Source organism: Schistocerca americana, chromosome 9 (genome assembly GCF_021461395.2).
Source record: "Schistocerca americana isolate TAMUIC-IGC-003095 chromosome 9, iqSchAmer2.1, whole genome shotgun sequence".
In the NCBI taxonomy this organism is placed as follows: domain Eukaryota; kingdom Metazoa; phylum Arthropoda; class Insecta; order Orthoptera; family Acrididae; genus Schistocerca; species Schistocerca americana.
Window position 1 is genome coordinate 139,930,598 of NC_060127.1, and position 144,179 is coordinate 140,074,776.

General features: G+C 44.5%; 1 protein-coding gene across 1 annotated transcript; it reads left to right on the top strand.

The window, feature by feature from the left end:
• Positions 1-26,117: 26,117 nt before the first annotated feature.
• Positions 26,118-113,550, top strand: LOC124550749 (cytochrome P450 4C1-like). The gene is made up of 6 exons (XM_047125471.1): positions 26,118-26,257; positions 42,239-42,440; positions 61,684-61,920; positions 92,035-92,265; positions 101,483-101,683; positions 113,122-113,550. Exons 1-6 carry the CDS (start codon positions 26,118-26,120, stop codon positions 113,548-113,550), a joined length of 1,440 nt encoding a protein of 479 aa, XP_046981427.1.
• Positions 113,551-144,179: the final 30,629 nt, after the last annotated feature.

Consider the following 144,179-nt stretch of genomic DNA (forward strand, 5'->3'; position numbering starts at 1 on the left):
TGGTGACTTTGCTGGTCTAGGTAAGGTTTGGCTAGCACAAAGACAAGCAGTGGAAAGCCACACAGTGTGCGGGAGGGGGGGGGAGGCATTTTTCTCTGAAAGATAAGCCCAGAATGGCTCGCCAAAACGGGGCCGTAGAACACCGTCGACGTACCATGCTGTAACGGTGCCGGGGATGACAACGAAAGGTGTCCTGCTGTGATATGAAGTATCACCCCAGACCACCACTCCTGGCTGTCGGCCAGTATGGCGGGTTAGGTCCGTGTCCCACCACTGTCCGGGGGGTCTCCAGACACATATTCGTCCTGGGATCTCATTGATGAGTCCCGCTTCGAACTGAGCCCCGATGACGCTGTCTGCGAAATATGTTTTGCTGATAGAGTTAGTAGCAACGAAGTAAACTAAAAAGTCATCTATAAAGGAGCAGTTTTTCATGCATCTCAATGTTCATACCGTCATCTCCGGGTTCATCTCCGTGTCTATGTGGTGTACAATTACACTGAAGAAACAAAGAAAGTGCTGTTGGTGTTGTTGTCGTCTTCAGTCCTGAGACTGGTTTGATGCAGCTCTTCATGCTACCCTATACTGTGCAAGCTTCTTCATCTCCCAGTACTTACTGCATCCTACATCCTTCTGAATCTGCTTAGTGTATTCATCTCTTGGGCTCCCTCTACGATTTTTACCCTCCACACTGCCCTCCAATGCTAAATTTGTGATCCCTTGATGCCTCAGAACATGTCCTACCAACCGGTCCCTTCTTCTTGTCAAGTTGTGCCACAAACTCCTCTTCTCCCCAATTCTATTCAATACCACCTCTTTAGTTATGTGATCTACCCATCTAATCTTCAGCATTCTTCTGTAGCACCACGTTTCGAAAGCTTCTATTCTCTTCCTGTCCAAACTACTTATCGTCCATGTTTCATTTCCATACATGGCTACACATCATACAAATACTTTCAGAAACGACTTCCTGACACTTAAATCTATACTCGATGTTAACAAATTTCTCTTCTTCAGAAACGCTTTCCTTGCCATTGCCAGTCTACATTTTGTATCCTCTCTACTTCGACCATCATCAGTTATTTTACTCCCCAAATACCAAAACTCCGCCGGCCGAAGTGGCCGTGCGGTTAAAGGCGCTGCAGTCTGGAACCGCAAGACCGCTACGGTCGCAGGTTCGAATCCTGCCTCGGGCATGGATGTTTGTGATGTCCTTAGGTTAGTTAGGTTTAACTAGTTCTAAGTTCTAGGGGACTAATGACCTCAGCAGTTGAGTCCCATAGTGCTCAGAGCCATTTGAACCATTTGAACCAAAACTCCTTTACTACTTCAAGTGTCTCAGTTCCTAATCTAATTCTCTCAGCATCACCCAACTTATGGTAATTAGACTACATTCCATTATCCTCGTTTTGCTTTTGATGATGTTTATCTTATATTCTCCTTTCAAGACACTGTCCATTCCGTTCAACTGCTTTTCCAAGTTCTTTGCTGTCTCTGACAGAATTACAATGTCATCGGCGAACCTCAAAGTTTTTATTTCTTCTCCTTGGATTTTAATACTTACTCCGAATTTTTCTTTTGTTTCCTTTATTGCTTGCTCAAAATACAGATTGAATAACATCGGGGAGAGGCTACAACCCTGTCTCACTCCCTTCCTAACCACTGCTTACCTTCCATGCCCCTCGACTCTTATAACTGCCATCTGGTTTCTGTACAAATTGTAAATAACCTTTCGCCCCCTGTATTTTACCCCTGCCACCTTTAGAATTTGAAAGAGAGTATTCCAGTCAACATTCTCAAAAGCTAAGTCTACAAATGCTAGAAACGTAGGTTTACCTTTCCTTAATTTTTCTTCTAAGATAAGTCGTAAGGTCATTATTGCTTCACGTGTTCCAACATTTCTATGGAATCCAAACTGATCTTCCCTGAGGTCCGCTTCTACCAGTTTTTCCATTCGTCTGTAACGAATACTGTTAGTATTTTGCAGCTGTGACTTATTAAACTGATAGTTCGGTAATTTTCACATCTGTCAACACCTACTTTCTTTGGGACTGGAATTATTATATTCTTCTTGAAGTCTGAGGGTATTTCGCCTGTCTCATACATCTTGCTCACCAGATGGCAGAGTTTTGTCAGGACTGGCTCTCCCAAGGCCGTCAGTAGTTCTAATGGAATGTTGTCTACTACCGGGGCCTTGTTTCGACTCAGGTCTTTCAGTGCTCTGTCGAACTCTTCACGCAGTATCGTATCTCCCATTTCATCTTCATCTATATAGTCTTCAATTTCCATAATATTGTCCACAAATACATCGTATAGACCCTCTATAAACTCCTTCCAAAGTGCCTAATACTGTGCAGCACCTCGGGATCACGCTGAAGTACCGCAATACGTAGTGCCATGGACTCGCTTAATGTCTGAAGTGTTGCCGGGGGGAATTGACACCATGAATCCTGCAGGACTGTCCATAAATCCGTAAGAGTACAACGGGGAGGATGTCACGTTGCAAGGCATACCAGATATGCTCAGTAATGTTCGTGTCTTGAGGGGTTGGGTAGCCAGCGGAAGTATTTAAATTCAGAACAGTGTTCCTGGAGACATTCTGTAGCAGATCTGGACATGTGAGGTGTCGCATTGTCCTACTGGAATTACCCTAGTCCGTCTCAATGCACAATGGACATAAATGGATGCAGGTAATCGGATAGGATGCTTATCAGGGGTCCGATACCACGCCAATTGCATATGTCCCACACTATTACAGAGCCTCCACCAGCTTGAACAGCCCCCTGCTAACATGCATGGTCCATGGATTCATGACGTTGTCTCTATACCCGTACACGTCCATCCTCACGATACAATTTGAAACGATACTCCTCCGACCAGGCAACATGTTTTCAGTCATCAACATTCCACTGTCAGTGTTGATAGGGCAAGGCAAGGTGTAAAGCTTCGTGTCGTGCAGTCTTCAAGGGTACACGAGTGGGCCGTCGGCTCTAAAAGCTCATATCGATGATGGTTCGGTGAATGGTTCGCACGCTGACACCTGTTGATGGCCCAGCGTTGAAATCTGCAGCAATTTGTGGGAAAGGTTTTACTGCTGTCACGTTGAACGATTCTCTTCAGTCGTCGTTGGTCCCGTTCTTGCAGAATCTTTCTCGGGCCTCAGCGATTTTGGAGATTTGATGTTTTGCCGCATTCCTAATATTCACGGTATATTCGTGAAAAGGTCTTACGGGAATATCCCAACTTCATCGCTACCTCTGAGATGCTGTGACCCATCGTTCGTACGCCGACTATAACACCACATTCAAACTCACATCTTGTTGATCTGCTATTGTAGCAGCAGTAACCGACGTAATAATTGCGCCAGACACTTATTGTTTTATACAGGCGTTGCCGACCGCAGCACCGTATTCTGACTGTTTACAAATCTCTGTATATGAATACGCATAGCTATACCAGTTTCTTTGGCGCTTCAGTGTATATAATTCTGTTGGTACGTTCAGCGGCATAGGTGGATCCGTTCTCCAATATGTGTTGCGTATACAGTTATTAGTAAAGAAGTAATGAATTTAAACGCCAAGCATAATGCAGCAGTTTTTCATACGTCTCACTCTTTATGACGTTATGTGGTGCATAGTTCATATTGCCTGCGAAATTTATTCCGAATATTGTTAGCAGCACAGAAGAAATAAATTTAAACATTATGCATGATGCGGCGGATTTTACACATCTCACTGTTTATAACATCTTATTCCCTGAACTATGATATGTAAGTGGTTGTTACCGCCACAGCTATTCTTGCCTGACTGTAGGGGATGTGTGTACAAAGTTTGGCTGAAAACGATCTGTTTGTTTAGGAGGAGATGTGGAACATATATATGTACATACATACAAATAGACATATATTCATTTTTATCGTATGTATGGGTATGGACTCTGCAGAAATGCTGTGTTGATTCATGTCAGTGGAAATATCTAAACAATTAGTACCGTTGCCCCACTGCTGCTCGTCTGCAAAAGTAACAATATTATTTATTTTACTAAAGACAATTGCAAATTCGTCAGCTGCTTATTGTGAGTACGGAATAAGACGAGAAAGTCATCAACATAATGTTTGTAGTACACTATACATGCGTTAATTTCAGGGCGACCTTTGAAGTTTTTATTTGACATATTGTTCACGAAAATATCTGCCAGTGTACCTGCTATTGGAATCGCGTAGCTAATCCATCAGTTTAAAGGTAGATCTGGATTTGAAAAGCAATATACTTGTGCTTTAGTACAGTTTCCAATCAACTCGCAATTTCATTAATTGGTCCAAGTGGAAGTGCCTTTTTTTTTAAATTACTGCTATAGTTACGTACATAGGAATGTTGATACACATGTTTGGCATGTCAAGCAAGGAGAACGTGGCATTAGCCGGGGTTCATGTATGACTAATCGCCTCCGCGAGTTTATAAGTGTTTTTTTACAGAGTAATTGTTTCGAAAGGTATGGTAACCTCTTATAAGGAACCAGTCGAATGGGAGGCCCCAAGTTCAGTGTTCAGGAAAGTTCATTTGAAACTGTTGTGTTGCTAATTGTGAGAGAAAAGTATTAGCTACTGATGACTCACCACGTACATTAGATGGGCGATAGAAAATGAGTGTCTAGGAGGTGCAGAGATCAACCTGACGAAATGGACATCGTCGACATTCAATAAATATTCAAAGCAAGCTATTAACTTGCACCATGAACACCAAATGAACAATGAGACGTCAGAGTGATCACAAAGCTTCGCACCATCAACGTCTGACGTGAACTCCTTGGCAGAAACCGTGCAGGACGATCAGCTGGGTATCCACTCTTAAGGAATGCATATGGTACCACATTGGTGTAATGGGGTGATGAGAAAAATGATGGAATCTGACAGCATGCAACTAAATGCGAAACAGAGTGTCGTCGAGTTTTTCGTGAAACTATGCTTTAAGGCGTAACTGCAGACAGTGTGATAATGTGTTTTATAGGCACGGAAAAAACAAACATCCAGAGGCTGAATTTGCCCAGTGGTTCCATGTGGTATGAACTGTAATGTCACACACTTTTTTTGGGAGGGATCGCTTTCTCGAAAGCAGTACGAATTTTATACGCAGACCAGTAGTCCAGCAAGTTATTTTGACCAGGTATTGGCCAAAAGCAGTGCTCATACCATAGCTATAGTTCTCATATGCCTATTTTCCCACTCTTGCATGCTGTGACGTAAATACTCCCTGCTGCCGTACTGCAATATCACCTGCTGCCGTACTGCAATATCACGCACACGAAAAAGAATCGCAGCGGCAGGGCACCACCAACGTCTCGCAGCACAATAAATAACTTTCCAGCCAATTTACCATGCAGGTAAACAGTCGGCATAACTGTGTGCAAATGAGTAAAAGCATTGATGTTAGTTGATATTGACACTACTCTCTTTGGTACCTCTAATTTCCAAACCTCATTTCATATGCTTTTTCTGTAGATTGGTCCGAGTTAAAAACAAAGTCCTTACTGAACGACGGTAAAAGTTCGTCTAACTCATCTACAAATTTTTGGGCAGATTCCGTAGTCTGCTGTGCATCGTCAAGTTGATGCTTCGTTTGAAATTTCATTATATTACGTCTTCCTATTCTGTAGCACTGTTTGAAGTTATGCAACCGTCTACTGCTTCCCTTGAAATCACTGTAACCTATGTCAGGCGTAGTTTGATCTGCATGACGTAGTAGGTCACCATCGCGCACATTCTGTAAATTAAATTGAGCATCCTTGAAACACGCAGTCACCAGTTTTTGTAACAAGTGCGCCCTGTCCTCCATTGAACATTGAATATCAATAGTTTTCCTTGCGCATACACTATGATACTGCTGCGGACTCATTCAAAATCTGGTCATAGTTGCTTTATCTTTCCATGCTGCGGATGGTCTTCCATTTAGGTAATTGTGTTTAGTAGTCGCTGCTTTCGGAAACTCTACGTCTTGTCCGGTGTTCGAGAAGTCCTACGGTGAATGTCTTCAACAAGTGACGAAACCACGTCCAGATGTCGTGGGGCTGGCAGCCACCCCTCATTACACATGGCGGACGCAGTAGGCTGGGCGGACTGGTAAAACAGGACAGGCGGCAAACTGTGGAGGAACTGACATCAGACTTTAATGCTGGGCAGAGTACCAGCGTGTTTGGACACACAGTGCACCGAACACTCCTAACGATGGGCCTCCACAGCTGACGATCCATTCATGAGCCAATGTTAACGCGACGACGTCGGTAAGTACGACTGAAATGGACACCTGTACTGAAATGAAATGATCGTACGGCACTGTTGGCCGGGAGACCCCATCCGGGGTGTTTGGCCGCCGAAGTTGCAAGTCCTTTCAGCTGACGCCACTTCGGCGACTTGCGAGTCAACGGTGATGAAATGATGATGAAAGACACAGAACACCCAGTCATCTCGACGCAGAGAAAATCCCTGCCCCCGCCGGGAATCGAACCTGGGACCCCGTGCGCAGGAAGCGGGACAGAGACAAACTGGTGCGGCTCCCTTATGTTCTGAGGAACATTCACGTGGGCATCCATGGTTCCAGTGGACCTCGTGCAAGGCACCATGACGGCCCAGAAGTATCGTACACTGGCTGCAGACAACGTACACCCCTCCATGACGATTATGTGTCCCGATGGCAATGGCATTTTTCAACAAGATAGTGCGGTATGTCAAAAGGTGAAAAGTGTCGTGGAGGAGTTCGAGAAACACAGTGGCTAGTTTGAACTCAGATGCTGGTGCCCCCAACTCGCCAGATCTGAACCCGATCGAACACGTCTGAACGTGACGTCAGAGCTCATCGTCCCCCTCCCTGCTATTTACGAAAATTTGGTGATTTGTGTGTGTAGATGTGGTGCCAACTCCCTCCAGCGCAGCGACCTACCTGCTATCCGCGCGAAGGTGGACGTACCAACTGTTAGGTAGGTGATCATAATGTTCTGGCTGACAAGTGTGTGCTTCTGTTATTCATATACAACTTTCCCCGCTTGTCAATAATACGAGGAAACTCTTGCCTTGACCGTGATGAAGAACGTTTTATTGATACAAAATAACAACAATAATTATATAGATTTTTTATGTTTGGCGGTATAAACTGTACTTGCACGAAAAGTTATTACTTTGGTTACGTAAAAGGGCAAAGGTTTCGTTATTAACTAATTTATATTACTTACTAGCGAAACAGGCATTGCTTCGCAATTGCTAAACATGTGTGGGAATTGGGTATACGTCCTAGTATTCTTCTCCGCCCCCCCTTCCTCTCTCTATCTCTCTGATCTTCCCCCCTCCCTTTGTCACTCTTTTCCTCCTCCCTCCCCCCCCCCCCCCCTCTAGCCCTGTTTCACCCCACTCACTGTACTTCTCTTATCCGACACTCTCTCTAATGCATCTCCTCATCCCTCATCTCTCCTTCCCCTTCTTTATAACCCTTTCCTTCCCCCTCTTCACTATCAATCTCGTCCTCACATTGTCTCTGATCTTATTCACTGTTACTGCAAAAGGAACATTGATTAGGAATAGAAGTCAAAATATGTGGATAAATCGATGGAAATCGTTAGTAAAGGAGTTAGTACATTGCTAGCTGCTGGGTCTGCGAGATTAGTTGCTTTAATGACAGTTTTTCGCGTTGTTTTAACCTAAGAAGAGGTAGGATCATAAATGTAGCGATAAACATTTTCCTGTTTTCTGTTAAAAATGATTGCGAAAAGGAAAACAGAACTACACATTTCTCACAGCACAGCTTAACGTGTTCTTTCTCGCAGCCGTTTTAACTGTATGTATTCAGTATTATATGACATCTTTGTCTATATTTACAGTGGTTGAAGCTGCTCCTTGTCTGTTGACAATCGGTTAGTCGAGGTCTGTCGATAATTAGTCGAGAAGGGATTTACCCAACCGAATACTTCCCACAACTCGTGTAAACTGAAACAAAATAACTTCAATAAGGTCAGGAAGTTATTGAAATGAAATTAATCGGAATTCAAGGTTCCGGAGTCATAACGGATCGCGCTTCAGATATTCTTGTTCCATTTGCCTTCAAACGCTGTCTACGCTCTTCGTCAGTCTTGTTGGCTCGGCAGCCATGTAGCTGGCATGCGTTGCGCGTACGGCGCGCAGTATTCAGACGTCTCACTGGCGGCATTTTTTCCAAAGAAATAAACCACGAACTGAGGTTAATTGAATGTTTGCAACATCACATTGCCACGAACCGACATAAGTTCTATCTTTGCCACACACTAAAGATATCACCACCGATATTGCACTGAAATATCGCTTTCAATCGTATTTTTGTCGCAAAATATCAATATTCCATGCGTAATTTGTTGTTGTTATGCAAACACGTGACAGCAGAACTGTCAGACAGTCGCGGTTATTTCTTTAACATTTTCATATAAAAATACCATCCAAATTTCCGACTTTGTAGTTGGATTTTGCAAAAAATTTTCTTTCATACAAACCTTATCGTGACAATTATAACGCACCATAAAGAACAACGGTCGAGCCGTTCTGATGTGGTGATCTATCCTACGTGCGGAACTTGATTTTTATTTATGTAAATAAGATGCAATTGACATTTTGTAAGGACACGAAATACACAGTTGTTATATGCAAAACAAACAAACAACAAAACAAACAAAGAAAAGTCGCTGGCGCCCAGTTTCTACCTCATTCATTTTTTTTTTCTTCCCCCGCCAATATTACCGGTAATCGTACTGTTAACTACCTCATTTATGTACTGTACCAAAACTACCGAACATTACAGTGTATACGTGCGTATTACACAAATGGCTCGATTATTTCTTAGGAATTGATCGAGATTTTATGACCGCCCTCGAATAGGACAAGGGAACAGTTTCTGTGCGTTCTTACCCCTTAACTACTCTAGAGAAATGTTCATACGCTAATTCTCTAGTGAGGTCTCGGACTACCCCAATAACTGTAATTTAAAGAAGTTTTATTTCCAATTGCACTTTTGTCACTGAATATTATAATTATTTTTACGCATTTGAGATATGATTACAAACAATCTGCGATCGGGACAAACATGTTTTGAGCGTTTTTCACACACTATTTTGGTTTTCTTGTCCGCATTTCTTGCACATAAGTAGCATTTTGCTTTCTTCTGGCTTTTAAGATGTTGAGGCAAGAGGACCAAATGGCTCTGAGCACTATGGGACTCAACTGCTGTGGTCATCAGTCCCCTAGAACTTAGAACTACTTAAACCTAACTAACCTAAGGACATCACACACATGCATGCCTGAGGCAGGATTCGAACCTGCGACCGTAGCAGTCGCACGGTTCCGGACTGTGCGCCTAGAACCGCGAGACCACCGCGGCCGGCGGCAAGAGGACCACCAAGTTAAACAACAACGTCTCTCAGTGGACAAAAAAAGGTGTAGGACACCTCGACGTTGTATATGTGGTTTTACTAAATCCATTCCAAGCCTCTGTAGCAATTATCTTCTTTTTAAATCATTAGTTTGATCAAGTTGTTTGGTGCACTGAAGTAAAACAGCAGCGTTGACTCACAGTATGTTTAAAATGGCATAAAATACAGACATTGGCCATCTGCGTGTTCGCCGTGATACCGAATAGTTGGCGCGTATGTAGTCCAGTTCGTCTACTCCTTCTTTTGTGGCATTCTATTCAATGATTGCTTCAGGTTTTCTCTAATTTTCTGATCGTGGTGCATAGATGAAAGCAACACAAGAGCTCGACCTATACAAGGAACAAAGAACGAATTCTTTCCTTCGCGGTTCTAGGCGCTATAATCTGGAGCCGATCGACCGCTACGGTCGCAGGTTCGAATCCTGACTAGGGCATGGATGTGTGTGATGTCCTTAGGTTAGTTAGGTTTAAGTAGTTCTAAGTTCTAGGGGACTGATGACCGCAGAAGTTAAGTCCCATAGTGCTCAGAGACATTTGAACCATTTATTTACTTCGCTACGCCCAAATAATGCAGATTCTACTGGCCGCTTTCTGTTTGGTTTGAATTCTTCTGGGATCTGCGGTTTATTTAGCTTTGGAGCGCCTAAGATAGTCAACTTTTTGTCTTCCAGTTGATCAGAGTTTAGGTGACATGAACCAATTGTCAACTGTCACATTTTTATTCCTTCCCTCGATTGGTGTTATCAGTTTCAAAATATCCTGTGTTGGAATTGTCCCTTTGCCTGTGTTGCATTGCATAAATAGAATGTTCGTGAATCAGAAAGGCACGTAACTTTGAGGCCGTATTTGGCTGGCTTCTTAGGCATATACATGCGAAATTTGCACCTAACACGAAAGGTTACTAACATTTCATCGAGTGTCACTTTCGCTCCTGGAGTATAATCCTTTTAACATTTGTCTATAAAGAGTTCCCAGAGATCTCTAATAGCTGCAAGTCTGTCAACAGCCTTTCTAGCATCTCTTGTAGTAACATAATCGAAACGCAAACAAGACGAAATGAATAAAAAAATCTATGAAAGCTCAAAATGGCTCGAAACACATCAAGACCAGTTCCACCATTAGCAAAAATTCCAACAACATTTTGGTGATTAGATTTCATTACTCCAGATAAATAAATCAGACCTAGAAATGCTCTCAGTTCTATTACATCTAGCGGCTTTATGAGTACCGGATGAGGAGCTCTGTATTTCTTTGACATTTGTATTGGTGAGTATTAGTTGTAATAAATCTTCAATAATGAACAATTCTGAAGCAGATAATATGTTAGTTGAATCTAGCGTTTTTGCTCACGTCTAGCGCCTGGAAGGCGACTAACTATGTAGCGAGCACGGGTACGAGAAGTAGGAGGAGCTTCTTTTGACGACTTGTAGCACTGCTTTTTTCCAAAAAAATATTTGTCAGCGGAGGGATTAGTACACGCTTCTATCATCTGATTCTTCACAACTACTTTCTGATGTAACTTCAGAAGTGGAATCATGATCACTTAGCATAAATTCATCCTCATCTGCTGTGCTCTCCTCATCAGATTGCAAAAATGCAGGATCATTCACTGTTCTTTCCAACTGTTAATTACCTCAATGACGCCATTCTGAAAAATAATGCATACATACTCACATAACCTTAAAAATTGAAGTTATCACTGAAATTTTGCTGTTTTCGATGTACTCTAAGACTTCAGTCGCGTAAAACACTAATTGAGGTAATGAAAAACAACTTACGTTAATACTCTGGTGGGGTAGTCTGAGACGTAGCTCTCTTTATCTCACAAAATATTACCGTAAACACGGTATACAACACTCCGTTGCTAAACGGCATCTCTTCACTGAGGACTACCAAGAACACTGGCGCCATCTGTTGTTCCGTGTACATATCGCCTGGGGTTCTCTAGGACCACACTAGAGCAGTTAAGGGTTAGTACGGTCAGCTATCGCCGATAGGAGCTGTCAGGCAGGCAGCTACGCGCGCGAAAGCAGGCCGTGTCTCCGTCTGCGGGAGAAACTTGTCAGACGAGTTTCTCGAGTCTGCCGCGTCCGTGCGTTCCAAACCACTTTCAAGTGAATCGCAGAGGGTACTTCGCACTGTACCACGTATTTACCTCCTGCTTTTGCGTACGGAGCGCGAAAAGAATAACAACTGGCATCTGCTTTCAGTGTAGTCAGTCGGAAACTTGCCTGCGCAGTCCGTGGAGAAAGGATTTGTTTGGGTCTGTATTACACTGTACGGGGTTCTGCGGACTTAGTATTGGTTCTTGCAACATTTTAAGTATGCTTCCGCGGCATAGTTCGTCTCTATCTTCGAGATCTCTAAGCATCCTCGTGACTCTTCCCCGCCGGCCGCGGTGGTCTCGCGGTTCTAGGCGCGCAGTCCGGAACCGTGCGACTGCTACGGTCGCAGGTTCGAATCCTGCCTCGGGCATGGATGTGTGTGATGTCCTTACGTTAGTTAGGTTTAAGTAGTTCTAAGTTCTAGGGGACTGATGAACACAGCAGTTGAGTCCCATAGTGCTCAGAGCCATTTGAACCATTTGACTCAAAACGGGTCAAAAAACGTGCGACCATTGGTGCTGCGTCTGTATCAATGTTCTCTTATAAGCCGTGTTTGATATGGGTTCCACACAGGCGAGACTTTGTTGGCGGGCACCATCTTCCCGATATCCAGGTTACGAAGCAATGTCTGCCACACGCTTTACCTACCACTGAGCCCGTGTCGTCATTCCATTTCTTATTTCTACAAAACTGTTACGCTTAGGTATTTGTGTGAGTTGATTGATTCAGATTGTGGCTCTTTGATATAGCAGTCACAGGATACCACGTTTTTTCGTTTTGTGAAGTGCACAATTCTAAATCTGATCTTTTTAAAGAAAACTGCCAATCTTTGTACCACTTTGAAATTTTGTCTCGTAGGTTGGGTACATTTCTGTTCCTTACATACGTGAATGACCTTCGTCTGAGCATGCAAAAAGAAGAAATGGAAGTTTTTGCTTATGATACTATTGTTGTAACAAATCCCATTAGAGAGAAAGCAAACAGAAGAGGTCCTAAATGATGTTTACCAGGGAATTATTAAGTGTTTCTCAGGAAATGGACTGTCCCTAAATCTTGTAAAAAGATCCTATATTCACTTCTCTACAACAAAGAGACTCACAGCAACAAGTGATATAGCACATGACTAGGAGTCCGTGAACAGAAGATTCCAAATTTTTAGTGTACGTACTGATGAGATCTTGAACTGCAAGAAGAGTATTACCAAGCTTCTCATAAAATTGAGTTTAACTACTTTTCATCTCCACATAATTTCTGATCTTGAAAACGAAAACTCGAATCTCCTGACAAATTTTACATATTTCCGCTCCTATGGAATAATATTCTGGGGTAAATTACCACATAGAGGGAAACTATTTTGCACAAAAGCGAGCAGTAAGAATGACACGTGGTATTCACTCATGGTCGTCATGTAGGTAACTCTTCAAAAGATTGGGCATTGAAACTGTACCGTCACAACATATAAATTCCCTAAAGAAATTCGTCATAAATCATACATCAGGATTTGAGAAGAACAGTATTGTCCGTACCAACAACAGAGGAAGAAATGACCCTTATTACCCATTTTTAAAGCTGTCAGTGACTTAGAAACGACTTCAATATGCAACAGAAAAATTTTTTAGTCATTTGTCCGATAACCTAACGTGTCTGATAGGTGGCAAAGGAAGCTGTAAATATAATCTAAAATCATTTATTCTGGACAATTCCTTCTATTCCATGGACGAATCTCTACTTGAAAACTGGTAGACGAATTTTTTTTTTCAGTCCTGTCTTCCTCAGTTACGTGTAATATAACGATATACTGATAATTTCTAGTTTTTGGACGGTCTGACTACAACTGAATGAAACACAGATATGTGGATGACATTATTTGTCTGGTGGATGAGCCAAATGAAAAAAATAGATGAACTCCACTCGGAAATCAACAAAGTACATCAGAACATAAAATTCACACTTGAAAAAGAAAAAGAAAATCAAATAAATTTTCTTGACATAACAATAAAAGAAATGGCAAACCTACATTTAACATCTTTAGAAAACCAACAGCCACAGACGCAATAAACAATCAACATCTAATCACTCTCACAACGAGAGGCTTGCGGTACTAAGCCACATGTTACATAGATGAAACAAGATCCCACTCAACAAGAGAAACTGTGAAAAAGAAATGAGTAGATTCATAGAAATAACTACAAACAACGGGTAGGAAACACTGGTAGCACACGGGCTCAATCAGAAAATACAAACACAAATACAAAACAAAGACAACGCTTCCAGAACACAACGTAACTCACAAGCTGCAAACTTACAAACACACTCAACAAAGATACACAATGAAAGCATCACACAGAAAGGAACCAGATGGTACACTACGACTTACACTCATAAATCAACACACAAAGTTGCACACATACTAAAGAGACAGGGCTTCCAAATAGAATATAAGGCTGTACAAACCCTCCAATCACACCTAAGCCAACCAGCTACCAATAGGGAGAAATTCAAGCGATCAGAAATATATAAAAGTGAATGTCAAAGTTGTGGTGCAGTATACATAGGCATCATTTGCAGAAATTTTAAAACACAGTACAAAGAACATATCAGGTGTTGGAACTACGAAACAAACCATTCCACATTTGTAGAACATTTAAAACACAGTAAAAAGCATCTGGAACTAGAAAAGAAAATAATGAGAATAAACTATCATCACAAATGCCTTACACAAATGTAAGAAAACTTCCACATTTAGAAAGCGGTCACTGAAAAAAAAAGATGTGATAACACAGCAGCACAGTCTCCCTACTATACATAATAAAAGAAATGCAGATAGAAATCTCCCCTCTCTCACAAGCAACCAAAAGAAACACACACACACACACACACACACACACACACACACACACACACACATGCATAAGCCGGCCGTTGTGGCCGAGCGGTTCTAGGCGCTTCAGTCCGTAAACGCGCTGCTGCTACGGTCGCAGGTTCGAATCCTGCCTCACGCATGGATGTGTGTGATGTCCTTAGGTTAGTTAGGTTTAATTAGTTCTAAGTCCAGGGGACTGATGAACCATTTAAACACATGCATACACAGACAGATCACAGATAATTCAAAAATTACACTCGAAAGTTGGCAATAACATTCGATCTTTGGCAATAACATCCGATAGTCGGCAACACAATATTAAACATTGCATCAAAACGAGTGTTCAGTTCCTAGTGCTGTGAAATGTGGAAAACAAACCGAAGTGCCAATTACAAAAAGAGGAACGGAACCAAAAATGGAACAGGAACATAATATGTAGAAAATCGTCCGCGCAATCTGTAAGTGGAATTTAAAATATTACTACATCATAGCAAGAACCAACCACCAGAACTGTTTATAACCTATAGGTACGTTTCCCCAAAATGCAATCTAAATAGAAAAATATGTACATATTACAGGCCACCGAAGATGCCTTGCAGAGAATAAAAATTGTTTCATTCAGTTGTAGTCAGACGGTCCAAAAAGTAAAAATTATCAATGTACCGTAATAAAAGACAGAAAAATTGTTTTCAAGTACAGTTGCAGGGCTACAACTAAAAAAAATAATCAGTTCATTAATGTTAACACTAATTGGCTGTGAGCACTATGGAACTTAACATCTGAGATCATCAGTCCCCTAGAACTTAGAAGTACTTAAGCCCAACTAACCTAAGGACATCACACACATCCATGCCCGAAGCAGGATTCGAACATGCGACCGTAGCGGTCGCGCGGTTCCTGACTGAAGTGCCTAGAACCGCTCGGCCATACCGGCCGGCTTAACACCAATTATGTATACATACACTGTAAACTGACTTCGTCATCATTGCGATTGAAGAATCGTTCAAATGATGTCATGAAGATGTAGCCAACTGACTAAATAATTGTTCGCCAGGTTCTTAACATACAGCATGAAGAGCAAAGGTCCCGAAACACTTTCCTGGGACACGCCTGACGATACATGTAACCAAAGCAATATTCTGCAACCTACGTACGTATAAATTCATTATCGTCGATGACAACGGCCTTGCCGCAGTGGCTACACCGGTTCCCGTGAGATCACCGAAGTTAAGCGCTGTCGGACGTGGTCGGCACTTGGATGGAAGACCATCCAGGCCGCCATGCGCTGTTGCCATTTTTCGGGGTGCACTCAGCCTCGTGATGTCAATTGAGGAGCTACTCGACCGAATAGTAGAGGCTTCGGTCACGAATACCATCATAACGACCTGGGAGAGCGGTGTGCTGACCCCAAGCTCCTCCTATCCTCATCCTCCCTGAGGATGACACGGCGGTCGGATGGTCCCGCTAGGCCACTCGTGGCCTGAAGACGGAGTGCTTTTTATCATTATCGTCGATTATTAGGTACCCAAAATGGGAATACTTTCGTAAACAACAGCTGGCGTAGTAATAAGCTGAAGGCCTCCCTGAGGATATCAAGCAGGAAAGGCGCGACCGATCTTTCTCGAATCCACGCTATTTGCAGTGGGGTTTATCATTATCTTCGAGATATCGGTTTATATGTTAGCTCAAATTCTATAATAGACTGGTTTCAATGATAGTAGACGATATTTTTGCGAAAGTGCTAAACGTGATGGTTTCCGTCTTGTTTATTTCATGTGCAGCTGATTATTCATCGCCACAGTTTGTATTCCTTTACCACCTGCTTCCATATTATCGAAATTTTTAAAGACACACAGGATCAAAATTCCCTTTATCCCTGTGACTCTATGGTATCGTGCGCTCCCACAGAAGTCTCATTCACGAAACAACACCAAGGAACTGGTACCGTTACTAACATGTTAACGCAGAGTTAAAATTATTGGCATTGTTGTAACCAGATGCGCAGAGACTCATACAGAAAAAACTGGCGCCGGTATATTCAGTTAAAGCGGATCCTGTCTTGAGTAGCTACGTATTACAGGTCAGCTGCTGGAGATATTGCTTTGTCTGACTGAGGATAGAAAAACAGCCCACATATATCAAAAAATAAGAAAACCGTCGTTGTACACTGTTATGAAACGTGTGTAATGCGGAGTTGATCACTAGCTGCCAACGAGAGGTGACTAGGTAGTACAAAAGGAGAAGGGGGTATTGTGTATTCAGCAGAGAGACAATGACAGCAGAATGGGTCGGTTAGGAGAGCTTCGAACTAGTCACTGGATGTCACCTGAGTAGCAGATCCACCAGGGACGTTTCAACCCTTCTGGAGCTGCCAAAGTCGACTGTTGGTGATCCTGTTGTCTGAAGTGGAAATGTGAAGATGGAACCACAGATAAACGGGGACCAGCCAGACCTCACGTTCTGACAAACAGGGCACCTCGAGCTCTGCGGAGAGTGGTTGTAAAGAAGCGCATGGGATCAGTGGAAGGAGTCACCCCTGAGTTTCAAAGTGCTACCAGGCAGTTACAAAGAAAGCGAGAAACGGCCCAGCAGCTCCTCACAAGCCACACAGGTGTGTACTCCTTGCTGAGCCACGCTCCAGGTAGTATGAGCGACACCAATGGAAAGTGGACGACTGGAAACGAGTGATTTGGAGCGACGAATCGCGCTGTATGTGGCAGTCCGATGGAAGGGTCTGTGTCCAGCGGTTGTCTGGTGAACGTAAACTGTCGTCATGTGTAGTAGCGTCAGCTTCATTTGTGTGGCCATAGTGTCGGTAGTTGCTTCATAACTCTGGAGGGTGTTTTTGTTCTGTCGTTGGAACTACAAAAATGCATGATTTTTTTCACCAGATACGTTTCACTTTATTGAAGTAAAGCATTCTCAGTGGTCTGTAATAAAGTTATTTACATTTTGATTAGCTTTTACATCCAAAAACAGTTCGTCGTTTGTACTTACGGTAATTTTCGGTTGATTTTTCGCTTACATCGGGAAATGCCATCTGCTAGCACATCGTTGTTTTTCTGCGTTAGGCATGGATGAGAGTGTGAAACCCATACTCCATCAGACTGATATACACTTATGTCCACTCATCATGACTTCTCCGTCATAGAAAAAAATAAAAAATTAAAAAGTAAAAAAATAAAAAGTGCCTCCATCGCTGTTCCTTCCCTTCTCTTACACAGTAATAAATACACAGAAATATAATCAAATAGAACTATACTCACATAATAATCCAATATATAAAAAATAAAAATTTGTAGGTCAAAGGCGAAGTAGTGGAAAGGCTATGTTGGTAACACTATAAAACACAAACCACAACACATACTTAAAAGTACAAAAACAAACAGAACACAGGGATGTGCTTAAAAGTGTGTAGTGAAAAACATAAGAAATGCATAGTACTGCAGAACAACAAAACGTTAGACCAAAATTATCAGTGCTGAACGAAGAAAAACAACCATGTGTTACCAGATGGCATTTTTGGATGTAAGCGAGAAATAAACCGAAAATCACCGTAAGTACAAGTCAACTTATTCTCAACTCTAGCAACCATACCACAACAAAGGTCAAAAATTAATTATGATTGTAGTGTTGCTCACGCTGCTAAATATTACAATTTCGAGAACAACAAAGTTATATTATGTGGCAGGTATCATTAAAGCACAGTTAATAAAGTCATTTCTTGAAATAATGGATCAAACTTTTGCAAGTTAGGACAATGGTGATGTAAAAAATAATCAGCACTCCGAATTTAAGTTAAACTTCTTTTTTATTACTTTTGTTGCAATATCACGTAACTCGTTCCAAAACATCACTTCACAATATAAAACATACTTGAAAATATCTTCCTCACTGTTAAAGTTCATATTTCATAAACTGTCTACAATTTGCGTCTTTTTAACATGACGACCAAAACTTGACTCTCTAATAACCGCTTACGCGCCCAAAAATCAGAGTTACAAGTACGTCAAAGATCATAGCGACAAAAGAAAGAATACACATAAGAATAATATCATCGCCGGCCGCGGTGGCCGTGCGGTTCTGGCGCTGCAGTCCGGAACCGCGGAACTGCTACGGTCGCAGGTTCGAATCCTGCCTCGGGCATGGGTGTGTGTGATGTCGTTAGGTTAGTTAGGTTTAAGTAGTTCTAAGTTCTAGGGGACTTATGACCTAAGATGTTGAGTCCCATAGTGCTCAGAGCCATTTGAACCATAATATCATTGCAGAATATACATATCGATGTATCGAAGTGTCTCTACATTAATGAAATCAAATCTGAATGTTGTCACAGAAATATGTTAACTATTTTACAGAAACACAGTAGAATACCTCTGGTATCGAGAGGTTGAGGTGAGGTGCCGTAATGGTTACGTAATTCATGTACCATTACACAAACGAACTGTTTTTCGGTCTAAAAGCAAATCAAAATGTAAATAACTTAATTACAGATCACTGGTGATGCTTTACTTCAATAAGGGGAAATGCGTCTGGCGAAAAAAGTCATGCATTTTTGAAGCTGCAACGACAGAACAATAACAGCCTCAAGAACAGAGCCAGGTGGTGTGACCCTAAACGTGGAACGATGTGAACACATTTTACAGCGTTACGGTACAGCATACAGTAGAGGAACAGCCCAGAAACGGTGGTTGTATCAGCATCACATCGCACCCTGTGATAAAGCACCAACTGTGAGGTATGCTTTGTGGAGAGCGACATTCCAGAAATGGACCGGCCTGTCCAGATACCCAGCCTCGAGGCCGTGAAACACTCCTGTGACGAGCCAGAACGTCGACGCTACCCCAGACCCCACGGCCCAATATCACTACAGTCCCTGGTTTCGGCCCTCGAGGAAGAACGGGCCGCCATCCCTCCGCAGACGTACAGACACCTGGCAGAAAGCGTCCGCAGCTAGGTTCACGCCGCCATAAAGGCGAAGGCAGGACGCAGCACCCCCACATTAATGCCCGCTAACACCTGACCGGATACTTTTATAAGCACATAGTGTAATTACTAGAAATATCTGCAAATAAAGATCATTATAAAGACTTATGTTTATAAAAACAGTCGTGACATGTCTGCATAAATCATCCCATAGAATTTCAGGCCCTTATTCCTTGCAGTTCGTGTGGAACAGGTACCTGAGTGTTGGAAAAACTGTTATTTACGGCACAAAATTAAAACCGTATGGTCAGTTGTGAAGAAAGTGTCTGGTCAGCAGCACAGGGTCGACAATATAAAGTCACTTCGCAGTAAAAATATTTCTGTTACTGATTAATCAGATATATGTACAGTATTCAACAATTATTTTTTGAATGTTCAAATGTGTGTGAAATCTTATGAGACTTAACTGCTAAGGTCATCAGTCCCTAAGCTTACACACTACTTAACCTAAATGATCCTAAGGACAAACACACACACCCATGGCCGAGGGAGGACTCGAACTTCCGCCGGGACCAGCCGCACAGTCCATGACTGCAGCGCCTAAGACCGCTCGGATAATCCCGCGCGGCTCATTTTTTGAGTATTGCTGGTTGATTGAATAAAAATTTAGTTTCTACAGGTATTCATATATCTGGTCAAGTGCCTTTGCGAGACTGATGTCTTAAATACTTCAGATGCCCCTGAGCCCTATGGGACTTAACATCTGAGGTCATCAGTCCCCTAGAACTTAGAACTACTTAAACCCAACTAACCTAAGCTGAAGCGCCTAGAACCGCTCGGCTAGCACGGCCGGCTCTTAAATACTGCTCTGTGATACGGACAAGGGGGAGATTGAGTCAATAATTAAATCACTGAAGACTAAGGACTCTCATGGATGTGATGTAGTGCTTAGCGGAATATTGAAGTACTGTGCTGCACATGTTAGCCCTGTGTTTAGCCATATTTGTAATTTTCCCTTTAGGAATGGTCAGTTTCCTCAACGCTCCTGACAAGCGGCTTCTAATCAAATTGGTGGCTGTGGAGCATCGTCACAGTTGTGGCAATGGAACCCTGGTTTCGTGTCGTTTCGTATCACAAAGTCCGTAGTAACTGACAGAAGTTCATCCAGGAAAACGAAAGTGATATCTGGTGTTCCCCAGAGAAGTGATCCTGATAGATACAAACGATTTAGAAGACAGTCCGAGAAGCCGCCTTCGTTTGTGTGCAGATGATGCTGTCGTTTATCGTACAGTAAAGTCATCAGAAGACCAATTGCAAAACGATTTACATAAGATATCCACGCGGTGCGGAAATTGGAAACTGACCGTAATTAATGAACAATGTGAGGTCATCCACATGAACGCTACAAGGAATCCACTAAATTTCGGTTACACGACTAATCTCACAAAACTAAAGACTGTGAATTTTTCTGAACGTATAGGGATTTCAGTTAACTGACTTAAATATTGGAACCATCACGTACATAATGTTATGGGGTAAGCGAAGCGGATTGGCAGAACACTTAGAGGATGGCGAGAGACTGGCTATGCTACGCTTGTCCGTACTATTCTGGAGTACTGATGTTCGGGTATGGGATCATTACGAGATAGGATTAACGTAAGGCATCAAAAAGTCCAATGAAGGGCAGTACGTTTTTTATTACCACGAAACAAGGAAGAGAGTGCCACTGATACGATTCACGTATTGGGGTTGCAGTCATTAAAACAAAGGCGTCTTTTGTTGCGGCAGGATCTTCTCTTGGAATTTCAATCACCAGCTTCCTGCACCGAAAGCGAAAATATTTTCTTGGAGCCCACCTACATAGGGAGAAATGAAAATTGTCATAAAAAAAAAGGAAATCCGAGCTGGCAAGGAAAGATTTAAGCGGTCGTTTTCACCTGAGCTGTTAGAAATACGAAAGATAGAGAAACAGCTTGGAAGTGTTTCGATGAACCATCTGCCAAGCATTTATTGTGAACTGCAGAGTAATCATGTAGATGTAGATGTGGATGTAGAAGATATATCCTTTCACCGTGAATGCTAATCCCACTCCTTAACCTTTCTTGTATTTCCGTCGTTGCTTCTTCGATGTGTAGCCTGAACAGCAGGAGGCTAGGAATACATCACACTCTTACACCGTTTCCAACCCGAGCATTTTGTTCTTGAACGCCCACTCCTATTTTTCCTATTTGGTTCCTGTACATACTGAATATTACCCGTCTTTCCCTATGGCTTACACATATTATCCACGTATTTTCCTGGGAGTTACGAACATCTTGCACAATTCTAACATGAAGAATGCATTTTTTAGGTCGATAAATACTATAAAGATTACCTGTTTTTGTTCCTCAGCTTTGTTTCCATCGGCGAGCGCAACGTCACAACTGCTTCTGCGGTGCCTTCGCCTTTCCTAAAACCAAACTGATAGTCACCTAACAAATTATCATCAGCATTCTTTCCGTTCTGCTGCGTATTATTCTTGTGAGAAACTTGGATGTATAATCTGTTCAGCTGACTGTACCATAGTTCTCACATCTGTTTGCTCTTGCTGTCTTCGGGATTGTGAAACGTCCCCTTTGAACAATTATACATGACTGTGTTTAAACTGACACACAATATTTTTAGCGCAACGCAATCTGACTTTTAAAAATCCCTACAAAACAATGGTCCTGACTAACATTAACCTATACCTTTCACAAATCACTTACCTCACAAAAATCTTCGTTACTCAAGCTACAGCAATACAGCGAGCGCCACTACTGCCAGCTAAATAAAAGATTCAAACTACCGAAGGCACTAACTACTGATATGCATAGTTAGCAAATGAAAGATTTTGATAGAGAACAAACAATGTATTTACCTTACTAGTGTTCAAAAGTCATAATATATATATCAGTTCATGACAACCAGTCTTACAAATTTCAAAACTCCGCCATCTCTCTCCCCACATCCACCACTGCTGGCGGTTCACCTCCAACTGCGCAACGCTACGCACTATCAACATCCAGCTGCTCAACACTACAGTGGCAGACAACAATGCAAACTAGCCACAGACTGCACACAGCACAGCCAGTGATTTTCATACAGAGCGCTACTTGGCGTTACCAATAAGAAAATCTAAACAGCCTACTTACAATTGTGTAGATGTCATTTCTGGGACAGTCTGGTGATGTGTCTGAAAACTTACAGGTTCTTTTTACGGATGAGTATTATGTAAGCGTTTCCACAGTAACATTAAATAAATTTGTTCCTTTCTAGTAAGTAATCATGTAAATAGTTGTCTGTAGTTCCAAATGCGAAAAGTATTAGACAGAAAAACCAGCGCTTGCGGGTCGCATACGATTCGTGTAGAATTTTTTTCCCCTTTTCCCTGGCGTTTGTTGCACATTTCTCTGGTCCTCTCACTTTCACTAAATAAACTCGAGATGGCTCGCGCAGGCCTTGTTTGTAAATTCTGTATCCCTCCCTCTAATCAACTTGCGAGAGCAGTCCGACTAGTTGAAAACACTCAAGAACCAGTCGAAGGAGAAGTTTCTGACCGACTCGCTTTCTGGCTGAATCACTCTCTGAAAATTTTGAGGACACTCTTGGATATGTACTAAGACGTGAAATAATTCTCGATCACTATATAATCGTTAGAAGCTGTAACTTCGGAATTTTAATGGGCATAATTCGTAGTCATACTTCAATCAGTATTGTCAAACAAACTTTTTCTAAAACTACAAATGCTATAGATGAATCTTCATCTTCTGAGGTAGATCGTAGAGTCAGTATTACCTCGGATGATCCAACATTTTTCTAGAAACCGGACTGTTTTCCACCGAAATTGTCTGTTACCAGTTTTTGCAATCGTCTGTGAATAATTTGGGTCAGTATTTTGTAGTTATGACACATTAAGCAGAAGATTTGTCAATTGACTTCTTTGGAATTAAATTTATTAGAGCCTTCTTGAAGTATGAGGACATTTTATGAATTTGAAAGTTCAGAAGAACTTCATACTCTGTAATTTCGAAACCATTTTTCGTAACATTTGATATTTAGCGATATTTATTAAACATCACGTGCATGGTATTCGAAACATTACCAGGGCACAATCTCTTTGGTTTTCTCTGTGTGACTGACTCTCTGGTTCATTTGTGCTCTGCCGAGTTGCTGTTTCCATTTTCTGAACAATATTTCGACTTGCGACGCAGCCGCCTTCTGCAGGTAATGAGAGTTTTGCTGTTATTTGTCCTCCCTGCCTGGATCGCAGTCAGACTTCCAACTGTTATCGATTTCGTGCCGCTGTTATAGCACAGTTCGACTTCCAAAGCCCTCTACGCCCTTTGATGCCCCCTTTTCTTTTTTTTTTTTTCAGTGTGCGCACTGATAGTCCGTGAAACACACAATCTCTCACCGTCTCACAATTATTGTGAATGTGATGGTTGGCGAGATCTTAATAAATGGAATTCTGACTCCACTACCGTGGTGAAAACCAAGTTTCTGGGACAGCGCCCCATTAAGGATTCTATCGAAATAAAGATTTTTCTCATTTTTAGAGTGTTGAAGGGCGATCTGTTTTGATTGTTAAAAACCATTCAAAGACCAAGATCACACAAAATATTTTTTTATTTAAGACAACTGGTTTCAACAGTCTTTACTGCCATTTTCAGGTGTTAAACATCTTTTGGTGGTAAAATATATTCATTTTACCCTGAACCTCACGCACAAGGTGTCAAGAGAATATCAGTCAGCACATTATAAACGTTTATCACTGCTAAAATGTTTAAAAACATAAAGCACCTTGTCCAAAAGGCAGTGTCCGTATAATTATTGCTCACAGATGCCTATTACATCATACAAACACGGTACACAATAGCACATCTGTTTACATATGCTGGACACATACTAAACACTGCGTATTCGCAAGACAACGGGTGACTGCCTGGTTTTTAATCTGCCCTTCCTAGGTGCATATTTCTTGAGAATGGTATTCTGTCTTCGCAGACCTGGCGGCGCGATTTGCCGTAGACGTGGTATCAGTGAAGAGGAATAGATGTAGTGCAGTCTGTTATTACCCTCACTGCTGTGTTTGTCTGAACTTGGATTCTACTCATACGTGAGTTATGCACACTATTCGGCAGCAGAGTAGACAAGGTCTAAAGAAGAACATCGAAGCGTTGTGGCTTTGCACCACATAAAGAACCTGTCGGCTTCTGTGTGATGTTACTGCGCGATCTCAGTTTTGCTGCGGTGTTGTGTATGTTTTTTGTACGGCAAGCTCCTATCCTGGGAAGTCTTTGTGGTGGAGAACGTGACCATTAAAGATTCCATTTAGCTTTTCATTCGCCATTCTATTGTTAAGATGATAGCAGCTAACTTCAGTCTTCAGCGGATTCGATGTTAATCTCCACTTTTTGAAATATTCATGCAGTGTACTTAGAACTATAGAGAGTATCTCTTCACCAGGTTTAAGATTTACCTGTTGACACGTCGTCTGCATTAATGAACTTCCTCGACTCTGATGCAGGGAGATCATATACATACGGTGAGCTAAACTGGTGCAAAACCTGAACCCTGGAGAACACCTTTATTAAGCTCTTTGTGTCTCTTTAATCGATTGCCACGGACTACTAAGAAGTATCTCTCAGATAATATGCCTAATTATACTATGGCAATATATAACACTTAAGAGTTTGTAGAGGCATCCTTGTTTCCATACTGCATCATAGCGACTGTGAGTTCAATGAGAACGTCGTTTAGTCGTCGTTGAAGCCCAGCTCTCATGTGTGTGCTTAAGCTACTTACTTGACATGTATAGATTCTGAATACTGCTTGTTGCATGGTAGTACCTTCATGGATCTTTGGTCCCATTCTGTTAAGGATGCCTCTTTCCAGAATCTTGTATCAGCACCTCAGCTTTATTTATTCACTGATTTACCAGGCTCCAGTGTAGCAATGACAGTCATTCTTTTGAAGGCTTTCGGAAAGTTACCCAACAGCATAACATTGATGAACAATATCGCAAGTCGCTTACGAGTCTCATTGTAACAGTTGATGAGGAACTCTGGGCGTATCGCATCGAATTCTGGAAATTTGAGGTATGTCATTTCTTCGAGTGCTGTATCACGTCATGTAAGGTGAAGTCCCTGGAACACTTTGATTTCTTGGATTCCTTGTGCTACTGTTTGCAAAGCTGTTCCTTAACCATTATTGTATGTGGCTTATATAAGAGGCTATGGAGGGAGATCTATTTGCAGTATGGCCTGGCGTTATTTCAGGGTCTTTGCAAGTAGGAGGTCGACTTCCTCCTACTTTTTAAGAGACTCCATGCCTTCTGCTTGACCTCGTAAAATCCTTGGCTAAATAGGACCTATAGTTCCTCAGTCATTACTCCAGCCTCGAATATATTCCTTCCAGAACCTTCTAGGAGAACACTGTTTGCTGTTGGTGCAATTTTTCCAACGGATGCCTCATAATTTTCACTTAATGGGGCTGTCCACCTAATCAATTTATCAAGTTTTTTGTAGAATTTAGTCCAGTGTCTAAACTTCTATATACTTTCAGTCAAGAACTAGGCTTAGGTCGTTATGTTCAGGGCTATCTGTACGCGGAAGCACAGTATTAACACAAATATAGCCAATTGAGCTTGTCGTTACAGGTTCGTTCTCAGGCGACCACGCTAGCTGTTGAGCGATGGCATGGTGGTCGTGGCTGTTGGTCCAGTTGGTGGTGTGGTTCTGCGCCGGCGTGGTGGCGGTGCTGTGGTGGATGTGGGCCACCAGACCCCACGTCGACATCCCAGGGCCGCCCACATGGCCCATCATCGGGAATGTTCTGGACTTACTCGAGGATCCAGTGACTCTCCACAAGTTTCGAGACTTCCACCGCCAGTACGGAGACTTGACGAGGTGAGCTTACGGCGTCTGCTGGGAGATTTATTCACTCAAACATGGTATACAGGTAGAAATCCCACTTTCTGAGAGGCTGGTCCACACTGGGCACTGCCAGCTGTGTAATATTTGGAAAACAATAACATAGTAGTGGCCCAAGCGTATGTTCTGCTGAGGTTGGAGAGTTAGGGAATCAGGGCAACAGTTGATCAGTGGTTCATTTCATACCTAGAACAAAAGAAACTGAAAGTTTCCTTCCTTCAAGTGACTAAAACCTGGAACATATCTGAGCCAGCCTGCAGTGCTCTTAAATGAGGTTCCCAGAAACCAAGCTGGGGATGGGAAATAACAGGCCAAAACGATCAGTTCAAAAGTCATAAGACTCTGAGACCTTGAACACTGATGTCTTCCTGATGGCACTCAAAAATGGCTCTGAGCACTATGGGACTTAACATTTGAGGTCATCAATCCCGTAGACTTAGAACTACTTAAACCACACTAAGGACATCACACACATCCAAGCCCGAGGCAGGATTCGAACCTGCGACCGTAGCAGCAGCGCGGTTCCGGACTGGAGGGCCTAGAACCGCTTGGACACAACGGCCGGCCCTGATGGCACTAGCTTGGGTTCAGGATACATGTGGAGAAAGTACATCTAACAGTGTAGGGTAGACCAGTGCAGCAGAAGGCTCATCTTAAGTTATCTGATGCCCATTAGCAACGTGGCTACATTCTCTACAAAAAGGAAGATCTTAATTAGAGTGAGCTGAAGTAGGAATGAGACTGTTCTGAAGCTAAATTCTCAACTGTTGTTGAAATATTCGCTAGTGTAGCCGATATGCGAGATTGTTTTGAAGGTAAAGTTTCAACTGTTGTTGAAATATTCGCTAGTGTAGCAGATATGCGAGATTGTTTTGAAGGTAAAGATTCAACTGTTGTTGAAATATTCGCACGCGTAGCAGACATAGTCATTTGAATAGCAGACATGTGAGACTGTTCTGCAGCTAAACTCGCCACGGTATTCAACAAAAGGTTCATTTGATTTAAGAGCTCAGCCATAGGATCTTTGGATTCTCCTTGCCCGGCATCTACCGCTTGCCCTGGGGTTGGTTCATCACCACTGGGCTGCACGTTCGCTTCCTGTTCCCTCTGCATTTTAAACTGTGATCTGGTTTTGACCATAATAATTCAGTTGTTCAGTTGTTTACTCTGGACACAATTCAGCTTTACCCAACGAAAACACACATCAGATTCTATACTCCAGAATATCTCTCCACAATTGTAAACACATCAACGAAAAAACACATATCTCTCTGCATATACTAAAACATATAATAACTAAATCTACAAATATACCTAACCCAGTAGTTATCTGCAAAGACCAGGCTAATGTGTGCAACGAGTTATCATGTCATTCTTGTGCTTGCCTTTACTGCGGAGTAGTATGTCATGAAATTCATGTGTGATGGACCTGCGTTGTCGTGGCTGTCTGATGTCGGATGTAACTCACGTAGTATCAATCCATCACTCATATACTAAATTATACAAAACACAACATTAGTACATACACATAACATAAAATACACATTTATCACAACAAATCACAATACATACCATAAATACATATAACGAATGATCGTGTATTAACTTGTTTTTGGCCATAAAATACTTGACAGTGTTTATGTTTCAATCATTGTAGGTCGTGCCACGTTTTAGCCATTTTTATAACATTATTGCTCAAAAGAAGGCATTAATGTTTTTAAGAAGGTAATTATTAAACTCCTTGTTACTGAACTAGTGTGTTTAGTGTCTCTGTATGTCTGTGAAGAACAATACAACGAGTGGCGTCGACTACTCGACTACTCCCACAGCGTACCCAATTTCGTACACGCAGAAAAGTTACTCTCGTGGTGTAGAAGCAGCTGCAGACTCCGACGGTTGCCTGCAAAATTCTTGAAATGTGAGAGAAAGAAAACTTCTATAGGAACTTCTCGAACTGGAAGACTACCATTCGATGATTGTCTGCCAGTGTAACGAGTTCGTTTTAGCACAGAAAATATTCTCTATTCTTTTGACCGTGTTATCGAAGCAGGCTCTACAGCAAACATCGAACACCGTATGCTCGCAGTCCCATACAAGCTTGTCGTACATTACAGTTCATCTCAGAATCCTTTGATCAAAAATAAATACGCGAAACGCAACAGACTGTATTATGGCTGTTACTAAACTCCACATTAACGTTACATATTGCTTGTGAATCTCAAAAAACACAAATTTGGGCAGTATGGCGGCTAACAATGACTGTTTCATAGCACACACTTCATACATGTCTTCTCATATGCTGTCTCGCAACAAAGTCTAGTCACATCCCGAGTTTCTTACACTTTTTCGCTTGCCATGGAGCAACGCTAAGTCAAGGAATAAATAAGTTCTCTCACGTGAATGGACAAATTAACGTCACTAAAATTGTGTTTGGATAGTGGAGATACTTTCAGTTTAATATAAAATTCCGATTAGAAAGCAAACACAATAGCAAAATTAAGTTTCTGGATACAACGACCCAAAAATAAAACAATAAGCATATGTTAGAAATTTACCGCAAACCCACAGCAACGGACATTATCATTCGCAACCCACACTCACAAAAGCAAGCAGCACTTCGACACATGCTCCATAGACTCAACACTGTGCCACTCAGCAAAGAAAATTACCAAAAACAAGAATAATGCAGATAGCACAAAACAATGGTTGCGATAGAAACACAGTCACAAAGCTAAACAACAAAATTAAAAGTAAAATAAGAGCAGAAAGCACCAAACCACAGACAACAACTCAACGGAACGAAACATAAACACTCAGTAACATAAAAACTACACAGAATAATCAGAAAAATATGAAAGAAAACACAAGATGGTACACAATGACAAACAAACACACTCTCATACATCAGCAACATTTTCAAAAGATAGGGAATAAACATAGCATACACAACAGACAATTCTACACGAAAATACACTCCAAAACTGACAAAAAACAGAGATATTTACCATATGTCAGTCAAATACATAGACAAACAGGTAGAGCATTTGATGTCAGATGCAAAGAACACATGAGAGCCTGAAAGTATGGGACAAACCATTCCACATTTGCAGAACACCTGAGAAGCATAAGAACAAACCAGCTACTAGAGACTAAGACATGAAGACAATTAGAATCAACAATAAAAAATACTTCCTTACCTATAAGAAATTACCACATATGGAAAACCAAAGCAGAAAGAAAAACCCTGATGACCAAGTACACATGTCAAACAATTCATTGTTTACACTAATAGATAAAATAATAGAATAATAGTCCAAAAGAGGATTATCATAATAGTAATAATAATACCACCTAACATTTCTTCACTCACGTGTCCATGAACCCCTCCACGGAACATTTAAACCAAAACTCAAGTTAGCTGATCTCCAAAGCTTTCAACCACTCTCTACAACCCACACCACCAATTCTCCCCCGCCCTCCACATACCGCTCATCCACGCACAGATATAAACATAATGAATATATGTTAGTTTTTAACTTATATGTAGGTAAAGAAACGAAACAGGAGAAAACACATGAAGAAGTCAAAATATTGACGTCTTTAAAGCACGGTGTTCGAAGAAATCGCTATACCTAGTGGCAAAAGAGTAATATTTTCTGCACAAAGAAGAAGCAGAAATATGGTGAACAGTGTGAAAGGAAAAGTTCAGAATAGAAAATTGTGTTTTATATTTCGGAAATGAAGTGGTAGACCAGATGAGAGGAAGCGCAGTGCCGACAAACAGTAAGTAATTAATTGTTTACATAAAAAAAAACACGACGTGAACTGTTTGATAATTTAAAAGTGACAAACCTAAATCGTTCTAGCTCCCACTGAAGATTACGATAGCAAAAAGGTGAAACGCCTGTGGCAAAAACAAATGAAATTGCAGCAAGAAAAGGAGGTTTTATTTGCAAAACAAGTATTATTAAATGAGTGCTTATTTACTATGACTAACCAGGAAGATATTACCCTAGAATGAAATTTTCACTCTACAGCGGAGTGTGCGCTGATTTGAAACTTCCTGGCAGATTAAAACTGTGTGCCGGACCGAAACTCGAACTCGGGACCTTTGCCTTTCGCGGGCAAGTACTCTACTGACTGAGCTACCCAACCACGACTCACGCTCCGTCCTCACAGCTTTAATCCCGCCAGTACCTCGTCTCATACCTTCCAAACTTCACAGAAGCTCTCCTGCGAACCTTGCAGGACTAGTACTGCTGGAAGAAAGGATATTGCGGAGAGATGGCTTAGCCACAGCCTGGGGAATATTTCTGGAATGAAATTTTTACTCTACAGCGGAGTGTGCGCAGATATCAAACTTCCTGCCACATTAAAACTGTGTACCGGACCGAGACTCTAGAAACATACCCAAGGCTGTGGCTAAGCCATGTCTCCGCAATATCCTTTCTTCCAGGAGTGCTAGTCCTGCAAGGTTCGCAGGAGAGCTCCTGTGAAGTTTGGAAGGTAGGAGACGAGATACTGGAGGAATTAAAGCTGTGAGGACGGGGCGTGAGTCGTGCTTGGGTAGCTCAGTCGGTAGAGCACTTGCCCGCAAAAGGCAAAAGTCCCGAGTTCGAGTCTCGGTCTGGCACACAGTTTTAATCTGCCAGGAAGTTTCAAGGTATTACCGTTCTCTCACCATTAATTGTGTTACTGGTAGACTGCATATATCTCTTCCTTTCAGGAATTGCTGGCACTTGTTGAGTGGGCTGCGCTGAGTGGAGTCGCTCGTGACACACGCACAGTGAGCTTTTACGTAAAAACGTTCACCAGCTGGAGCTGTCAAGTGTCTGCCACAGCGAAGAGCCTCTCAAGTATGACACGCAGTCAGTCAGTATTCGACAATGTCGATTTCACTGTCCGCACTACCACTGCCCGGAATACTTTTCACAGAATGATGGCCATAAAACGCGTCACCTCAGCCCAACTCTCCCAACATCTGAAGAGGCGCTGAGGGTTAAAGTGTGTCCATCTGCAGCAGAAGTAGGTCACCCAGATGCTACTGAACTTTGGACATCTCACCATAAACCGAGCAATGCATTGGAACTGATTACGTTCCTAGGTTTCAGCACAATCAGTCCCATTCTATCAGACGTACTCGCACCCACGTCGGAATATGTGTCAAGCATCTCCACACAGTACAGCCCACTTTACAAGTGCCAGCAGTTCCTGTGTCAACGGTGAAAATGGCTCTGAGCACTATGGGACTTAACATCTATGGTCATCAGTCCCCTAGAACTTAGAACTACTTAAACCTAACTAACCTAAGGACAGCACACAACACCCAGCCATCACGAGGCAGAGAAAATCCCTGACCCCGCCGGGAATCGAACCCGGGAACCCGGGCGTGGGAAGCGAGAACGCTACCGCACGACCACGAGATGCGGGCTGGCAACGGTGAGGAGAGGTGGGCTGCAGAGTGGTGCAGCAAATGCTGTCGTAAGAAAGCCGGATGGGAGCAGAAACGATTAGCGAATGAGGTACACTATTAAACAGAAGATTTACTTCACTTGTATTTCTCTCAGTGCACAAAGACTCATTACAAATAAGCAGCAATAGTAATATCAGTGTCAACAAGAATTAGGCTCCCTGCGGCGACCACGAACGACGGTGTCCCAGAGAATTGGCTCTGAGAGCGAGTGGGCTGAGGAGTTGCTGCCAGCCGTCCCAGCGGATGCCTCTTGTGGTACAGAGCCGCTGGGGGCGTGCCTCACAAGGGGAGGCCACGACGTTTGGAACGCGGATTTACTGCAAACTTCGTACACTCGTACTACTCCACGAGGACATCGCAATGTGTAAGCAGTAGCGCGTCCTTCTCAAGCGTTATTGAGAAAATCGCAAGATAATTTCTGTCGTCAAATATACAGGGTATTACAAAAGGGTACGGCCAAACTTTCAGGAAACATTCCTCACACACAAATAAAGAAAATATGTTATGTGGACATGTGTCCGGAAACGATTAATTTCCATGTTAGAGCTCATTTTAGTTTCGTCAGTATGTACTGTACTTCTTCGATTCATCGCCAGTTGGCCCAATTGAAGGAAGGTAATGTTGACTTCGGTGCTTGAGTTGACATGCGACTCATTGCTCTACAGTACTAGCATCAAGCACATCAGTACGTAGCATCAACGGGTTAGTGTTCATCACGAACGTGGTTTTGCAGTCAGCGCAATGTTTACAAATGCGGAGTTGGCAGATGCCCGTTTGATGTATGGATTAGCACGGGGCAATATCCGTGGCGCAGTACCTTTGTATCGAGACAGATTTCCAGAACGAAGGTGTCCCGACAGGAAGACGTTCGAAGCAATTGATCGGCATCTTAGGGAGCACGGAACATTCCAGCCTATGACTCGCGACTGGGGAAGAACTAGATCGACGAGGGCACCTGCAATGGACGAGGCAATTCTTCTTGCAGTTGACGATAACCCTAATGCCAGCGTCAGAGAAGTTGCTGCTGTACAAGGTAACGTTGACCACGTCACTGTATGGAGAGTGCTACGGGAGAACCAGTTGTTTCCGTACCATGTACAGCGTGTGCCGGCATTTCAGCAGCTGATTGGCCTCCACGGGTACACTTCTGCGAATGGTTCATCCAACAATGTATCAATCCTCATTTCAGTGCAAATGTTCTCTTTGCGGACGAGGCATCATTCCAACGTGATCAAATTGTAAATTTTCACAATCAACATGTGTGGGCTGACGAGAATCCGCACGCAATTGTGCAGTCACGTCATCAACACAGATTTTCTGTGAACGTTTGGGCAGGCATTGTTGGTGATGTCTTGATTGGGCCCCATGTTCTTCCACTTACGCTCAATGGAGCACGTTATCATGATTTCATACGGGATACTCTACCTGTGCTGCTAGAGCATGTGCCTTTACAAGTACGACACAACATGTGGTTCATGCACGACGGAGCTCCTGCACATTTCAGTCGAAGTGTTCGTACGCTTCTCAAGAACAGATTCGGTGGCCGATGGATTGGTAGAGGCGCACCAATTCGATGGCCTCCACGCTCTCCTGATCTCAACCCTCTTGACTTTCATTTATGGGGGCATTTGAAAGCTCTTGTCTACGCAACCCCGGTACCAAATGTAGAGACTCTTTGTGCTCGTATTGTGGACGGCTGTGATACAACACGCCATTCTCCAGGGCTGCATCAGCGCATCAGGGATTCCATGCGACGGAGGGTGGACGCATGTATCCTCGCTAACGGAGGACATTTTGAACATTTCCTGTAACAAAGTGTTTGAAGTCACGCTGGTACGTTCTGTTGCTGTGTGTTTCCATCCCATGATTAATGTGGTTTGAAGAGAAGTAATAAAATGAGCTCTAACATGGAAAGTAAGCGTTTCCGGACACATGTCCAAATAACATATTTTCTTTCTTTGTGTGTGAGGAATGTTTCCTGAAATTTTGGCCGTACCTTTGTGCGTGGCCACTTTTACCATGAAACGGCTGCAGCCGAGTGATGCCGGCACGGTAGCTCAGCGTGTTCGATCAGAGCGTTATCTACACTTTGTAATTAAAAAACCGAGGGAACGGGTGTTATCCAACGTCCGCCCTGAACAAATTCAACAAACTATATAGAACAAAATGTTTTTTCTTTTTGTTAAAAAAAAAAAGTGGTTGGCGTCCAAGCCGCTGGATCGAGTTCCGTCGTCAGTTTTTTTTTATTTTCAACAGAGTCGTTTTTTTTACTATTTATATTACAATTGATATAATGGGGAAAATACGTGTAATCGGATGAACTTTTATTAAATTTACAATGTTATTTGGCAGTCTACTAATTTTTATTATTCATAACTATCGACAAGTAAACGACCAAACGCATAAAGTGATACTGAAAATGTATGCTTGTCCGTGATTAGAGAGATCCCTTATACCTGGAAGGAGCCCGAAACGACTTGTTACCTCCAAGTTTTGACCGGCACAGACGGCTTTCGAAAGATGTACAATTAATCTTCGGTTTCGACATTACGAGTACAAGTTACAGGATGGTATTTTTCGTAAAAACACGAAAAACCTAAAGTTAAACAGCACCAGCTGCATAGAATAAATGTTATGTTTCCGCATACGCAAGCTCTTTTGACGTTTTCCGTGGAAAAACAAACCTCGTTAACATTTTTCAAAAACCTCTCTTTCAGACGATAATTTGGAAGCAAACCATGCATAACGCAGCATTTCCTTAAAAATCGGCGCTGATAATTGGTTATGCAGTATCGAGTGTATTGTAATAGCGTCTTCCGAGAAGCAATTTCTCGTTCTCTTTCGATTAAATACGAACAGTTTTGAAGACACGGACAAGCATACATTTTCAGTATCACTTTATGCGTTTGGTCGTTTACTAGTCGATTGTTATGAATATTATATTATTTGTGATAGTAAAAATTAGTAGACTGCCAAATAACATTGTAAATTTAATAAGTTTTTTAGAAAACATTTTGTTCTCTCTTGTTCGTTGAATTTGTTCAGGGCGGAAGTCCGATGAAACCCGTTCAGTTTGTTCGTTGATGCGTTTGCTCAGTTTTATTATTAGAAAGGGTTGCTGACACTCTGATCGAACACGCTGAGCTACCGTGCCGGCTTCATGATAAAAATGGTCACGCACAGATATATATTTGACGACCGAAATTATCTTGTGATTTTCTCAGTAACGCTTGAGAAGTACGCGCTACTGTTTACACACTTTGTTGTCCTCATGGAGTAGTACGAGTGTACGAAGTTTACAGTAAATCCGCGTTCCAAACGTCGTGGCCTCCCCTTGGGTCGGCCACATGCCGTGCACCCGCTATCAGTGTCTAATGGAAACTTGCAGTGCTGTTGCCAACTTTATGATGCCCGTAGGGTGGTATCGATATCTGATACCACATCCCTCCCTCCAAAACCTCATCTTCGTCATTGTGTAGTGTAGATGACTGAACGACGATAGGGGGAAGGGATGATGCAGGTGGAAATGAGCAGATGGGAGCCGAAACAGAGACCAGTGTTGAGCTTCCGCCTGCACCTGGGTGTTCGCCCTGACACCGCATGGCAAAACCGGCTGAAAAGGTGGTCAGAGGGCACAAACGTGTCCACAGATGGAGCGGCAAACGAAGACAGAGCCATCTCGATGACTGCAGAGGGACCTGAAGTGCGACGTGGAACAATTGGTGGGAAGAGGGGCCGATTCCCAGAGGACGATAGCTGTCAAGACGCCAAGATAGCGACGACCGCGAGAGGGCTTCAACTTCCACTGGCTCCGTAACCGATGTCAATGGCACAGAGTGTGCGGAAGCCGAATACAGTGAGGGTTGCTCCATTCGGGCAGGCACAGAACCTTAAAACACAAAGCCTATGGCAGGATCACGCTATTCACATAGATGAAATCGACTCTGGTGGTAACTCAGCAGTTCTCTTTGTTGTACCCACGGAACCAATCAACCAACCAACTCGCGTACGCGCGCCCTGACCGTGACATCGCTGGCCACAGTTCCTGTCGCGGCCGTCGGCGCCTCAGGGCGTTACCGCCGACGGAAGAGGTCGCGCCATGGCTGAGTTCGGGTCCGCAGTGCCCTCTGCCTTTTGCATATAAGGAGGAGCGCTGGCCCCGAGACGGACAGTCTGTTGTCGATTGTCTACTGCTAGCCTTTCGTGGAGTTTATAGCGGAGCCATTGCAGTGTGATATTTGCTATTGTTTTCGACTAGGCTCAGTACACGGACTACTCTTGTATATTACTTGGACTTTTATTGCTGGTGCACGTTTCGTCAGAAATAAAGATAAGTTATTTCATTCTAGCCGGCGCAATTCTTGTCATTAATTATTTTTCGGCCAACAGACATAGCTACATCCTGGTCACTACCCACGCTTTATACAATTTGTGGTGGCTGCCCTAAAAGTACCGCCGATGACCTTGGGTTTGGGAGCCGTCACAAAACTCTTGGTCTGTGCAGTAGAGACATAAAATGTCGAAGCAAATGTACAATGGTACCTCGCTCCTAGCACCTTCGTCCACCACACAACCTGTAAAAGACCGAATCGTTATTTTGATACTTTGCCTGTCTGGGCAGAGTGTATGATGCCTGCTGTGTCAGGTGCAGCAACTGAAACGAGTTGCAAAGGCGCCAACCCCAGGGACGGTCCGTCGCAAGGCTGGGAGCGACAGGAAGGTAAGAGCAGCAACACAATTTGACCACATGCCATGCATACAGTTTCATACGCAATGGTGAGGAGAGGTGGGATGCAGAATAGTATGTCAACTTTCGTCGTAGGAAATATGGAGAGGAGCAGAAATGATCAGAGAGCAAGACAACACAGTAGAAAGAAGATTAACTGAACTTGTATTTTTCCAATAATAGCATTGTCAACAAAGGGGAGGCTCGCTATAACAAGCACAAACGACGGTGATGTAGTAAAGCGGCTCCACATGGTAGTGGGTGGTGGCTCCCACTGGCCGTCTCGTATTGCGGTGGCAGAGGGCGCTCGCGGTGCGGAGTCACTGGACGAGTGGCTCAGCGGGCGCGCGCCATTGGATCTGCCGGGTCCCACACGACTGCTATCCGGATCTAGCAGGAATTTGCAGTTCCGTTTCACTATGGTAGTATCGACGTGTGATACCACATGCCGAGTGGGAGAGATTTCTTCAGTCTACCAGTAACACAATTAATGGTGAGAGAAGTGTAGTATCTTTTGGTCAATCATTAATTCGTCAAATTAGACTGCTTCAAGATATATTGTCAATGATACGTAGATGGCAGGTACCACATTTACCAATCCAATTCTTTTCCCACCAACAACCAACACGACACTTAAAAAATACACACTTCTCAGGTATGTTTATAGGAACGTATTTTACATGAAACTCATCAACAACTGCAAATAGGTACTGACTTAATAACGTGAGATTAACTCCTCTGTATAAACATGAACTCAGTGAAGTTATTTTGTCTATTCACACAAAACAACCGGATAGGAAATGCTGTGAGGGTATAGTCTGTCTGAAAATGAAAACCGAGCGGATCTGATGATGGGGGCAAGTTGCACCAAGACCTGCACCAAGGCGGGGGACCTACACCGTAATGGGCCTCCTACCCCGTAATGGGCCTCCCAGCCAATGACGCCAAACGATCATTTCCATTTTCAGTTACCCCTCTAGCAGTATAGAACAGTGTGCATAGATTTACACATCCATACGTACTGCGTAGTTATAACTACAGATACTCACGGAGTTCTGGTGCCGGCCACAATTACCATGCGGCAGCGAAACTTGCTAATGCATTAATGCACAACCGGTTAATGATACAAGAAAATTAGTTCCAGTTTTGGCCACCAGATGCAAAACTTACACCATTTCTTATTTAACCAGCTATCGACGGCCATTAAAAATTGCATTCTTTCATCTAAAAAGTCCGTAGTTAGTCGAATAACATGATAGATAATGAATTTTTGCATAAGAATTCACACACATTTGAACCTTTTTTTTTTTTAACTCGCCCATCGCTTTGGGCAAAAACTTGTCACTGCGCGTTGGACACCGTATCCTTCCCAGACTCTATCCGTCTGTACAGCTGACTGCATTAGCTCGCCGCTTCCGGAATTTGGTCGGGAATGACGGTCTTGTATCGAATCCACCCGACGAATTGAATTATGGACATAATTGTTCCTTTTAGACAATAGTGACTTGTTTACAACAAGTTTCATGACGGATTAAATTTGCTGTGAAACGTTACTCAAGAAGATGTCTCAATATGCTCATGGATCAGCACCACATATACTGGACGTTTTTGAGAGCTGAAAACTATGTTTCTTAATACATAATGCAGGGTGTTTCAAAAACAATATACGTATTACAAAGTATTATTTTTTCCAAACTGTCGATCGCTACGTCTCGGCTCGGCTATTGGGGAAAAGAATACATAGTCTAGTTGATATTAATATCCACTAGATTTCAGTTGTCTTCTGTTTTGCTTGGTAACCGTCGTATGTTTAAAACGGTTACTCCGCAGCAGAAAACATTTTGTGTTGTCGAGTTTGCGAATTACAGTTCCGTGATTACAGTGCAAAGACGTTTCAGGCTGAGGCACCAAATTGATCCTCCGAATGAGTGGAACATTCCCAGATGGTATCGACAGTTTCTAGATACAGGATGTGTATGTAAAGGAAAGAGTCCTGGCTGCCGTAGTGTTCCTGAAGAAAATAGTTGCACGAATTCAAACTGCTTTCCAACGTAGTCCAAAATCAACTCGTCATCCCAGTCGGGAGTTACAACTGCCTACAGCAACAATTCGGCGTGTTTTGGCACGTCGGTTGGTTATGAAGCAGTACGAGTTACAGCTCTTACAAGCTCTGCGTCCTGATGACAAACGCAAACGTGTGGCATTTTGCAATGAGATTCTTGATACTATTGACAATGATAACACTTTCGCACAACGCATAGTGTTCAGTGATGAAGAGACTTTCCGTGTTAGTGGTCAGGTAAACAAACACAATATCGAATTTGAGACCTACAGAACCCACATGCAGTCATTGAACAGGTACGGGATTCGTCCATAGTTAATGTGCTTTGTGCGATATCCCGATCATCTCTTTGCCGGTCGGACTGGCCGAGCGGTTCTAGGCGCTACAGTCTGGAACCGCGCGATCACTACGGTCGCAGGTTCGAATCCTGCCTCGGGCATGGATGTGTGTGTTGTCCTTAGGTTAGTTAGGTTTAAGTAGTTCTAAGTTCTAGGGGACTGATGACCATAGCAGTTAAGTCCCATAGTGCTCAGAGCCATTTGAACCATTTTTTTGATCATCTGTTTATGGCCCATTCTTCTTTGATGGAAACGCGGTTAACGACCAGCAGTATCTCGCTCTGTTACAAAACTGGTTGTTTCCGAGGCTGCACGAAGACAACTTCATTTATCGACAAGACGAGGCACCCCTCACTGGAATCGCCAAGTGCGTGAATAAAACTCTACCGAACCGTTGGATTGGTCGTCAAGGAACTGGCGACTTAGCATGTCTCAGCTCGGCTCCACGGTCACCGGATTTGACACCGTCTGACTTCTTCCTGCGGGGTTTCTTTAAAGACAACTTTTATGTACCACAACTCCTGCAAAACATGGAAGTGTTCAAGAACCTGATCCGTACTGCCATAACATCAGTGACGAAGGACATACTTGCCCGAGTATGGGAGGAATTTGAGTATCAATGTGATATTGTTCAGGTCGCTGATCGAGGACATATTGAACATCTGTAATCTGCACTTGAGAGGTTCGTAAATATGTGTGTAAAATTTCATATTCGCATATCTTAAAGTTTAACAAATATTTGCATTCGAAATACGTATATTCTTTCTGACACACCCTGTATTACTACACATGATTCCACTTACTAAAGCCGGCCTATGTGGCCGAGCGGTTCTAGGCGCTACAGTCTGGAACCGCGCGACCGCTACGGTCGCAGGTTCGAACCCTGCCTGGGGCATGGGTGTGTGTGATGTCCTCAGGTCAGTTAGGTTTAAGTAGTTCTAAGTTATAGGGGACTGATGACCTCAGAAGTTAAGCCCCATAGTGCTCAGAGCCATTTGAACCAACCACTTACTAAAAACTTACTATAACCTACTCATTTGTCTCTCCTAAAGTTCTGCAATTATTCGAAGCGCGAATATCGCTGAACTGAATTGTTTTAGGAGTTCAGAAATGTGTTTTTCCCAGTTAAAATTCTCATCAATAGACACCTAAAAATTTTTAAGCTTCCATCGCTCTTTTTATTCCGTGATCATGTGCTACATTTATCGTCAGTGTAGTACCTCAAAATGTGCAGAACTGAATATCTTGTGTCATTTTGAAATTGATAATGAGAGCGTTTGCAGAAAAGCAATAGTACCTTTAAGTACGTTATTTAGCATTTTTGCTGTTGCTGTATGTTTGGGTTGAGTACAGTACGAGTGTCAGTTATAAAAAGAACTGATTATGATTGTTGTATATTAGGTGGAAGATCGAAACAATAGAAAGGCCTACATTGAACCTTGGGCATCAGAAGGATCTCCCCTGTGTTCATGATTTCAATTACTAAGTACAAGTTTGTGCTCGCTTTTCTTTAAATACACTCCTGGAAATGGAAAAAAGAACACATTGACACCGGTGTGTCAGACCCACCATACTTGCTCCGGACACTGCGAGAGGGCTGTACAAGCAATGATCACACGCACGGCACAGCGGACACACCAGGAACCGCGGTGTTGGCCGTCGAATTGGCGCTAGCTGCGCAGCATTTGTGCACCGCCGCCGTCAGTGTCAGCCAGTTTGCCGTGGCATACGGAGCTCCATCGCAGTCTTTAACACTGGTAGCATGCAGCGACAGCGTGGACGTGAACCGTATGTGCAGTTGACGGACTTTGAGCGAGGGCGTATAGTGGGCATGCGGGAGGCCGGGTGGACGTACAGCCGAATTGCTCAACACGTGGGGCGTGAGGTCTCCACAGTACATCGATGTTGTCGCCAGTGGTCGGCGGAAGGTGCACGTGCCCGTCGGCCTGGGACCGGACCGCAGCGACGCACGGATGCACCCCAAGACCGTAGGATCCTACGCAGTGCCGTAGGGGACCGCACCGCCACTTCCCAGCAAACTAGGGACACTGTTGCTCCTGGGGTATCGGCGAGGACCATTCGCAACCGTCTCCATGAAGCTGGGCTACGGTCCCGCACACCGTTAGGCCGTCTTCCGCTCACGCCCCAACATCGTGCAGCCCGCCTCCAGTGGTGTCGCGACAGGCGTGAATGGAGGGACGAATGGAGACGTGTCGTCTTCAGCGATGAGAGTCGCTTCTGCCTTGGTGCCAATGATGGTCGTATGCGTGTTTTGCGCCGTGCAGGTGAGCGCCACAATCAGGACTGCATACGACCGAGGCACACAGGGCCAACACCCGGCATCATGGTGTGGGGAGCGATCTCCTACACTGGCCGTACACCACTGGTGACCGTCGAGGGGACAATGAATAGTGCACGGTACATCCAAACCCTCATCGAACCCATCGTTCTACCATTCCTAGACCGGCAAGGGAACTTGCTGTTCCAACAGGACAATGCACGTCCGCATGTATCCCGTGCCACCCAACGTACTCTAGAAGGTGTAAGTCAACTACCCTGGCCAGCAAGATCTCCGGATCTGTCCCCCATTGAGCATGTTTGGGACTGGATGAAGCGTCGTCTCACGCGGTCTGCACGTCCAGCACGAACGCTGGTCCAACTGAGGCGCCAGGTGGAAATGGCATGGCAAGCCGTTCCACAGGACTACATCCAGCATCTCTACGATCGTCTCCATGGGAGAATAGCAGCCTGCATTGCTGCGAAAGGTGGATATACACTGTACTAGTGCCGACATTGTGCATGCTCTGTTGCCTGTGTCTATGTGCCTGTGGTTGTGTCAGTGTGATCATGTGATGTATCTGACCCCAGGAATGTGTCAATAAAGTTTCCCCTTCCTGGGACAATGAATTCACGGTGTTCTTATTTCAATTTCCAGGAGTGTATGCTATTGACTGGTTAGCTGTACCACCAAATTTATAAACCCTCGGTTTATCTAAGAGTATTGGATGTATCTGCCAACGGCCTTGCCACAGCGGTATCACTGGTTCCTGTCAGATCAGCGAAGTTAAGCTCCACCGTGCTTGGCCAGCACTCGGGTAGGTGGTGGTGCGGGTCTGGTGAGCCCTCTTGGCAAGCAGGGTGGTCGGTCGATACAGCCGGGCCTTCCGAGGACTGTGTGGGCGGAGTATTGGACGTGTCTAGAGCAGTGCAGTAATGCTTCTTCTTGTGTGCTTCAGCTTTTCTGTAAAGTTTTGTTCCAGTGAGTGTCGCAGTTTCTGCAAACTCGAGTGTACATACACAGCTATTTTCCCGCCGTGCCAGCAAATGAAAAGTCTTGGTGCTGTGGTCGTGGTGACAGGTTCTACGTGGGTCCGAAACTGGTGATAATGGTCGCTCACCCGGACGACGTGCAACACGTCCTGGTGACGTCCAAGATGGTAGAACGAGATCCCCTCACCACGAACGTCATGCGGACCATCGTCGGCGACGGATTACTCACCCTCAACGGTAGCCGGTGGAAGACGCACCGCAAACTCATCAACCCCACGTTCCACTCTGAGGTGAGTCAAAACCGACCTCTCAAGACTTACAAAGCTTCGCTAAAATACACTGGTGGAAAATGATAAGGCATCATCATCATGCTATGGTCCCAGATAAGGGCACTTTAATTTCATCCTGCACAAACTGTACCCTTTTTGTGATCTGTATCTCGGGGACCGAAGCGGTTCGTGGTGTCAATACTAGGGAAAGCTGCAAAATTGTTGTCAACGTGTGACGGTATTTTCTTTGGTTTTTTTCTCTTTTTTATTTATGCTATCTGTGTTACATAACATGCGTAAACTTATATATAAAACACTCCACCTGTATAGATTCTAATATGAGGCCAATACCCAGTAAAAAAGCAAAAGATGTGAAATCAGAGGAAGACAGTCGAAAGACTGTTGAATGGAAAGAGACAAGTAATGGCGTTCGTTGAACTAGTTGGCGGTATTACGGGCGAGAAACGCAAAAGTTATTACAAGACACTAAGAATTAATTATTGGTGTCAAAAGCGATGTGCAATAAGAGGAAACTGTCAGAGGTCGAGTTGTAATGTTTAAAAGTAACTGTTGCACAGCGAGTTTTATGTTATGCTACACTTACTTGGTAAATCTTCAGTACAAATGTTGTTAATAGTAAACTGTTTCCCATTTGCTTAAATATAAAATGAGTGTGCTATCTTATATGAATGAACTCAGTGCATATGAGCATTTAATCTCTGTCCCATTCGAACATCTTACAATTCACTGTTCTACATACATTGAATTTCAAGAAATTACTATATTACAGCTGCCCATAAATCATATCGATCCAGTAGGGAGCGAGTAACGTTACATTCAAGAGAAAAAGACACCACACTGATTACAGTTCCAGAGATTGCATCGTAACTCGCCATTTTCATACGTCACGAATTAGGCGCAACTTCCTTGCATATATCTTTGGACATCGACACCATTGACAGCAAAAATAAACAATGTAAACAGTCCCACGGGTGCTTAGCTAGGAACAACATGCTGTTCGACATTATATTTTTTCGTTGTGCTGCACCCCATGTGTTTAAAAAGGAAGAATGCAAGATACCTTGCAGCTAACGATATATTATAGACAAAATATTTTGGAACCAATAATAAAGTGATTAACAACTTGCAATTGGCGTATTACAATTTTACTTAGCAGAAACTATAATATTTTGTAGAATTCTGAGGTGCCCATGTTGTGTATTTGAATGTTTACACCTGTATTCTAAATGCAATTTGGCACTGAAATAAAAATCAGTAGCAGAACACATTTGTGAGGAACTAAAACAGAGTAATGTAAAGCATACGGATACAGTTACAAATGTGATCAAATTTTCGACTGACAGCGAGGCCTGAAGAATTTTTACTCCTCTTCAGTTGTCTCTGAAGAAACGTTATCGTGGATATTTCAGTCTAATAAGCGCGTTGTGAATACCATCAAAATGCACTTGAAGTAACAAAAAAGTAAATAACACTATTTGCCAAGGAAAAATTGATAGTAACTGAAAGTAGCGGCACACGCTTCTCGCTCTTATTTCATCCAACCGTTTGTGAAACTCTAGCTGAATAATGACTCTTATGTTTGCATCCCCCCCCATGAACCATGGACCTTGCCGTTGGTGGGGAGGCTTGCGTGCCTCAGCGATACAGATAGCCGTACCGTAGGTGCAACCACAACGGAGGGGTATCTGTTGAGAGGCCAGACAAACGTGTGGTTCCTGAAGAGGGGCAGCAGCCTTTTCAGTAGTCGCAAGGGCAAACAGTCTGGATGATTGACTGATCTGGCCTTGTAACAATAACCAAAATGGCCTTGCTGTGCTGGTACTGCGAACGGCTGAAAGCAAGGGGAAACTACGGCCGTAATTTTTCCCGAGGGCATGCAGCTTTACTGCATGATTAAATGATGATGGCGTCCTCTTGGGTAAAATATTCCGGAGGTAAAATAGTCCCCCATTCGGATCTCCGGGCGGGGACTACTCAAGAGGATGTCGTTATCAGGAGAAAGAAAACTGGCGTTCTACGGATCGGAGCGTGGAATGTCGGATCCCTTAATCGGGCAGGTAGGTTAGAAAATTTAAAAAGGGAAATGGATAGGTTAAAGTTAGATATTGTGGGAATTAGTGAAGTTCGGTGGCAGGAGGAACAAGACTTCTGGTCAGGTGACTACAGGGTTATAAACACAAAGTCAAATAGGGGTAATGCAGGAGTAGGTTTAATAATGAATAGGAAAATAGGAATGCGGGTAAGCTACTACAAACAGCATAGTGAACGCATTATTGTGGCCAAGATAGATACGAAGCCCACACCTACTACAGTAGTACAAGTTTATATGCCAACTAGCTCTGCAGATGACGAAGAAATTGAAGAAATGTATGATGAAATAAAAGAAATTATTCAGATTGTGAAGGGAGACGAAAATTTAGTAGTCATGGGTGACTGAAATTCGAGTGTAGGAAAAGGGAGAGAAGGAAACATAGTAGGTGAATATGGACTGGGGGACAGAAATGAAAGAGGAAGCCGCCTTGTAGAATTTTGCACAGAGCACAACATAACCATAACTAACACTTGGTTTAAGAATCATGAAAGAAGGTTGTATACATGGAAGAACCCTGGAGATACTAAAAGGTATCAGATAGATTATATAATGGTAAGACAGAGATTTAGGAACCAGGTTTTAAATTTTAAGACATTTCCAGGGGCAGATGTGGACTCTGACCACAATCTATTGGTTATGACCTGTAGATTAAGACTGAAGAAACTGCAAAAAGCCGGCCGCGGTGGTCTAACGGTTCAGGCGCTCAGTCCGGAACCGCGCGACTGCTACAGTCGCAGGTTCGAATCCTGCCTCGGGTATGGATGTGTGTGATGTCCTTAGGTTAGTTAGGTTTAAGACGTTTTAAGTTCTAGGGGACTGATGACCACAGATGTTAAGTACCATAGTGCTCAAAGCCATTTGAACCATTTGAACCAAACTGCAAAAAGGTGGGAATTTAAGGAGATGGGACCTGGATAAACTAAGAGAACCAGAGGTTGTACAGAGATTCAGGGAGAGCATAAGGGAGCAATTGACAGGAATGGGGGAAATAAATACAGTAGAAGAAGAATGGGTAGCTTTGAGGGATGAAGTAGTGAAGGCAGCAGAGGATCAAGTAGGTAAAAAGACGAGGGCTAGTAGAAATCCTTGGGTAACAGAAGAAATACTGAATTTAATTGATGAAAGGAGAAAATATAAAAATGCAGTAAGTGAAACAGGCAAAAAGGAATACAAACGTCTATAAAATGAGATCGACAGGAAGTGCAAAATGGCTAAGCAGGGATGGCTAGAGGACAAATGTAAGGATGTAGAGGCCTATCTCACTAGGGGTAAGATAGATACCGCCTACAGGTAAATTAAAGAGACCTTTGGAGATAAGAGAACGACTTGTATGAATATCAAGAGCTCAGATGGAAACCCAGTTCTAAGCAAAGAAGGGAAAGCAGAAAGATGGAAGGAGTATATAGAGGGTCTATACAAGGCGATGTACTTGAGGACAATATTATGGAAATGGAAGAGGAAGTAGATGAAGATGAAATGGGAGATATGATACTGCGTGAAGAGTTTGACAGAGCACTGTGTAAGTAGGCTGTTTATGTTTTCTTATTGGCAACGTTACGTAGCGCTCAATATGAAAATCACTGGCTGTGCTGTGTGCAGTCTGTGGCTAGTTTGCATTGTTGTCTGCCATTGTAGTGTTGGGCAGCGGCAGCTGGCTGTGAACAGCGCGTAGCGTTGATCAGTTGGAGGTGAGCCGCCAGCAGTGGTGGATGTGGGGAGAGAGATGGCGGAGGTTTGCAGTTTGTCATGAACTGATATATATATATTATGATTTGTGATGATATTAAGGTAAATACATTGTTTGCTCTCTATTAATATCTTTCATTTGCTAACTACCCCTATCAGTAGTTAGTGCCTTCAGTAGTTTGAATCTTTTATTTAGCTGGCAGTAGTGGCGCTCGCTGTATTGCAGTAGCTTGAGCAGCGAAGATTTTTGTGAGGTAAGTGATTTGTGAAAGGTATGGTTTAATGTTTGTCAGGGCCATTCTTTAGTAGGGAGTTTTGAAAGTCAGATTGCGTTGCGCTAAAAATATTGTGTGTCAGTTTAAGGACAGTCATGTATAATTGTTCTAAGGGGACGTTTCATATGGCGACCCTTAGCCTAGGATACCTCACTGGAATCTTCTGATTTTTCTTGTAGTTTGTGTATTTAGTGTAGCTTTTGTTTATTGCTAGCGCGTAATTGTAGAGAGAATCTCCTTTGTAGTTGTAGCCTTTCATTGTTGTACAGTAAAACAGTTGTGGCATGCATATAGATTTGCACCAAGTATTTCGCAGCTGTAATTAACAAGATATTATTTTCAGTGTTATGTTAATGTGTTCTCTTATTTTTGCTCTTCAAATTGTGTTTTTCTGTGTTGTCGTGTGAAATACTGTGACAATAATGGCGTGTGAAAAACGTAATACTAGGCTCCAAAGTAAACTGAGAAATGACAGTGAAAATGAGAGCAGTGTGTTAGCGCCACCGAGTTATGAATTAACTGATGTTCAAAGTAGTAATTTGGTAATTGTGCATAGGGAAATGGAGCGGGCGGCAAACAATGGCGTGGACAGTGAAACAATTAGTGAAGAGGGAAGCATTATCGATCGATCGGTCGGCAACAGCTCGCCTCAGGAATCCGAAATGACAGGACACAATTTCGCAAATACTGTAGATTCAGGTTTTGGGTCATCACCGTTTTCTCAAATAAGTCAAGACACATTTTCTGCTTGTCAAAATGTGAATGTTGTCGGTGCAAATGCACTGCCGAAAAGCGTAGAGAAACAGATTCCAGACACTAATACATTATTATTGCAATTAATGCAACAAATGGGACAAAAGCTTGAAAAGTTAGACACAATGGAACAACACCAGAGACAAACACAGCAACAGTTAGACACAATGGAACAAAATCTCAAAAAGTTAGACACAGTGGAACAAAATCTCAAAAAGTTAGACACTACACTTGAACAAACACGTGAAGATTTAACCACTGAGTTACATAACATCGAATCGAAATGTCAAAAAGTCTGTAATGACGTAAAAACACAAATTTGTGAGCATTTTCAACCTATTTTTTCGCGGCATGAAAATGCATTACAGAATCACGAAGCAGCCATAAAAGAGCTGCAAACCATTGTTCATGAAAATCTTGAGACCTTGTGGGCTAAATTTGACTCAGTTGCATCTACCGATTCGGTTACGCAACTTGCAAAAGCTCAGGAAAACTTAAAGGACAAAGTAGATACTCTGAAACTTGGTTCAGAAAAACACGCTGAGGAAATAAGTACACTATCAGAGAAAGTAGCCGAACTTTCGGATCAATTCACTAACTTATCTACAAAGGTAGATGATGATCTGAATGACACAAGACCCGTAGCCTTCACTGACACAGAAGAGTATGAACAAATAAGAAAATTCAAACAAAATCAGAATCAAATTAATACACAACACCAAAGAGAAATCCGGGAAGTACAAGATCAGCTGACACAGGTAATACAAGAATTACGTATTTCAGAGGACACTCGCGCTCCAACACGGGAAGAGGGACTTAGAAACACGGAAAAGCTGCAAAATAATAACACAGGGCATTTCGGAAGTAATGAAAGAAATTGGGAATGTGCACCGAATTTTGAGATGGAACGGCCGACACGACCTAACAATGACCGATATGCGACTCGCCGTCATGATGATTTTGACTATAAGCTGTTCATTACTACACGTAAATTCAAAACATTTAAGAATTCTGGCAACGACATTCATCCACAAGCATGGCTCCATCAATTCTCTCATTGTTTTCCTCCCAACTGGTCGTTAGAACACAGATTAGAATTTATGTGTGGCTACTTGGAGAATGAACCAGCTGTAAGAATGCGATCGGTCATTCACGATTGCCACAGTGAAGGAGAATTTTACCATGCCTTCCTCTCAGCATATTGGTCTCAAGCCACACAAGACCGCGTAAAACATGGCATCATAATGATGAAACATTTCGAGCAATCTGAATTTTCCAGTCTTGTCAAATATTTTGAAGACATGTTGCATAAGAATCAATATCTATCAAACCCATACAGCCCCTCAGAACTCATCCGTATTTGCTTACTCAAATTGCCTGAACATTTACGACATATTATTTTAGCAGGACGCTGCAAAGATGACATTGAAGCATTTCAGGGTCTGTTACAAGAATTAGAAATTGACACTGACAATCGCGGAACGCGAAACCAGGAACACAACAATTACAGGTCACATCTGTCACAATTCCACGATGAAAGAAATAATAACTGGACGCGACAAGGCTATTCTCACCACACAAATCGTGACCAAAATAGACACCACCCGTATGACAACCGTTGGCAGAGTAGTAATAATTACAGGGAAAGATCACCTCTCCGCAGCAATGACTATGACAGAGATAACCACAGAAACAGACAATATGGGAACCAAAACAATTATTACCAGGGGAGACAGAATAACTTCAGACGCAACAGTTCAGCGCGGAGTTACGATTCAGGGAGAAATTCTCCACCACGTGACCGACAAGGAAGAAACTACGGATTCTACCGAAATGACGACAGACGATATGATCATAACGACAGACGTCAATTGCATCAGAACTGGCGGGATTCAAACAGAGCAGGGCCCTCTCGGCAAGGCGAATTTGTAGAAGTTAGGTCTCCTAATCCCAATAACGGCGCGCGCCAACAAAGAGACAGACAATGACTCGCACAGCAGGCAGCTGCGTGCGGCCGCTGGCTCAGGGAAAAATAACAAAGACGCTAGCCTTGAGAAAAGATTTAGCATTCTTTACCGATGTAAACAACATGATAATTGCTTTGAAGTTGAAAGTCTGCATACTAGGAAGAGTAAAGGATTGCACCACACTTCACATGTAAAACCGCTTACTGAGAGATAATCTGCTTTTTAACTTTGTCTTTGCCATAAAGCGTTTCACTTCACGTTACTAGTATGCTTTAGAAACTGTTACCATGCAACAATGTTTGAAGTTCAATATCCAGCCAAGAACCAAGAGAAATTATTTAAACAGAAATTACGAATGCATTGTTATTGCGAACAGACGACACAGTGTAATTGTGTGTGTACATTCTTGCTTGTTAGTTGTACGATTAGAACATTTACCAGTACTGCTAATGAGATTTTAATGCAACATTTTGGTTTACTTGAAAATACATTCCGGATTTAAAGTACTTTCTGAGAGATACCAGATGACACAGAGGTTAGTTTATGTGACAGCTACACGATTTTTATCACGACGCTACTAATGAGACTTTGTGAAAAAAAACCTGTGATTACCGTAATGAATGATCAGGACTGTCTTTATAAACTGTGAGAAAATTTTAGCTTTTGACCAACATTGTATCAATAAGTGTGTGCATTTGATTTCTTTGTTATTGTAATTATGAAAAATTTTATCAAATCATTATTGGCCACTGCCCAAAAAAAATTTTGTAAAATTTTTTGTGAGGAGCATGGGGGCTATGTAAGTAGGCTGTTTATGTTTTCTTATTGGCAACGTTACGTAGCGCTCAATATGAAAATCACTGGCTGTGCTGTGTGCAGTCTGTGGCTAGTTTGCATTGTTGTCTGCCATTGTAGTGTTGGGCAGCGGCAGCTGGCTGTGAACAGCGCGTAGCGTTGATCAGTTGGAGGTGAGCCGCCAGCAGTGGTGGATGTGGGGAGAGAGATGGCGGAGGTTTGCAGTTTGTCATGAACTGATATATATATATTATGATTTGTGATGATATTAAGGTAAATACATTGTTTGCTCTCTATTAATATCTTTCATTTGCTAACTACCCCTATCAGTAGTTAGTGCCTTCAGTAGTTTGAATCTTTTATTTAGCTGGCAGTAGTGGCGCTCGCTGTATTGCAGTAGCTTGAGCAGCGAAGATTTTTGTGAGGTAAGTGATTTGTGAAAGGTATAGTTTAATGTTTGTCAGGGCCATTCTTTAGTAGGGAGTTTTGAAAGTCAGATTGCGTTGCGCTAAAAATATTGTGTGTCAGTTTAAGGACAGTCATGTATAATTGTTTTAAGGGGACGTTTCAACTGAAAGACCTGAGTCGAAACAAGGCCCCCGGAGTAGACAATATTCCATTGGAACTACTGACGGCCGTGGGAGAGCCAGTCCTGACAAAACTCTACCATCTGGTGAGCAAGATGTATGAAACAGGCGAAATACCCTCAGACTTCAAGAAGAATATAATAATTCCAATCCCAAAGAAAGCAGGTGTTGACAGATGTGAAAATTACCGAACTATCAGCTTAATAAGTCACAGCTGCAAAATACTAACACGAATTCTTTACAGACGAATGGAAAAACTAGTAGAAGCCAACCTCGGGGAAGATCAGTTTGGATTCCGTAGAAACACTGGAACACGTGAGGCAATACTGACCATACGACTTATATTAGAAGAAAGATTAAGGAAAGGCAAACCTACGTTTCTAGCATTTGTAGACTTAGAGAAAGCTTTTGACAATGTTGACTGGAATACTCTCTTTCAAATTCTAAAGGTGGCAGGGGTAAAATACAGGGAGCGAAAGGCTATTTACAATTTGTACAGAAACCAGATGGCAGTTATAAGAGTCGAGGGACATGAAAGGGAAGCAATGGTTGGGAAGGGAGTAAGTCAGGGTTGTAGCCTCTCCCCGATGTTGTTCAATCTGTATATTGAGCAAGCAGTAAAGGAAACAAAAGAAAAATTAGGAGTAGGTATTAAAATTCATGGAGAAGAAATAAAAACTTTGAGGTTCGCCGATGACATTGTAATTCTGTCAGAGACAGCAAAGGACTTGGAAGAGCAGTTGAATGGAATGGACAGTGTCTTGAAAGGAGGATATAAGATGAACATCAACAAAAGCAAAACAAGGATAATGGAATGTAGTCTAATTAAGTCGGTTGATGCTGAGGGAATTAGATTAGGAAATGAGACACTTAAAGTAGTAAAGGAGTTTTGCTATTTGGGGAGCAAAATAACTGATGATGGTCGAAGTAGAGAGGATATAAAATGTAGGCTGGCTATGGCAAGGAAAGCGTTTCTGAAGAAGAGAAATTTGTTAACATCCAGTATTGATTTAAGTGTCAGGAAGTCATTTCTGAAAGTATTCGTATGGAGTGTAGCTATGTATGGAAGTGAAACATGGACGATAAATAGTTTGGACAAGAAGAGAATAGAAGCTTTCGAAATGTGGTGCTACAGAAGAATGCTGAAGATTAGATGGGTAGATCACATAACTAATGAGGAAGTATTGAATAGGATTGGGGAGAAGAGAAGTTTGTGGCACAACTTGACCAGAAGAAGGGATCGGTTGGTAGGACATGTTCTGAGGCATCAAGGGATCACCAATTTAGTATTGGAGGGCAGCATGGAGGGTAAAAATCGTAGAGGGAGACCAAGAGATGAATACACTAAGCAGATTCAGAAGGATGTAGGTTGCAGTAGGTACTGGGAGATGAAAAAGCTTGCACAGGATAGAGTAGCATGGAGAGCTGCATCAAACCAGTCTCAGGACTGAAGACCACAACAACAACAACATGTTAGCATATTCTAATGCACTCTAGTGTGACATCTGCAAACTAAGCATGCCTTTACCACAGAACAGAGAATGCGCAGAATGGAAATTCTGCTGTAATCCAAGCGCCAAAATTTAGTGCATATGCGCGTGGGCTGCCATATTGAAATCGAGTCAACAGTTATGTCTGAAGCCAAAGGCGAAAGGATGCGTTTTGTTTAATCTATTAATTATGCCGTTTAGCTGCTGGGCTTACCCAAGTGCAATCGCTTGTTTGACGTACTGCTGAAGTTAAAGTTACAGAGAAGACCACACAATGAAGTAAGGGGCGGTTCCCATGAGGCGGCTGTTAGCAGCAGCACACCAGAAAAAATAGTTTTCCGATTTTCCTGGTGTTTAACTGTAACAAAATACTGTATGTAAATGAAGCAAACCTACATCAACTCCTGGAGTTAGTTTCTTGGTAGAGCTTCTCCTTATCCTTCAAAAATTAAAAAAGACTTGTATCGCATTTGTGCGCTTTCTTCACTACTGTATATAAGACTTCTTGTACGATTTTGGGGAACTAACCAGCACACACAATTGATTTATTTCATATCTTACAGTTTCGTATCGCTACTCGATGATCAAGTATCTTTTACGACATTGGTCATTGTTACTGTAATACTTGTTAGAACTCTGCACCGTAACATCTGAAGGGTTTCCACGAAATATGTGGCCACGGCGTTTTTACTTTTTACTCATTTTAAGTGCTACGCTGCTGTGTACTAAATATAGCTTAAGTATCGGAACTGGTTTTATAGTTCGTAAGGAAGCCACGCGTAACAGAAGTTAAAAGTATTTTACCTGAGCTCACTGCCGGACTGCGCCACGTGCAAGCAGCGTGCACTCTGCCGTGAACGCACGATTCCCAAGTTAGTGACCACGCTCTATTGTTGTAGTTGCAATGTAGACAATGAGGACCTAGTAGACATTCCACACCATAGTTACGTAATGGAAAAGCTGAAACACGTCTCACATTTAGCTCACAGCTTGACATAAGTTTCTTTGTGACATGTCTGAATCGACATTTATTTAACGAATATTATTCATATTGCGTAATATCTTAGTGTGAACTTAAAAAAGTCTGCGTCCCGCCTACTGTCTTCATTTAAAGTAATACCTATGTTAACTCGGAATAAATTCACAGACTGCTTATATCTGGGCATCAGTTGTGTGAGGTACAGATACATTACCTGTTGGTGAGCCGGCCGGAGTGGCCGAGCGGTTCTAGGCGCTACAGTCTGGAACCGCGCGACCGCTACGGTCGCAGGTTCGAATCCTGCCTCGGGCATGGATGTGTGTGGTGTCCTTAGGTTAGTTAGGTTTAAGTAGTTCTAAGTTCTAGGGGACTGATGAGCTTAGAAGTTAAGTCCCATAGTGCTCAGAGCCATTTGAACCATTTGAATCTGTTGGTCACATTTGAACATTTGTGACGGCAAGGAATCGAGGCCAGATTTCCCGCTAATCGCAAGCGGGCACATCATCCACTTCATGCAGGCCAGTCTATTTCCAGTTGATTTCAGACGGCTGTCAATCGTCATCAGTGACTGTTCATCCAGACATGCAAGTAAAAAGTACCGTACCTATGCGTCACTTTAAGGTTAAAAAGATGAGTGAAAATTACAGTATTGATACAAACACTGAAACGCTTACAGAATGTCTCACGAGAGCTATTTCTGTAGGAAGTGAAGTGGATTTGTCAGCCAAAGTACCAGAAAAGAAAAATTAATAACACTGCTGCAACGAGAACGCCGATATTTACAAAACAAAGTGGCTTCATTGTCACATCAGGGGAAAATCATTATAAACAACTCAACTATGCCAGAATGAGATTTTCACTCTGCAGCGGTAAGCAGAAGAGCTTCTGTAAAGTTTGGAAGGTAGGAGACGAGGTACTGGCAGAAGTAAAGCTGTGAGTACCGGGCGTGAGTCGTGCTTCGGTAGCTCAGATGGTAGAGCACTTGCCCGCGAAAGGCAAAGGTCCCGAGTTTGAGTCTCGGTCGGGCACACAGTTTTAATCTGCCAGGAAGTTTCAACTCAACTATGATAAATAACCATTTAATAGTAATGTCTAATATAATCCATCTTAAGGTCTGGAGGTTGCGGCTCTGAAGATAACGATAATGATTTTGTAGCGTAACAGGCAGACTAGTCGGGAGAATTCAGTGGTCGGCTTATCTTAATTTTGTTAATCTAGGCAATATTGTTGCACCTTTAGTAGTTGTTACTGCGCACATAAGGAACGGGTTGAGCAAGCTCGTTAATTTGTACGCAGGACTCTCTCTTGTATTAATGACTGATCTGACAGGGTGATTCTCTTTGGGAACTTTTAATTTTGATATTAATTTAGGTGTAGTGGTTTTCATATAATAAACAGAGCACCTTATTCATAGTTTTATTTTATTTTATTTTATTAAATGTCCAATTCGCATTCCAACTGAAAGATCTAGTTGGATATGGTTTTAGGCGTTAAGTCAGGAGCGGGAAAAATGAACAGGAATAAGCAGTGATGCAGGAAAGGAACAAACAGCGTGAATCATGTGATGCGAGGAACGTAGGGAAGACAGGAAGATAATTGCCAACAATTTGCAAAGAGCACATAGACGCTAATAGACTGGACAGTTATGGTATGTCTGCGGCAGCCAAACACACACACAAAAAAAAGCACTGAAGAGGATTTAGAAGTCGTGCACGTGGCGAAGGAAGGAATAGAAGTTGATGCACTTGGAAGAACTAGAAATATCAGTTCACTAAGGTAGATTTGATATTGCCAGAATGAGATTTCCACTCTGCAGCAGGGTGTGCGCTGATATGAAACTTCCTGGCACGTTAAAACTGTGTGCCGGACCGAGACTCGAACTCGGGATCTTTGCCTTTCGCGGGTAAGTGCTCTACCATCTGAGCTACCCAAGCACGACTCACGTCCCGTCCTCACGCCCCGTCCTCACCATGAAATCCAAGTTTTCTCACCTCCTGCCTAATTGTCATGGTACTTGCAGTGTATCCTGATGCCGTTTGCAATTCCTGTGTGATGGTCCGGATAGATGTCTGCCTATTACACATTACGACGCTCTTCAATTGTCGGCGGTCTCTGTCAGTCAACAGACGAAGTCGGCCTGTACGCTTTTGTGCTGTATTTGTCCTTTCACGTTTCCACTTCACTATCACATCGGAAACAGTGGACCTAGGGATGTTTAGGAGTGTGGAAATATTGCATACAGACGTACGACTCAAGTGACACGGAACCATGTGACCACGTTCGAAGTTTGTGAGTTCCGCTGAGGCCTCCACTCTGCTCTCTCTAGATGTCTAATGACAACTGAGGTCGCTGATATGTAGTAACTGGCATCAGGTGGTAGCACAATGCACCTAATATGAAAAACGTATGTTTCTGGGGATGTCCAGATACTTTTGATCACATGGTGTAATGAAAATGTCGTCAGTACTTAAGAGTAATTCTAGTACCTTCCGCCGCGAAAGTCGAACACGCGCCAGAACAAATGGACGTGGTCAGCCCATAGAGGGCTCCGCCTCCGCGACGGCTATTCCGCGCAGCGGCTCTCGCGCAGCGAGGACGCCACCGCTACGCCACGTGCAGACTGCGGCCAATAGCCGCTCCCTCCGGTTTCGTATATAGGGACCCGCTCTGCCCTAGTCCAGCATCTAGAGGGTTGGATCCCCTCCTTCGAAAGCGTCAGATTGCCAAGCCTGGGCTACTCTCAGGGTGGAATCTCCGTCTTCGAAGATTGTGTGTGTCTGTCTGTCTGTCTGTCTGTCTGCCCGCTGCTGTCGCTGTTCGTTCGTTCGTCCGTCCGTCCGTCCGCCTGCTGGCTGTCCATCGCCGTCGTCGCAACCGCTGCCGCCGCCGCCGCCGCCTGCCTGCTGTTCGTCCGTCTGTTCGCCGCCGCCGACGCAGCCGACGCCGCCTGCTGTTCGCCGCTGCCCATCGCCGACGCCGCCTGCTGCACGTCCGTCTGTCCGTCGCCGTTCGTCTGCAATGAGTACTCCCACCTCCACCGTCATCTACACCTCCCCCTCCCCCTCTCCCACAGTCACTTCCTGGAGTGCCGCCTCTGGCCTCCCTCCTTCCACCTCCCCTTCCCTTCCTCCACTTACCCACCCCCCTATCTCCTCCCCTGCTGTATACCCACACCTCTACACCCTTCCTCCAGCCTCCACACCCTCAACAGCTCCCACTACTACCCCCGCCCTCACGTACGCCTCTGTTGACGCCTCTGCTGCCGCCCCTCAGGTGGTTGGCTTCCCCTCTCTCACCGACCCCGTCGCGTCGTCTTCTGCATCTCCCGCACGCATCACGTTGCGCCGAGCCACCATCGCCACCACTGAACCAGCTGCTTCTCCCGGTGCCTCCACTACGCCACAGGGATCTGCCACCCGCCACCTCCCTCTCCTACCCGTCCCTCTCCCCTCCTCCCAGCCTCCAGTCTCCAAAAAACCCCAAAAGCGCGTCCTTACCGACTCTGCTCCCGCCACTTCCCACAAAAAATCAACGCCACCTCCCCCTCCCCCTGCCGTCACCATGGACACCACCCCTCCTCCTGCCACCCCTACCTTGGCCCCCACCCTCCACACCTTTGTCCTGTCAACTCCCGATCCTAAGTTCCTCGACGCTCGTACCCTCACCAAGGAAATACGAAAGTACTTACCTGGTGCTCCCATCTCCCAACTCATTCCCCGCAGGGACTCAGTCCTTATCAAGTCCCCGTCCCCATCATTTCACACAGACCTCCTGCGAAAACTCCCACGAGTTATGTTTGGCCCCCACGCCTCTCTGACACCCTTCCTTTCCGCTTCCACTCCTCGTGAGCCCCAGCCTCCCCGTCGCCCCCCCCCCACCTACACCGCTGTGATCACCAAGCTCAGCCCGGTGATCACAGAGGATGAAGTGTTGGTAGAACTGAACTCCCACCCGGACTTGAAAATCCGCTCTGCCCGCCGTATCCACAATGCCTCTGGTCCCACCTACCTCATGCGGGTATTCTCAGAGTCCGCCCCGTCCATAGACCATCCCCTCACCCAGGGTGCCCTGATATACCACCGTCGCCACCCTGTTGAATCCTCCAAATCCCCTCCCCAATCCTACCGTTGCCAACGGTGCCTGATGTACAATGACCACCTGACTCCCAACTACAAAAACTCCCCCACCTGTCCCCATTGCAAGGCCTCCCACTTTCTCAAGAACTGCCCCAACCTCGCTGCTTCTCCTTCCTGTAATACCTGCAATGGCCCCCATCCCACATACTCCCACAAGTGTAAAGCTAAACCCCCTCCAGCCACCCCTGAACTTACAGTCCCAGTTCGTCCCATCGATCCTCCTGTCCATCCTAACAATTCCCTCCGTCCACCCCCCACGGCCGAGGACATCATCCGGTTCATTACCGTTGTACTCCAAAACATTCACCCTTTTCAGCGCCCGCACACCTTCCAACAAATATCCCTTGCTGCTCGCTCTGTTTTCCACCTGCACACCTTCGCCACTTACTCCCACAACCAAGCCCACTTCACCTTCACCCGCCTCGACACCCTCGTTTAAGTCTCTTCCCTTCCCTCTCTTCCCCCCCTCCTTCCCGTCATGGCGCGGCACGAGTCTCGCATCCTCTTCCAGAACATTCGCTCCTTCCGCTCCAACAAATACCTCCTCATGCACACCCTCTCCCACCACCAGGTCGACACCTTCCTCTTGAACGAAACCTTTCTCCAGCCCCACCATTCTATCCGCACCTCCCCCTATATCCTCCAAAACACTGATGCTCCTGGTCCTCGTGCGCAGGGTGGAGTCGCGATTGGCCACCTTAAGCATATCCCCGTCCGGCCACAACCTCTCCTCAATGACCCCACTGAACACCTTATCCTTAGCGTCTTCTTCCCCTCCCTCACCATTACCTGTGCCACCATCTATGTCCGCTCCACTGCTCCTCTCCCTTATGACTTCATCTCACACATTGACCACACCTTCTCCACCTATGTGATTGCCGCCGACCTCAACATCCATAGCCGCACTCCTGCTGCCCTTCGGCGGTGGCATCAGTTCCTCTCCACAATCCAGGGTGACCTTGTTCCCGTTCCCCAGCACACCCGACCCGAAAGTAACACCACCCCCGATGTTGTCATTGCCTCTGCCAACCTCCTTGGGCGTATCACTGTCGCCGTCCTTGACCCCACAGGTAGCGATCACCTCCCTCCTCCATATCGTCTGCAAACCGCCCCCCTCCGGCTCCGCGACCTGCACCCCCTCCCAAGGTCGTCCATGACTATCGCCGTGCCAACTGGGATGCCTACCGGGACTCCATCTCCACCCAGGTCGAAAGCCACCCTCTTACCTATCGCCATCCTGACGACATCATCCGCGCCTCGTCCTTCCTTCAGACGGTAATTACTGACGCCGTGGAGGCCCATGTTCCTACTAAAACCATCCACCCGCACCGTCCCACCCTCCCTCCGCGGGCTGTCCTCCTCCTCCGTGAATCCCGCCGCCTCTATCGCTCCTTCCTCCGCACTCGTGACAGGGATACACTCCAACGCCACCGGCAAATACAGCGACACGTACGGAACCTTATTACAGCAACGAAACGCCGGGACTGGCGCCGGACCTGCACACGACTCAATGCCACCCTCCCTATCAACTCCTCCAAGTACTGGTCTGCCTTCCATCGTCTTACTGGTTCCCTTTCCGCTCCCCACTACCCCCTTCTCCATAACAATCGCCCCCTTCCAGACAACCTCAGTAAGGCCAACCACTTCGCTTCCCACCTGTCCGAGGTCTTCTCCATCCCCGATGATCCCCACTTTGATTATTCTCTTTTCCCCACCATCATGGAACGTGCTGATACCTCAGTCGCTCCACTTGCTCCTAGTCTCCAGTACTTGGGGCAGTTGCCCCCCTCCGACGTCAACACTCCCATCACAGCACAAGACATTAAACTTCTCCTCCAGTCCAAACGCAACACGGCCCCTGGTCACGACTGTATCACCTACCGTCACCTTCGAGAAAGCCCCTATTCCTTCCTAACTGTCCTCGCCCATCTCTACAATGTCATCCTCTCTACTGGCTTCTACCCTGACCTGTGGAAGACCTCCCGCGTCCTCCTCTTCCTCAAACCCAACAAACCCCCTTCTGCCGCCTCTTCCTATCGTCCCATCTGCCTCACCTCCGTCTTCAGTAAGGTCCTTGAATCCATCCTCTCCCACCGTATCCATCGGCACCTTGCTCAACACCACCTCCTCCCTCTTACCCAGTGTGGCTTCCGACCCTCCTTCTCTGCTGACGACCAACTCCTCAACCTTGTTCACCTTCTGTCCCTCCAGCTCAACTCCCGTCGCTCCGCCATTTTTGTTTCCCTTGACCTCCATAATGCCTATGACCGTGTATGGCATCCCGGTCTCCTCTTTAAACTCCAAACCTACGCCCTGCCTATCAATTTTGTCCGTCTGGTCGCTTCCTTCCTCTCGCACCGTCCTTCCTATGTCACCCTCCACAACACCAACTCCCGTATCTTTTATCCCACGGCTGGCGTCCCCCAGGGTTCTGTCCTCTCCCCTCTCCTTTATCTCTTGTATACAGCTGATATGCCCAAGCCACCCCCACCACCTTCTCCAATATGCTGATGACACCGCCTTCCTGGCTCTCTATCCTACCCTTCAACGGTCTCAACGTACCCTCCAAACCCACCTTAACCAGTTCACCACTTGGTGTAACCAGTGGCTCCTCCGTCTCAACCCCTCCAAAACCCAGGCAATCATCATAGGCCGTACCACTCACTCCTTTCGCCTCCAAGATTTCTACCTCACCCTTTATGGTCGTCCTATCCAACTCACCCCCACCCTGAAATACCTTGGCCTCACCCTTGATCGACACCTCACCTGGACCCCTCATCTCCTGACCATCCAGCAGAAAGCCCATTTCCGCCTCCGCCTGCTGAAACTCCTGTCCGGCCGGACATGGGGATTGCATCCTTCTACCATCCTCCACACCTACAAATCCCTCATCCGTCCTATCCTCTGTTATGCCAGCATCGCCTGGATCTCCGGCCCCACCCGCTTTTACAAGGCTCTCCAAATCCTTGAACGCCATGCGCTCCGCCTTGCCTTCCGTATCCGCCTTCCTTCCCCCACACGGCTCCTGTATGAACTGATCCCCTTCCCCCACCACCTCTTGTTCCTCCAACATCTCCGCATCCTTTACATTGTTCGCAGGGTTGATCCCCCCCACCCTCTGGTTTCCTCCTTCCTCTCCACACCTCGCCCATTGCCGCGCCTCTATCGCTGTATCCCTCCCTCTCTCCACCTCCACACCCTCCATCTCCTTCATCAGGGCAATTTCCAACGCCTCCCCCTCCCGGATGACGAACTTCGCCGTGACATATACCCTTCCTTCCAACTATAACCCGGCCTTGTCCCCCCCCCTCCCCAGGGCCCCCTTCTCCTCTTTCCTCCTTCTCCCAGAGCGGATTTTCCTCCATCCCCCCCTCCCCTGAGACCCTGCACCCCATATTTGCCTCTCTCCTTCCCACATCCCTCCCTACCTGGCCCTCTTCCGAGCGCCCCCCATTCCCCTCCCCCATCTCTTCCCCTCCCTCCCTTCTTCAGGTCTCCCTCCTCTCCTTGAACCTGGCAGATCCTCTGTATTGATCATCATCAGTGTGCCACGTCAGTGTTGTGTTTCGTGCTGTTTCTCGTGTGCGTCCAGAGGTGTGATTTTAACTGTGTACTGCCTTGAGGTTCGCCGTCAGTGTTACGTTGTGTGCTATGCCATCTGTCAACACCTTTATGCTCCAGTCATACTGTGCCTTGTGTTCTTTTAATCGTCGCAGTGTGTGGCTTTTTGTGTGTGCTACTTTTAAACAGTTTTTTTTTTATCTCCATTTTACAGTCACCCCGTTTTTTGTATATTGCCTTCCATGATGTTCTCCCTTTTTTATATCTATGTTCGCCTTCTTCTCTCCTTTGCTGTTTTTAAATGTCTTCTATTGTTTTGTTCTATGTCTTTCGGCTGAAGAGCAGCGCATATGCTGCTGCCAGCCCGCCCCGATGGGGAATTGAAATACAATAAAGAAAAAAAAAAAAAAACCTAGTCCAGCCAGTCTGGTACTCGCTCTGGATTGAGTTTCTATCTCGGCGGTACTGCGTTCTGGTCGTTGCGCGTTGTTGACATTTGCCTGGCTCTGGTTCCGAGTGGATTTACGTTCGGTGTTTGGTGTTGTGGTTTCCACAAGCCTCCGTTGTGTATCTCTTCCTTGTTGTGTCGCTCGTAGTCGGTGGTGGTCGGTTGTTGTCGGTTGTCGTTGGTCTGTCGTCCGACTCGTCCTGTGTTTACCCGGTGGTTCGTGCTCCACCGCCGGCGGCTTCCCCGCCTGGCGGCTCAGATCCGCAGCCCAAGGCGTTCCCGCTGTTGGTTGTGGTTACCACAGAAGTCATTAAAGAAGAGCGCAGTATTGCAAACTGCTGGGCCAGCGCAGCACAGCACCAGTTTTGCACCCCGGCGAGATGGGGGGGGGGGGGGGGGGGTGCGCCTGCTGGCTGAACGCTGTGAGAGCGGCGCCTCCGCCGTGGAGCGGCTCTGTACGGCGGCGTGTTGCAGCTGCTGGGGAACTTCCTGGAGGCGTTCCACGAGGGCGGCCTCTTCCTGAGCGAGCGGCTGGCCAGAGACAGCGCGGGCGGCGCCGCCCCCGCAGACGTGCACGCCCCGGCCTTCTTCGCCGCGCTGCGGAGCATCTGCAGCGCCGCCACCGGCGTCGACCCCGACCGGCTCATACCGGACGATGTAGCGGAGCACGAGGTCTCTGCGATGGTGGCAGACGGCATGACCCTCATGCAGGTAAGCCCTATCACAGTGAAACGTCCCCTTGGAACAATTAATGAATTGCTGTGCTGGTAAACCTCTTACATTATTTGATTTTCAAACAGCTGAGCAGAACTGAACGTACTCAGACATTTCGCTCTTTACCTATTCTGATCAACACTAAACTGACACGCAATATTTTTAGCTCAACGCAATCTGACTTTCAAAAATCCCTACAAAAAATGGTCCTGACTAACAATAACCTATACCTTTCAAGAATCACTTAACTCACAAAAATCTTCGTTCCTCGAACTACTGCGATACAGCGAGCGCCAATACTGGCAGCTTAATAAGAGATTCTACCTACAGAAGTCACTAACTACTCATAGGCATAGTTAGCAAATGAAAGATTTTGATAGAGAACAAACAATGTATTTACCTTAATAGTGTTCAAATGGCTCAAATGGCTCTGAACACTATGGGACTAAACATCTGTGGTCATCATTCCCCTAGAACTTAGAACTACTTAAACCTAACTAACCTAAGGACATCACACACATCCATGCCCGAGGCAGGTATCGAATGGTTCAAATGGCTCTGAGCACTATGGGACTTAACAGCTATGGTCATCAGTCCCCTAGAACTTAGAACTACGTAAACCTAACTAACCTAAGGACAGCACACAACACCCAGCCATCACGAGGCAGAGAAAATCCCTGACCCCGCCGGGAATCGAACCCGGGAACCCGGGCGTGGGAAGCGAGAACGCTACCGCACGACCACGAGATGCGGGTAAGCAGGTATCGAACTTGCGACCGTAACGGTCGTCTGGTTCCAGACTGAAGCGCCTAGAACCGCACTGCCACCCCGACCGGCTAAGCAAGGTGCAACACAAATGGCTGAGAGCCACAATTAAATTTTAAAACTTCAGAATATATTACCATAGACCTTTAAAGGCAGGAGGCCAGCATGTTTAACAAGAAATCTTAAAAATCAACAAGATAAAAATCCAATTAAGATAGCAATAAAATAATTTAAAGAAGCAACAGATGCAAGGTGCTATACCAATGGTTGAGGGCCACAATTAAACTTCAAAATTTTAAAATATACTACCATAATCTTTAACGGCAGTAGGCTGCAGTGTTAAAGCTGTCCCAACCAGGGGACAGCCACGAACCGACCGACACAACGACTTGCTTCCTTTCAATCAGTAACTGAGAACTCTAACTAGCAATGTTACGAACGTGATAATCTACAATGGAGTATGTATTACCTGCCAAAATTAGACACCAGGCTGGACAGCACCAACAGATGAGGAAAGAACGCTGCCTAAAATTACGTTAGTGGCCAGGGAAGGTAACCGGAACACTAACGGCCACTACGCAGAAAATTCAACTGGTGCACTTGAATTTGAAACACGGTAATAGTTAACTTCACTCAAAGAACACTGCCTGAATTTACGTTAGTGCCCAGGGCAAGTAACAAGAACACTAACGGCCACAAGATAGAAAATTCCACTGGTGCAGTCAAATCGTAGCCGACCAAAATAGTTAATTGCACCGCATGGCGGCTAAATCTCAGCAGTAGAACCACTCGGTGTTGGTAACCGGAAAACTTCCCCAACAGCAAACCAGCAAAGCGAAACACCACTACATGAATAGACGTGTCTTGGGTAGTTGAAACCACTACTCAATTTCGACGTCCTGGGTCGGTGAACCACGAAGCCCGTAGCGATCGGACAGCTCAACACACGCTCCGACACTGCGCAGGGGCTGCCAGCGGCCCCAGCCAACTGCACCACGCGGAAATAACTTCCCTCGTCCGCAACAACCGACCGACCCCCCTCCAGGCGCCAAACCAAAGATGGTACACGGCGCAAATATCTATACACACGTAGAATGGTGAAGAACCACGACGTAACCGAGACGTAAGGGCGGGAAACCAATCACAGATAGACAGCGAAGTTAACGAAAACGCATAATTGGGAGAGAGCACGGCTCAATGATCTTATGATTAAATTTTCCCCAGGGTATTTCGTCTCATCTTTATCTACGATGATGATGGAAGCTTAAAAAATGAATCAAAATTTGTGCTACAGCTGGGGACTCGAACCCGAGTCTTGTTACTTGCCACACAGCAATGCAGACCATTACACCAGAGAAGTACCACGTGTGGCAGTGCTGCACGAACTACCCAAGTCGATTACCTCCCCAACACAAACTTCAATTCACATCCTCAGCCTATTTTCCCCCTAAATTGTCACTATAGCCAGGGCTCTCCGGCATTGGAATAGCACCACAATGTTGTGTTGGGGAGGTACTAGACTTACGCAGTTCGTGCAGCAATGTGGACTATAGTGTTGTGGTGGTGTAACGGTCAGAAGTTTCTGCCTAATAAGCAAGGCGACCTGGGTTCAGATCCTGCCTATGGCACAAATTTTAATTCATTTCTTCAGTTTCCATCATTATCGTAGATAATGGAAGTTACTGAGAGGAACAGGTTACGATGGCATAAAAATTAGGAAAAGATGTGAAACGTTTTCGTGTGTCCATTCTTGTCATCGATGTCTTCGGAACTTCGGCCGCACACTTACGTAATAAAATGAAACAACCGTCAACAGACACAGCCTCCTTGGCCTCGCTTGTTGAATTGTCTGAACGCGAATTAGTTTCTAACATTCTCAAGGGAATGCGTGCCGCGGATAAGTCGCATTTTGTTTCCCGTAAGCAGCCTGAGACCTGGGGAGAACTCCGTGATGTGGTTGTAGCAGCATCCGCATTGCCCCTTGAGAGCCACGGGCGTCGGGAGGTTGTAGGGTGCGACATTGGGCCGATTCCGGATTACCCGCATCCGTGGGAGTTAGCAGAATGTCGTATCGGCCGACACTCAGCAGCCGTGAACTCGGCGCGGCGTGCTACAACACGCGCAGCACACGGCGAGTACCGCTGGCGCCGCACACGATGTCGACAACTGGCGCCAGTGAACGCGTCGTCGCGGGGTTAGCGGCAGCGTACACACCACTATCGACACTGATTGCCCTGGCGGCGCTGCCCTTGCCACCAGAGTGAGCAACTGTATAAGGGCGCCATCTACCAACACTCTGATTGGCCGGACCTGCGGATTTAAGCGAGCTCCCTGAACCCGTTTAACCAGTTCAATCTTCGCCGATGACTGTGTTACTACCCGGCTGCTGGATTCACGACGACCGAACCGTACTGTGGCCTCCCCGGCTGGAAACTTGCGACGCGTCGGTATCGACTGGTTGGCAGTGGTTTGGACTTGTATTGTCTACCGGTGACTCTGATTTCTCCTTGGCGCTACAGCCAGCGAAGTGTTGTGCAGTCGAACTTAAGTTTTGTTTTGAGTGACAGAAGGTCAACTAAATTTGGTTATCACGGAATATTTGTTGTGTTATAGTGCGGACATAACACAACACAGAAGGGAACCCAGGCGTTGTTTCAGATGCGGTAGTTCAGCTCATTTGGTACGCTCTTGTGATCAGCCTCGTGCTCTTAGAGCTAGCAGATGACGCCGGCTTGGTACACGAACCCGGGTTCCAATCTTTAGGCCTTGGTGTACTCCCGTAATCGCACCCGCATCATCCCCTTTGCCTTAAGTTTGTTCTCGAGTAGGGGGGCAATCTCCATACCGCCTGTAACCCCCGAAGGTTAAGATACTCAAGACTAAGATACCTCAGATGTTGGAACAAGGAGACAGCAAACCCTCTACTTCTGCTTATGCTTCTCCAATTTTTCTTGTACCTAAGGATCAGGGGCGCGATTTTAGACCTGTTGTTGACTACCGGCGTTTGAATGGCCAGGTTGTACTCGAATCAGTGCCCTTGCCGGATTTTCATAATTCTTTTACCTAGTTTGCCGGCGCTGAAAGCAAGAGGAAACTACGGCCGTAATTTTTCCCGTGGGCTTGCAGCTTTACTGTATGATTAAATGATGATGGCGTCCTCTTTGGTAAAATATTCCGGAGGTAAAATAGTCCCCCATTCGGATCTCCGGGCGGGGACTACTCAAGAGGATGTCGTTATCAGGAGAAAGAAAACTGGCGTTCTACGGATCGGAGCGTGGAATGTCAGGTCCCTTAATAGGGCAGGTAGGTTAGAAAATTTGAAAAGGGAAATGGATAGGTTAAAGTTAGTTATAGTGGGAATTAGTGAAGTTCGGTGGCAGGAGGAACAAGACTTCTGGTCAGGTGACTACAGGGTTATAAACACAAAGTCAAATAGGGGTAATGCAGGAGTAGGTTTAATAATGAATAGGAAAATAGGAACGCGGGTAAGCTACTACAAACAGCTTAGTGAACGCATTATTGTGGCCAAGATAGATACGAAGCCCACACCTACTACAGTAGTACAAGTTTATATGCCAACTAGCTCTGCAGATGACGAAGAAATTGAAGAAATGTATGATGAAATAAAAGCAATTATTCAGATAGTGAAGGGAGACGAAAATTTAATAGTCATGGGTGACTGGAATTCGAGTGTAGAAAAAGGGAGAGAAGGAAACGTAGTAGGTGAATATGGATTGGGGCTAATGAATGAAAGAGGAAGCCGCCTGGTAGAATTTTGCACAGAGCACAACTTAATCATAGCTAACACTTGGTTCAAGAATCATGATAGAAGGTTGTATACATGGAAGAACCCTGGAGATACTGTCCGGTTTCAGATAGATTATATAATGGTAAGACAGAGATTTAGGAACCAGGTTTTAAATTGTAAGACATTTCCAGGGGCAGATGCGGACTCTGACCACAATCTATTGGTTATGACCTGTAGATTAAAACTGAAGAAACTGCAAAAAGGTGGGAATTTAAGGAGATGGGACCTTGATAAACTGAAAGAACTAGAGGTTGTACAGAGTTTCAGGCAGAGCATAAGGGAACAATTGACAGGAATGGGGGAAAGAAATACAAAAGAAGAAGAATGTGTAGCTTTGAGGGATGAAGTAGTGAAGGCAGCAGAGGATCAAGTAGGTAAAAAGACGAGGGCTAGTAGAAATTCTTGGGTAACAGAAGAAATATTGAATTTAATTGATGAAAGGAGAAAATATAAAAATGCAGTAAATGAAGCAGGCCAAAAGGAATACAAACGTCTCAAAAATGATATCGACAGGAAGTGCAAAATGGCTAAGCAGGGATGGCTAGAGGACAAATGTAAGGATGTAGAGGCTTATCTCACTAGGGGTAAGATAGATACTGCCTACAGGAAAATTAAAGAGACCTTTGGAGATAAGAGAACCACTTGTATGAACATCAAGAGCTCAGATGGAAACCCAGTTCTAAGCAAAGAAGGGAAAGCAGAAATGTGGAAGCAGTATATAGAGGGTCTATACAAGGGCGATGTACTTGAGGACAATATTATGGAAATGGAAGAGGATGTAGATGAAGATGAAATGGTAGATACGATACTGCGTGAAGAGTTTGACAGAGCACTGAGGGACCTGAGTCGAAACAAGGCCCCCGGATTAGACAACATTCCATTGGAACTACTGACGGCCTTGGGAGAGCCAGTCCTGACAAAACCCTACCATCTGGTGAGCAAGATGTATGAAACAGGCGAAATACCCTCAGACTTCAAGAAGAATATAATAATTCCAATCCCAAAGAAAGCAGGTGTTGACAGATGTGAGAATTACCGAACAATCAGTTTAATAAGCCACAGCTGCAAAATACTAACACGAATTCTTTACAGGCGAATGGAAAAACTAGTAGAAGCCGACCTCGGGGAAGATCAGTTTCGATTCCGTAGAAATACTGGAACACGTGAGGCAATACTGACCTTACGACTTATCTTAGAAGAAAGATTAAGGAAAGGCAAACCTACATTTCTAGCATTTGTAGACTTAGAGAAAGCTTTTGACAATGTTGGCTGGAATACTCTCTTTCAAATTCTAAAGGTGGCAGGGGTAAAATACAGGGAGCGAAAGGCTATTTACAATTTGTACAGAAACCAGATGGCAGTTATAAGAGTCGAGGGACATGAAAGGGAAGCTGTGGTTGGGAAGGGAGTAAGACAGGGATGTAGCCTCTCCCCGATGTTATTCAATCTGCATATTGAGCAAGCAGTAAAGGAAACAAAAGAAAAATTCGGAGTAGGTATTAAAATCCATGGAGAAGAAATAAAAACTTTGAGGTTCGCCGATGACGTTGTAATTCTGTCAGAGACAGCAAAGGACTTGGAAGAGCAGTTGAACGGAATGGATGGTGTCTTGAAGGGACGATATAAGATGAACATCAACAAAAACAAAACGGGGATTATGGAATGTAGTCGAATTAAGTCGGGTGATGTTGAGGGTATTAGATTAAGAAATGAGACACTTAAAGTAGTAAAGGAGTTTTGCTATTTGGGGAGCAAAATAACTGATGATGGTCGATGTAAAGAGGATATAAAATGTAGACTGGCAATGGCAAGGAAAGCGTTTCTGAAGAAGAGAAATTTGTTAACATCGAGTATAGATTTCAGTGTCAGGAAGTCATTTCTGAAAGTATTTGTATGGAGTGTAGCCATGTATGGAAGTGAAACATGGACGGTAAATAGTTTGGACAAGAAGAGAATAGAAGCTTTCGAAATGTGGTGCTACAGAAACTCTATATTGATTGTTTGGAACCTTTGCCTAGGACCAAAAGGGGTCATCGATATGTACTCGTTATGATTGATGAATTTCCTCGGTTTACTTGGCTCCTTCCGAGCCGCAACGTTACCGCTACGACCACGATTAATCAGTTGACTAGTGTCTTTAGTGTTTTCGGGCCACGTAAGCATTTCGTTAGTGATAACGCTCCAGCTATTCTTTATAGTCCCTTTAAGGCTTTCTCCTTTCAGAATGAAGTTAAGCATGTCACCACCACCCCGTATTATCCCCAGGGGTCTTTTGCGGAAAGGGTTGATAGGAATATTAAGTCCGCTTTGATTATTTATCATCAGAAAACACCCAGAAAATGGGATTCCAGGCTTCCCTGGCTTAGTTTCGACTTTAATACCGTAATTCATGAAGCCTCGCGAAGTACGCCTGCATCCTTGATATTTTCCTACCCAGTTAATTCCCTTCTTTCCAACTTGTGGGGGATTCAGGATCTTATTCTACCTGACGTCAATCCGCGGCTCATAAAGGAAATCAAGCCAGGTGTAATATATTCAAAGCTCATAATAAGCAGGCTGAGCATTATAATCGTAATCGGGAAACCTTTAAGGGCAGGCCGGGAGACCAAGTTTACATCCGCAATTTCCAAGGGAGGCAGGTGTGCGGCTGTAAATTTACTCTACGTTTTCTGGGGTCTTGCACTATTGTGCATATATTTCGTCCGGTAACTCTCTTGGTCTAGAAGAATAGAAATATCGGGTTCACCTTAGCCAAGTTAAGTTCAAGTAGCTCGGGCTTCAATTAAACCCTTCCTGGGTTACGTTTGGGGGTGGGGGGGGGGGGGGGGGCGAGGTTGAGCCGTGCTCTCTCCCAACTATGCGTTTTCGTGGGATAGATCTGTGTTTGGTTTCCCACCATTGTTGCGGTTACGTCGTGGTTCTTCCTTCTACGTGTGGCAGCAGTGATGTGTATCGATATTTGCGCAGTGTACCATCTTTGGTTTGGTGCATATAGTTTCCGGCAAGGGGATCTGTTTACGCTCCTTGCACCAAGCGAGGCGTCGTTTGTCATTTACCAGTGTGATGTGTGGTTTATGAGCAGCCGCTCGACGATGAAATCCAAGTTTTATCACCTCCTGCCTAACTGCCATACTATTTGCAGTGGATCCAGAAGCAGTTTGGAATTCCTGTGTGATGGTTTGGATACATGGCTGCCTGTTACACATTGCTATTCTCTTCAACTGTCGACGGTCTCTATCAGTCAACAGACGAGGTCGGCCTGTACGCTTTTGTGCTGTACGTCTCCCTTCACGTTTCCACTTCATTATCACATCGGAAACGTTGGACCTAGGGATGTTTAGGAGTGTGGAAATCTCGCGTACAGATGAATGACACTAGTGACACTCAGCAACCTGACCATGTTAGAAGTCCGTGAGTTCCGCAGAGCTCTCCATTCCGCTTTCTCACGATGTCTACTGGCTACTGAGGTCGCTGATATGGAGCTCCTGTCAGTAGGTGGCAGTGCAATACACCTAATATGAAAACGTATGTTTTTGGGGGTGTCCGAATACTTTTGATCTCATAGTGTAATTGTTTGCCCATCTTGAAATTCATACTCTATTTCACTGGGGAAGCAGACTAGCTCTGAGAAAATAAATGCTAGAGCACGGTCAGGAGGTATTACAAGAACATGCGGGTCTGAACACAGTCACAAGATTTTCCCAGGGACAGTTGCTCACCGGTTTCAATTATGGCGGCACAAATCGACACGTAATAGTCCAAAGCACCCATCTGACAGCGACCACTGGTGATCAGCCGCTTAACGTAGAGCGCGCTCAGGAGCGACCTGGCCCGGAAATTCCCACTTGGCGGTCCAAGCAGCTGGTCGCACACAGAGGAGGTGGCGCTGCCAGCTCAGCCAGCGCCGGCGCCCGGCCGTGTTGCCGTCCATAAACTGCCGTATCGGTGTCCTAAAAGGGAAGCGGTCGCCTTCCACACAGGCGGTAAGTACACACTTACTGCGACGCTCCCGGTGTCCACACGAAGACCGGGCAGAACGTACGTGTAGAAAAGATGTTGTGTTGGCAGAAGAGCCAACACCGTGTTACTAGTCGAGGCCGAAATGCACGCGTTTTAGCTCACGCAGGCTGGCGTGAGGAGGGAAGAACTATACTGACTTGAGGTCTGGAATATGGCAAGGAATTAGAAATCAGAAAACGGACGCAATTAGTTTCATACTTAACTTTAATTCATTAATGATGAACGTCGCTCTTGACGGTACATGATTCACAATATTATCCGTTAGTAACTGAATATGGCGCCTTGCTAGGTCGTAGCAAAAGACGTAGCTGAAGGCTATGCTAAACTGTCGTCTCTGCAAATGAGAGCGTTTGTAGCCAGTGAACCATCGCTAGCAAGGTCGGCTGTACAACTGGGGCGAGTGCTAGGGAGTCTCTAGATTAGACCTGCCGTGTGGCAGCGCTCGGTCTGCAATCACTGATAGTGGCGACACGCGGGTCCGACGTATACTAACGGACCGCGGCCGATTTAAAGGCTACCACCTAGCAAGTGTGGTGTCTGGCGGTGACACCACAAAATACATCAAGTATGAATGATCGGCGCCAGAATCAAATCGAGCAGAAACACGGCCCAGAATGGATGATAAGAGAGAGCCAAAGAACGTATTGGGTAGATGCCAGAGGGAAAAAGAAAGCAGGATCCATCTCCTGAAGACGGTTATCCAATTCGTGGAGGCTTAAAAGCGAGAAAGACGCGCGCACGCACAGGTTTTACCAAAACTGACCTAAATCGATACAGTACCTTCTCATCTGCCCGCCTAGTTCAGTATTCTTTTGTAGCACCACAATTAAAAAGCTTCTATTCCCTTCTTCTCTGAACTCCTTATCATCCACTTTGCACATCTGTGCTCGGATACACACCGGAAAAATGCCTTCAGAAAGGACGTCCTAACACTTAAATTTGTATCCCACTTCCACAAATGGCTGTTTTTCAAAACAATGCTTTTCTTGCTACGGCCATGTTCCGTTTTACATCGCCGCGCGGAATTAGCCGAGCGGTCTCAGGCACTGCAGTCATGGGCTGTGCGGCTGGTCCCGGCGGAGGTTCGAGTCCTCCCTCGGGCATGTGTGTGTGTGTGTGTGTGTGTGTGTGTGTGTGTGTGTGTGTTTGTACTCAGCATAATTTAGCTTAAGTAATGCGTAAGCTTAGGGACTGATGACCTTAGCAGTTAAGTCCCATAAGATTTCATACATATTTGAACACCTCTATTTTTTTCGTTTTACATCCTCTCTGTTTCAGCCGTCAACAGTTACTTTGTTGCCAAATAACAAATTCACTGACTCAGTGGCTCATATGCTAATCCAATTCGCTGTGCATCGCTTGGTTTAATTCGACTACATTCCATTGCCATTGCTTGATTTTTGTTTGTTTATCAGATAGCTTCTCTTCAAGCCACTATCCATGCCGTTCTACTACACTTCCTAATCGTTTGATGTGTCTGGCAGAAAACTGTGCTGGAAAGTAATGCCCCCAAATTTTTATTCTGTTCTCAATATCGACTGAGTCATTACATGCCATGCATATTACTCGGTCGACTTTCTCGCATCGCTGGTGCAAGTTACATCGCTCTGCAACTAGAGGGTTCCAGCTTGTACCGTCGATGTTTAATGTAACTATCGCAGTGCGTGATAAACAGGGCGTTACAGTCAAGTTGCTAATTTTCGAAACATGGTGCACCCTGTTCTGCAGCATGACAATAACAGATTACACACGAACGTTATGACATCTACAACAATTCCACGGCTCGGGTTCACTGTCATCAGTCATCATCCATAGAGTTCCGACTTGGTCCCATCTGATTTTTGCCTCTTTCCAAAACGTAAATAACACTTTTGAGGCGATAGTGATGCACCTGTGCAAGCAGAGGTGAGGTTGTGACTCCATCAACAAAGTCAAACACTCTACAGCGACGGCATCAACAGACTAGTGTCTTGTTGGGAGGAACGTCTTCGTCCCCAGGCTGATTATGTTGAGGAATAAATACGTACACATGAAGAATAAAGATGTAAAATGTTAACAAAGTTTATTTTATTTAAAAATCATTAAGAATTTTCACAAAAAAGTTCGGAGGCGTTACTTTTCAGCACGCACTCGTACAATGTCATTTCGTCTCCCTCAAGTTTAATTCTCTTTCCAGATTTCTCTTTGGTTTCCTTTTCTGTTTGCTTGATGTAGATATTCGATAACATCAGGAATAGGCCACAACCGTTACACACTCCCTTCTAGAGCATTGCTTCCCTTTGTTTTAAAACTGCGGTGTGGTTTCTGTACAAGTTGTAAATATCTTTCCGCTCTCTGAATTTTATACCTGTTACCTTCAGAATGTCAAAACGTGTATTCCAGTCAACACTGTCAAAAGCTTTCTCTAAATCTGGAAATGCTATAATCGTATGTTTGCCTCGCCCTCTCTTCTATTATTGGTTGTAGGGTGTTCATATAGTCTCCTGAACCCAAAAGATATCTACGAGGGACCCTTCTAATAGTTTTTCCTGTCTTCTGTGAATAAATCAGTTTTTGGAACCATAACTAATTAGATTGATGGCTCAGTAGCATTCACGCCTGGCAGTACCTGCCGTTTTTTGGACTGGAATTACTGCAATCTTCTTGAAAATTGTGGATATTTCGCCTGTCTCATATATATAGCACTAGAGATGGAATAGTTGTCATGGCTGACTCTCCCAAGGATCACAATAGTTCTAAGGAAACGGCGTCTTCTGCAGCACGTAATTTCCCCTTAGGTCTTTCAGTTCACTGTAATATTCTTCCCGCAGTAAGATATCTCCCATTTTTTCACTATCAACTTACTCTTCCCTTTGTACAATACTGTCTCCAGGTTCATTTCCCTTGTAGAGCCCTTTTGTACTTCCATTCCACCTCTCAGCTTGCCGATCTTTGCTTCGTGCTGGAGCGTCGTCTGAACTGTATAATTCATGCAGCTACTTCACTTGTCTCCAAAGGTCTCTTTAATTTTCCTGTTGGCAGTGTCTACCTTTCCCCTAGATTATGTATGCTTCTATAGCCTTTCATTTTTCCTCTAGCCTTTCCTCCTTAGCTGGGTTGGGTTGTTTTGGGAAGGAGACCAGACGGCGAGGTCATCGGTCTCATCGGATTAGGGAAGGATGGGGAAGGAAGTCGATTGTGCTCTTTCAAAGGAACCATCCCGGCATTTGCCTGGAGCGATTTAGGGAAATCACAGAAAACCTAAATCAGGATGGCCGGACGCGGGATTGAACCGTCGTCCTCCCGAATGCGATCCTCCTTAGCTATTTTTCACTTTCTGTCTATATCATTTTTTAGATTTCCTTTCGCCTGCCTCATTTGCAGTATTTTTAGTTTCTCATTTTATCAGTTAAATTCAATATATACTGTGATATCGAAAGATTTCTACTAGATCTGTTCTATTACTCATTCGACCCTTTCTTCTATTACTGTACTCCTGACCCCTATTTGTGGTGTCACCGCCAGACACCACACCTGCTAGGTGGTAGCCTTTAAATCGGGCGCGGTCCGGTAGTATACGTCGGACCCGCGTGTCGCCACTGTCAGTGATTGCAGACCGAGCGCCGCCACACGGCAGGTCTAGAGAGACTTACTAGCACTCGCCCCAGTTGTACAGCCGACGTTGCTAGGAATGGTTCACTGACAAATACGCTCTCATTTGCCGAGACGATAGTTAGCATAGCCTTCAGCTACGTCATTTGCTACGACCTAGCAAGGCGCCGTATTCAATTGATATTTATCTTGAAGCATGTACCGTCAAGAGAGATGTTCTGCAATTGTGGATTAAAGTCAAGTATTCCAAGAACTACGTTCTTTTCTTTATAGGATAATTACTTTATCTTGTTCCAGACCTCACGCCAATCTGCGTGAGCTTAAAAGCGTGCATTTCGGCCTCCTCTAGCAACACGGTGTTGGCTCTTCTGCCAACACATCACTTTTTGCATTTTTGAATTCTCTGATCTCCCCATCGGATTAACGTAGCTAACATTCCACACTCCAACATACAGAAACCCAGTTTCGTTTTTCCTGATTACGTCAGGCATGGAGATCCAGATGGGGGATTCTGGAATATTTTACCCAAGAGGATGTCTTCAGCATTTAAACATATAGTAGAGCTCCAAGCAGTCGAGAAAAACAGCAGGAGAAGTTTCCCTCTTGGAATCAGCTGTGCACAGCACCAGTACGGCAAGATCAATCATAACACACAAGCCCTTTATCTGATAAATATCCACAGCTCTCTATGAAAATTTTCTGACAGTACTGTTCGTCATCACGATCATCATCATCATCATTGGGTTCTCTGCCTTGCAGCAGGTTTCGACTGCATAGCCCTCCATGCTTCTCTGTCTTCTGCGTTCCTCTTTATTCCTTGGTACCCTGTTGCCTATGGGAAAATACCATTGTTTCAAGATCGCAGAAAATACAGAAAGACTTGAAGAAAAATTTCCATATTGATAAATTAAAGGTGGATACACGTAAGATCGCAACATGACGTTGTTACAGTTTCCTTTGCATGCTGCGTGGTTCTTTAATGGATACTGGAGCGAGAAAGACGCTGTTCAAGAACAGAGAATTCAGAAATTAATTTATTCTACATCTAATATCAAATAGTAAAAATAATACATAGCTTTGTTGCTGTTGTTGCTGTGTCAGTTGCTAACAGTAGCTTTGAATGTTGAAATATATTCAGATACCGCAAATTTACAAACCGGTCGCGCTTCTGTTCAGAAGATGTCGATCCCTGGCCACTATGAAAGGTTGTAAATGTTATTCAACTGGCAAACACACAAAATGGGCTCAGTGCATGAATGTTTGAACTTAAGTAAAACCGCCGCTGGAGCCCCGGAGAGGGGATGCTCTCATCTCATTGGCAGCGGCGTAATCGTTCGTGGCAGGCAGCGCCCTTGTGTCGTGGTGGCGACTGTGGGAAACACAGCGGCATGACTGGTGGCGCGCGTGTTTGAATGTGCGGCCGCCTGGATAGCGACCGATACCGCAAAGGTATCACGGAGACAGAAAAAAAAGAACGTAAAAGCCTCGGAAAAGGTTTGAGAGCAACACGGGGGATGGTATACACTGGCTGGTTATAATTAAACTTTCCCCATTTAACACGTTATAACATGGAAATTAATTACCGTACGAGTACCCGACTTGGTAGCATTAATGTCAAGTACATGCAAGAGAAATAAAGCAGAATCAGTTCAATTGAAACACTTTTAATGTGCTGCTACCGTGCATCATACCATTACAAGCCGGTACCATTACTGCTACAAAAGGGGTCAATATGGCGCCCATCGGTGTCCAGAAGGGTCTAAAAGTGCAGGATTGCATTCTACACAGCAGAACGAAGCATGTCTGTTGGTCAGCTAGCTACCTCTCTTGATATGCTGCGCTTCAGATCAGTACATGTGTAAATGTTACCTTTGGAAGGGATTTCTTTCAATAAAATGATGATTAGGGACCCTAGGCGGGGCAGCCAAATGTCGGGGGGTTTTAACAGGAATGCTTTCACTTGTTCACTTTGCCTACTGGATCGGGTCGTTGGCTCTGGCTGAAGGCCTGTTATGAGACCCAACCTGTTAATTAAAACTGCCCCTTCACTAATTTTGATTAATATTTAATAACTAAATAGTGTTCAGGGAACTGATCACTACTAAACAAACAAGGATAGCATTGAACACATTTATTGAACGCCACTCTTCCTAACATCAAACTGAACAATGACATACATTTATAAGTGCTAAAATTAAGCTAGTAATGGCAATGGCCCTTAAATTCCAAAACTAACTCTTAAGGTCGGATAACGCATCTGTACTTGTTATTTTCTACTCTCTCCCCTTGTCAGACGGCATAAAATACGTCAGACAAACCTACTGCAATTAACAAATTCTCAATAAGAGCTGGCTGGAAAACTGAGCTCTGGTAATCACAGGCGAGAGTAATATCGGATTAAATGCCGAAACTGAGCATCACGTTACCAAATGCAGCGTCGTGGACAGGTCAGCAAGCTGCCGATGGCGTCTGCGTCGTCGAGGAGCCTCAATTGAAACAAAAATGAATTTATTTTCGCGAACAGGCTTCCTGTTCGTAAACTGCTATTCAAAAGCTAATTCTGCTTTCTTTCCAATCGTCTCGCACTCGTTAAGACGGGACTCACCAGCCCAAAGGCGGAATCCAGTAACATCTTTAATAATGTGTGGCTCAAGGAAATTGCTCTGCTCCTGTCTGCTTCCCGTGAGACAGTATTCCCAACCGTAACTAGCGGAATCAACCTGTCTCTAACAGTAAAACATGACAGTACCCCTAACTGGATACTAGTTTCAGTTGCATTTGGCAGACTTATTCAAAGTTCTGCACAGCACACTGAAAATAATTTACTCTCCTACAGCAGAGCCGAAAGCACGACGTCCGCTCGCTACAGGAGCTAAGACGCTTCTCCTTGATAACAGCTCCAAAAGCTTCCCTCTGCAAAATCAGCAACCCCCACGCTATTTTTCGAGCTGGCCATTCCCGTGGCTCTAGACCAGCACAGTTCGCTCCCACTATTATTTCCTGGCTTCTTCCAGTCAATTAAAACATTCTGCGCCTTACTGCGCCTAGAATGTTCTGGAACAAACTGAAACTCCGTTCAAAATTGAACCCACCAATCGTGTCTCTCTGTTCGCCCCCGCGAGGGAAAAGGTCATTGCACTAGCTTAACCGCGTTTCTTAGAAAGCCCCATAAAACGTTAAGATTCGTGGGAAGGCTCCCTTAGGCGCCAGCTCATCTCGACATAGTGGCGTCGGCGTAACGCCCAGCGCCAACGAGGCGCCGTCTCTCGAAGGCCTGCCCCTGTTGTTAGCGCAATGGATGCCTACCTGCTCCAGCGGCGCGTCTCCCCCAGTGGGACGTTTTCGCATGCCGACTCGTAATGGTCGGTTGTAAACTTCCGCACCCCTCTGCCCTGCCTTTGAGCAGTGCTGCTCGTCAGCTCCAGCCAAATTCAGTGAAAATATCACCTGAACGCCGACTTCATGCAACATGCGAATTTCTTAAAGTTAATACGCGTCGTATGCCGTCTGAACTCCCTATATTAATTTCAATAAGCTGATTGCATGATAAATAACATAATAACCGATATCTAACTCGTCTTTGCAACTATTATATTACAGTAAGGTGCAAAATGCTACTACCTTACACCTTGGTGAAATGTGTCCTTCAGGTAGACCCACAACCATCAGCTGATAATTCGATCGTTTCCAAATGTGTTTTGGACAAGCAGGTGAACTTTGCGAGCGATGGGCAGTGGTACGCCATCTTGTGTGAAAACTGTCGAGTTCAATACGTCTCTCTCCAGTATGACCGGTATGACATGCTGCCGAAGCATATCACAGTAACGTTGGCCAGTCACTCAGCACGTCTTTGGTCCTTGAGCGCCAACACTTCCAAAAAAATGGGTCAGTGACGGATGTAGCAGTAAAGCCAGACCATACGACGACACGTTCACCATACAGATCTCCCGTCGGAGATTAGAGTCCTCCCTCGGGCATGGTTGTGTGTTTTGTCCTTAGCATAAGTTAGTTAGATTAAGTAGTGAGTAGGCTTAGGGAGCGATGACTTCAGCAGTTTGGTCCCATAAGACCTCACCAGAAATTTCCTAAAAATTTCACCATACAGAGGAACTTCGTGCACAGCGACTGGAGGTCAAGATCCTCATACTTTGCAGTTTTGTGTCTTCACATCAACCATCACAGAAAATGTTGTCTGTCCATAGGACAGTACAGGGGCCAGTCCCCATCAGCTTCAATCCTTGCGAGAAACTGGAGAGCGAAGTGAACACGTCATTGTGCGTCCTGTGGTGCAAGCTGCTGTACAATACGGATCTTGTACGGATACCATTTGAGAACAGTTCGAAGCACCTCCCGTACAGTGGACCACGGGATGTTCAACTGTCGTGACACAGCAGACGCACTGCCTGACGATCGGGAATTGCGCCCAACGATGTCTGCCACAGCAACAACGATTTAATCAACGACGTGTGGTGCAACCGGCCGTCAGGCTCCACCTGGAGTGACGCCCAGTTCTCCAGTCGATTCGAACTTCTTCATGGTGCTGCACACAGCAGGTGGAGAAAGAGGACCCTTCCTTAATCCTTTGAACCAGCGATATTCTCGAAGCGCAGCTGCAGTATTGCTGTTGTTTCGATAGTAGAGCTTCACCAATAACGCGCTGCTTCTTTTGTCCAAGTTCATGTTGACACATCAACAAGTGCACTGCGACTGGTCAGGTGTGTGAGACTATGAATGACGATAATTGATCACGGCACCTGGTGGTCATAGTTGCAACTGGACGGTGGCGCTGCGACACATGGAAATCATGCATTCCATGTTGTTGTTGTGGTCTTCAGTCCTGAGACTGGTTTGATGCAGCTCTCCATGCTACTCTATCCTGTGCAAGCTTCTTCATCTCCCAGTACCTACTGCAACCTACATCCTTCTGAATCTGCTTAGTGTATTCATCTCTTGGTCTCCCCCTATGATTTTTACCCTCCACGCTGCCCTCCAATACTAAATTGGTGATCCCTTGATGCCTCGGAACATGTCCTACAAACCGATCCCTTCTTCTAGTCAAGTTGTCCCACAAACTCCTCTTCTCCCCAATCCTATTCAGTACCTCCTCATTAGTTATGTGATCTACCCATCTAATCTTCAGCATTCTTCTGTAGCGCCACATTTCAAAAGCTTCTATTCTCTTCCTGTCCAAACTATTTACCGTCCATGTTTCACTTCCATACATGGCTACACTCCATACAAATACTTTCAGAAATAACTTCCTGACACTTAAATCTATACTCGATGTTAACAAATTTCTCTTCTTCAGAAACGCTTTCCTTCCCATTGCCAGACAACATTTTATATCCTCTCTACTTCGTCCATCATCAGTTATTTTGCTCCCCAAATAGCAAAACTCCTTTACTACTTTAAGTGTCTCATTTCCTAATCTAATACCCTCAGCATCACCCGACTTAACTCGACTACATTCCATTATCCTCGTTTTGCTTCTGTTACTGTTCATCTTATATCCTCCCTTCAAGACACCATCCATTCCGTTCAACTGCTCTTCCAAGTCCTTTGCTGTCTCTGACAGAATTACAATGTCATCGGCGAACCTCAAAGTTTTTATTTCTTCTCCATGGATTTTAATACCTACTCCGAATTTTTCTTTTGTTTCCTTTACTGCCTGCTCAATATAGAGATTGAATAACATCGGGGAGAGGCTACAACCCTGTCTTACTCCCTTCCCAACCACTGCTTCCCTTTCATGTCCCTCGACTCTTATAACTGCCATCTGATTTCTGTACAAATTGTAAATAGCCTTTCGCTCCCTGTATTTTACCCCTGCCACCTTTAGAATTTGAAAGAGAGTATTCCAGTCAACATTGTCAAAAGCTTTCTCTAAGTCTACAAATGCTAGAAACGTAGGTTTGCCTTTCCTTAATCTTTCTTCTAAGATAAGTCGTACGGTCAGTATTGCCTCACGTGTTCCAGTATTTCTACGGAATCCAAACTGATCTTCCCCGAGGTCGGCATCTACTAGTTTTTCCATTCGTCTGTAAAGAATTCGTGTTAGTACTTTGCAGCTGTGGCTTATTAAACTGATTGTTCGGTAATTTTCACATCTGTCAACACCTGCTTTCTTTGGGATTGGAATTATTATATTCTTCTTGAAGTCCGAGGGTATTTCGCCTGTTTCATACATCTTGCTCACCAGATGGTAGAGTTTTGTCAGGACTGGCTCTCCCAAGGCCGTCAGTAGTTCCAATGGAATGTTGTCTACTCCGGGGGCCTTGTTTCGACTCAGGTCCTTCAGTGCTCTGTCAAACTCTTCACGCAGTATCGTATCTACCATTTCATCTTCACCTACATCCTCTTCCATTTCCATAATATTGTCCTCAAGTGCATCGCCCTTGTATAGACCCTCTACATACTCCTTCCACCTTTCTGCTTTCCCTTCTTTGCTTAGAACTGGGTTTCCATCTGAGCTCTTGATGTTCATACATGTGGTTCTCTTATCTCCAAAGGTCTCTTTAATTTTCCTGTAGGCAGTATCTATCTTACCCCTAGTGAGATAAGCCTCTACATCCTTACATTTGTCCTCTAGCCATCCCTGCTTAGCCATTTTGCACTTCCTGTCGATCTCATTTTTGAGACGTTTGTATTCCTTTTTGCCTGCTTCATTTACTGCATTTTTATATTTTCTCCTTTCATCAATTAAATTCAATATTTCTTCTGTTACCCAAGGATTTCTACTAACCCTCTTCTTTTTACCTACTTGATCGTCTGCTGCCTTCACTACTTCATCCCTCAGAGCTACCCATTCTTCTTCTACTGTATTTCTTTCCCCCATTCCTTTCAATTGTTCCCTTATGCTCTCCCTGAAACTCTGTACAACCTCTGGTTCTTTCAGTTTATCCAGGTCCCATCTCCTTAAATTCCCACCTTTTTGCAGTTTCTTCAGTTTTAATCTACAGGTCATAACCAACAGATTGTGGTCAGAGTCCACATCTGCCCCTGGAAATGTCTTACAATTTAAAACCTGGTTCCTATATCTCTGTCTTACCATTATATAATCTATCTGATACCTTTTAGAATCTCCAGGGTTCTTCCATGTATACAACCTTCTATCATGATTCTTAAACCAAGTGTTAGCTATGATTAAGTTGTGCTCTGTGCAGAATTCTGTCAGGCGGCTTCCTCTTTCATTTCTTAGCCCCAATCCATATTCACCTACTACGTTTCCTTCTCTCCCTTTTCCTACACTCGAATTCCAGTCACCCATGACTATTAAATTTTCGTCTCCCTTCACAATCTGAATAATTTCTTTTATTTCATCATACATTTCTTCAATTACTTCGTCATCTGCAGAGCTAGTTGGCATATAAACTTGTACTACTGTAGTAGGTGTGGGCTTCGTATCTATCTTGGCCACAATAATGCGTTCACTATACTGTTTGTAGTAGCTTACCCGCATTCCTATTTTCCTATTCATTATTAAACCTACTCCTGCATTACCCCTATTTGACTTTGTGTTTATAACCCTGTAGTCACCTGACCAGAAGTCTTGTTCCTCCTGCCACCGAACTTCACTAATTCCCACAATATCTAACTTTAACTTATCCATTTCCCTTTTTAAATTTTCTAACCTACCTGCCCGATTAAGGAATCTGACATTCCACGCTCCGATCCGTAGAACGCCAGTTTTCTTTCTCCTGATAACGACATCCTCTTGAGTAGTCCCCGTCCGGAGATCCGAATGGGGGACTATTTTACCTCCGGAATATTTTACCCAAGAGGACGCCATCATCATTTAATCATACAGTAAAGCTGCATGCCCTCGGGAAAAATTACGGCCGTAGTTTCCCCTTGCTTTCAGCCGTTCGCAGTACCAGCACAGCAAGGCCATTTTGGTTATTGTTACAAGGCCAGATCAGTCAATCATCCAGACTGTTGCCCTTGCAACTACTGAAAAGGCTGCTGCCCCTCTTCAGGAACCACACGTTTGTCTGGCCTCTCAACAGATACCCCTCCGTTGTGGCTGTACCTACGGTACGGCTATCTGTATCGCTGAGGCACGCAAGCCTCCCCACCAACGGCAAGGTCCATGGTTCATGGGGGGGGGGGGGGGGATGCATTCCATACTCTGGACATTAATGCTACCAAGTTTTGTACTCGTCCGGTAACTAGTTTCTGTGTTATAACGTGATAAATAGGGAAAGTTAAATTATAATCTCCGAAGATGAAGGGACCAACCATTCAATCACAGGCACACACAGAAACGCTTGAAACATTCGCCGCTACTTCCTCTTGTACTGTACGTTAATTTGTTTTGTGGCTGTTTAGTACGAATCGAAACAAAACACATCGGTTGAACGTGAGAGAAAGTAATTTGTGTCCAAACCGTAACCGACAACGTACCGTAAACAAACTGACTGTACAAAGAAGTGGAAGCGAAACCGGCGTGTTCGGCCCTGTTGACCGGCAGCCGTGCACGCCAACCCGCCTGCACCACCTCACCCGTGCGCCTCGCCTCACCCCACCTCTACGCCCTTACTGCAGCTGTTGGCACGAGGTTGAGCTTCACCGTATGCGGCATACGACGATAAGAGGCCTATTCTAATAAGATGAGCGCGCCGTCCAAATTTATATTAATGCAGGGCTTGGTAAAAAAAAATTTAAAAAAAGCATTTTTGCGTGGAGCGGTTGAGGAATGAACCAAGGACACGGTGACAATTATTGAACTATATGAAACAAAATCGTCATAAATTCTGAACGGTTTGTGTTAGGACTATGAAACTGCACAGTTGCACAGTTCGGTGCGGGGCTCGATGGGAATTAGTATGCGCTGTATAGTTCGTCTATAAGGAAAATTGGCGCATTTGGGGAACTGAGAATCCGTATTTCGCAATCGAGAAGTCTCTTCACCCTCAACAGGTGACTGTGTGGCATGCAATGTCCAGTCACGGAATAATCGGTGGTTCAAATGGTTCAAATGGTTCTGAGCACTATGGGGCTTAACTTCTGAGGTCATCAGTCCATCGGTCCCCTAGAACTTAGAACTACTTAAACTTAACTAACCTAAGGACATCACACACATCCATGCCCAAGGCAGGATTGGAACCTGCGACCGTAGCGGTCGCGCGGTTCCAGACTAGCACCTAGAACTGCTCGGCCACCCCGGCCGGCAATAATCGGTGGGATATTCCTTGATGGCACGGCGACTACTGAACGATACGTGAAGGTATTGGAAGATTATTTTCTTCCCCATTATCCAAAGTGACCCTGATTTCGACAAGATGTGGTTCATGCAAGACGGGGCTCAACCCCATAGAAGCAGAAGAGTGTTTGATGTCCTGGAGGAGCACTTTGGGGGCCACATTCTGGCGCTGGGGTACCCAGAGGTCACTGGCATGGGTCTCGATTGCTCACCATATTCTCCGGATCTGAAAACACATTGGCCTCCTTTCTGTGAGGCTATATTAACAAGTCATAACCTAAATCCGAATTCTGTAGTGACGTTTTTCTGTAGTGACGTTTACAAAAATGGCTCTGAACACTATGGGACTTAACTTCTTAGGTCATCAGTCCCCTAGAACTTAGAACTACTTAAACCTAACTAACCTAAGGACGGCACACACATCCGTGCCCGAGGCAGGATTCGAACCTGTGACCGTAGCGGTCGCGCGGTTCCAGACTGAAGCGCCTAGAACCGCTCGGCCACCCCGGCCAGTGACATTTACATGTTGAATAAAGTGTGTGCACCCGTAGGTTGTAACTAACTTTCTTTTTCACATAGTTCAATAATTGTCACCCTGTATGTTATCGTGAAGTTCTGGCAATGTTTGGAGTAGCGGAAGGGGGAGTAGAACGGCAACTCGAAGGTTTTGAGGCGGAGTGCAAATTAGGAAACATATTGTTGTTTCCTATTTTTACGTTTCTACAGTGCAAATAAGCCGACATTATGTTCAACGTATTGTATCTGACGTGATGAAACCCGCTGTCCAGGAGAAAAATCTTCTGTTAACTGACTCCTGGTGAGGATAAACAAATCCACAATCGTAAAACGCGATTTTTGAAGATGAATAATAATTGCTATCGGGCAGTATTAAAAGTATTAAATTGGCCGCCCCCTTCCCCAAATGTACTCCGGCATAGCAATCCTGGGATGTCCAATTTTATCGTCAGCTAAATATCAAGAAGCTTCAAAACTCCCTTATCTCTTCGAGAGAGAAAACTAAAAAAATCACATCCCGAGAAGTCGGCGTCGAAATGCGTTCCATTGAACACAAGCTATCCTTGCCAGTATTTGGCGAAATGAAGCGTTACGTGTGGTTTGTTACCAAAGTACTCCATTTGTGAGAAAATTTTGTGAATGTTAACGAAGTTTATTTTTGTATATAAACGTAAAAACAATTATATAAATGAGGCGCTTTTGGTGTGAGTAAACTCCCGAGAAAATTAATGCTTCCCCTGTTTTTACTATATCACCTCGGCGTCTGAAAATCATAAACTATAGCATAACAAGAGTCCGTTTCTGGCTGAGCCCTGCATAGATCATAAATCTGGACGCAATCGGTGATGATGGGTAGGCTTGGTCTCCTTGTACAATGTGGTGTGCGTACTGTAAGACCTTCGGTACACACACCATCAGATTATTTGACTTGTCGCTCTAACGAAGTACACGAGTGTCAGCAATATGCCTCGTGGTATTATCGTGGCGTGTTTATCTTCTGCCGTTAGGTCAGACGATAGAAATGCCACTTGCTCGCTTAGAGTAGCAGATTGACAATGACCAACTTTAAACAGAACTTGATTAATTTTCACACACATTTATTAAAATAATAACAAGCATAAAATTACTTAACTTGATTCTGGATGCTATTCACAATTGACAATCTGAAGTTCCGTTGGTCTTGGTACGTTAATCTTATTCTCACATATCTCTGATACTTGACAAAGTGTCTATACATTTATCTTCATGGCTATGTACAGGAAGATGATAATCTTATTAGGCGCAGACTGAAACTTGACTATAGACTGGTACAGACTAATGTAGACTCGTACAGACTGGTGCAGACAAATGCAGACTAATGCAGACTGACTAATCGGAGGTCTGTACACTCGTTATAACACCTCGCGCATTCAGGTATCACTGCGTGAGTGTGATCTGCGAGGAAAAAAGGTTTTACGTTAGCAGCAATCTCATTGGCTGCGTTACATATTAATACGCGGATCAGCGGAAGCAGAATTTGGTCCGTCTCTAAGGCAGCGCCGTCTCGTAGTGCGGAGATGGACGAGCGCTGCGCCTGCGCTGTTGTGCTTAGCGGGGCGCGATCTAGTGGGAAAGTTGTGTACGCGCTGACTGCACGGAACTATGTACACAACATACAATAACAGCACTTTGCAGGAAGGAGGCACAACTTAAATGAATAACAGTAAGTGGTAAAGTGTCTTCGAATGTCGTAGACGTCATTCTTTCACTTTATCAATCGGAGGAGAGATGCAATGTGTTGATTTAAAACATGCGTGGGTAAAAATCCTATGTTAGGATCGGAAATTGTCTTTACTGATTAACAGTTTTGGCTCATTACTGGCACATCTAAAATGCTGTTCAGTTTGGGAGACTCCTTGCACGTCGTCGTATTTTTATATTTTTTTAAAGCTAAGTGCCCTTAGTTAAATAAAATCCTAAAGTGAACACGTTAGTTGGTTATGTGATTATTGACTGACGTTGTCAATTTACACAACCAGTTAAGATTTTAAATTTAGTATTTTATGTAACCAGGCGACTAAGCTCTGAAAAATACAACGTTGTGCAAGGAGTGACATACACTGAAAAACATTTTAGATTGATCTGAAGATGGCTCCGAACTCAGCGGAAACCGGTAATTCGGTAGAAAAATGGGGTCTTGGAGTAAGATTTTTATCCACAAATGTTTTAATTTTGTAGATTTTCATGAGTTGCATATGTTGCACAGTCATAAATGTTGCTTTTATCCGAATTCACTGATCTAGTGCGACTGTAACTTCTTCCTCTGGGCCTGACATTACTGAACTCGTGCATTGCCACCTGCTACGCGGGAATTCAAACCAAAACTGGCAATCAGTCACCCAATATTCTCCAAAACACAGAAAGGTAAATAAACTAAGCCCACTGTCAGAGACATGTGGTCATCAGCGATGATATAACCACGTCTCTGAGACAATGCACATTGGAATAGTGGAGGCGTCCCACTTGCCAACATGAACAGAAGTGCTGGCGTCTCCTTATCGAATCAAAGTTTGTCTGGGCGTCTCGCCAGGTATAAGCTTTGTGCATTGTCTGCCATCGTCTAAGCCTGCGTGTGTTGTCAAGAATCGAAATATATTTTGAAAACATCAAAAAAATTCGCTGCCGACCCGATTTTACTAGATTTGACGTTGTTGACATAATGAGAGCAAAAACAAACTTTAATTTTGCAGAGCTGTGGATCTGACTTTCGTCCCATGGTCAAGCGCTCGTGAAAACGGTCGCGTTCTCCCCTGAGAGCTCCGCATCAGCCCCGGTCCGGACCGTCCTGCGTATCAGTGACGTCACACTGAACACTTTAAGAATCGTTAATGATTCTAGTACAGTGAGTCCGGGCTAGAGGTATAGAAAAACATCCGTTCATATTTCAGGACCTATGTCGGTTTACAATTTTATTTGTTCAACATTGAACCTAGGAACTAATTTTTATGTGTGTTGCTGCAATTCAATGTGGGCATCGTTTATAGCCCGACAAATAGTGAAATGGTACTCCACTTCTCGCCACATGTTCGTAAGCATTATATGTGTCACAGCTAGGTGGAGGAAAATTTCGCGAAAACAACAACGCGAAAAATAACACGAAATTACCGGTTTTTGCGACATATTGCGAAATTTGTCATTTTGCAATGTGTAAAACTGTCATACAAAAAAGGACGGCAATGTACGAATATTCTGATTGTTACTGAAAGTTAAAACTGCGTTTTGGTTCCCAATCACCTCAAGACTGGGGTTGGTGTATGATCTTAAAATTGCAGCTCCTTCCCTGTGTAACGAACTCTCATTTTACTACGTAAGTAGCATCGAATTTAACAAAAGAACACCACTATATTTTGCGAAAAAGACCACCGAATTTGGAAAAAAATATAGAATTCGGTAAAACACATCGACTTGGTTTAAAAGAACACCGAGTTTGGCAAAAGACAACAATGAATTTCGCAAAGAAACAAGACAGAATTTGGTAAAAAACACACCTAATTTTGCAAAAAACACCAGATTTGCTAAAAACACCGAATTTCACAAAAACACTAAATTTTGCAAAGATAACAACACTGAATATGGCAAAAGATAACATCGAATTTATCAAAATATAACACCAAATTTTTTCATGAAATAAAAGTATTTTTTGCTGTCGCTAGTTATGGTCTTGACTGCAGTGTAGGTCCATTGTCTCAGATCTACCAGATCTCGAAGCTTTTTTCTGTAAACAGTGTCGTGATAAACGCCTTCACACTGAAACCCAGTGGAGCCAGATCGGGAAACCGAGAGGGGCAATGCAACTCTTCCCTCTTTGCAATTGTGCGTTCAGGAAAGATCTCATGGAGAATTGTGGTAACAAACTCTGGATAGTGGGATGGGGCACTGTCCCACTGGAAAACGACGTCGGGAGGCACCTGTGTAACTGTATAGTTCGCCGACATATTGGGATAGATGTGTCCTGTAACTGTAGACTCCAGTTTATGAACTAATTCCACCTACATATTAACTTTCGGTGTGTCCCTTTCGTACTGAATTAGTTCTCCCGCAGTCTCACTTCCCCATTTTCGACGGTTATGTCTGGAAACTTCGTCACAGACGTGGGACGCAGATTCATGACTGAACAGCACTGCACTGCAGTAGTCGTTGTTTTCGTCTACACTCTACACGATGCAACGTTTCAGCAGCATAATCACGTCGTCTGCGATGATCCTTAGTTTTAACGTGATGCAAAATGTGGAGTTTGTAAGCATGTAACCGGAGTCGTTTGTACACAATGTCGAACGGTCTAGTTCCTTATTAGCTTGTCTAGTGGAGTTTTATGACTGTTTCTCGTTCATGCTTCACGTATACGTTCTCTTAATTCACTAGAGTTTTAGGATATTTTCCAGCATTTGAAACCAAACGTCCCATTTCTCAAAGAGTTCTGTCACACTGATAAATCTATTTATGAGTGGCAGAATTTCACGTTCCAGTCTCTTCTTGCACGCCACTGAACACGTTTTACAGACTGTAACTCTGATAACGATATCACACACTGCACCATTCGTTGTGCCGTCAACTGTCAGGGGTATGCCTAGTGCACAGTAAACATTTGTGCGCTTGCGCCGTGCGCCATACAACTCAGTACTGTTAACAAAATCGTGACGGCCACATGTTGGACAATGTCGGTATCGATTGCGCATTTACCCAACAACGTAAATTGTGGAGTTCTTTCATTATAAGCATTTGTCTGGGTACACCTCTAGCCTAGAGCCCCCCGTATTATGGTAGTCTAGAACATCTGCTCCGTTGAAGACGTTCTCAGAACTGACAGAATTTCTTCTTCATATTAACTTGTCAGTGCGTGATGACAAGCCTAACTTCATCACGCACTGTTTCCCCACTTCGCTTCTCCTCTACCCTGGGCTCTTCAACCAGGCTCTACCAGTGGGTTGTCTGCCTGCGCGAACTATGCTGTCTTTTTAGTCAGGTCCCGGTCAGTACGCCTCCTCCAGCCTTCGAAACTTCTGGGCACTTTTAAGCATGTAATAACCCCCCCTCCATTTTAAACGTGTATGACTGTGAAAGAAATAATGCTAATTAACTGCCATCTTAAGAAATCTGGCCAGTTGAGGTTCTAAGCTGCCAATGGCGTCATCACGTAACTTGTGTCTTTAACACGTCGTACGTTAATGTTGGAGGCTGCATGTCATGTCAATTGAGAGGTGTCACACAACGTGTACAGAACTAAATTCAGTTTTTCTCTTCTGAGGTTGTACATAATACACTGGTGTCCAAGATTGAAGCAACCGAAACAAAACAAAAATGGTTCAAATGGCTCTGAGCACTATGGGACTTAACATCGGAGGTCATCTGTCCCCTAGAACTTAGAACTACTTAAACCTAACTAACCTAAGGACGTCACACACATCCATGCCTGAGGCAGGATTCGAACCTGCGACCGTAGCGATCGCGCAGTTCCAGACTGAAGCGCCTAGAACCGCTCGGCCACACCAGCCGGCCAACCGAAATCCTGCAAGGTTGCGTTTATTGTGCCACTAAACACTATAATCAGGTGATAGTAAAGTAGAAACAAGAATATAGAATGTATACACCTGCCATATACATAACGGTAGACGAAAAACGTTCTTCGTTTGTTCCAACTTAAAGGATTTGCACACACACATTCAGACAGCTGGTTAATGCGCTCACTATGGGTGTGATCACCTCTTGCAGCAATACAGGCCTGACAAACGACGGAGCATGCTGTGAATGACGTCATCAGCCTCATGTCGAGGCAATAACGCCCATCCTTCCTGCAGCGCTGCTCGCAAGTATTGGAGAGTGCTGGCGTGATGCAAGCCGCATCCCTCGTGCATCCGCAAGGCTTAACTGATGTCAGCTATCGTGATGGAATCTTGGAACATAATTTACGTTGTTGCGAGGTGCTGTGGGCACAGACGTCGTATTGCTGGAAGATAATGCTCGACCTCATAGAGCACGCGTAGCTGATGTTTTCTTGGAAACAGAAGATATTTCACGCATGGCGCGGCCTGCTCGCTCTCTCGATTTGAATCCCACAGAGCACAATTTCATGAAGAGGGGTTCGAGTGGTAAACATAATTCCTGCCCACACCGTTAGGGATTCTTCTTCATATCGGTGCCTTTCCACAAGTTTTGGGTCTCGAAATCGTGTTCCACGTTCCGTCCAGATGCGAATCCGCCGAGAATCACTGTCCGGGTCAAATCGCGGCTCTTCTGCGAAAAGAAAATTGGTCCACTCGTCCACCGTCCACGTTGCATGTTGACGACTCCTTTCGAGACGTTCCCTTCTGTGAATGCGGGTCAGAGGCACACATACAGCAGGTCCCCGACAGTAAAGACAACTCTGCCGAGGCCACCGCAGAGAACCTGGTAGGCGGCTTCTCCGAGCCGTACTGCGCCGTCTGTGACCGTGTACACAGCGGTTGTGGATGCGCGATTACCCCAAAACCACTGTCCCGCTTGATAGGTGCCGTGACGTCATAGTTGGCGTGGTTGTCCGTTGACCAGAATGCCACCTTCCGCGCAGGACTCCATCGTACGGAGATCTGGTTGACAGTTTGTATGATTATATCGTGAATTATACACAGGAAGGGGAAACTATGGTTTGTTGCTTTAATTTTGGACACCAGCGTGTATCGTTCCTCAGCTTTGTATTTAATGTTGAGCTCTGCAGCTTTGTATACATCCAGTATTTTTAGGTGTTTATCAGTCACATTGACGTCTCCGTTACTGGAGATTCTATGCACCATGATTACGTAGGTTACCTTTTACGTAGTATTGCACTGTCGACATCCATAGCCTTGTATTTTCAATATTTCATACTCTGTATATTGATTTATGTTCTACTATTACGTTTCATTTGCGGTGTGTCGGTTTGTCCCCTTTTTTATGTTATACTATGGCCTTATTATTTTTACTTCATGACAATGTCATTATGAATGTTTACTATTTTACTGTTAGAGAATTTCATAACACATTTTTAATATTTTTACTTCTTGACAATTGCAATACACATTGCATGTTTTTCTTTCAGTATTTGTTCTGTATCAGCTCTACCTCAGTTAACATCTTTCGTAAAGTAATGTGGTGTTAACGCAGTTAGTAGCGGGTGGGATTTGGTAGAAAACGCGGGGATGCGGCCGTGTTGTGAGCTACGATTTCTTCTGTCGTCATTCGCGCCCTCGATGCTCGTTCTGGCGGCTGCCGCTCTGTGACGTAAGCGTGACCTGAGCGAAGTGGCTGTTGTCAGCCCGTCAGTGTGTTGATCGCTCTTGCTGGGCATCCATAACGTGATGCAGGATCGACACTTGTACGGTAAGGTACTTCTGAGGTGCAGAAATTGGCGTTCAACGGCATTTATGCCTTGATCTTACTTTCTTAGGCCATGCCACATATCCTGTCGTTTGCAGTCGGTTGATACGTTACATTAGGCTGACAATGAGTGTTTTTTTGCTCTTATGTTCATGGTTTTTCCAGTTAGGCCCCGTTCAGCTAATGCAGTACTGCTTCTATCGAAGAACATTTTCATGCTTCACCCGCACGGGATCTCGCACGTTATGTGATAAATTTTGATGGATTTTTTACGTGACTTGTACGATTTTCTCGTACGCAATCAAGGCATTACATAATATTCACATTTTCATGGACCCTTTTACTGTTAATGAATTCTAAATAAGATACCTTTCAGTTTGCCTTTTTTTGTGGCGCCTGAAGATGAGATTTACTTCCTGAAACCTGGCTTATGTCCGCCCCCGGTAGCTGAGTGGTCAGCGCGACAATCCTAAGGGCACGGGTTCGATTCCCGGCTGGGTCGGAGATTTTCTCCGCTTAGGGACTGGGTGTTGTGTTGTCCTAATCATCATCATTTCATCCCCATCGACGCGCAAGTCGCCGAAGTGGCGTCAAATCGAAAGACTTGCACCAGGCGAACGGTCTACCTGACGGGAGCCCCTAGCCGCACGACATTTCATTTTTACCTGGCTTATCCAAGTAAAGGATTTGTCGAAAACAGTTGGAATGGGTCTATTCATCATGAAATACTATTGTGACTTGTCTGGTTACTGGGGACCAGTCTTGCAAGGGCCCCCAGAGAGTACCTCATCCCCCATCCCAAATGGAGACTATGTTTGTCTAATGTCGGTGGTGTTCACAGAAGATGATGGTGCGGCCGTGGTTGCGGAGCAAGTTGCTGCTCCGTCTGACTTCACAGGGCCGTGCCATCTTCAAGTACTATGCGCAGCTGCGGGAGCGGGTAGAGGAGGTCATCGCCATGAGGTCGGCGGCCAAAGAGGAGGGACCAGCCAAGACGCGGCGGCGTCTGCTCGAGACTCTGGTGAAGCCTGGTGGGCAGACCGTCCTCCCAGTCTCCGAGGTCCGGGACGAGGTAAGGCGTAGGCGGCTGGGCTGGTGCCACGCTGTTCTTCTAATTACTCTCTAATCACACCTCACAGTGATTATCCTCCACTGATTTCTCCTTCTTCATTTCAACCTCTTTCTTGTCCTCTTCCTTCCCCTTCTCTTTAATTCTGTTTTATTCTACCATTCCTGTTCTTCTATTTTGTCAACTTCTACTTCTTCCTCCTCTTCTTCTCCATCCTGATTGTCTTTCTCTGCCTTTCTCCCCCACTTCTTTGTTATTAATATAGGGTTATTCTAAATAATGGACCCAATTTCAAAAATTTTTATGTGTTCAAGTACAAATCCAAAATGAAGAACCTCTATACCAATCGAAAGAGGAATTTTCAAAGTTCTTGGCGGGCGGATGGTGATGGTTTCAGAAGCCGCCGCTAGAGCTCGCGCAGCATTAGGGCCCTCATTCCATTTCACTGTCAGTTGTGAGTGATACGGCGACTGTGGAGCACAAGGTCTTCTGCGTTCTTCTGTTCGCGAAAAGTGTCTTGTAAATTGCACTGCAGCAGGCATTTCGCACCAAGTTCGGTATTCAACCACGAACTCGCAAAATCATTAGCCATTGATTTAAGAAATTTACACAGACTGGGAGTGTATGTAAAGGAAAAAGCACAGCCGACCGCGTGAGTCAGAGAATGATGTCCGACGGATTCAAGGGAGTTTTGTGTGCAGTCCCAGTAAGTCTATCAATAGAACCACTCGAGAACTTGAAATACCTCAACCAACTTTTGGCGAAGCAGGCTGGGATCTTTTTACTTCCTCTTTTGTTTCGCCATCTGCCTCCTTAAATTCATTTTTTTCATTTTTTACTAATTACCATTAATATACGTGAGTAAAATCTGCATTTTCATAAAATAGAAAGGTTGGCTCTCTTAAATAATATAACACCAGATCTAATTCTGTGCTTAATTTTATGTATATAATTGATTTTCTAATTTATTTTGACCATTCCTAGTTATTATCTTTTGTTATAGGATGAAACCAGTAATTATTTCCTTAGATTCTATTGTTGACTCATAAACGAACATAAATTTTGTAGTAGAAAAAACTGTTAAAAAGATGGAATTTTTCTACATATTCAGTTAATTGAATGAAGTATGCGAAGTGTTGGCAGAAGAGCCAACACCGTGTTGCTAGAGGAGGCCGAAATGCACGCTTTTAGCTCACGCAGACTGGCGTGAGGTCTGGAACAGTTAAGGGAATTAATAGCAGCAAATAAAGTACGTAGTTGATGTAATACTTAACTTTAATGCATAACTGGAGAACATCGCTCTTGTTTAGACATTATTAACAATCTCAATATAAACTGGTAATGGCGCCTTGCTAGGTCGTAGCAAATGACGTAGCTGAAGGCTAAGCTAACTATCGTCTCGGCAAATGAGAGCATTTTTGTCAGTGAAGCATCGCTAGCAAAGTCGGCTGTACAACTGGGGCGAGTGCTAGGGAGTCTCTCTAGACTAGACCTGCCGTGTGGCGGCGCTCGGTCTCCAACACTGACAGTGGCGACACGCGGGTCCGACGTATACTAATGGACCGCGGCCGATTTAAAGGCTACCACCTAGCAAGTGTGGTGTCTGGTGGTGACACCACAGTATGTTTCATTTGCAATTTCTGTAACTTAAGCATCGAATAATGTATAGTTCAGTACCTATTATTGTGATGATACATAAAGGCCAGAATTTTTGGGCTCGAGAGAGTCACTCCACGGCCGATTTTCAGACGAGTGACCCGTGCTGGTTAGGTCAGGAACAATGCATCAACTTAACTGTGAAATAAATGTAAGATAAATAGGATGTGTGTTGAAACAATGACATTGTCTGTTCAATACGTACCATATTATTCTGCAAAAATTGTGAACTGTGTGATTAAGTTTTTACTGTTCATAGATATTCAACGTAAATATTGTACAAGTATACTGACGTGTGCCTGCAAACCATTAATGAGGCTTATCGAAATTTGCCCGTAGTTAACTGAGCATATAACTGCGTGTTGCGGGGGGGAGGGTTGCGAACAGTGAAAGTAAAGAACTGTGAAACGCAGTTTTTCACCTGTCGGCTACATCTTTTAATGTAGTCAGTGTTGAACTTCCGCCCCCCATTTTTATGCCAGCATAGCAACGCAGTATGTCGACACCGAGGACAATCAACGAGGAAATAAAGCAGGTGAACGTCACAAACTGTATGGAAAGTTCTGATACTGCGTTTGCTGTGCAAGCCCTACCGTTTACAATTTGTGCAGGCTCTCAACCACAATAATAAAGAGAAGCGTCTCGCATTTTGTGGTTATGTGCTAGCAAAGTTCGAGAATGACGCATTTCTACAATTTTTAGCGATGAAGCGACGTTCCACATTGTTGAAAAAGCCAACAGACACAATGTTTGCATATGGGGTTTGGAAAAATCCACATTTACCATTGCAACACCAAAGATATTCAACGAAGATCAATGTGTTCTGTGGTGTATCCCGTGCAAACGTTTATGGACCATTTTTCCTTGTGGAAAGAACTGTATCGGGGATCACACACCTGGACATGTTGAAACAATGGCTTTTCTCTCAAGCTATGGAAGATTCCCAGGTCTTCATTTCCCAACAGGATGGAGCTGCGCCCCATTGGCACTGTGGTGTATGAGGCGATTTGGATGACTTCCTTCCTCAGCGCTGGATCGGTCACGGGGGACCTGAAGACTTCTGGCTTAGTTTAATTTAGTTTAGTTGTGTCAAGCTCTGTAGATCATTTTTACGATTATTTTATCGATATAATGTAGAACAAGTCAGATTACAAGATATATGTACACACACACACACCCTGTTCTGAAACAGAAACTCGTCCATAGAATAGAAGGAGTGGTCCAAAAGAAATGATCATAACCTACATTTAAAACTTGATCTGCTACCAGCCAGACACTTTATGTTGTTGGGCAAATGATCAAAGGCTTTCGTTGCTGAATAATGTAGTCCTTTTTGAGCAACTGACAGCATCAATTACGGATAGAAAAGGTCATTCTTCCCTCTAGTGGCGTAAATATGAACATCACTGTTCTCGGCGAATTGAGATGGATTATTTATGGCGAATTTCACTAGCGAAAATATGTACTCTGATGGTGCAGTTAAAATACCTAGCTCCTTGAATAGGTGCCTACATGACTTCCTTGGGCGAACACCACTAATTATTCTCACTGCTCTCTTTTGTACAATCAATACTTTAATTCTAAGTGGTGAGTTACCCCAGAAAACTATTTCATAAGACATCATTGAGTGGAAATATGCGAAGTGCGTTAGGAGACTGATCTGTTTATTACCAAGACTAGCGATTATATGAAAAACTAAAGGAGCTGAACTTAATAGTTTGAGAAGCTCAGTAATATGCTTCTTCCAGTTAAAGTTGTCATCAATGTGAACACCCAAAAATTTGGAGAAATCCACCCTGTTAACTAAACCGACACACCACGCATTCAGGTAACTTGTTCACCCAGATGGGCAATGGGTCCACCTACTTCCGTGTCGATGCACAAGTATGTCCGACCTCTCACGAGAACCTTAGAGTAGCGAGCATGGAAGATATGGACAGGTTTTGCAGGTATGTGGCACTCTGTGGGAGTATGGGTCGGTAGTGAGGCGTGCCGAGATTTCCAGGCAGATTTGTTGAGTGCTGCGTCCCTAATGACACAGTGATTACCACACCCACCTAGTGAGCAGTCCACGTAATGTCCCGATGCTGCTGATACTGGTAACCCCTTCCCTTTCCTTTTCTTTCTCCTCCTTCCACCTTCTATTTACACAGAAGGCCAACTTATAACAGTTGTGAAAGGCAACTACAGAGCTAACGTTTATCTCGCTCGGCTGCGAACTGATGGGGGGCTAGGGACCATACAATTGACACAGGGTGTTTCGCAGTTAATATTTCCGGATTTTGGAGGTTATAGAGGAGACTTACTAGACCACGTTATACATAGGAACCCATGTTCGGAAATGTTTCGTCTCTATATTACAAGGAGAAAAAGAGGTACTCAGTCGCGCGCTAGATGTTTCTTACGCAGTTCGCCTGTTATGTTAGACTACCCACATTCACAAATGGTACGATGATGCGATGTCACATAATGTCCTCTATTTCCATCAGCCTTGTGTTCATGGTCCTGGTGGTGCGTCAGTTCACATCACAGTGACTACAGTAGTACTGTAGTGACAGGATGCCTGAGTACACGTTTGCAGAGTACAACGATATGTGCCCGCTCGGCTAGCCACGAGCCTAAAGCGCTGCTTTCCAAGCGGGTTAGCGTGCCAATTAAAAAAGAAAAAAAAAAGTTCAAATGTGTGTGAAATCTTATGGGACTTAACTGCTAAGGTCATCAGTCCCGAAGCTTACACACTACTTAACCTAAATTATCCTAAGGACAATCACGCACATGCCCGAGGGAGGACTCGAACCTCCGCCGGGACCAGCCGCACAGGCCATGACTGCAGCGCCCTAGGCCTCTCGGCTAATCCCGCGCGGCAGCGTGCCTGTCCCTGGCACGAATCTGCCCGGCGGATTAGTGTTGAGCTCCGGTATGCCGGCCAACCTGTGGATGGTATTTAAGGCGGTTTTCCATCTGCCTCGGCGAATGCGGGCTGTTTCCTCTTATTCCACCTCAGTTACACTATGTCGGCGATTGTTGCGTAGACACTGTCTCCACGTATGTATACACCATAATTACTCTACCATTTGGGGTTAACTGTTGTATGAGACGTTCCTGGGGGTGGGGGGTACACTGGGGGCCGAACCGCACAATAACCCTGGGTTCGGTGTGGGGCGGCGGTGGGGCGGGTGGACTACTGTAGCCTCTTGTGGGTTGTGAACCACTGAGGGCTATGGCGGGACGAAGTCTCCCTGTAGTTTCTAGGTCCCTGGTTCAACACACACACATACATACATACATATACACACCGATATGTCGTTAATTTATGGTGAAGCTTGTAGTACCGGAAGAGAATCTCAACGTCTGTGCCACGCGTACTTTCCAAATCGTATGATTCCATCACATCGAATGTTTGCCAGAGTAGAACAACGGCTGCGCGAAAGTGGGAAATTCGCAAGCAATAGAGCAAACTAGGGTGTTCCAAGATGGCAACACACTGTCATACTGGAAGAGGAGGTGCTTCGTAAAGTTGAAGAGAACCCATGAACGAGGACTCGAGCCACTGCACGTGACTTGGATGTCTCTCACTCGTCTGTCTGGAGTGTTCTGCACGAAAAGCAACACCACCCATACAGCCTCAGAAGGCACACGCTATGCTCGCGGCGGATTTTGTGCCTTTTGTCAATTTCTGTACTTGGTTTCTACAACATTGCGTGGATTTTCCTCAGTTTCCAACGCGAATCTTGTTCACCGATGAAGCGTATTTAAACATGGAAACTGTTTTGAACGCTCAAAACAACCACATACGGGCTGAAGAAAACTCCAAAGCCATTTGCACACGAAGATTTCCGCATACCTTCGGCACCAGCGTTCGGGCAGCTGCTTGTATCCGCGATGGTCGTGTGACTGGGCCGTTCATCCTTGTTCCCAAACTGACTGTCAGGTACTCGATATGCCTGCAACAAGTGATGGCGGAGCTTTTGAAAGATCCACCGCTGGACATTCGACAGTAATTCTAGTCCCAGTCCGATAACGTGGCAATTCATTTTGTAGTGCGCGTCTGAAATCACGTGAACGCAGATTTCAGGGACAGGTGGATCAGTCGAGCTGGATCACGTGCTCGGTAACAGCGGTCCCCAGATTTAACCTCTTCCAAGTTTTTCTTGTGGGGACACATGAAAAGTCTCGTAGACGAGACCCCTGTCCAGTCGAAGGAGGATCTGGTTCCACAGATCGTGGCTGCTGATGAAGTGATGAACCTTACACCACGCATGTTGGACGGAGTTTATGGGAACTTACTGCGCAAATACAAACCCGCTGGGCAGAACAGGTGATTAGGATTGTGGAAAGGGCCAAATAAGCTGTCGGTCAGTTTCACTTTTAAAATCGTAATTTATTGTAATTTAATAACACCTTTAAACCAAAACGGCACATTGCCGAACCTTTACAACTACGAGTTTCAAAACCCAATTCTTTCACGGCTGAAGGCCTCCAAACAATAAATCTTAAAAAGCAACAAGATAAATGTCAAGTGACTGAAGGCATGCAGTTAAAATTGCAAATAAAATAATTAAAATATATATATCACAGCTAGGCGGAAAGCCTCAAGGCAAAAGTGGACAGAAAAATCGTGTACAAGGTGCAATACAAACGGGTGAAGGCTACAATTAAATTTTGAAATATATTACCATAATCTCTTAAGGCAGAAGTCGGCAATGTTTTCGCTTAAGGGGAAATTTTGAGAACAAGGCTTTAAGCGGCTGAAGGCCCACAGCTGACTTCCAAAAATTCAAAAAATAGCTTAGCCTTTAAGTTTTGAATGGCTGAACGCATACTAAATGGAAAAGCAACGCAACGACAATAACTAAATTTAAGAATAAAGTTTTAAGCGGCTGAAGGCCCACAATTGATTTACATATAGATATTCAGGCGGGGGGGGGGGGGGGGGGGGGGGAGGCGCCTGCCCTCGACACATTAACGTTTGCTTAGGTGAGACAGGTGCTGGGCCCAACTACACTTGATCCGTCGGTAACCCAACCAAGAGACAGTCACTGACCGACCGACCAAACGACTTGCTAGCCACCAATCGGTACAGAAAAAATAATGGCCACAAGGTAGAAAATACCGCTGGTACACTTAAATTTGAAATAAGGTAATATAGTTAATGTGGTGTCACCGCCAGATACCACACTTGCTAGGTAGTAGCTTAAATCGGCCACGCTCCATTTAGTACATGTCGGACCCGCGTGTCGCCACTGTGTGATCGCAGACCGAGCGCCACCACAAGGCAGGTCTCGAGATACGGACGAGCACTCGCCCCAGTTGTACGACGACATTGCTAGCGACAAAACGGACGAAGCCTTCCTCTCATTTGCCGAGAGACAGTTAGAATAGCCTTCTGCTAAGTCCATGGCTACGACCTAGCAAGACGCCATTAGCCTTACCTACTTTGAGAGTTATAGTATAAATGTCTCCAGAAGAACGCTGTATTCATCAACGAATAAAGTTAAGTATAAAGCAGCTACGTACTTTTCTTGCTACCATTCAATAGTTATCCTGTTCCAGAATTCACGCCCGTCTGCGTTAGATAGCGTGCCTATCGGCCCCCTCAAAATAACACTGTGTCGGCACTTCTGTCGACACATCAGTTAACTTCACCAAAAAGGAAAACTGCCTGAATTTACGTCAGTGGCCAGGGCGGGTAACCGGAACACTAATGGCCACAATGCAGAAAATTTCGATAGTGCACTTGAATTGTAGTGAACCAATATAGTTAATTTTGCCGCACGGCGGTACGATCTCACCACTACAAACACTCGGTGTTGCTCACAGGAAAAGCTCCCCAACAGCGAACCACCGAAACGAACGACACAACATGCACCAAAGTGGCTTGGGTACTTAACAGACCACTCAACTTTGACTTTCTGGGTCGGTGGGCCACGAAGCTCGTAGCGATCGGACAGCTCCACACACGCTCCGACACTGCGCAGGGACCGCCAGCGGACCCAGCCGACTGCAGCACACGGAGATATCCTCCCTGGTCCTCACCAACCGACCGACTGCCCGCACAGCCACTGGCCGGAAACTACATGCACAAGACCAAAGATGGTACACGGTGCAAATATCGATTCACATCGCTGCTGCCACAAGTAGAAGGAGGAAGAACCACAGCATAAGCGTAACAGGGACGGGAAACCAAACACAGATAGACAGCCAAGTTCAAGGCAATGCATAGTTTGGAGTGAGCACGGCTCACACTGTGTGCATCGAACTTGGTGGTTCTCATATCGAACAGCTGTTATAACATCACAGTAAATAGGAGTGAAATCTGTACATATTATTTTCCATGAGACATAGAAACGAACCGTTTCTGGACATTGGTTCCTATGTAAAACTTAATTTACTAAGGCCCTCTACAACGTCTGGAAGTGAGCAACATAAATTGTGAAACTCCCTGTATATGGACGCATAAAATTTTCAAATCCGAATCTCATCAAAACGGTTGAGAGTTGCGTCTTCCTGTTTGCATATGTTGACGTCCTAGTTGTGCGCTACACATCCTGTCAGTATGAATCAAATCGATATGGGAAAGTTCGTACAGTTCCCTCGTGAGCTTAATGCCCTCATTCGATGGACAGTTCACATCACCAGTGTCTGAAGTTCTCAGTTCATAAGACTCTGTGGAGAGGTTTGGAATTTAAGCCAGGATATCAGTGCAGGGACTGGTGATCAGGGGTTTACGCCACCACACTATCCCCTTTGCTGTGAGGACAATGGGAAGGCAGGCGACAGCAAGTGGCGCACCCACGCGGCTACTTGATCACAAGCCCAGTTAGGGCCATTGTTGTGAAAACTTCCTGGCAGATTAAAACTGTGTGCCAGACCGAGACTCGAACTCGAGACCTTTGCCTTTCGCGGGCAAGTGCTCTACCGACTGAGCTACCCAAACGCGACTCACGACCCGTCCTCACAGCTTTACTTCCGCCACTGTCTCGTCTCCTACCGTCCTGAGGACGCGTCGTGAGTCGTGCTTGGGTAACTCAGTCGGTAGAGCACTTGCCCGCGAAAGGCAAAGGTCCCGAGTTCGAGTCTCCGTCCGGCACACAGTTTTCATGTCCGGGAAGTTTCATATCGGCGCACACTCCGCTGCAGAGTGAAAATGTCCTTCAGGGCCACTGTTGTCGCCAGAGTTGGCAGATTTGTGCGCTACATGTCGCCCCGACAAGTGCATTGTACTACAAACGCCACATAAGCAAAATTTTTTGATGTGCTATCATTCCTTGTACAGTAGTTTTAACAATTTGCCTCTCCTCATTCGTGAGTAGCATTGGGATGGTGTTGGAGTCTGTATTTTCAATGTCCATGAGTGCATTGTACTACAAACGCCACATAAGCAAAATTTTTTGATGTGCTATCATTCGTTGTACAGTAGTTTTAACAATTTGCCTCTCCTCATTCGTGAGTAGCATTGGGATGGTGTTGGAGTCTGTATTTTCAATGTCCATGAGGATTAATTGTGATCATTGTGCGCAGTGAACCGTGGCTCGAAGCTAATGTAACTGTGACACTTTTGCAGCTGGTGACTATGGCACTGACCGCCACCGACACGACGGCTGTGTGCATCAGCTACGTGCTGGCGGTGCTGGCGCTCCACCCAGAGTGGCAGGACGCGGCCCACCGGGAGCTGAAGGACGTCTTCGGCGAGGGAGACGACTACCTGCGCGCTGCCAGCATCGCAGAGCTGGCCAGCCTCAGGGTCTTGGAGAGCATCATCAAGGTGAGCCGCTACTCACTAATCGATCCGTGAGGTCACAAGTCGTGCATCTAGAGGAGCCCACTAAGTTTCATGTGTGGACCACCATTCTGGGACTTCAGAGTAGATATTTTGTTGGTGGTCGAAGTAGCACTGGAGAACACCACCAAGGTGGGCAGTCACCCACTAATTTCCCTATCTCACACCTGTAGTCAGTAATCATGCTATGGGAGTATGCGCATAAGGTTGTACATGTGTACCTCTATTTTGGGACTTCAGGTTTGATTCCCTGTTGATGGCGGTAGTAGTGCTGGAGAGGACTGCCGAGGTAAACAGCCAGTAATTGCTGTGTCTCACAAATACAGTCAGACCTTGCCCCATCAGAGAATGTCCCCAGGATTCGATGTATGGACTACTGTTCTTGAGACTTCAGACTGAATTTGTTGTTGCTAGTGATAGCTGTGCTGGAGAGCGACATCTAGAAGCTTTACAAGCAATTATTTCAGTTAGGGTAACCATTTAACCCACCACTGTACGGCTTTTCTTTAGGAAACCAATTTTACTGAAAAAAAGTATCTGAGGGTAGGGTCAGACAGACAAAATACTATCTAATAGCTTGAATACTGAACTTTTGATTTATTCAGTACTTTAGATTTGCTGACAATTGCAGAGACAGGGAAACAAAATCTTTGCTGTTATTACGCATCATTTTACACACCTTAAAAACCTAACTAAGTGTAATCTTTCAGCTTCTGTCGCGTGTGTTTAACTACACTCGACCTTTAGCAAAGATTATTGATTTAACTATTTCTACCAACATACGATGCCTAACAAAGTCTAGCTCGATGGGGTGAGACTGTGTGTGTGTTGCCATATGGAAACATTACGGGCATACAAGTGGTATCCTTAATTATTATACATTAATTTACGACTTGTTGCAAAATGGCAACAGCATGCAATACAGGATTAGGAATTACTCCTTAAAGTAGTTCCGCCAAGGAACTGATCCATAACTCTAGTGTCCTGCGGTCGGCAGGAAAGAACTAACGGTGAAGTTTGGACACGCTTTATTTAACTAAAACGCCTTGTTGGCGTGCACTAATTTCCAAACTCAAGAACAACAAGAAACAATATAATTCTTGTGGTGGTGGCGAAAGCTCGATAAAAGTTACAAGACAATGAAAAGAAATAACAGCAACCAAGATACCACGCTACATAGTTCCAAAGTGGCGTTACGCCCAAGAAGATACAAATTTCTACAAAAGACTACGGCGAGTGTTTACTGGGCTAGAGCTGGTGTATGTATTGGCCGGAGATGTCCTAGCTGTAGGTACACACTGACGGTCTGACTCTTCTGGCATGCTTGTAACACCGATTCTGCGGACTGCTACACTTAATCACGTTAGTTCCAATTATTGGATCTCCGTCAAACGGCTTTTCACTAAGTAGTGCCGTGTTTATGAGGAAAGTCTGTTGATGTTTACATTCACTGGCGATGTTTTAATATGAACTCTTGAAGGGAGGCCGGCAGCCCACCTTGCCTGTATGTTGTGCGGGCCCTCTAAGTGATAAGAGGCCGCTATGACAATAACTAGAACAGAAATAGTATGCAAAGTGGTCTACGACAAATTTCACGCTTATGTCACCTCTAGTTCCCCATACAGACATAGGTCCAATCCTCTTCTAGCAGGTTAGCAACTGGAAGCAGTTAATTCCATAAATTATCTGGGAGTAGGCATTAGGAGTGATTTAAAATGGAATGATCCTAAGGAAATGCAATCCGAAAACAAAGGAAGTAGGTTACTGTACACTTGTTCGCCCACTGCTTGAATACTGCTCAGCAGTGTGGGATCCGTACCAGATAGGGTTGATAGAAGAGATAGAGAAGATCCGACGGAGATCAGCGCGCTTCGTTACACGATCGTTTAGTGATCGCGAAAGCGTTACGGAGATGATAGATAAACTCTAGTGGAAGACTTTGCAGGAGAGACGCTCAATAGCTCGGTACGGGCTTTTGTTGAAGTTTCGAGAACATACTTTCACCGAGGAGTCAAGCAGTATATTGCTCCATCCTACATATATCTCGCGAAGAGACCATGAGGATAAAATCAGAGAGATTAGAGCCCACACAGAGGCATACCGACAATCTTCCTTTCCACGAATGCGAGACTGGAATAGAAGAGAGAACCGACAGAGGTACTCAAAGTACTCTCCGCCACACACCGTCAGGTGGCTTGCGGAGTATGGATCTAGATGTAGATGTAGATGTAGCGCGGCTTATGACTGCAGTTGTGAGGAAAGTCAGCTGCTAAGTTCCACATCTGGACCACTATTCTGGGACATATTGGGTTGTGGTGCTGTCAGAGGACACCAGCAAGCTGAGCTGTTAGACACGAGCTACGGTATTCCAAACTGAAGGCGCAAGGTCTGCAGTGAGAGAATGCTACGCCCCCTCCCCCTGGCCCTTAAGATTCAATATTGCTTTTGGACTTCATTCTACACTTTTGTTTATGTTGTTGGTTGTGGTAGTTTTCGGAAGCACCTCTGAGATGAAGAGTACCCACTGGCTTCCACGTTTTGGGACTTCTGTCACAAAACATACAATGAGAGCATGCATCGAAGGTTGTGAATATTTTTTAAATTTATATTGGGTTCATTGTCGGTTATGGTGATGCTATTTGAGAGCTCCACCAAGTTGAACTATTACCCTTTAGCTGCCATGTGTTGCAACTGAATTAACAAACCATGCACCCTAGAAGAATCTGCAATACCTAAATACACTGATAAGCCCAAACATTATGACCATGTGTGTGTTGGTCTACCTTTAGAATGCATGAATTACGGTCCTGTAGCTGATGTGTGCATAGGTGGTGCCATTAGAGAGATCCATCAGGTACAGTTCGGTCTCGATTATTCCACATCCACAGCAGTCGCAGTTGACAATGTCGGTGGGTCACCATGGGAACACATAGGCGTCGTCTTCCGCTGAGCCACGTGTTCTACAATGCACGCTGAACTGTGTGCACCGGAAAACGTGCTCTTGCGCGAGCGTTGTACTCTGTCGTGCCGGCCGCGGTGGTCTCGCGGCTCTAGGCGCGCAGTCCGGATCCGTGCGACTGCCACGGTCGCAGGTTCGAATCCTGCCTCGGGCATGGATGTGTGTGATGTCCTTAGGTTAGTTAGGTTTAAGTAGTTCTAAGTTCTAGGGGACTAATGACCACAGCAGTTGAGTCCCATAGTGCTCAGAGCCATTTGCACCATTTTTTTACTCTGTCGTCACGCCTGCTTTACACAGTTACCTTTACGTTCTGTTTTTAGGCATTGACATCCAACAACTTGTCTCCTACCAACGGTTTCACTATCCTTCAACCACTTTTCGTGGTTGCTGACTTCAGAAGCGTTTATTAGCCAGACTGGTATTTAGGCATGCAGCCCATCATCAGGGGAATCTGGTATAGAGAATAAACAAACAACGTACGCAGAGCTACGCCGATAACTTAATTAAGGAAATGGTTCAAATGGCTCTAAGCACTATGGGACTAGACGTCCCCTAAGTTAGACCTGCGTAAACCTAACTAACCTAAGGACATCATACACAGCCATGCCCGAAACAGGATTCGAACCGGCCACCGTAGCAGCAGCGCGGATAACGTAATTACACTTTGTGTACACTAAAGTAGAGACATAAGATTCTGTGTATTGTGTATTGAACCAGTGACCTAGAAACGACGGAGAGGCTTCGTACCCCTGTAGCGCTCAGTGGGTCACAACCCCACAACAGGCCACAGCAGTCCACTCACACCACCACCGCCCCATACCGAACCCAGGGTTATTGTGCGGTTCTGCCCCCAGGAACGTCTTATACCAAACGAGTGTTTGCGTGGTAGAGTAATTACGGTGTGCAAGTACGTGGAGACCGTGTTTGTGCAGCAGTCACCGACATAGTGCAACTGAGGCGGAATGAGGGGAACCAGCCCGCACTCGCCGAATCAGATGGAAAACCGCCTTAAGGGGGGGGGGGGGGGGGGGGTAGGACGTCCAATGGGCCGACTTGGAGCATAAGAGGCACCACAGGACATTTTATTTTCTACTGTCTATACTTTTACAAATAAATTCATAAAATTGTCAGCATGACCAGAAAGGATTCAGGATTCACACTCGTAGCAGCGGAAGTTCAAAAACATAACAAAATAATTTTTTTTATATGTGAAATTTTATCATTCTGAAACTCTAGAATCTATTTAATTTATGAAAAAATGAATGAGCTGTACGTTTTAAACTTTATGTTTAGAAAAAAATCAAATTTTGCAGTTAATTATCTCAATTTTTACCACAGCTTTTAATAGATTTGGAAAATTCTAGAGTTTAATACGCCTGTAAGTATGGTTTGTATGCTGTTCAAAATTCATCAAAGAATCTGTCTTACTTGTGAAGAAAAATGTACCTATAACAACAAATGCAGCCAATAGTAAGCGAAAAAATGATGAAATTTCACATGTAAAAAAATTTATTTTTTTGTTTTTGAACTTCCACTGCTATGAGTGTGCATTCCGAATCCTTCCTGGTCATGCTGACAAAGTTTTATGAATTTATTTGTAAATGTATAGACAGTGTAAATTAAAATGTCCTGTGGTGCCTCTCCTGCTCCAAGTCGGCCCGTTTCACGTCCTACCCCCCTTAAAAACCATCCACAGGCTGGCCGGCACACCGGACCTCGACACTAACCCTACAGGCGGATTCCCGCCGGGGCCCGGCACACATTCCTGCTCGGCAAGCAGTGCGTTAGACAGCGCAGCTAGCCGGGAGGCCGACGTGAGATTACTTACACATTGTGCATGTGAGCATCAAACGATGTATGAGTAAAGTATAAACTTTTTATACTGATTAAAAATGATGCCGCTCTAGAAAACAAAGAATGTCGCAAATATTTATCATCTAACTACGAGGATAAGTCGAAAATTAAAGGGGCTTTTGAGAAATGGAATATTTATTCTAATGATAGAAAACTGAAGTACACATTACTTTGCTTTATAACCTCCCTGCACTTCATCGCACAGTATACAAGTTTTTTTTTTAATTCGTGGAAAAAAAAGGATTTTGGTTGCACCTGTAACCAGCTTTGCACCACGTCGATGACTTCTGCATCTTCTTCCACTGAGCGCTTCCTTCACCGGCCGGAGTGGCCGAGCAGTTCTAGACGCTACAGCCTGGAACCGCACGGCCGCTACGGTCGCAGGTTCGAATCCTGCCTGGGGCATGGAAGTGTGTGATGTCCTTAGGTTAGTTATGTTTAAGTAGTTCTAAGTTCTAGGGGACTGATGACCTCAGATGTTAAGTCCCATAGTGCTCAGAGCCATTTGAACCATTTTGGCTAAGAGGACTGCCCATAATCACTCCATCCATATCGTATTGAAAGCAGGTTGTGGTGAGGCAGTGTCGGAATAATGACACAATATCGGTAGGAAAAATATCCGCTATGAACTAGATAGCGTCGTTTACCCGAATCATGGTAAACAGCGACACAATATCAAACCTAACGAGGATATATGGTTCCCACGCTCGTTTCCTTTAACTTGTCAATGAAATGAGCTGAATTTTTGGTTTGACTGCGAGTCCTGTACCCTGCTGTGCAAAACTTGACGATGGCAGTGGCTTCCGCAGGATGTGTCTCTGCCAGCTAACAGTTTTATGGAACTTGGGCCATACATGCAAAGAAGTGCTACAGTATAATGCAGGAGGCAACTGGAAGAAATACGCAATGAGACGAATGGAAATGACACCTTTATTCAAAGACAGTATAGTCCGTTCGTGGTAAGATGCAAACAAACACAAACGCGATGACTGATCAGCAGCCGTAGCTATCGTACACTGGTGTTGTTCCAGTCTCGGAAGTAGGTTCAGCTGTAAGTGAAACCCTAAGACATTCTGATGTATTGGCAGCCATCAACGTTTTCCTTAATCATACTTTAGCTATGTAATTTTTATGTAAACAATCGCGAACAGTCACGGTCTCTGTAAGAGCAGCTTGTGCTCTGATTGTGTGGCAGTTCATACATACCGCGAAAATGGATGACACAGCTTCCTGCTTCGTACTGAACCACGCGATCAGAAGGCTAGAAAGAAGTTGTAGTTAATGTTTTTAACAACATTTTAGAGAAAAATGAACTTTAAGTTTTGTTGAGAAACATGATGTTCTAAATATAAGAACAGCAATTTTAATTATTATGTTGCAGTAATCGGTAGCGTCACTGTTTGAAAATAGAGCGGGTGGGCGGTTATGATCAACGATTTTTTTTTGTTCCGTTTGAATAGCTAACTGATTTAAATATCTAATTTATCAATGTGTCGTAATTAACATTTACTTAACCATCATGCTCTTTCTAATTACATATCACACGCAGACTTCTGGTTTTTATTGCAAATACACATTTTTAATTATCAATGCATTGTAAAAGATTGTTACGGATTTTTAAGTTAAGAAAACATTACACACTTAAATTTTTAGTTTAAAAATGAAAAATCAAATACTGTGTGTCCACTGTTTCATAGGATAGATATGGTCTCACACGAGCCAGAGTGAAAACCGTCGCTGAATAATGGAAAACAGTAATCTTCACGGCGCCGAGCACATATTACAAATGCTGCATTTTTACAGTTGTCACCGTGCTACTGCTGTCTAAACCCAACATAACTGATCTGGAGCAAAGTTAAGGGATTTGTCCCGAGAAGTAACAATACATTTAAGCTGCCAAACTTACTGCAGCTAATGCACGAAATTTCGTGTTACGTCACTGCCGAACGATGGGGAAATGCAGAACAGTACGTCATAAAATAGGAGGAGGAGGAGGAGGAAATGTGGACTTTATGGTGGCTTGACATTATGTTGTTGATCGCCTCGTTATCAGCGTAGCAGTACTGAAATGTACCGCTTTCCTCAGAGTTCGATATGGAAAAAGTTCAGAGGTTACCAGGTGACTGACTCTAATACGTTCAGTGGCTTCAATATTTAATTACGGGTTGAAATCCCACCACTGCGCTTTTATTCTGCTAGCACAGACACTTAACATCACTGCAGGTTAGTTGGACCAAGTAGCTGGACAGTGCTTTCCAAGTTAAATGCGTCGGTAGAGCTATTCTCCTCTATTTACGCTGAGTCATTGTACGTGTAACGCACAGCATAAAATGCATCCTCGTTATCGTACTTGACTGTACTCGAGACAGATTGGCTTCTGCTCCACGTGAAACGAAGTCCAATGAGGTTTCAGCAAACCCAGAAGAATACATAGTGTGTTGCTTACATGAGGTTTATTCTAATGATGAATGGAGTATAGTTACACTGAAGCCGCTGTGATTCGCGATGGCCCCGTGGACATTACAAAAGGTGGGACATGGTTTTTAGCAGGGTGTGTAACAAGCGTGGATAGCATAACGTGCTCTTCATCATGCTCCCACGCTGGCCAAGCGGCTGGCGAGGAGTTCCAATGGCAGGCGGTTCCACTTTTCCACCCAGCTGTACTGACAGCTGCTGAATGGTCGCTGATGCATGTGGGTGTCATGCAGTATAGTCCCCCAAAGCACACTACATGTGCTTGATGGGTTTCAGTCGACGGAACGGGCAGGCCAGTCCATTCGCCAAATATCATCTACTTCGAAGAGGTCCTCCACCTGCGCTGTTCGATGTGGTGTTATCACCTGTAAAAAATGAAGTCAGGGCCGAGTGCACCCCTGAAAAGACGCTCATGGGGAAAGAGTACAGCGACACAGTTACGTTGACCAGTGAGCCAACCTCGTTCAAAGATCAGGAGGTCAGCACGCCCATCCGACATTGCGCCTCCACACTGTGTAGCACTTGGACCTCCAAAACGATCATTTTCTGAAAGACGGCGGTGCCTTCCAGGCAGGCCACTGCCATGGTAATACCAGTCAAGCACCTCCCCTTTCATTTTGTTTGGTCAGAGTAAACGACTGATTGATCTCACAGTACTTGCATTACTTGAGTAGCAGTAGTAGAATTAAACTCGACTATAAATACAGATTTTTGGACGCTGGACGTGACCATTGCATTAGGGGCAGCTATAGAACTTTTCCAGAGCAGTAAGCAAGTCCGAGATTCCTTTGTAGTCACCAAAAACGGCCGTGGGTATGGCAGGGCGGTGGTTAATCGGTCCCCATTCTGGCGGTCAGCCTTGTTCCACTGTCGGCCAAGCAAGTGGGTGGAATCGCCGTGGCTGCATACAAAATGACAATTGTGTAGCACCAACAGTTCATCTGCATTCGCTGCTGACAATATGGCAGTGGTCCCTGTTTCTTCAGTACTTCAACTTTCTGGAACTACCTCCAGTGACTAAACCATTGTTAGTTGCTCCGTAGTCTTGGCCGGCCGGTGTGGACGTGCGGTTCTAGGCGCTTCAGTCTGGAAAGACTCTACCGATACGGTCGCAGGCTCGAATCCTGCCTCGAGCATGGATGTGTGTGATGTCCTTAGGTTAGTTAGGTTTAAGTAGTCCTAAGGTCTAGGGGACTGATGACCTCAGATGTTAAGTCCCATAGTGCTCAGAGCCATTTGAACCGTAGTCTTGTGCTGGTGTTGTAGAATCGTTATTTTGAAAATTTTGCTTTTTGTTTACGTTTTCTTTCACGTTCTTGGCAGCTGCACCAAGAACGTCCATCTTACAGCCGATGTTTTGCATTTTGTTCAGTTTTCTTATGGATGGCAAAAGACTCATTATGTAATGGTAATCGCCATCACCACTTTGATCGTATCGCTTGGTTTCAAAGCGCTTTTCTAGAAGCTGTACTTTTCGCTCTTCCAATTCCACTGTTTCCTGTCCCATGATCGTTTTTTGCTTTTTATTGTTTCCTCTGAAATTAATACTTTTCATGTTTACTTGGTCACTGGAACTTTCTTCTTGGATACGGATGCTACCACGGTCGTTTGTATCTTCTGATTCGTATTTTCATCCATTCCAGACATTTCGCCCCATTCGAGAACAGTTCAGAATGCACGACGCAACTGTAGGACAAATAGTCATCCAGGTTATCCACGTTGTTTTGGAGAAGGTTGTTGCCTAGCATTTAGCAATACCAGACGGTAAAAAATGGACGGAAACTGAAAATGGCTACAGAGAAAAATAGAATTTTCCAAATGCAGTGGGCGGTTTAGATGGAAAGCACATTGTGATTAAGTGTCCTACTAAGAGTGGAACTATGTACTATAACTACAAAAACATTTATTATTTTGCAAGCTGTCACAGATCACGACGTTGGCATATATGGAAAGCAAAGCGACGGAGGCACTTTTCCTGCTTCCAGTCTGTACAGATTTCTTGGAAACTATGATGAAACATTGCCACTGACTGTTGGCTTTCCACGGAGTGCAGTTGACACGCCTTTTGTTTTACTCGGTGATGATGCCCACCCACTGAAACCGCACCTTATGAAGCTTTCAGATGAGTAGGAAGTGTATAATTGTCGTCTTTCAAGATTCAGGAGGACCTATGAATGTGCATTTCGTGTTATGACATCTAAATGGAAAACATTGACCAAACCCATAGAAACCATTGTTGAAAAAGCTGACAAGATTGTGAAACGCATCTGTTCACATATGCAGTGACTGAGAAGGAAGCTTATCAACATCAGGAATGCAGACGTCTTTCAACGAACGCAGTAAGGAAAAACATTTTTCGATAGGTCATGGAATGTTCAATCGATCAACAAGTGCCTCTCAGGATGTGACAAATGCTTCCAAGAATTATTTCAATGGCCCAGGAGGGTTCGTTCCATGTGCTAAACCAATGCTTAAGTATTAAGACCTAATTTCTGTTATTAATTATCAACCATTCCATTAAGTTCCAGGGTATTTGTGTTCGGTCGTTGAACTACGAAAATCCGTTTCATTTTCACCAGACACGTTTCGCTTTATTGAGGTAAAGCATCATGTAATTAAGTTATTTACGTTTTGATTTGATTTCAGATCGAAAAACAGTTCGTTAACAGTATGTTTGTTTGTACTTACGGTGATTTTCGCTTGATTTCTCGCTAAACATCGAGAAATGCCGTCTGCTAGCCCATGGTTGATCTTTTTCTTCTGTAGACAGTGGTAGTTGTGGTCTAGTTTGTAATTGTTTATCAGCACTATGCATTTCTTTTGTTTTTCACACCACACTTTTTCCCACACCACTTTTTTCTGTTTGTTTTTACACTTCTAAGTATGTGTAGTGGCTTGCGTTTCGTAGTGTTGCCAACACAACCTTGTCGCTAGTCTGTCTTTGACCTAAAATCTTCTTTTTCTTTTTGATTATTATATGTGAGTAATTCTATTTAATTATGTTGCTGTGTATTTATATGCTTTGTAAGAGCACAATTAAATAGAATTACTTAGATGCAATAATTAAAAATGCATTAAGCATGATATTTCAGTTTATTATTTCTTTATTATTAACTCAAAGCGGTATTCAGTTTGCAGGCAGTACCTATATATACCACTGATGATGATACCTACAATATTTTATCACTGTACGACGCGTAGTTTAGGAGAGGAACTACATTTCCAAAGAAATGTAAATAGGTGTCAATATCGTGCATATAAATAGTTACGGAATAAGAAAATGTCTGTTGGAAGGTAATTCTCATATGACTCTACCGAATAACTTACTGCGTTATGTTAGAGAACAGAATAACATATCTAGCTTAAGAATACAGTTAATGGCATATCTCCTGGAGCAACAATAATGACAGCCATTCTCCCTGTACGCACTCGTTATTCCTGTACGTACTTGTTTCCAAACACATCTTCCTCATTTCTCTGTACACTTATCTGATCCAGTCTTCTTAAATTTCCTTTCCTCAGAACTCACAGTATCATAAAATTCTTTTTGTATGTTCCACTATCATTATTGGTACTATTGTCATTATTATTATTATTATTATTATTATTATTATTATTATTACCAGTCGCAGCAGCAACAGTAGTAGAAGTATCGCAGTTCATAGTCAGTGTTACTTACTGACATTGACTCACCCACTTTCATTTATTTCTTAGGTAATTATGATATAAAAAAGGTACTGTATGTGTAGCATCCCGGTCTGACGTAAGACAGGGCCTGTTGGCTCTAATCAGATCAGGTTAAATAAGTAAACTACTAAAGAAAGTATGTGGTCTATGCTTACCAACCGAATTAAAAAAAATGGTATCGTCTTTTTCACTAGTGCATGGGTGAATAACCCGAAACTAATGAAACCAACATAATTACTGTTTTGTGTGTTCAAGCATAAAGGTTTTATCCGCTTAACATCATATATTTAACAAGTGAACCGATTTGCAAAGGAACAGACGTCTGATGCTGTTTTATACATGGGTCTTCGATTCCTTAAAGAATCTGGAGTAGGGTGTTGTTGGTACGTAGGGAAAGGAGAAGCCTGTATACTCAATCTGTATCTCAGTGCCTGGGATGATACCACAGGAAACGCTGCGGCTGTTCCCGGTGGTTCCGCTGATCCCTCGGATGGTCACGGAGGACATCTGGTTATCCAGAGGCCGGGTACTAGTACCGAAGGGCGCGATGCTGGCCATGGTGCCCTTCCTCACGCACCGCCTGCCGCAGTTCTTCCCAGACCCGCTGAGGTTCGACCCTTCGCGCTTCCTCGAGGGTCGAGGCGACGAGGACCACCCCTGCAGCTACCTGCCGTTCGGATTGGGCGCACGCAACTGCGTGGGCTCCCAGTACGCGCGCCTCGAGATCAAAGTCTTCCTGGCGACCGTCCTGAGACGCTTCCGGTTCCTGCCGCACAGCCGCTGGGAGGACCTCGAACACACCGCGCTCACCATCACCCTACACACCGTCAAGCCGATCGAGGTCTACTGTGTGCCTCTGCAAGAGTCTGGCCTTTAGCGCCACCACCCGGCACACCCTCGGACTCAATGTGTTCCTGGCTAACGCCCAAAGATCCTTATGCTCTCTGGTCACTGCCACTGGGAGGAATTGAAACGCTACATACTTCCATCATCCTTCACACCTTACAATCAGGGAGTCCTGTTCGCTCCTGCTAGGATCCAGCACATAGGATCGCTCTCATGACACTATTAAAGCTCATTGTTCCCTATTCAGTGTTAACAGGAGATGCACAGTCACTGAGAGGACCTGGGGCTCAACACACTCTCTTTCAGCCAGCACACTGTCCAGCTGATCACTGTTTTCTGTGTGTGTCTGCAGGTGTCCATTGTGTAGGAGCACAATGTGCTCCTCGGTCTCAGTATGTTCACGATGAGCAGTGAGAGCCACTTCTGTCTCCTGCTAAACAGCCACTTGTAGGACTTGGACACCTGTATGCTCCTGCTGGACCCATCACATCAGATTGCTCTTGTGACATTGTCTTTCTAGCGAATTCTCACAGGAGATTCAGCTTCCTGTTACACATCCACTGGGAAGGTCTGAAAGACAACGCATTCTCCTTAATATTGTACACAGTCCATCTGAGCAGATTTTACTGCATGGCACCGACCACATAATAATATACTTTACACTGCTGGAACTCATTCTCTTTGACGCCATCGTCATGAGGCACCAGTTTCCTATTGCACAGCTATTGGGAAGACCTAATTCCTCTCTCTCTCCACCCATCCATATAGTGTCATCATGGCCTCCTGCATGCCCATAGAAGAGCGCAGCCTGTATCACTACCTAACACACTGCTGCACATCCTGGTACATATCCAGGAAGTCATCTGCTTCCTACTAAACACAACTTTCACAGCCTCTGATCAGGGACAACCTGAAGGCTAGCCCATGGAGGATAATGCGTTCTCCTTGAGAATGTGCGCCATCCACCCAGCCTTCACTACATCTGATCAGGTACTCCTGTGTGTTTCTGCAGAGGTTCGCTCTCATGACATTCCTAAACCTAAAGGCCTTCCTATCGAAAACTCAGGTGCTACATAACCATTTGGACCACCTGGAGGACTGCATTGTCTTTGAGACTGTACACCATCCATCCATGCAGGATCTTCTGCATTCTACCAACCATATAACACTGCACTCCACATTGCTGGAGTTCGTCTTTCCTGTTTATCATCCTGAAGCACTTCAGTTTCCTGCCACACAGTTATTGGGAGGGCCTGAAGTACATCCCATTCTTCTCAGCCTATATACTGTCTACGTGATTAGGGTCACCAGTGTGTCTCTGCAGAGGCTCAGTAAACTGAAAAACAAGTCTGCCTGGTGTGAGGCACTGTCAGTTCCCGCTACACAGCAGCTTACAGGAAGTGGAGGACAATGCACTCTCCTTCAGACTATATACACTAATCAGCTAGAACTTTATGGACACCTGCCTGATAGCTGGTATGTCTACCGTTGGTGTGGATAACAACGGCAACGCATTGTGGCATGGAAGCAATGAGGCCTTGGTAGGTCACTGGAAGTAGTTGACACCACATCTGCGCACACCAGTCACCTAATTCCCACAAATTCTGTGCTCTGACGCTACGATCAGTGACCCGAGATCTGTTTGGGTGATTTGTTGAGCCCACACATCAATTGGAACTCACAACTGTGTTCCTCGAACCACTCCTTCACGCTGTTGGCCTTCTGACATGGTTTGTTGTTTAAAAGTGCCACTGCCATTGGAAAACATGATCATCATGAAGACATGTACATGGAATGCAACCAGTGTATGATACTCCTTGGCAGTCCTGGTGCCTTGCACGAGCTCCTTTGAACCCATGGATGCCCACGTGAATATTCCCCAGAGCGAAATGGAGTTGCCGCCAGGTTGTCTCTCTCCCACAGTAGAGGTGTCAAGGAGTTGTTCCCCTGGAAGGCGACCGATTCACACCCTCCCATCGGCATCATGAAGAAGGTTTCACGATATATCAGACCACGTAATGGTCTGCCACTGCTGAAACGTCAAGTACCAATAGTTGCCAATGTTGTGGGGTTAACATCGGCACATGCATGGGTCGTTGGCTGCGGAGGCCCATCGTTAGGAATGTTCGGTGCACTGTGTGTTCAGAGACACTTGTACTCTGCCCAGTATTAAAGCCAGATCTTAGTTCCACCTGTCCTATTTCTCCAGTCTGCCCAGTCTACAATATCTGACATATGTGATGAGGGGTGGTCGCCCATCTCCATGAAGTTTGGACGTGGTTTCACCTTGTTTCCGCCCCGTGTTGAAACATTCACTGCGGCAAACCTCGAACACCAAACAAGTCGTGCAGTTTCCGAAACGCTCGTTTCGAGCCTCCAGGCCATCACAATCTGCCCTCAATCAAACAGATACATTGCTTGCCTTCCCCATTCTATACACAGACAGCACACTCACTGATGCTACATGCACCAAACCTGTGTCTGCCTAACAGTCATTCCTCGCCAGGAGACGTTGGTATCGCCTCGACGGTTTTATGTCGACAGTAAGTCTGTGATCATTATGTTCTGCCTGATCAGTCTTTAATACATTCAATCAGGGTCTCTTGTGTGCCTAAGCAGGGTCTCATCGCATAAATCACACTCCAAATTTCTAAAACCCTCAGTCTCCATAACCAGTGCCCAGAGGAGGTTTTGTTTTCTACTACATGCGCACTGGAAGGACCTGCAGGATAATGCGTTCTTCATCACCCTATAGATCATCTATATGATGAACGTCTCGTTTGTGCCTTCGAAAAGCCTAATATAATCATACTGCTGTAGTTGAAATCTTTCCCGGCCAAAATTTTGAAGTGTTTCCCCTTCCTACTACAGGTCTTATGGCAGGGCCTGGCACACAGTGCATTCTCCCTGGAGTACACAACATCCAGTTCATTAGTCTAGAGATGCTTAATCCTTCTGCAGTGGCTCACAATAAGAAACACTGATGGTGGTCAAGGTCTTTCTGGCCAATGGCCTAAGGTGCTTCCGCTTCCTGCTGTGCAGCTGCTGGAATAGACCTGGTAGACAATGTACTCTCTATAAGACAGTACACTATCCAGCTGATCAGGGCCCCCTGTATGTATGTGCCTATGCACGGACCGAGTGTACACCATCCACGCAGGTGGAGTCTTTTGCATACCTCTATAGGAGCCAACTGCGTACCACAACACTCCACACTACCAGAACTCAAGGTCTTCGTGGACGCCATCCTGAACCTCTCCCATTTCCTGCCACACTGGGGCTGTGGTGATCTGCACCACAACGCCCGCTCAGTACCATACACACTGGACAAGCAGGACTTCCTTCATGCCTCTGGAGGATTCCAGCACGGATGGAGCTGAGGGTCTTCCTGCTCATTATCAGGAGGTGCTTCTGCTTTCTGCTGCAGAGCAGCTAGAATGATGTAGGGGACAGTGCACCGCCTGCCAGCCTCCACACTGCCCACCTGACATGGTTTCCCACACGTCTCTGCAGGTGCCCCCAGCAGGCAGCTCATATGACTACTGCCCACACTGATGGGCAACAAGCTGCAGCTTATCTGATGAGTGGTTTCTGATGAGCACTTCAAACGGTGATTTCTCTATTAAGATGCACATCCTGATCTGTATATGCAATAATCTGTTGATTCACCAATTTTATTATGTAAAATATCGCTTCTGTTGTTAACGCATGTGTTCTGACCAAGTATAGAACTGTTTCTGTTTTTGATGTGTCTGGGTATTGTCTAGGTTGTAATTAATAAGCTAATCTGGAAGTATTACACTCTATGTGAAGTAATGCGATGGCCAACTGGGGATAGATTTTATCTATGTCATATGTAGTTAGTATTGCTTATATTTTGCTGCTGAAACAATAAAATATGTCAGTAAGAGGACGAGAGAATATATACAGAGTGCCATGAGGATGTTATGATATGACCGTTTTCAGTATTTGGCTAAATGAAAGCGATGTGAAGGCTGAGGTATAGTAATTTCTATGCTGTATTATAATGAAAATGGAGGTTATTGCTGTGTTAAACACAAGTATTATTAAAAGACTGTGCTCGTAGATTTGAGCTGTTTGGAAGATGGAGTTTTAATAAGAGAGAATTCTTGATAAGAATGTGAATTGTATTAATTAAATGCTGAAGTGTATCAAACAGTAATTTTGTTCCTCAGAGTTTTTCAGCAATTGACTTTTGTGTGTGCATTAAAATGAAGTCTAGGCATATAGTATCTGACCGAACTAAAATAAATGTACACTTTGTGATAAAATAAACTTGGAAAAATTGTGTGCTGTTGACACTACTATCCGTGTTTTGCCCTAAATAAACATCAAACTTCAATCCCGAAATTGCCGCACTGTGGACAGTCAGTGAAGAATTCCAACATACACTCCTGGAAATTGAAATAAGAACACCGTGAATTCATTGTCCCAGGAAGGGGAAACTTTATTGACACATTCCTGGGGTCAGATACATCACATGATCACACTGACAGAACCACAGGCACATAGACACAGGCAACAGAGCATGCACAATGTCGGCACTAGTACAGTGTATATCCACCTTTCGCAGCAATGCAGGCTGCTATTCTCCCATGGAGACGATCGTAGAGATGCTGGATGTAGTCCTGTGGAACGGCTTGCCATGCCATTTCCACCTGGCGCCTCAGTTGGACCAGCGTTCGTGCTGGACGTGCAGACCGCGTGAGACGACGCTTCATCCAGTCCCAAACATGCTCAATGGGGGACAGATCCGGAGATCTTGCTGGCCAGGGTAGTTGACTTACACCTTCTAGAGCACGTTGGGTGGCACGGGATACATGCGGACGTGCCTTGTCCTGTTGGAACAGCAAGTTCCCTTGCCGGTCTAGGAATGGTAGAACGATGGGTTCGATGACGGTTTGGATGTACCGTGCACTATTCAGTGTCCCCTCGACGATCACCAGTGGTGTACGGCCAGTGTAGGAGATCGCTCCCCACACCATGATGCCGGGTGTTGGCCCTGTGTGCCTCGGTCGTATGCAGTCCTGATTGTGGCGCTCACCTGCACGGCGCCAAACACGCATACGACCATCATTGGCACCAAGGCAGAAGCGACTCTCATCGCTGAAGACGACACGTCTCCATTCGTCCCTCCATTCACGCCTGTCGCGACACCACTGGAGGCGGGCTGCACGATGTTGGGGCGTGAGGGGAAGACGGCCTAACGGTGTGCGGGACCGTAGCCCAGCTTCATGGAGACGGTTGCGAATGGTCCTCGTCGGTACCCCAGGAGCAACAGTGTCCCTAATTTGCTGGGAAGTGGCGGTGCGGTCCCCTACGGCACTGCGTAGGATCCTACGGTCTTGGCGTGCATCCGTGCGTCGCTGCGGTCCGGTCCCAGGTCGACGGGCACGTGCACCTTTCGCCGACCACTGGCGACAACATCGATGTACTGTGGAGACCTCACGCCCCACGTGTTGAGCAATTCGGCGGTACGTCCACCCGGCCTCCCGCATGCCCACTATACGCTCTCGCTCAAAGTCCGTCAACTGCACATACGGTTCACGTCCACGCTGTCGCGGCATGCTACCAGTGTTAAAGACTGCGATGGAGCTCCGTATGCCACGGCAAACTGGCTGACACTGACGGCGGCGGTGCACAAATGCTGCGCAGCTAGCGCCATTCGACGGCCAACACCGCGGTTCCTGGTGTGTCCGCTGTGCCGTGCGTGTGATCATTGCTTGTGCAGCCCTCTCGCAGTGTCCGGAGCAAGTATGGTGGGTCTGACACACCGGTGTCAATGTGTTCTTTTTTCCATTTCCAGGAGTGTATTAAATTTTATTTTTATACTTTCTGATATGAAATTTTGGAGTAAAGCCATTACTAAGATCGTCCGTTTGGTCTTGGCGTACCGTCGATCGCAGAGTTTATTGCAGCAACAGCGAGGCCGCACAATCCTGGGGGTATGCCACAACAAGTTTAAATTTCAGAGGGTGGCTATACATGCGCCATGTCTGAAGCAAATCGATTTCCCGTCCGCGACTTTTTCCGTGGTCAAGGACATAGTGTGCTTCGTCACATCTCTATGAAATTACCTGCAACTAACTGCGAATAGCTCACGCTAATTTTATTTTTTTCTCAGAAAACAGAAAACATCAGCGAATTCAGTCTAAAACAGCATCTATAAGTAAAGTTTCAATCGAAAACCTGCAAGACGGCTGAATAGATCTTCGTCTGCTCGCGACAGCTTCCCGTTACTCGCACACTGGAAGTAAATCAACGAAACGTCAGTAGTTACCACATGAAGAATATGTAGTAATCTTCCAAACGCTGTAGGGTTAGCTAACAGAAACGGCGGCTCTGGCAAAAATTTTGTACTTTTGTTTGCGTCTTAATTAGCAAACTAGTCCACTATCAGTGGATATATCTTTGGAAAAATCATGTATTATAAGTAATTAGCACAAGCAGCGCAATGATAATAATGATGAGTTAAAGCGCAAACAAATAACTTATTGCCGTTTCATTTTACAATGTTTTACTTATATTTCATTTCTACAATGTTCACTGTGGCATTTCATTTCTACAGTGTTTTCAATGACGTTCTGCTTGGGTAATGTTTTCTCTAACCTTTAAATAAAATAAACTAGCTATATAGTTGTCTTGCAGCTTTAAATGTCTACTCAAAAGATTTAGGAGCACATAAACGATTTACTCTGCAGATAGAATAGTGTTTAAGGTGAACATTTTTATTACACATAATGCGCTTTTTCCTGAAATTCAGTTTCCGTAAAAATACGGTCGCTGGTTATAAATAACGAACTTCTCTTTAATTTCAGAATAAAAATGGGGAGCCAGAGCCAATTTCCTTATTTTACGAGAATATATGATACTTTTCCGCTAGCTTGAAGTTTCAAAATTTCCTTCCACAGATCTGTTACTTTTTCACTATTCAACATATCAGTAGTGCATTGTCTGCTTGAACTGTCGTATTGTGCTTTCAGCCATTTTTGGACTTGGAAGACCTTAACTGTGACAATTGTAAACAGATCCATTGAGCAAAAAAATAAAGAAATGCCACTATGAGGTTATAATAACAATTTTACTCAACAAAAATAGAAATTATCGGGATGCGTCGGTTTCTCAAGACTTAATGAAAACAAGGAATTGACGAGCCTTTGTGATCTGAACTCGTTGCGGCCTGGGACTGCCGTGAAAGTGGCGGCCGAGTTAACGTTGGCAGTGCCGTAACACTTCTGTTGGCCACTCTGTGGAATTTTAACTCGTCGGTTTGTCGTCTCTGAGCTCTTATCTCTGACAGAACTTTGTGGTGACGTTAAAAGACGGCGCTGCTATTAAGAACAGAGGAGTAAATGCATATTTATGATTATGAACTTATAACTATTAGAGCAGAATTATGATTAAAGCTAGTAAAACGATGAAAGATTGTCACTTTAGAGGAAGAACTCATTTATAATTGTATTAACCAAATGAAAAGACCTTTTAGCCTGATTTCAATAACCGATGTTTTGGGCTTTAAGTCCGTTTTCTAGTACATAACTGAGCCCAAGGATGACAACGAAGCAAAGGCAAACACGTCACTTTTTTAAATCTATTGATTCTTGACTTGAACTGTAAAATCTGTCTGTTGACACTATTGACAAATTACATATTCCTTACCAAAATTCATTAGGACAGTATAACGAACCTGATTAGTACAGCATTTCCAATAACTATAACTAAACATACATTGGGGTAGATCTATGCACAGTAATGGAATTTTTTGTTATGTGGATGCGGAAACAAGTTTTTTTCTGAAATATAGGAGTTCCAATATTCCCCAATGAGATTTTCACCAATATTGTCTAGAACTGAGTTTGTTCATTCAGTAATAAATATGGGGCAACACACATCTGTTTCATAATTTCTAAAAATTCGAAGTGAATGAGCTTTGTAGTCTTTCCTTTTATTTGTAGGACTTATATATATATTGTGAGTCACTAACTACTGCCACCTAGAATAACTACAATAGTATTATAGGAGCTGAAAAATTAGTGGGACAAATGTTGCGTGGGAAAAAAGGGGCCATAATATGACGTTGGTTATTTTTTGCTAGGTGGGGTCGCATCACAGTATGGTCCACTTTTTTTTTTAAATGGGATGCTATAGTTTGTTCATATTTGCCGATAGTGGCTGTCGTGACGAGTACAATGAAATGTAAAACAGTCAATAATATTACATCACCTAAGTTTTCGAACTATCAATCGTGTGAATGCAGCGCTGTTAACAATCCAATGTAAGAAATATATTTCCAGCGCATGACATACATCCTTCTTGCAGGTTTATCCGCCATAAACTATGGTAATGACCTGTAAATCGAAAAAAAATTCTTCTTAAAACAGTGGCTCTGTATGATACATTCACAGTATAGCTTTCCAGAGATGCATAGCGTCCACTGCTCACGTCCGATAATGGTTCAGAAATTATATAATGCCCACATCAGTTCTGTATAAAATGGTCATTAGTAATGGAGGATACCTCTTACAAGGAAACACATAGACATATAGTAGCCTCGTCTGACATGTGAAATTACAAGTCATGCCACCACTAACTCTGTAGACAGCACATCTCTCAAGCAGATGTATTCATGGGGATTGCAATGTCTCACAAACACCTGTCGCCAACTTAGTTATGAAACTGAAGTATCGATTTTACACCCAAGATGCGACAGGGGAATGGAGTACATCCCATAAATCTTCACTCGTTTAGAGAAATGTGTCACATTTCATCATACTTGAAATGGAAGTCCTATGCTGAGAGGTTTACAGATAATGATCGCAAGTAGACACTGATCTAAGACCCACACGGCACGCACAGTTGTATACTCGTCGAACACAGGCTATTTCAGACAAATAATGCATCTTGACAGAACATCAGGAAATAATGATCAAATGACCTGCTACAACTTCTCCCTCTTGGCAAGCTCCATTCATTCAAGAGATGTGGAATGTAGCGGTCTACGTCTGATCAGCTGCAGATTAAATCAGTAATGGTGCTGTAGGGTGGGCTGATCAAAGCCACTGCACGGGGTCTCTAATTTTATTCTAAGACTGCGAGAATGCTCTGTGGCTCCCATGGACATAGAAATAGATCGTAAATTATGCACTATGCTCGAGGTGTTACAAATATGTTCTCACCCCTATGCAGACTCCTATATCCCAGCACGAACAATGTCATGTGAATGAATTGAGCATTATGATTGACTCTTGTCGAACTTTCCCTCCGAATTACTGATACCGCCATTGTGGAAGCACTGTCCGCCTTTTCTTTCTTTCTGCAGACGAGACTTTCAGGGAGGAAAAAAAACTATTTCACACATATCGCCATATTGCATCGACAATTAAACCGTGCAAAGGTCCAGTACATATCGTCAAATACGGAAAGACTCTCAGTTACACTGCTCTCCCACTGAGGACAGGAGTTTGAATATTAGAGTGCGAAACCGATCTCCAACGCATCCCTTTTACATCATTCGTACATATACTGCAAAGACAGACAGCACCGTATATACTCCTCGCAGCACTAGATATTCCCTACAACGTTCAGTGGTCATCCACTCCCGACAGGTGACTAGAGAGCCCTCAGTGGACTGAAGTCGCTCTCAGAACCGTTCTACAAATTCGGATTCATTCCCCATCGGCACAAATGCGTTACTGTTTCTGGTCCGCACATGCTTGCTTGCTTTTTTTCTACATCCATCTCCAGACTCCGGGATTACAAGAACTCATGTATTTTTGCACGGTTTACCATAATATACCATTTTAGCGGTACTTCTCGATATCAAACACACAGCAATAGCTGTAGGATACCGAAAATTCCCGCCATTTTTCTCTCCTCTAAGACAGACCTTTGAATTCTGTTTTGCGTAATTATTCTGACTTTCACCCGTCTCTGCTTAGTGCTCTCTTTCCAAACAACAAGAATTCTTTTATGAGTAATGGTGATTTTGTGAGTGTGCACAGACATGATGAAGGCTTTTAGTGGTGAGAACGTTTACGTTTCTGAAGTGGATGGTGACAGCAGGATGAACATTTCGCTGTGATGCGTCAGCCATTCTGAGCATGTAAGCACACATGCACAGCTAGACACAGTTTGCATGTCCCATTAGGATTTCTAGTGAGAAAGCAGTCTATATTATTTTGGAACAGATTTCTATAGCGCATCCAAAGGAGGATTTGCCTGCTGTTTACATAGACATGTGACATCAGAATAACACTGAGAACCTTTTAGCTGCTATGCAAACATCTCTCTTGGCGCTGGATCCACACAGCAGCAATGTGTCATCGCTCGAGCAGAGGAGCCTAGGTGAACATGTACTTTGACAGGAATTTCTCAGGTGTCAAATATGAAAGGGGTGGCGCCACCTCAAGCTTGTGGGAACAAACAGACACCTGTGCATGGCTCGGCAGTTGATGGCCGCATTGTCACTTTGCAGGGGCCACCGGTGCATCTCGACTTCTGGGAGTGTGTGCAGTAGTGTCCTGTGCAGTCCAGTGGACAGGGGACGGCGGGTGGTGGGTGTACGTGTTGGAGTTCTGTGACATCAGTATAACACTCAAAAAACTTGTAAATAATAGGCTTCAACTCTGTCATCCTTTGGAATTTTTATTGGCAAATCTACATTTCAGCTAGAAACTAGCCATTCTCAATGCACTATCATTTTTGATCAATGCATGTAATGGCTATTGGTCAGGCTTCATCTACACTTCAGCACAGGCTGAGTCCTTTTTCTGCCAGTTCCGAGGAAGAGGTAGCGGTAGGAAGACCTAGTGGAGGTAGCCCATGTGACCTATTTTCGCTCCATTTTCTTTAGTTAGTGCAGGTAGCCATGGTGTGTTGCATTGTTGTGATGGAATTAGAATTTCCCTCCATTTTATGGGGGGAGGATGGGGGTGGGGAAGGTGGTAGGTTTGTGGAGGTAGCCCAATTGACCTATTTTACCGCCAAAATTTGAAATTCCGACCATGACGTCGTTGCGATGTAGCCATATTTATCGCCGCCATCTTGGATACACCGTCTTGAATAAATATGGCAACAATACAACGTAGGGTGGTACGGACTTTGTCCCACTACTATGGGATACCAACCTGACTGTTGCCCGCCATACAGCCCGACAAGCACGGGTGATGAGCTTGGACGCCATTTATTTTCGTAACAGGACGTCTTTGGTTTTCATGTGCAGCACTCTGGCAGCACAGCAGCAGACAATAGTCTACGCAACGTTTTGTTGTCCTTCATGGTAATCGTTCCTAGGCTTGCATTCCAGCGAGATAATTCCCTCCCGCATACGGCGAGAGTTTCTGCTGCTCGTATTCGTGCTTGCCAAACCCCTACCTTGGCCAGAAAGGTCACCGGATCACTCCCCAATTGAGAACGTATGGGCAGTGCCCTCCAACCAGCTCGGGGTTTTGACCATCTAATGCACCAGTTCGACAGAATTTGGCACGAGATCCCTGAAGAAGACATCCAAGAACGCTATCAACCAATGTCAAGCTGCTGAAATGGCGAGAAGTTATTGACTTGCTCAGTTTGTGGAACTCTTTCTCTTGATTAACTCATCCAATTTCTCTGATCTTGTAATCATTTGTTTGTCCGTACATGTACATCACATATATTGATTTCGTCTCATTCGGATAACTCCTTCGTGGTGCGCCCTTCCTTCCCCCCACGCCGCCCCCATCCTCCTCCACACCAACCTCCCACTTAGAACATAGTTTCTAGAATGGTGGAGACTTTCATGATAGTGTACAGTATGTCTTCAGGAGACGCAGCGAATGGGCAGCGTACTGCGTCCACGTGTCGGGGCGAGCTGCTGAGTCGACCAACACGTAACGCGAAGTGTTTGTTTTAGAGTCTTTTCGAGTCCCGGCTCTTCCTCATTGCCGCGGCAATTTCGCCGTACTGGAAAACCTCCCGCTATACTGGAGTGGAATGTCGGCCACGCAAGTGCGTGAGGACGCTCACGCATCCCGGGCACGCACAAGATCTGCAGCATATCGCGAGGTTGTCGCGCGATTGTCGCAAGAAACAGGTCTGGGAAAGCCAGCCGCTTTCACTCAGCGCGTAACGCGTATCTCTAGACGCTGCCCGCATCCAAACTAGGAGACCTGTCGCTAGCTTCTAAGTGATGTCCCTGCTAAAAAGCGTTTACGTGAGTGCTCCAAGCCGATCCGTGCGATCCACGCATTCTCACTTACTGGTCACGACTAAATACAAGGCGCTTCTGGTATGGACAGACGTCTAAATAGCGACGTGCGTTAAAAGGCAGCGTAACCGGTGACTCGTGACATAATGCTGTGGTGCAGAGCGTCGAGATATAAATTTTATTGCCAACTTGTAAGAAGGGCGACGGAGACGTACGTGATGTCAGCCAAAAGACGCGGAAGCTGCGAGCAGAAAACGTGTTCACCACCGGTCCAGATTTGCTCTCGGAAATGGAAAGAGATAGTGGTCAAATTATCTGCAAATATTCATTCTATAACGGCAATCAAATGATTACAATTTAATTACTTTCAGACCTAGCGTCCATCTTCGACACCAGTATGAGGTGTGATCATCAAGGGACCAGATGCAGTTTTCTACTCGTTGGCCTTAATTTGAGAAACAGATTGTCAACGACACTCTTTAACCTCCATAATGACGATTTCATAATAAAAATGGAAGAATGGAGTACATGAGGGTGTACAACTAAGTACAGGCTATCATCTGAACGCTGTATTATATGCAGATGACGTAGTCTTTATACACAATAAGAGAGTAAACTTGGAGCATTCGGTGAGTAGATTATGTGAACTACGAAGAAAATACTACAATCTAAAAACATCAACCACTAAAACTAAACTTATAACTCACTGTGGAAAACAGTCCGATCAAAAATTGTTGCCAAAAATGGCACTAACTCAAATCTCCAGTGTAAGATATTTAGGATGCGATATCAATTTAAGTAATGGTACAAGGTCCACACATATTACAAAAATGGATGTAAGTGTGTGTGTGATTTCCTCATCTCCTCCTAAACCACTGGACCGATATCATCAAATATTGGTTCACATTTGCACTACGATCAGGCAACAATCGCTGTCTGGGTGAGAAGTACCTACCTATCATAGTTCAAGAGATATGACGTCACAAACAATGACATTTGTAAAATACTGCAGTGTAGTGCATGTTGTTTAAATTTATGACATCTGTACTACTGTCTTTATTCTCAACACATTTTACAGACAGTATCCGTACATGCCGCTGAATGTGTTCCAAAATTATATCAGTGCATGACACACAGATTAAGAGATGTGACGTCATAAACAATGAGATGCACATCATACAAGACCTTTAAATTTGTGTCCTCTTTGCTAGTAGCTCTGTTCGGAACATATTTCGCAGACAGTATCCGCATATCCCGCTAATTGTACCTTCAGACATACATTCTATGACATATAGTTCAAGAGAAACGATGTCATAAACACTGAGATATGTAATAATATGTCGCATCATGGATGAAGTTTTAATACATTTATTCTTCGCTATTAAAACACTCCTACAGTCGAGTCAACTTAAGGAAATCCCTGACTCGTGGCAGCGCTTTTTGGCAGCTTTCAACTGCGAAGCGGTGATGGCTACAGGGGAAAAAGTCGCGGGTCTGTATAGCTATTAAGAGGTGTTGCCATAGGTATGTGTTCAAAATTGCGCTGTAGGGACGTGAAGCAGCTGCCCCCAGCATACAGAAATTGTCGGGAATTTTACACTAATTGTTTTAATTTCATCCAAGTTTTTGTTCACGATATTAGTTCCTTTCTGAAAGCTGAAATTTTGTGTAATAGTTGCAAAATGGTGGTCTCATTACGTTGAAGGAATACATTCAATGACTTCTGTTTTTCAAAACTGTCCCAAAAATACGTCACCTTCAAAACAAAATCATCTAAGAATTTTTCGGAGCTCAATTGCTTCTCTTGAACAAGGTAACAGTAAAGTACATTCCTGAGTTCGTACATCATTTACAAGACATTCCCACTTGGAACACAGTGAGAGTTATGCGGGATATTGCACTGCAAACAGTTCATTTTTTAGTCTCCGTTTCTAATACACTCCTGGAAATGGAAAAAAGAACACATTGACACCGGTGTGTCAGACCCACCATACTTGCTCCGGACACTGCGAGAGGGCTGTACAAGCAATGATCACACGCACGGCACAGCGGACACACCAGGAACCGCGGTGTTGGCCGTCGAATGGCGCTAGCTGCGCAGCATTTGTGCACCGCCGCCGTCAGTGTCAGCCAGTTTGCCGTGGCATACGGAGCTCCATCGCAGTCTTTAACACTGGTAGCATGCCTCGACAGCGTGGACGTGAACCGTATGTGCAGTTGATGGACTTTGAGCGAGGGCGTATAGTGGGCATGCGGGAGGCCGGGTGGACGTACCGCCGAATTGCTCAACACGTGGGGCGTGAGGTCTCCACAGTACATCGATGTTGTCGCCAGTGGTCGGCGGAAGGTGCACGTGCCCGTCGACCTGGGACCACGGATGCACGCCAAGACCGTAGGATCCTACGCAGTGCCGTAGGGGACCGCACCGCCACTTCCCAGCAAATTAGGGACACTGTTGCTCCTGGGGTATCGGCGAGGACCATTCGCAACCGTCTCCATGAAGCTGGGCTACGGTCCCGCACACCGTTAGGCCGTCTTCCGCTCACGCCCCAACATCGTGCAGCCCGCCTCCAGTGGTGTCGCGACAGGCGTGAATGGAGGGACGAATGGAGACGTGTCGTCTTCAGCGATGAGAGTCGCTTCTGCCTTGGTGCCAATGATGGTCGTATGCGTGTTTGGCGCCGTGCAGGTGAGCGCCACAATCAGGACTGCATACGACCGAGGCACACAGGGCCAACACCCGGCATCATGGTGTGGGGAGCGATCTCCTACACTGGTCGTACACCACTGGTGATCGTCGAGGGGACACTGAATAGTGCACGGTACATCCAAACCGTCATCGAACCCATCGTTCTACCATTCCTAGACCGGCAAGGGAACTTGCTGTTCCAACAGGACAATGCACGTCCGCAAGTATCCCGTGCCACCCAACGTGCTCTAGAAGGTGTAAGTCAACTACCCTGGCCAGCAAGATCTCCGGATCTGTCCCCCATTGAGCATGTTTGGGACTGGATGAAGCGTCGTCTCACGCGGTCTGCACGTCCAGCACGAACGCTGGTCCAACTGAGGCGCCAGGTGGAAATGGCATGGCAAGCCGTTCCACAGGACTACATCCAGCATCTCTACGATCGTCTCCATGGGAGAATAGCAGCCTGCATTGCTGCGAAAGGTGGATATACACTGTACTAGTGCCGACATTGTGCATGCTCTGTTGCCTGTGTCTATGTGCCTGTGGTTCTGTCAGTGTGATCATGTGATGTATCTGACCCCAGGAATGTGTCAATAAAGTTTCCCCTTCCTGGGACAATGAATTCACGGTGCTCTTATTTCAATTTCCAGGAGTGTAGAATATTAAGAAACTGACAACCTGGGCAATGCCGTTTCTCAGCTAACAAAATTAATCACTTTCAGCACTATGTTAAACTATACATACACTGAAGAGACAAAGAAACTGGTACCCCTGCCTAATATGTGTAGAGGCCTCTGAGCACGCAGAAATGCCGCAACACGACGTGGCATGGACTCGACTAATGCTTGAAGTAGTGCTGGAGGCAATTGACACCATGAATCCTGCAGGGGTGCCCATAAATCCGTACAGTATGATGGGGTGGAGCTCTCTTCCGAACAGCACGTGGCAAGGCATCCCTGATATGCTGAATAATGTTCATATCTGTGGAGTTTGGCGTCCAGCGGAAGTGTTTAAACTCAGAAGAGTGTTCCTGGAGCCACTCCGTAGCAATTACTGACGTGTGGTGTGTCGCATTGTTCTGCTGGAATTACCCAAGTCCGTCGGAATACACAATGGACAGGAACGGATGCAGGTGATCACACAAGACGTTTACGTACGTGTCACCTGTCAGAGTTGTATCTAGACGTATCAGAGGTTCCGTACCACTCCGACTACACACACCCGACACCATTACAAAGCCTCCATCAGCTTGAACAGTCCCCTGTTGATATGCTGGGCTCATGGATTCATGAGGTTGTCTCTATACCGGTACCGTCGATCCGCCCGATACTATATAAAACGAGACTCGTCCGACCAGGCAACACGTTTCCAGTCATCAGCAGTGCAATGTCGGTGTTGACGGGCCCAGGCGAGGCGTGAAGCTTTGTGTCGTTCAGTCACCAACGGTACACGAGTGGGCCTTCGGCTACGAGAGCCCATGTCGCTGATGTATCGTTGACACATGGCCCAGTTGACATATGGCCCAGTAATTTGCGGAAGGTTTGCGTTTCTGTCTCGTTGAACGATTGTCTTCAGTCGTCCTTGGCCCCGTCCTTGCGGGATCTTTTTCCGTCCGTTGATGTTGTACTAGATTCCTGATATTCGCGATACACTCATGAAATGGTCATACGGAAAAATCCGCACGTCATCCCTATCTCGGGGATGGTGTGTGCCATCGCTCGTGCGCCGACTGTAACATCAAGTTCAAACTCACTTAAATCTTGATAACCTGCTATTGTAGCAGCAGTAACCGTTCTAACAACTGCGCCGGACACTTGTTTGATATAGACGTTGCAGACCGCAGCACCGTATTCTGCCTGTTTACATATCTCTGTATTTGAATACGCATGCCTATACCAGTTTGTTTGGCGTTTCAGTGCGTAAGAACATCGTCGACATGGGCTCTCGGAGCCGAAGGCACTCTCGTGTAACAAGACGAGGAACGACACAAAACTAAAGTGGTACAAAAGTAAAACAAAAGCAACATACAATAACCTAAATGAGGTTTTTAAGATCTGTCAAAGATTTCTCGAGAAGTGATCTTATAAGGAATGAGAATATACGACATAAATTAGATATATTAAACGACATGAGAATATGCGACGTAAATTAGAAATATTCATCGACAAAGTGGAAGAAAAGTGGAACTCGGTGTAGGACGGTAGGGCGGGGAACAAAGGGAATGTGCTGTTCTCTAGACTGGAGAATGCTGCAACGTGTAGCTACGACTCTGAATGAAAGGGAAGATAGGACAGCCATTTTGCCTTGGTTTGGGATGTGAAGTTTAAGTGAACGGTTGTCCATCTAGTTTTCAGTTGTGTTTTGATAGCTAAGCCGTTAACTGTTAATTTTACACTCTTGAATGACATATTCTTAACGGGCATGCCATTCGCTGTATATTAGTTATGTAACACGTTTAAATGGGTCGGTTATTATGCGTCATAAAAGTTATTCAACTAAAATGTGCTCCTTCAGCGGAACAGGACAAGGCAGAATGGGGTAGTATCCCATTCTGCCCCTTCATTTTTTGGCGAGGGTAGATCTCTAACTATGTATTTCTGTTTTTTCCATTGTTTTCGAGATGTAAATTTCCATTACAAAGACGGGTAGAGAGCAAATTGATATTAACACAATGGAAATGACTGTTTCAGACTTTTTATCTTCTTATATGAGAGAATTAAAAGCATCTAAGGAGGTTAACGCACCCAAATCAATGTTGAAAAGATACGTTCGTAAACCTAAGAATAGTCTCAACTACATATCTGACATCTTCGTATATCCATAGTTGAAATGGAGAACAGCGGGACGTCAGTTGGTATAAATTTATATTGAAAATGAAGAAATTTGTCCAGCTGTAATTAAAGTGTCGATTTTATTTTGGCAACTAGTTTCAACGTTGTAACAACGTCAACTTCAGGCCCCATAAAATATACCATACATACAATAACCATTGTGCCATCAGTAATCTATGTGTTATTATTTAAACAAATATATTATAGACATATTACATGATGGACGAATTCAATAAAATTAATTATATTTTGGCCGTTTTCATTAAATGCAGTCATTCAGGAAATTAAGAATTTATGTGGTACCAATAAGTACAAATGAAATTATATATACATGATCGTTTTTATTACAGATGAATGTCAAGCATTAAATGAAATGGGAGTATATATAAAAAAAACCTTAGGTGACAAGCCGTTACGCTTGCTAATCAGACACATATAGGGTAAGATCCATTATTAAAGAATAGTAAAGGGAGGGAAAGGTAGAAATAGAGTTATGTTTGCATAACACTGCATTGTCATCACACTAAAGTGACAGTGAAGCCGCTACGGTCACAGGTTCGAATCCTGCCTCGGCCATGGATGTGTGTGATGTCCTTAGGTTGGTTAGCTTTAAGTAGTTCTAAGTTCTAGGGGACTGATGACCAAAGTCCTATAGTGCTCAGAGCCATTTGACAGTGAAGCAAGTTACTGAAACAACGTCAATCACAACGTCGCAAAACGGATAATAAGACCCCGGAAAACGAGTATGGAACCTAGTTAATGAAAGGTAGTCCGTGGTGTACAATACATACTAAGCAATCTAAAATCTACTCATTCGAATAAAAATGTAAGTTAACATGCAACTAAAAAACCTTATTTCCACGTCTTGGTCTGATCGACAGCAGTAACCTTGGTCACAAGTAGTGTAATTCTAGTATGTTTACATGGTCAATAGAACGATCAAGTTAACAGCATTTCTCCAAGGGAAAGACCTATGTATTGACAGTCGAAACAATTCGTCACACTGTAAAATATTTGCTGTTCCTCTAACAAACACTTACCAGAACGCAGACATACAGTAAAGTATACAGCGTATAACACTCGTATTGTAAATGTGATCTAGTCAAAGGTTGATTAGGTTAATTACATTCAATGATATGCTTAATCACTACTTATTAGAACGGCGGAAAGTCTAACAACCAACATCACCATTACACCATGGATACTTATTCGTTTCGCTTATCCATATACATCAGTTCTTGTATAAATTTAATTGTTGAAATATAAGCTGTCCACTGATTACGAGAGCAAGCATTAAGAGTGGGAAGTAAAATTATTCTGAACACAAGGCTTCTTAAGTGATTAAGATGAAACTGGCTCGTAACAGCGAAAGACGATAATGTGTCCAGTATGGAGTCTGAAAAGGGAAAGCGGATTCTCTATCGAATTGACCCCTTAGTGAATTCCATAGTAGGTACAACCGAGCACAAACACATGAACTACTACCTTATAATCAAATCTCCATATGTAGGGGTGTCCATCCAAGTAGATGAATTCACATAATCTAGAGGCCAATCATCAACCACAGTATGGGAAACCGTGAGAATCTGTACGGATTCTTGGCATCTGGTAATCGTTAACAGGCCGAAGTCTCTCGCGATAACGCGTCATGTAATCAAAGGAATAATATCGGTCCTATTTACACCACAACTTATGTAACTATTTATGTTACTGTTTATCTGCACTACGGACAAAATACTATTAACTTCAAAGTGAATGATTATTTCCTGTACGTGCAGAAGTCAGTACTGCTCTATACCGTTTGTCAAAGGAAACTGAAAGCAGTATTTAAAACTGGAGCGATGTCTACTGACCAAATACTTCGAAACCCAAATACATAATCGTTGTTATCGTGCAATACTCATGGAGTAGAACACATCGGCATCATTCTTTCATCATCAAACTCCGATTACACCCATCGGCATTACTAAATCTAGGTGAACTATAATCTTATTTTCACAGATGAAAATATGATATGACGGGACACTTCACTGAGCAAATACTGAAAAGTATGCTCACCCATTTTTAAATAATTTATGCACGACTTAACGTCCTGCACTAGAGCTCACCTAACCAATTTTGTTGAATGTTTTTATCGTCTCGTCGTAAAACGCACGGCTTCACCCAGGTTGTTGTTGTTGTGGTCTTCAGAGACTCGTTTGATACAGCTCTCCATGTTACTCTATCCTGTGCAAGTTTCTTCATCTCCCAGTACCTACTGCAACCTACATCCTTCTGAATCTGCTTAGGGTATTCATCTCTTGGTCTCCCTCTACGATTTTCACTCTTCACGCTGCCCTCAAATACAAAATTGGTGATCCTTTGATGCCTCAGAACATGTCCTACCAACCGATTCCTCCTTCTAGTCAAGTTGTGCCAAAAATTTCTGTTCTCCCCGATTCTACTCAATACGTCCTCCTTAGTTATGTGATCTACCCATCTAATCTTCGGCATTATTCTCTAGCTCCAAGTCGCGAAAGCTTCTATTCTCTATTGTCTAAACTATTTATCGTCCACGTTTACTTCCATACATGGCTACACTCCATACAAATTCTTTCAGAAACGACTTCCTGACACTTAAATCTATCCTGATTTAGATTTTTCGTGATTTCCCTAAATCGCTCCAGGCAAATGCCGGGATGGTTCCTTTGAAAGGGCACGGCCGACTTCCTTCCCCATCCTTCCATAATCCAATGAGACCGATGACCTCGCTGTCTGGTCTCCTTCCCCAAAACAACCCAACCCCAACTTAAATCTCTCTGACAGAATTACAGTGTCATCGGCGAACCTCAAAGTTTTTATACCTTCTCCATGGATTTTAATTCCTGCTCCGAATTTTTGTTTTGTTTCCTTTACTGCTTGCTCAATGTATATATTGAATAACATCGAGGATAGGCTACAAACCTGTCTCACTCCCTTCCCAACCACTGCTTCCCTTTCATCCCCCTCGACTCTTATAACTGCCATCTGGTTTCTATACAAATTGTAAATGGCCTTCCGCTCCCTGTATTTTACCCCTTCCACCTTCAGAATTTCAAAAAGAGTGCCCCAGTCAACATTGTCAAAAGCTTTCTCTAAGTCTACAAATGCTAGAAGCGTAAATTTACCTTTCCTTAACCTATGTTCTAAGATAAGTCGAAGGGTCAGTATTGCGTCACGTGTTCCAACATTTCTACGGAATCCAAGCTGATCCCCGGAGGTCGGCTTCTATCAGTTTTTCCATTCGCCTGTAAAGAATTCGTGTTAGTATTTTGCAGCCGTGACTTATTAAACTGATAATTCGGTAGTTTTCACATCTGTTAACAGCTGCTTTCTTTAGGATTGGAATTATTATATTCTTCTTGAAGTCTGACGGTATTTCGCCTGTCTCATACATCTTGCTCTCCAGATGGCTCTCCCATAGCTATCTGTAGTTCTAATGGAATGCTGTCTACTCCCGGGGCCTTGTTTCGACTTAAGTCTTTCAGTACTCTGTCAAACTCTTCACGCAGTATCATATCTCCCATTTCATCTTCATCTACATCCTCTTCAATTACCATAGTATTGTCCTCAAGCCGGCCGAAGTGGCCGTGCGGTTAAAGGCGCTGCAGTCTGGAACCGCAAGACCGCTACGGTCGCAGGTTCGAATCCTGCCTCGGGCATGGCTGTTTGTGATGTCCTTAGGCTAGTTAGGTTTAACTAGTTCTAGGTTCTAGGGGACTAATGACCTCAGAAGTTGAGTCCCATAGTGCTCAGAGCCATTTGAACCATTTTTTATTGTCCTCAAGTACATCGCCCTTGTGTACAGCCCCTATATACTCCTTCCACCTTTCTTGTTTCCCATCTTTGCTTGGAACTGAGTTTGTATCTGAACTTTTGATATTCATGCAAGTGGTTCTCTTTTCTCCAAAAGTCTCTTTAATTTTCTTATCTTACCCCTAGTGATATATGCCTCTACATCCTTACATTTTCCGTCTAGCCATCCCTGCTTAGCCATTTTGCACTTCCTGTCGATCTCATTTTTGAGACGTTTGTATTCATTTTTGCCTGCTTCTTTTACTGCATTTTTATATTTTCTCCTTTCATCAATTAAATCAATGTATCTTCCGTTACCCAAGGATTTGTACTAGCCCTGTGCTTTTTAGCTACTCGATCCTCTGTTGCACTCACTATTTCGTCTCTCAGAGCTACCCTTTCTTCTTCTATTGTATTTCTTTCTCCCATTCTAGTCAATCGTTCCTTAATGCTCTCCCCAAAACTCTCTACAACCTCTGGTTCTGTCTGTTTATCCAGGTCGCATATCCTTAAATTCACACCTTTTTGCTGCTTCTTCAGTTTTTATCTACAGTTCATAACCAATAGAATGTGGTCAGAGTCCACATCTGCCCCTGGAAACGTCTTACAATTTAAAACCTGGTTCCTAAATATCTGGCTATGGTTCAAATGGCTCTGAGCACTATGGGACTCAACTGCTGAGGTCATTAGTCCCCTAGAACTTAGAACTAGTTCAACCTAACTAACCTAAGGACATCACAAACATCGATGCCCGAGGCAGGATTCGAACCTGCGACCGTAGCGGTCTTGCGGTTCCAGACTGCAGCGCCTTTAACCGCACGGCCACTTCGGCCGGCCCTAAATATCTGTCTTACCATTATATAACCTATCTGAAACATTCCGCCGTCCGCAGTGTCCGAGCGCTTCTAGGTGCTTCAGTCGGGAACCGTGCTACTGCTACGGTCGCAGGTTCGAATCCTGCCTCGGGCATGGATGTGTGTGATGTCCTTAGGTTCGTTAGGATTAAGTAGTTCTAAGTCTAGGGGACTGATGACCTGAGATGTTAAGTCCCATAGTGCTTACAGCTATTTTTTTAAACCTTCCAGTATGTCCAGGCCTCTTGCATATACACAACCATCTTTCATGATTCTTGAACCAAGTGTTAGCTATGATTACGTTATGCTCTGTGCAGATTTCTACCAGGCGGCTTCCTCTTTCATTCCTTACCCCCATTCCATATTCACCTACTACGTTTCCTTCTCTTTCTTTTGCTATTATCGAATTCCAGTCACCCATGACTATTAAATTTTTGTCTACCTTCACTATCTGAATAATTTCTTTTATGTCATCATACATTTCATCAATCTCTTCGTTATCTGTGGAGCTAGTTGGCATATAAAATTGTACAACTGTGGTAGGCGTCGGCTTGCGTCTATCTTGGCTACAATAATGCGTTCACTATGCTGTTTGTAGTAGCTTACCCGCATTCCCATTTTTTTATTCAATATTAAAACTACACCTGCATTACCCCTATTCGATTTTGTATTTGCATCGCTGTATTCACCTGACCAGAAGTCTTGCTCCTCCTGCCACCTAACTTCACTAATTTCCATTACATCTAACATTAACCTACCCATTCCCTTTTTAAATTTTCTAACCTACCTGCCCGATTAAGGGATCTGACATTCCGCGCTGCAATCCGCAGAACGCCAGTTTTCTCATTCGTGATAACGACGTCCTCCTGAGCAGTCCTAGCACGGAGATCCGTGTGGGGGACTATGTTACCTCCGGAATACCCAAGAGGACGCCATCATCATTTGACCATACACTAAAGCTGCATGCCCTCGGGAAAACTTACAGCTGTAGTCTCTCCTCGCTTTCAGCCGTTCGCAGTACCAGCACAACAAGACTGTTTTGATTAGTGTTACAAGGCCAGATCAGTCAATCATTCAGACTGTTGTCCATGCAACTACTGAAAAGGCTGGTGCCCCTCTTCAGGAACGACACGTTTGTCTGGCCTCTCAACAGATACGCCTCCGTTGTGGTTGCACCTACGGCTGGACTATCTGTATCGCTGAGACCTGCAAACCTCCCCACCAACGGCAAGGTCCATGGTTCAGGTACGTTTCTTTTTATTTCCCCTGGTGCTCTTCCAAATGTGCAGACAGTACAGTTGTGGTACATGCAACTGCTGCGCATAACAAGTTTCTGTTGTCAGCCATCTTGAACTTTAACGAAAAATATGATGACAGTGTAATGTCCCCCTTTTAGCGCCACATCAAATATCTTTGTCACACAAATTTGACGAATATTTGATGATACCTTTGATCAAATCTTTGTCAAAGAAATATGATAGTGTAATACTGGCCTAGGAGAGGAAATAATGGCGGTCCGCTTTAAACCAGTCAGATAATTGCTACGAAAGGGAAAAAAATCGTTGTGGCATGGAAGGACACAGCTTAAGAACATGGCTCTGAGGGATTTCTTGCCATGCCTGAGGCACGTACTGTGTTCGTCCACGAAATTTCCTGACTGGAGGTCGTCATGGAAATTTACATCTTCTCGATGCATCCCGGACGTACTGAGTGGATCACAAATCGGGGGACTAGGCAAGCCAGTCAAGGGCTTCCAAAGGTGAAGATGTTAGGATAAATGGTTATGGGAGATGTGCGTCTCATTTGAAATGACTGTTTCTTTGGTACATTTGACAATTTCGAATGTTTACCACTACGAGCATCTCTGTGTGTTTGAACACTTGAGCCCAGCAGAGCTCGGGCGGGGTAGGTTTCAAGAGCAGCTGTTGGCCAGTGAAGGCCAACAACAGGTACGTGCCGAGTAAAACTGTGAGGGACGGGAAAAACCCACCGTGGTTCACCAACAAAGTTAGGTTCAAAATGGTTCAAATGGCTCTGAGCACTATGGGACTTAACATCTGTGGTCATCAGTCCCCTAGAACTTAGAACTACTTAAACCTAACTAACCTAAGGACATCACAGACATCCATGCCGGAGGCAGGATTGGAACCTGCGACCGTAGCAGTCGCGCGGTTCCGGACTGAGCGCCTAGAACCGCTAGACCACCGCGGCCGGCAACAAAGTTAGGAAACTACTGCGAAAGCAAAGAGAGCTTCACTGCAAGCTTAAACGCAGCCAAAACCTCTCAGACAAACAGAAGCTAAACGATGTCAAAGTTAGCGTAAGGAGGACTATGCGTGAAGCATTCAGTGACTTCGCAAGTAAAATTCGACGTTCCGACTTGACAGAAAATCGTAGGAAGTTCTGGTCTTACGTTAAATCAGTAAGTAGATCGAAACAGCATATCCAGACAATCTGGGATGATGACGGCATTGAAACAGAGGATGACACGCGTAAAGCTGAAATACTGAACACCTTTTTCTAAAGCTGTTTCATAGAGGAAGATCGCACTGCAGTTCCTTCTCTAATTCACCGCACGAACGAAAAAATGGCTGACATCGAAATTGTCCTAGGAATAGAAAAGCAACTGAAATCACTCAACAGAAGAAAGTCCACTGGACCTGACGGGATACCAGTTCGATTCTACACAGAGTACGCGAAAGAACTTGCGACCCTTCTAACAGCCGTGTACCGCAAGTCTCTAGAGGAACGGAAGGTTCCAAATGATTGGAAAAGAGCATAGGTAGTCCTAGTTTCCAAGAAGGGTCGTCGAGCAGATGCGCAAAACAATAGGCCTATATCTCTGACATCGATCTGTTGTAGAATTTTAGAACACGCTTTTTGCTCGCGTATCATGTCATTTCTGGAAACCCAGAATCTACTCTGTAGGAGTCAACATGGATTCCGGAAACAGCGATCGTGTGAGACCCAACTCGCTTTATTTGTTCATGAGACCCAGAAAATATTAGATACAGGCTCCCAGGTAGATGCCATTTTCCTTGACTTCCGGAATGCGTTCGATACAGTTCCATACTGTCACCTGACCAAGTAAGAGTCTATGGAATATCAGAACAGCTGTGTGGCTGGATTGAAGAGTTTTTAGCAAACAGAACACAGCATGTTGTTCTCAATTGAGAGACGTCTACAGACGTTAAAGTAACCTCTGGCGTACCACAGGGGAGTGATATGGGACCATTGCTTTTCACAATATATATAAATGACCTAGTAGATAGTGTCGGAAGTTCTATGCGGCTTTTCGCGGATGATGCTGTAGTATACAGAGAAGTTGCAGCATTAGAAAATTGCAGCGGAACGCAGGAAGATCTGCAGCGGATAGGCATTTGGTGCAGGGAGTGGCAACTCACCCTTAACATAGACAAATGTAATGTATTGCGAATACATAGAAAGAAGGATCATTTATTGTATGATAGCGGAACAAACACTGGTAGCAGTTACTTCTCTAAAATACCTGGGAGTATGAATACGGAACAATTTGAAGTGGAATGATCATATAAAATTAATCGTTGGTAAGACGGGTGCCAGGTTGAGATTCATTGGGAGAGTCCTTAGAAAATGTAGTCCATCAACAAAGGAGGTGGCTTACACAACACTCGTTCGATCTATACTTGAGTATTGCTCACCAGTGTGGGATCCGTATCAGGTCGAGTTGACAGACGAGATAGAGAAGATCCAAAGAAGAGTGGCGCGTTTCATCACAGGGTTATTTGGTAAGCGTGATAGCGTTACGTAGATGTTTAACAAACTCAAGTGGCAGACTCTGCAAGGGAGGTGGTCTGCATCGCGGTGTAGCTTGCTGTCCAGGTTTCGAGAGGGTGCGTTTCTGGATGAGGTATCGAATATATTGCTTCCCCCTACTTATACCTCCTGAGGAGATCACGAACGTAAAATTAGAGATATCGCGCACGGAGGCTTTCCGGCAGTCGTTCTTCCCGCGAGCCATACGCGAGTTGATCAGGAACGGGAGGTAATGACTGGCACGTAAAGTGCTCTCCGCCGCACACCGTTTGGTGGCTTGCGGAGTGTAAATGTAGATGTAGATGTAGAAGGGGAGAGAGGGTTCTGTCACGGTAGACCAAGAAGCTCAGGTGGCGGAGGCACCGCACAGAGAATGCGATTAGTAGTGGAACTCATTTTTTCCCCTGAAATCATGTTAATTTTGTTCAGGATTCCAATAGACCATATTATTTCTTCAATGCGACGCTCTTACCCCACCTTACTGGGAGGGCCCGTAAGACCGCACCCCACTGCTCTACGTGAGAGTCAACGTCCTGCTACATGAGTAACGTCCCCATCATACACAAACTGCTCCCCACGTAGTGCAACAGTGCGAGATCCGGGCTGTGCGTAGGTGAGAAGGAACAGAACAATGAAATTTTGGAGCCCCTCTGGGAAGCGTAGACCTGTGTGAGGCCTTGTTCTGTCACGGACAAGGAGGAGTTCATCTGCATTTTTGTGGCGACGAAGACGCTGGACTGATTTCCTCAGTTTCCTGAGGGTAGGACAATGCACTTCAGAGTTGATCGTTGCAGCGTGAGTGAAGACATCGAACAGAATAACCCCTTCAGAGTACCAGAAGGCTGACACCATGCCGTTAAGAGACGAGAGTGCAGTTTTGAACTTTTTCTTTGGGGGAAGGTTGTGTTGCGCCAATCTCTGGATTGCCGTTCTGTTTCCGGTTGGAAATCACCAACCCACGTTTAATCGCCGGTGCCAATATGCGACAAAATATTGTCCCGATCAGCTTCGTAACAACCAAGTAATTTCGCACAGACGGTCCTTCGTTGCTCTTTATGATCTTCCTTTAGATGGAGAGGAACCCAACGGGTACACACTTTTGAGTACCCCAGCTGGTGGGAAAGTGTGTGAGAACTACCACCAGAGACGTCCACTTCAGTAGCGAGGTGTCTGATTGTGATCCTACGAGCACCTTCAATAAGAGTGTCCACACGTTTCAACTTTGAAAGAGTCACAACTGTGTGCGGCCGCCTGGCACGCGGGGGATCCGGTTGGTTTGCGTGACGCTGTTGCGATGACGATAGACGCCTTCCACAACGGCTCACCGTGCTTTTGTTCACTTTCAGGTCTCCGTAGACATCCTGCAAATGGCTATGAATGTCTGCGACGCTTTGGTTTCCCGCCAAAAGGAACTCAATGACATCTCTCTGCTTAGATGGCATCTCCGTTAAAGTGGCCATTTTGAAGGTTATGTATAGCACCCGAACCTATGGGACCTTCACGGAAGTGTTGAAGCTGAAGCGGGAATGTACAACGATGTTCCTACCAAATTCCGCATTTTTAAACCTAAATTAGCCAAGGAAAGATACGTTGTATTACTTATTGAACGCCGCTTGAACACACCATGTGAAATGACTGTTTGGTACGTTTTACAGCTTATTTGGAACGTTTACCACTGTAACCATCATTGAACATCTGAACACATGAGTAAGACGTGTTCTGTGGCTACCAAAGGTTGCAGTATTATTGAGAGAGCTCGATCGGGGGAAGGAAGCAGTTACCGGCCACAGAGGGAATGTGTGTGCGTGGTTGGTGGGGGAGGAGGGGGGGAAATGGAGTTTCATAGCAGTGTGAGCAGCCTAGATGGTGGACGTGCCATACAGAGATGCTGCCTAATGCGTAAAGGTAAAGGATGAGCTGAGATAATTTTATAGAGAGACGACACTTTTGGAGAATGGAATTAGTGTTGAGGGTTTTTTTTTTTTGCTGCCAACACTAGGCAAGTAATAACTATGTGCAGACAAAGTAGAGTTGAGTTATCCATAGCAGAGCCGAGGTATCCGTTGCTGAGGAAAGAATCCATTGTAAGGCTTAAGCGAACCTTCTGAAATGAAATTAGAAACTTGTTTTCCGCAAAATTTTCATAAGTTCAGTGCATGCATCTTTTTAACAGGCCATATTTTTAATACGTAAGAGATAGAAGCTGAGTGTGACTGTTTCATAAGAAAGCCATTCTGAGTATAACTATTCTTGACTGAGTTTCATTTACAAATAAAAAAATTTATATCCCAAACGTCGAAGGTTATTTGCAGCCAATATGTTGGTGTTCAACGAAAGCTGCCCAACACAAACTAAGTGCTAGTTCGCTATTCGACCATCTAGACGACGGGGTCGGCCGGAGTGGCCGAGCGGTTCTAGGTGCTACAGCCTGGAGCCGCGCCACCGCTGCGGCCGCAGGTTCGAATCCTGCCTGCGGTATGGATGTGTGTGATGTCCTTAGGTTCGTAGGTTTAAGTAGTTCTAAGGTCTAGGGGACTGATGACCTGAGAAGTTAAGTTCCATAGTGGTCAGAGCCTTTTTTTTTTTTTTTTTTTTTTTTTGACGACGGCAAAGTTAACTCAGATACATTCCTGCACCCCAACGGGCCTCTGCATTCAGACGGCTGCTGTTGTTAACGGGAAACGTGCATCATTCCCACCACAGGCCATGCATACACTGAATCATTCTAGAAAACCGGTCACATATTTGTTTTATCATTATACTTACAATTAAATGTTATGATTGTGGTCTCAATTTAATGGCATTCGACAGTGAGGCAAGTATCGGAAATACACCCTGCTGAAGGCTGTGGCTCTGGAAATTGAAATATATGTACCTTCCTGACGACTAGACATAGTCATCATCGGAATACATACATTATAAGCCTGATGCTCAGATGCGAACATATCACGCACCCCCCACTATTACTAAGTATAATAATACTTGACCAATAAATGATTCCACACGATGCAAAATAATACTGAGGGAAAATCAACGATGGGTGGGCATGTCTCTTTTTCTTGGGAGTGCTAGCACTGTGTCTCGGAAAGAGACACATAATCGGTCAGATGTTAAAAAAAAACAATCAGAACAACTACTGTATGTTACCGTCACAAGCGGTTTTGGTTCTACAGCTGCACGCAAGTATCCACGTTAAAAGCTATACTCACTTAACAAATTGAGGTACGACATACCTCGGAATGAGGTGGTTTCTTCCAGACAAATACCGTGACGGTGATCGTAGGGTTACGTATTATCAGACCAACACTTAGCCCGCAATGCAACCTCGTGATAAAATTAACGCATTTTGAAAGTGATTCGGCTAAGGAACGTGGTATGTAAGCGGTATTTGCGACTCCCTCACACTGCCCCAGCTAGATAATTCTATAGTATTTTTAGCGCATTCTGTCTCGATACCATATCAGATGTTCTGTCATATATCCAGTGAGCTACAGGCGACAGCTGATTGAGAAGGAACACGAACAGTAGCAGTAGATGATGTGCTGACTGAGGTCGTAAGAAAATATACACTAGCTTCTCAGATCTCTTATGCTATCCGCTACAAATGATGTCCATGATTTCAAATCAGGTCTTTCCATTCAAGCACATACCTGCATCGTATCAAACCCACAAGTGAATCACATTTCCGGCACTCTCGTATCTCGCAACAAGTCCCCTTCCTCAAACATGTCTGCTACAATAAAATTAAACCTGGTTTTAGCCAGTCCCTACGCATCTTGCAGCTGTGCCCATTTCTACAGCTTCGCGCATGTGATCGTTCATTTTAAGTCAGAACTGAACAAAAGTCAGAGAAAACCATACCCACCACCTTCTGCAACCCGTGTAGAAACAGAGCGACCTGAGTTAGTGCGACAGGAGCATGTTTTGACCATTCGATGGAAATGCGCGCATTGTGGTGCATCCCCAAACTACATACAAGTTCTACAGATCCGCGTCCATTCAAATCAATCACCCCAACATGCTATCATCGTTATTCTCTACCCCCAAACAGAGAAAAATTAAGAACTACAAAAGTTCCACTAATTTTATCTGATATAGAACTCACCTAGGCACCATCTGTGGTGTGGCTCCAGTGCGGAGAGGGAGATTCCGCAATGCTTCCCCAGAATAGCGCAGTGTGCAGCCATCCAAGCATTCCTTATGGTATACCCAGTCCAGCACCGAATTTACACCTCAAACTACTGCTGCTACTACCGCCTGTGTGGCACTATCCTTTTAAATATACAGGCACTGCAGATGCCACTTTAAAGTTTGATCACCTATACTCTAGGCGAATGATAATTCGAAGCATTTTACGTAAATCAACCTAGCTATTAACTCTAAAGTATTGTTCTATAGAGTCTAGGATCGGTACCTGGAAGGTATTGGCAAGAGAAAACATAAACACACGCTTCCAAGGCTACAACGTTCTGC

Bases quoted from the DNA above. Each gene is read 5' to 3' on its own strand.
- LOC124550749 (XM_047125471.1), top strand. From the start codon at position 26,118: ATGTGGGCCACCAGACCCCACGTCGACATCCCAGGGCCGCCCACATGG. The intron at 42,441-61,683 runs GTGAGTCAAAAC...GGCGTGTTGCAG, and splicing joins ACCCCACGTTCCACTCTGAG to CTGCTGGGGAACTTCCTGGA. The intron at 92,266-101,482 runs GTAAGGCGTAGG...ACACTTTTGCAG, and splicing joins TCTCCGAGGTCCGGGACGAG to CTGGTGACTATGGCACTGAC.